The sequence below is a fragment of the Bos taurus genome, chromosome 13 (genome assembly GCF_002263795.3).
Source record: "Bos taurus isolate L1 Dominette 01449 registration number 42190680 breed Hereford chromosome 13, ARS-UCD2.0, whole genome shotgun sequence".
NCBI lineage: Eukaryota > Metazoa > Chordata > Mammalia > Artiodactyla > Bovidae > Bos > Bos taurus.
The window spans coordinates 30,308,276-30,452,454 of record NC_037340.1 but is presented as its reverse complement, the minus strand read 5'-3'; the positions used below and the strand labels follow the sequence as shown (position 1 = coordinate 30,452,454).

The 144,179-nt window shown below is 38.0% G+C and overlaps 1 protein-coding gene across 3 annotated transcripts; it reads left to right on the top strand.

Annotated features, from left to right (window-relative positions):
* Window positions 1-52,569: 52,569 nt before the first annotated feature.
* MINDY3 (MINDY lysine 48 deubiquitinase 3) lies at window positions 52,570-132,948 on the top strand. Of its 3 annotated transcripts, none has more exons than XM_015473997.3 (15): window positions 52,570-52,648; window positions 64,707-64,786; window positions 68,827-68,887; window positions 70,815-70,988; window positions 74,269-74,320; window positions 75,193-75,307; window positions 77,777-77,850; window positions 78,723-78,802; window positions 91,722-91,792; window positions 96,922-97,002; window positions 118,222-118,294; window positions 125,555-125,627; window positions 127,439-127,526; window positions 129,224-129,295; window positions 131,963-132,948. In XM_015473997.3, exons 6-15 carry the CDS (start codon window positions 75,251-75,253, stop codon window positions 132,110-132,112), a joined length of 819 nt encoding a protein of 272 aa, XP_015329483.1. In that variant the 5' UTR covers window positions 52,570-52,648; window positions 64,707-64,786; window positions 68,827-68,887; window positions 70,815-70,988; window positions 74,269-74,320; window positions 75,193-75,250; the 3' UTR covers window positions 132,113-132,948. The 3 variants fall into 3 exon arrangements, with proteins under 3 accessions (XP_015329483.1, NP_001069575.1, XP_059748701.1); NM_001076107.1 differs by lacking the exon at window positions 52,570-52,648 and adding an exon at window positions 52,686-52,891; XM_059892718.1 differs by lacking the exons at window positions 52,570-52,648; window positions 64,707-64,786; window positions 68,827-68,887; window positions 74,269-74,320 and having other exon boundaries at window positions 70,900-70,988.
* The last annotated feature ends 11,231 nt before the right edge of the window (window positions 132,949-144,179 follow it).

Below are 144,179 nucleotides of genomic sequence, written 5' to 3'. Positions count from 1 at the left end.
CACGACTGAGCGACTTCACTTTCACTTTCACTTTACAAGTGATATCATATGGTCTTTATCTTTCTCTTTCTGACTTACTTCGCTAAGTATGATAATCTCTAGGGCCATCCATGTTGCTGCAAATGTCATTATTTCATTTCTCTATGACTGAGTAATACATACACACACACGTATATAAATACACATAGCACATCCGCTTTATCCATTCATCTATCAGTGGACTTTTAGGTTGTTTCCATGTCTTATGTCTTAGCTGTTGTAAATAGTACTGCTATGAACACAGAGGTGCATGTGTCTTTTGAATTATAATTTTGTCTGTGTATATGCCCAGGAGTAGGGAGCAGGAGAGACATCATTTTCTTATATTCATGTTTGATGCCACTCTATTGAATGCTAAGAATTTTTTAGAGGAGATCTTCCTTAAGTAAGAACCCAGTATCTGTGACGACAGACTCAGAGGTCGTTCCCCCATGATCTTCGCCTCTTGGTGGTCAGTCCCACTTTTGCATAATCCCTTCTTGAGCGGCAGAACCTGTGACTCTCTTCTAAGCAACAGAATATGGCCAAGATGAGAGAATATCATTCTTATGATTATGTTACATTACATAAGGTCCTGTCTTTGTAGCAGTCTCATTCCAAAGACCCTCCCTTCCTAGTTGGATTTGAAGAATTTAAGGAGCTGTGTCTGAGATTCCACTTGGCAAAGAGTTGTGGGTGGCCTCTGGATGCTGAGGGCAGCTGACAGTCAGTAGAAGCAGGGATGTCAGTCCTACAATCAAAAGAAAATGAATTCTGCCGTTGACCTGAGTGACCTTGGGAAAGGATTTTTCCTTGGTCAAGTTTCTGGGTGAGGATGCATTTCCTCCAACATCTTAATTACAGCCATATGAGACCTTAGGCAATGGATCCAGCTGAGCCATGCCTAGACATCCATCCCATAGAAACTCTCAGATGACAAGTGTGTGTTGTTTTAAGCCACTGCATTTGCGTTAATATGCTATAAGCAATAAAAAGCTGATACAGTATTTCTCTTGAATGTGCTAATTAAAGCTCTTCTTATACTTTCTGTGTTCCCTGGACTTCCCAGTTTATTGCTGAAGCTTCAGCTCAGGTCACAGACCAGGGGCTCCAGAGTCAGTTCCTCGGCCAAGTTTGATGATGTTGGCACAGAAATCTGCTATAGCTCGAGCATCTAACAAGACCAGACACATTTCTTCAATTCCTCAGAAGAGATGAAGTTATGGCTCCATCTCAGGCCCAGAAAATAATTTCCCACCTGTACATAATAAAGGCTGTGCTCGTACATTCAGCTAAATGATGTTATGAAGTAAGCCCAGGCTAAATAAACTTAATAAAATAAATATGTAATATGGGAGAGAAATCAGGGTGTAATTTTGGCAGTTTAAAATTTTGAGTTGTACATATTTGCCTTCTTAGTTAAATGACTTTGAAAGCAACTTCTTAAAAAGATCTCACTGTCAAAAATATTGAAAGAATTCTTAGCATTATCACATGACTCACATTTCAGAGCTTCTCATTTTGTGAGGTCAAAGGAGAAAAGTTACAAAGGAATTTTTATTTTCAGTTTTATTTGTTTTACTTAATGTTTTAAAGTTCAGTACCATAAAAGAACTTTATTACCTGAATGACCTTTTCTTGTCTTTAATGCAAAATAATCTTATCTTAGTTTTACTGAAATGGTTCTAAATTCTTGTTAAAGTTCTTCAAATCCTGAATATCTTTGAGTTTATTTTTTAAAGCATTTTATTAAAGACATAACACTTTTTTCTACAGATGTTTAATTTGTTTCTCTATAACACTTGCAAAATCAACGTTGAGTCTAGATTTAATTAATATATACAATAAAACAATATATGTTCCAGTTTGTTTTACTCAGCTCCAGAGTAAAATTTGTTTTATATTCAGCTCTAGAGATCGTATTAAAATAACCAGAGCCAAACATTGAATTCTGTCATCTTTAGGTATTAGTATCATTAATCAATCAGTAGGTATCAAGTTCTTATAAGGTACAACACTATGCCACAAATGTATATGTGTGCTTCTAATTATATATAGCAAAGTTTTTAGTCTTAAACATTATTTAAGAGTTATAAAGCAAATACAGAAGACTACATGCGATTATGTAAGTGAATAAAAAAAATTCATTGAGCCCTTGCTTTGTTTATATATTACATGGAGACCTTGGAACTGAATCAAACTGTGTGATTGAACTGAACAATAATTTTTAAACGATGTAGTCAATAAGCTTAATATAAGGTCAAGAGCTAAATGTCTTTCTGCAGAAGTGCAGAAAATGATAACCAGGAAGGCTGAATAGATTAAGTGTGTCTAAGTGTCTTCCTTGTGACCAGAGAGTATTAAGGACTCTGGGACATTTAAATACAGAGTACATAGTGAGTGTACTCTTTCTTAAACAAGCGATCTGCGGAACACTGTGCAAGAATAATATTGCATAGATTCATGCTCAAACAAGTAAAGGGTGTGATGCTTGGTTATACCTCTTGGTGGCTCACAATGCGTATACACTGGCATTTTAAAGCTGTTGAAAAGTTCTATAGTAGATGAACCTCTATCATTTTAACACAGTATTTTCAAAACATATTCAGTGGGAGTCAGCATCATCAACCTTCTGGTTCCAACCAGTCTAGGGTCTACAAGCTTGTTAGCAACATTCCATTAACTTCTCCCACCGAGTGGGGGTTCCAGTCCCTGAAAAACAGCTCAAAGATGTTGTATGTGTCCCTTGAAGAGGGGACCAGGACCCTGCCCCCAAGGCTGTGCAATTGTTCCATTTGATTGCTCCTCCCTTGTCTCCACATGCCCCCCCTTCCCTAATTAACAATTATTTGAACCTGCCCCTTTGAGTTCAGGGAAGGTGATGGAGGCTGAATGAAGCCTAAGTGCCTGTAATCAAGAAGTGAGGGACATGGGCTTTTGTACCCCAGAGCCCCACTCCTTCTCAATTTCAAAAGGAAATGCCTTGGTAGTTAAATTCATGTTGATAATGTATAGCCAAAGCAATATTCTGAAGGCAGCTGGGGGGTGAATTCTAGTACAACTGAGTACAGTTAAAAAGTTTCATGTATCCTACCAGAGTCCCTAAGAACCAGGGAGCTGGACACTGGTGCTTCTATTGAACAGAATTACAACTGGGCTGGAAACTAGAGAACTGACCAAGACCTGTACATTTCAATCTGTTCTACAATCATAGATCTGAGGAGGAATTAAAGTGCCAGTCAGGCAAAGAACAAGATGAAATGCAATTTACCCGTAAGATTTTGTCTAAAAATAATGAGTCAGGAAAGATTTCTTCACTTGAGCATGAGTAGGAGCTGAAGCAGAAAGGGCTAAAGAGGAAACTGTGAATTAAATACTGCAGAAAAAGAGAAAGGAAGAATATCCATGTGGCTTTGACACTGATCCACTATGTGATACACAACAAAATTTTGTATTGAAGTGTGAAACTGTTTATGAACTCCAGAGAAAGTAGGAAGCTATAGCTATTAAGAAACAGGAATAGGGTGTCAGAATAGTCTGGAAATAGAACATACTGAGATGGGAAAAACAGGCTAAAATTAAAAAAAAAAAAAAAAGAAATGAATACAGGAATGCTCGAAATAACAGTAGAGGACAAAACTCAGGGTGCAGAAAATTAACAGTAGTGAAGAAAACAGTTACTCTAAGTACAGTGGGGAAAATACAGTAGATATGAAAGACAGACTCAAGCAAGCCAGTAAACATGGGCAGGAGCAGGTGAAAGAGAAGGAGCTGCTTCCCCTTCCTGTTCTTGTCCAATTCACAGCACATCCTGACCTTTTGTTCGTCAATTTTATCCCTTTTTTCCCAGATGGAAGGGACCCAGCTACTTGCAGGAGACCAGTGTTCTGCTGTCTCATCCAGACCATAAGATCTAGAGAATTAGGCTCTTCCCTTGATGGGGAGTTTGGGGAAGGAGAGAGTAAATTTATTCCACGGTGATATTATGATCCAGTACTTTGGGTAGGGGACCCTGACAAATACATAAAGATTTGAATCTAGAGATTGAAAGAACCATATGGAGAAGCCAAATTAGGCTAGAGAATGTAGCTTCATTTGGACTTTAGGACATGACCTTGAAAGTTTAGGAGACTTTTTTGGGGCCATGTGTCTTTTTTTTTTTTTTACAGTTGTGGTTCTTTATTTTTCATGTATTTAGTACAGTGTCCTGGTGCTTTTGCCCCTGGGGATCCCTGAGCCTTTTGTCGACAGACAGGGGCTGTTATATAGAGGCAGGGTTGCATTTGCCAGACTATAAATATACAACTCAAGAGTGTGACCTTCTTTAAGTGATATCAAAGGCCTTAGCAAGCATGCAAGCTCTAGAAGCAGCATGGGTCTCAGCAAGGGTGATGTGCACAGAGTTGCCTGGGCAGATGTTGGCCACTCAGGTACCAATAAGCAAACACGAGGTGCACAGGCTCAGCAGGTAAATGCCAGCCACGATGGCTTCAACCAAACTTCCAGCAGCCCTAGAATGGAGACTGTTGCCACCTGTACTTGGAATTCACAGATACCGCTTGACCTGGTATTCCAAGTTAGATGGAGGCAGGATTCAATATTTCTAGACGTGGTTGGGCAGAACTGTATTTACTGTAAGGCATTTGAGTTCTACATGTACTGTGAAACATTAGCAAAATTCTAGGTTTAAAAATGTTGGATTTGGAGGGAACAGGAATTCCTAAACAGATGAGTGAAGAGCTCTCAGTAACAAAGAAAAAAAACAAAGAATCACAACTTCTTTTATAAAACAAAAATTACCTCGTGCTCACTACTGAATATTTGTGACATTCCCCCCACCCTCAAAAAAAAATTCACAAGTTGGAATCTTATCCTCAATGTAATGGTATTTGGACTTGAGCCTTTGAAAGGTCCTTAGGTCCTGAGAGTGGAGTCCTCATGATAGAATTAGTGCCCTTGTAAAAAAAAAAAAAAAGACCCCAGAGAAGCCCCTCAACCCTCTTCTACCAAGTGAGGACACAAGAAATCTGTCTATGAATCAGGAAGCAGGCTCTCACCGGATACTGAATATGCTGGTGCCTTGATCTTAGACATCACAGCCTCAAAAACTGTACAAAATAAAATTCCACTGTTTTAAGCTACCCAATCTAGGGTATTCAGTTATAGCAGCTTGAATTGATTAAGGCATCTCACTATTAAAAAGAGAGAAAAAAACAATTAAAGGTAAAAAAGAGTAAATAAGCAAATATCAGCTGTGAATAATCATGAAAAATCTTAAGTAAAGTATTAGCAAATTAAATGAAGGCATAAATGTAGCAATTCCACTCCTGGGTGTATATCCAAAGAAAACAAAAACACTAATTCAAAAGGATGCATGCACTCACCATGTTCATACCAGTGTTATTTATAGTTCTCAAGATACAGAAACAACCTAAGTGTCCCTAAACAGATAAATGGATAAAGAAAATGTAATATTATATATATGTATATATTTGTGTATGTGCATGGTATTTATGTATATGTAAAGTCTATCATAATAGGGGCTCAAAAACATTGAATGAATAGATTGTAGAATGGGTAGGTGGATAGAAGAGTGAATGGATAGATGATAAGTAGATGGTTAATAGAAAGATGGTTGAGCGGATAGATGATGAGTAGGTGGAAGAATGAATGGATGAATAGACAGATAAATGGATGGATAAGCAAATGATTAAATGAACCAAACATGTTTTTTAAAAACCACTATGTGCATAAACGGTTTCAGAGTCACCATCTTCTAATCATGGCATTATAATCATTAAATCATAAATAATTGAAAAGTTCTTACCAAAAAAAAAGTTCCATTTTCAAAAACTAAACAGAAACTATGATATTCTTAAAAGAAAAAGTAATAATAGCTATGCTTTGAATTCAACACTAAAATTTCTTTTGTGATCAAAGTAGAACAAATATTTTTTAAACAGACAGACTTTAAAATTATTTAAGTAGGGCTCCAAATAAATTTAGATAAATCTTTAAATTGATTTACCTCTCACTTCATAATGTGTGTAAATGTAGTATGACAGGCTTCAAATATTTGGAGGAATGTTTCATATAACAAAGGCATGTAGAGTTTACTTTAGGAGAAATCTTCAATACTTTCTAAAATAGGCCGTAAAAATAACATAGGCATCACTTTGATCCTCATGAGTATACTTTATTTGTCCTTGAAAAAAAATATATCCAATGTACCTTTCAGAATGATTTATTAGGTGTTATTGTTATGGTGCTCAATATTGTTCAATACCGAACTACTATACTGATTACCACTCTCCATTCAGCTTTAGTTCTATCATGTGCTTTTATTTACCTCCTGAGGCAAAAACATTTTAATTGGTTTAGAGAAGCTTGAACTCTCTTTTATCAATGACAGATTTCATCAAAATGGAACTAACCCAAGAGCAACAGTCCAGGGCAAAAAAAAAAACTACACGAAAATAAAAGCATGATCCACTTTGGGTTTCTAAGTTTTAAGATGCACAAACCAACAGTTTGTTTTTTTTAAGTGTGAAAGCTAACACAGCATTGTAAAACAATTATACTCCAATAAAATTTAATTTAAAAAATTTTTAAAGAGAAATAAAGCCTCTTTGTAATCTAAGAACTTTTTTCATATGTATATAAAACACACATATGTGCATACACACTCATATATGTGTGTACAGATATACATATATGCACATATACATACATATGTGTATCTATAAACACATATGAAGAAGTGAAAGTGTTAGTCGCTCAATCATGTCCAACTCTTTGCAACACTATGGACTGTAGCCCACCAGGCTACTTATCCATGGATTCTTCAGGCAAGAATATTGGAATGGGTTGCCGTTCCTTTCTCCAGGGGATCTTCCTGACCCGTGTGTGTGTGTGTATATGTGTGTGTATATATATATATATGTGTGTGTGTGTGTGTACACACACACAGAAATGTATAGTGCTTAGATATAATTCTACAGAAAGTTTAAGAATTATCAAATACATTAGTCTGTCTACAGAAGTCTATAACATTACAAAAATGACAAAAATGGTTTATACTTCTACCTTAGGGAAAGTATTACTCGATGAAAACAAGTCAGTGCTTCTCCCGTTTTGTTTTGTTAATGGGCTGCTTGCCGAATTATCCACACATTAAATTTATGGAATACTGCAGTCAATTTTGAAATAATTTGCAGCTATAGTAAATCCTGCTAACTGCATAAACTTAGGCAAATGGTGCATTATTTTAATAGGTTTGTATTTCTTTATTCATTTCACAATGCTCCATTATTTATGAACAGTAGCATAAGAAATAATTTGCTTGCTGCATAGAAACTGTATTTGTTTAATAGATTTTAGTTCCATGCAGATTTTACTATTTCAAGAATGGAAGCTAAATTGCTATTTTCACAGAACCAAACATTAATTGTAATACACATGCAAAACAAATACTACAAATATTAACCACAGTGATAGCCAATATTGGTTACTTCTTTTAAGTTTATTTTATTGTGATAAGAGCACTTAAGATGGGATCTACACCTTTAACAAATTTAATTGTACAATACAGTACTATTCCCACAAATACTCAAAAGAATAAGTACTGGTAAAGATATAGAGAAATTGGGACTTAGTACACTGTTGGTGGAAACAGAAAATGACACAGCCGCTGTGGAAAACAGTATGGATATGCCTCAAAAAATAAAAAATAGAACTATGAGATAATCGAGCAATCCCACTTCTGGGTGTTTATCCAAAAGAACCAAAATCAGGATCTCAAAGCTACACCAGTAGTCCCATAGTCATATGGTCAGTGCAGCACTAATCATCTTTGCCAAGATTCGGGAAAAATCTGAATGTACATCAGTGAATGCTTGGCTGTCCTTTTTGCCAAACAAGATGACAAAAACCATAAGGCATTAGACACAAAAGGGCAAACAGAAATAAATTCAAGTTCTCCCAACATTCCCATGGCAAATAGGCACAGCCCATCCTTGCACTGAATTTTAGCAAAGGTATTCATGTATAAATCTGCAGGCACTCTGCACAAAGGAAAGATAAAGTGTGTGTACACTGTTTAAAGTCAATGATAGATTTCAGTGAATTCGAGTGAATTTCAGTGAATTCACCTATCAGCAAATTCTCTGTCTATGCCCAGTGAGTCTTCCATAGAGCTAAATTGTGCACTAATTTGTATTGCTCTTTCTAATATGAATTTGTTTCTTTTTAATTTCTTTCTATGTTAAGGTGAGCAAAATCCCCTGAGAGCCACAGACACTGACCTTAATGTTTCTCCCTGCAAAGTGAGAGGCTTTTCCAGCACAGGAAGTTCATTCTAAAGAGTAAAGTCATCTGATATTACCTAGTCGTGAAATAACAATGACTTCAGTGAGTTGGTGAAAAAAATTATTCTCTTCTAAAAAGCAAATGTGCAGAATAGGTAGAAATGTAGGGTCATCTCTGTAATGTAATATAAAGAGTATAGAACATTGATTTCTTTCACTCACAACAGTAATTCCAGTACATTCACATATTATTCCAATGCGATGAATAAACACGTGTATCTAGACACTTCATTACTTTGAATCAATAGATATTCTTTGTTGCAAGCAAACCAAAAAAATTCTGTGAAAGTACACTTTCAGCAGACAAAGCAATCAAGTATCTATGGAGTACCTGCTCTATGTTCAGCTATGTGCTGGGGATTATGAAAGATACAGACAAAACCTAAGTCATGGTTCCTACTTTTAAATAGCAGCTAAAGTTTTGGTTAGGAAAAAAACAAGACGAATGCCTGAAACAACATCAAACAAAAAATATCAGGTTGCTTGAACATTTCTTAGTCCCAGCCACAGCTCAGCAAACCTGCAAAAGCATAGGTAGCAAATATGTTAGTTTTAAGGAAACATAAGGTCTCCATCAAGATTACTTAACTCTGCTGCTATAGCAGAGATAATCCTAAATGATGAGTGTGTCTGTGTTTCAATAAAACTTTATTTATTAAAAGCAGGTTGTGGGCCAATTTCTGACTCTAGGTCCATTCAGTAAGGATGTTTACATTATGTTGATGTCTTAGAGAGAACAAGATTTTTCTCTTTTAAATTTGTATTTATTTTTTATTGAAATATTGATATAGAATATGGTATAGCTTTGAGGTATTTATGTTAATTTGACACATTAATACAATACAGTTACCATTGTAGCAATAATGGTGGGCTGTAGTCCATGGGGTCTCGAAGAGTCGGACACGACTGAGGGACTTCACTTTCATTTTTCACTTTCATGCATTGGAAAAGGAAATGGCAACCCACTCCAGTGTTCTTGCCTGGAGAATCTCATGGACCGGGGAGCCTGGTGGGCTGCCGTCTATGGAGTCGCACAGAGTTGGACACGACTGAAGCGACTTAGCAGCAGCAGCAGCAGCATATTACATAATTATCCTTTCTTTCAAGTGTTTGGAATCATTATGTTCTAGTCTCTTAAGTTTGATGACAATAATACTGTATTGTCTATGATCTAGTGCTTCTTTACTACTTGTTATAAGAGTGTACCCTTAAACTACATCTGTCCAATCCCCCTTTCCCTATTCCCTGGTAAGCACCATGTTACTTTCTGTTTTTATGAATTTGATTTTTTATATTAAAATGATACTAGACAGTATTTGTCTTTCTCCATCTGACCTTTCTCACTCAGCATAAAATGCTCAAGGTCCCTCCTTGTTGATGCAAATGGCAAGATGTCTTTCCTTCTCATAGCTAAATAATATTCCATTGTATATGTATTTTTTTATCCATTCATTCATTCAAGGGCACTTGTTACCATATCTTGACTCTTGTAAATAATAATGCACTAAACACGGGAGTGCATATATCTCTTCAATATCCTATTTTCATTTCCTTTGAATACACACACACACACACACACACACACACATACCCAGAAGAGGAACTGATACATCATATGGCAATTCTATTTTTAATTTTTTGAAAGACCTCTCCACTGTTGTCCATAATGGTTGGATCAATTTACATTCCTACCAACAGCATACAAGGGTTCCCTTTTCTCTACATCCTCACCAGCACCCGTTATAATCTGTCTTCTTGATGCTACCTCTTCTAACATGTGAGGTGATATATCATAGTGGTATTGATTTACACTCCCTAGTGATTAGTGCGGAGAAGGCAATGGCACCCTACTCCAGTACTTTTGCCTGGAAAATCCCATGGACGGAGGAGCCTGGTAGGCTGCAGTCCATGGGGTCGCTAGAGTCGGACACGACTGAGCGACTTCACTTTCACTTTTCACTTTCATGCACTGGAGAAAGAAATGGCCACCTACTCCAGTGTTCTTGCCTGGAGAATCCCAGGGACAGGGAAGCCTGGTGGGCTGCTGTCTATGGGGTCGCACAGAGTCGGACACGACTGAAGTGACTTAGCAGTAGCAGTGATTAGTGATGTTGAGTATCTCTTCATATACCTCTTGGTCATTGGATATCTCCTTTGGAAAGATGTCTGTTTAGTTCCTCAGCCCATTTTTAAAATAGATTGTTTTTGTGTTTTGTTGTTATTGAGTTACATGAGTTCTTTATATAATTTGGGTTATTAACCCTTTATCTGATACATGGCTCACAAAACTTTTCTCTCATTCTGTGGCTTCACTTTACATTTTGATTCTTTTGCTATGTCGAATATTTTAAGTTTTATGTAATCTCATTTGTTGACTTTTATTCTTCTTGTTTGTGCTTTTGGTGTCATATCCAGAAAATCATTGCCAAGACCAGTGTCAAGGAGCTTCTTCCCTATGTTTTGTTCTTGAAACTTTATGGTATTTCATCTTATGCTTAAATCCTGGATCTGCTTGGAGTTAATTTTTGTGAGTGCTATAAGATAGGGCTGCAGTATCATTGTTCTTCCTGTGTTTATCCTATTTTCCCAGAACCATTTGTTCCTCCTCACTGCGTTCTTGGCTTTCTTGTCAAACATTAGTTGACTGCATATGTGGAGGCTTAATTTTGGGCTCTCTATTCTGTTCTATTGGTCTTCGTGTCTATTCGTGCTAGTCCCATACTGTTTATAACTTTGTAGTCTAACTTGAAGTCAGAAAGTGTGACGCCTCTGGCTTTGTCCTTTTCCCTCAGGTCTGCTTTGGCTCTCTGGGCCTTTTGTGTTCCATAAAAACTTTAGAGTTTTTCTTCTACTTCTGTGAAGAATGTCATGGGTATTTTCATAGGGATTAGGTTGAATCTATAGGTGGCTTTAGGTAGTATAAACATTTTATCAACATTCTTCCAAGCCACGAACAGAACATCTTTCTGATCTTTTGTGTGATTAGTTTCTTTCATCAAAGTCTTGTAGTTTTATTCTGCAGATATTTCACTTCCTTGGTTAAATGTATTCAGAGGTATTTCATTGATTTTAATGCTGTTGTGAAAGAAAGAGTCTTAAATTATTTAGTCAGATGTTTCATTATTAGTGTATAGAAATGCAACTGATTTCTGTATGTTGATTTTGTATGCTGCAGCTTTACAGACATCATTGATTAGTTCTGAAACTTTTTTGGTTGATGCTTTGGGATTTTCTATATACAAATTATATCACCTGCAAATAGCAACAATTTTACTACTTCTTTACCAATATGTATGCTTTGTATTTCTTTGTGTGCATAGTTTCTCTTAGCAATGATTTCCCATACTATATAGAATAAGAGTGGTAAGAGTGACGTCTTTGTCTTTTTTTCTAATCTTAGAGGGAAAAGCTTGCAATTTCTCTCCATAGCATATATTGTTAGCTGGGCATCAGTCATATATGGCCTTTGTGATGTTGAGATTATGTTCCTTCCAATGTGTTCAAGGCTTTTATCATGAAAGGATGTTGTATTTTGTTGACTTTTTCTTCATAAGCAAAGGTTTGTTAGTTTTTTTAAAAAGATGTCCATCTTACCAATTTTTTTAGTTTTAAGGATGTGATTTCTTTCTCTTCTCTATGAAAATTTTTCCTAAGCAATCCCACGATGAAGCCATGGTGAAAGAACTCAAAAGCCAGTTTTAAGCCAAAACTGTTACAATTTTGAGCATTGAGAAGAATAAGATAACATGATTGTTGAATATTTGATAAAACATTAAATCAGTAAAAATCCATTACTCTGTAATGCTGCTGCTGCTGCTGCTAAGTCACTTCAGTCGTGTCCGACTCTGTGCGACCCCATAGAGGGCAGCCCACCAGGCTCCCCGGTCCATGGGATTCTCCAGGCAAGAACACTGGAGTGGGTTGCCACTTCCTTCTCCAATGGATGAAAGTGAAAAGTGAACGTGAAGTCACTCAGTCGTGTCTGACTCTTAGCGACCCCATGGACTTCAGCCCACCAGGCTACTCCATCCATGGGATTTTCCAGGCAAGAGTACTGGAGTGGGGTGCCATTGCCTTCTCTGTACTCTGTATTAATACCCCCAAAAAAGGAAAAAATGGGGGGAATAACTCATTGCTGCCTTCTACATTGACTATTAAGCCAGTTTTTTCTTTGAAAATTAGAAATCAAAGAGAAAACTTAAAATGCATGTACCTTTGCCTTTTCAATAGGATCTGTATTTTGAAGTTACCATATGACCCCAGTTCATGAGGAAAACCTTTACTTTACTTAAAATGACCAGCAAATAATCACAGAAGGAAGGATAAAATTAAAAAAGAATCACCATTTTTCAAAGTCCAATGAAATTATGTATTCAGACTAGGATTGCAAATTGATTTTAAAACCATTACACAAAACATTGATTAAGAAATGGATCTGTATACAGTGCCGAAGTATACCACACAGATTATTTCCTGATTGCAAAAGGAAAATTTAATGTGCAATAAAGGGACAAGGCTGTATTCTCCCTAATCTGATGGCCAACTCTTAGTTTAAAAAGCAGTAGGACAACCAGATATTATGTGTTTCTAGATATAATGCATTATGAAATAGACAGCATCACTTATGGTGCATTATACAAAAATGTTTAACGTGGTCTAATCAAAACTTTGAAACAAAATTCTAGGTTTTCAGAAATACAAGTTATTAAACTATAAAATTAAATGGCACCATGTGAGAGAAATGAGGCAATGTCCAAATGGTAGAATATTCGACTAGGTAAAGTTAGGTTCCTGTGTCAAGAAAAAATTTTTGATCAAAAGAGACTTATGAAATTCAGTTCATTTTGATATTTGGCAAAACTAATACAATTATGTAAAGTTTAAAAATAAAATAAAATTAAAAAAAAAAAAAAAAGAAATTCAATATGTAGCCCTGGATTCAATAATGTTCATACAAACCAACTGTGAAGGACATTCAGGAAATGATTGGGTAAATTTAAATGTGGATTGACTATTAGATAGCACTAGGGAATAATTATTAATTTTATTAAGTATGATAATGTTACATTGTTTTGCCTAATTGTATAGTGTCCTTACTTTTTAGAAATGCATATTCATTTTTATGTGTGGAATGTTATAATATCAGTAAATCTCTTTTAAATGCTTTTGAATAACAAGCGTTAAAAACAGAGTGTCATTCCACTAACTACCACACATTCTCTATGAACCCAGCCCTAGGGCATTCTCTATCTGGCACGTGTTATGTTGCTTCTCCGTGAAATTTGTCATTAGCAATAAAGACTTGTTGTTTGGTTGTTTCATTATTTGTTTGGTTGGTTACTTACTCATATCCTTCCTTCAAAATGCAAGTGTTATGAGTTGTGGGATCTTGTCTATAGTATTTACAATTGCACTCTTAGCCTATGAATAGTATGTAGCACTTAGTAGATGCTCAGTAAACGTTATTACAGAAGAGGGGGTAGGGACTTGCCTGGTGTCCAGTGGTTGAGACTCTGAGCTCCCAATGCCAGGGTGCAGAGTTCGATCCCTGGTCTGGGAACTGGGATCTCACACGCTGATTGGCCAATAAAAAAATAAATGGCATGTAAATTTTAAAATGGGTAGGGCACACTTTTATTATACTGAATCTCCATTACTGGTGAAAATTTTCCTTTGAAGATTTCCTTTGCTTAGTTTATGGCCTTCCCTGGTGGCTCAGATGGGAAAGAATCTGCCTGCAATGCAGGAGACCCAGGTTCAATCCCTGGGTCAGGAAGATATACTGGAGGAGGGCATGGCAACCCATTCTAGTGTTCTTGCTTGGAGAATTCCCATGGACAGAGGAACCTGGAGAGCTATAGTCCATGGGGTCACAAAGAGTCGGTCCCCAATGAGTGACCAACACTTTCAGTTTCCACTCTGCTTAGTTTGACATTTGGTTTCCTTTGGAAAATGTTGACAAAATTGGGAAGAGGCTGCTTTTTTGATTTAACATATGAATATAGTTTGTGTTGTATCCTGCCAGCTAACAAAGGGGGTAAAATGACAGAAAGATATGAGATTTAAGTGCAGAGTTATGTGAAATCACATGTGAACAGTCTGCTGTGCGCTGCTGGAAGACATCCCTGTGAAGTTCAAAAAGCTGAGTGCTCTAGCACCTGTTTCTGAGCTATAACCTGTTTACACTTTTCATAATAAGATGAAACTCAATGTTTTCGGAAAGCCAGTACATGAGCGTTCTAAACATATCCTGTTGGAATTAAATCTTTAGTCCTAAAAATAAAGCTTGCAGTGCTCCGATGAAAGAAAATTAAAACATTTTATTTAAAAAAATGTGACACTGAGACTCATAATCCAAAGAAACTGTACCAGTGTGAATAGGAACATCTTTTCTACCTACAGGAGGCATATATTACAGTCAAGATCCGATTTAAATTTATAGGTTACAGAGACTCTTTGGCTCGAGAAATACTAGTAACAGATTTTTGTCATATAGAAAGAGACTGAATTCCAGAGAGAACTAATAATAAGACCATATGCTTGTCATTTTATGACTTGACGTTGAATCTGCCTTAGATAATGAAGGCCACCCCAAAAGTCCACTAGGTCAGAGGTCCCCAACCTTTTTGGCACCCGGGACCAGTTTTGTGGAAGATAATTTTTCCATGGACCAGGGGGTGGCAGGGGGGATGGATTGGGCTTGATTCAAACACATTGCACTTTTTTAAACTTTTCCTTTTGTATTGGAGTATAGCCAATTAACAATGTTGTGATAGTTTCAGGTGGACAGCAAAGGGACTCAGCCATACATATACATGTATCCATTCTCCCCCAAAGTCCCCTCCCATCCAGGCTGCCCTGTAACATTGATCAAGCACATTGCATTTATCGTGCACTTTATTTCTGATCTAATGTAGCTGCTGCTGAGCTGACAGGAAGTGCTGATTCACGGCCCGGAGGTTGGTGACCCCTGCACTAGGTGACATGTCTAATGGCTTATTCTGTATCTCTTACTCTAATCAAAACATGGAGATAAGCGTTACAAATACTGTCATAGCAACAGAAAAGCACTGTTGCATGACCATGTTTTTACCAGGTTACAATTTCCTACAACCAGAATTCTGCTTAGTTGTCACTGAAAGGGAAGATCATAAGAAGAAGCATGGAAACACTTAGAATAGGATATAGTCAATAATGAGATGTGAAATCTGTCTTTCCCCCAGCTATAGTAACCTCATCTAGTCAACAAATATACATTGAGATTTAACTACTTGCCACACATTATACTAGAAGCTGAGACTACAAAGAATAAAAGGAACATAGGATTTATCCCCAAAGGCAAAATATGGTAGTGGAAATTAATCAGCAAAAGCTATGTAAATAGGGCAAAATACATCCCAAAGCTACACAGGGATAGATCACAAAGTCAAGGTTTTAATATTGATGCTTTTCTTAAGAGGTACAGGGTAATCTGTTAAATAATCTGTTAATTCTATGGCTTGAATGTTTATGTCTCCCCGCCCTGCAAAATTCATATGTTGAAATCCTAACCCCCAAAGGTGATGGTATTAGGTGAGATTTGGGGAGGTGATTAGATCCTCCACTGGATGATATAAATGACTTGATACCAACCTCTCACTGAAAGGACTAGCCTTCATTCTTTACTGAGCATCTATTGTATACCGGGCACTCTCCTAAGCTGTAGAGATGCAAAAATTGTTAAGAAACCAGTCCCTGCCTCTAAGGAGCTCAGATGTGTAAGCCATGTGGCAAATATGATGATGAGTAAGAAAGAGAATTACAAAAACTCAGCCTGGGTATACAAATGGAAGTTTCCTGCAAGAAAGGGGATCATTTTAAAAGATGAAAGAGATTGAACTTTTTATGGCTTGGAAGAAAGGAAAAACACTCCTGGAGGAGATGTCGAAGAACTGAGTTAAGAGTAAGAAAGAAATTAAGAGTAAGAATAAGAAAAAGTTAATATGTCATAAGCTAATTATATATCTTTTGGGGGGAAAAAAGAAGGACTTAGGCCAGAGATATATTTTATTTACTTGGATGATGCAGAGTAATTTGAATTATTAAAATCAGTTCGAGTGCTACAATCCAGAAGGACTGTGTCTCAACCTGAGGATTTATTATCACTCAGCCATCTGTGACCAATAGTCCCTACAGAATTGTTCCAAATTTATTCTCCAAAGTTAAATCTATGATTGCAAAAAAAAAAAAAAAAAATACTGGCTCCCTTTCAGTAGGTGAACATCTGGATTCATTTGAAACAGGTAAGAATCAGATACCTGATATCTTAAATTTTTAATGACAATAAGGAATAATGTGGAAATAAATTATTCTATTGTAATACAGTAGAAAAAATTAAGATGTTGATAGAATGCTAAAAGTGATTGGAACACTGAAAGGTCTACAAAATTGTCAGATACAATTGGGAAGATTTATTTGTAAAACAGTAGGCTGTAAGGGTGTGGAAATTGTTTAATTTAGGATTCCTAGGCCCAAATTTTGTTTAAATTGAAAGATTAGTCATTTAAAGATTTTCCTGAAAACGCATTTCAAATTTGAATGTCTACCTGTTAGATAGTTTGCATATGATATGGTGGGCAAAGGAGTGGAGTCGGCCTCATTCTCAGAGAACAATATAATCAAAGAAAACAATATAATTAAAGAAAAATCTTTAATTACAGTGTCTCTTAGATCAAGGACCTAGGAGTGTAAGAGTCTTCAGAAGCACCAGGTTGAATCGACTGCCATTTGTCTTGAACACTAAGAAAATCCACTTTGATGTCCACTTTTCCACAGGCCCTTTGTACTTCCTCCAGTCCACTGTAGGGGTCAGTAGAGATGGACATGTAGTTCCTAATCTTGAAACCTCCAATCTGCCAAACCTCCAATCTTCAAGCTGTCACACAGAAAAGGGTTGAAGGACAACATCCTTCTGCCCAGGCCACGAGAACAGAAGCCAAGCTGGTCTCAAGGCCACTTCTTGCCCAGGGCACTAGAGACTGAATATTGGTGTCAACACAAAAGTCACATGTTGAAACCTAACCCCCAATGTGATGGCATCTGGAGGAGGGGCGATTGGGAGATGATTAGGTCATGAAGGTGGAACCCACATGAATAGGATCAGTGCCCTTTTAAAAAGCGATTCCATAGGAACTTGCCTGAAGGTTCACTGGTTAAGACCCACTACAAGGGGCACAGGTTTGATCTCTGGTCAGAGAACTGAGATTGTGCATGCTGCACAGTCAAAAAATTGAAAAGGTTCCAGACTCCATGGAGCTCCCTCACACTTCCTACCACATGAGGATATAGTGAGAAGGTACCCTCTATGAAGGAGGGTCCTCACCAGATGTAGAATTTGCAGATTCTTACAGTCTCCAGAACTGTGAGAAATCAATGCATCTTGCTTATAAGCCAGCCAGGAGTGCTATGACCCATGAGGTCATCCACACAGGACAACTGGGGGTTAATATGCAATGGAGGGAGTGGATCTCAACAGGAGGCAATAGCATGGCTAGAAATGAAGGATCCCACATGAAAAGGCCAATCCTGGCCCATATTGCTTATTGATCAAGAGCCGAAGCAGACCAGTGGGGACTGAGGGTTGGGGGAGCTCTGAGAGTCACTTCTGGCACCCTCACCAATAACTGTGAATATCCCTTCCTTCCTCAAAGTGTGCGTCAGAGAAACAAATATTGTATATTAACACATACATATGGAATCTAGAAAAATGATACTGATGAACCTAGTCGCAGGGCAGGAATAGAGGCGCAGACATAGAGAACAGACTTGTAGACAAAGAGGGGAAGGAGAGCAGGGGACAAATTAAGATAATGGCCACTGACATATATACACTGCTATTTGTAAAATGGCCAGTGGGGAGCTCCTATATAGCACTGGGTGCTCAGCTCTGTGATGACCTAGAGGGATGGGATAGGGAGACAGTAGGAGGGAGGCTTAAGAGGGATGGGATATATGTATACCTATAGCTGATTCACTTCATTGTACAGCAGAAACTAACATAACATTGTAAAGCAATTATACTCCAATTTTTAAAACATAATGGGATTATCTGCACATGGACTTTCGTATGAGTTTTTGTATATTCTTTTGAAAGTGAAAGTTGCCCAATTCTGTCTGACTCTTTGTGACCCCATGGACTATTACAGTCCACGGAATTTTCCAGGCCAGAATACTGGAGTGGTAGCCATTCCCTTCTCCAGGGCATCTTCCCAACCCAGGGATCAAACCCAGGTCTCCTGTATTGCAGACAGATTCTTTACCAGCTGAGCCACCAGGGAAACCCAAGAATACTGGAGTGGGTAGCATATCCCTTCTCCAGCAGATCTTCCCAAGCCAGGAATTAAAGCAGGGTCTCCTGCATGGAAGGTGAATTCTTTACCAATTGAGCTACCAGGGAAGCCCATGAATTTCTGTATATTCTCTTAGCAAGAATTTATTAAAGGGCTCTTACTGGGTAAGTGTAGAACTTTTAAAGGTAATATACATACCCATAGCCAAGATCTCTTCTAGAGAGAGTCCATATCAGTTCTCACACTCACCAAGAGTCTATGACGTATAGCCAATAGTCAGCAGTATAATTTTTTTTAAATAGTAAGGGGTAACAAACAGATGAAGAGTTTTATCATATTATGATAAAGTGCTTTTATTTGTTACTAATGAAGAAGTGAGAAATAGATTTAAGGGACTAGATCTGACAGGCAGAGTGCCTGATGAACTATGGACAGAGGTTCGTGACATTGTACAGGAGACAGGGATCAAACCATCCCCAAGAAAAAGAAATGCAAAAAAGCAAAATGGCTGTCTGAGGAGATCTTACAAATAGCTGTGAAAATAAGGGAAGCGAAAAGCAAAGGAGAAAAAGAAAGATACACCCATTTGAATGCAGAGCTCCAAAGAATAGCAAGGAGAGATTAGAAAGCCTTCCTCAGCGATCAATGCAAAGAAATAGAGGAAAACAACAGAATGGGAAAGACTAGAGATCTCTTCAAGAAAATTAGAGATACCAAGGGAACATTTCAGGCGAAGATGGGCTCGATAAAGGACAGAAATGGTATGGACCTAACAGAAGCAGAAGATATTAAGAAGAGGTGGCAAGAATACACAGAAGAACTGTACAAAAAAGATCTTCACGACCCAGATAATCACGATGGTGTGATCACTGACCTAGAGCCAGACATCCTGGGATGTGAAGTCAAGTGGGCCTTAGGAAGCATCACTACGAACAAACCTAGTGGAGGTGATGGAATTGCAGTTGAGCTATTCCAAATCCTGAAAGATGATGCTGTGAAAGTGCTGCACTCAATATGCCAGCAAATTTGGAAAACTCAGCAGTGGCCACAGGACTGGAAAAGGTCAGTTTTCATTCCAATCCCAAAGAAAGGCAATGTCAAATGCACTCATCTCACATGCTAGTAAACTGATGCTTAAAATTCTCCAAGCCAGGCTTCAGCAATACATGAACCGTGAACTTCCAGATGTTCAAGCTGGTTTTAGAAAAGGCAGAGAAACTAGAGGTCAAATTGCCAACATCCACTGGATCATCGAAAAAGCAAGAGAGTTACAGAAAAACATATACTTCTGCTTTATCGACTATGCCAAAGCCTTTGACTGTGTGGATCACAATAAACTGTGGAAAATTCTGAAGGAGATGAGAATACCAGACCACCTGACCTGCCTCTTAAGAAACCTGTATGCAGGTCAGGAGACAACAGTTAGAACTGGACATGAAACAACAGACTGGTTCCAAATAGGAAAAGGAGTACGTCAAGGCTATATATTGTCACCCTGCTTGTTTAACTTATATGCAGAGCACATCATGAGAAATGCTGGACTGGATGAAGCACAAGCTGGAATCAAGATTGCCAGGAGAAATATCAATAACCTCAGATATGCAGATGACACCACCCTTATGGCAGAAAGCAAAGAAGAACTAAAGAGCCTCTTGAAAGTGAAAGAGGAGAGTGAAAAAGTTGGCTTAAAGCTCAACATTCAGAAAATGAAGATCATGGCATCGGGTCCCATCCCTTCATGACAAATAGATGGGGAAACAGTGGAAACAGTGGCTGACTTTATTTGGGGGGCCTCCAAAATCACTGCATATGGTGATTGTAGCCATGAAATTAAAAGATTCTCACTCCTTGGAAGGAAAGTTATGACCAAATTAGATAGCATATTAAAAAGCAGAGACCTTACTTTGCCAACAAAAGTCCGTCTAGTCAAGGCTATGGTTTTACCAGTGGTCATGTATGGATGTTAGAGTTGGACTATAAGGAAAGCTGAGCACTGAAGAATTGATGCTTTTGAACAGTGGTTTGGAGAAGACTCTTGAGAGTCCCTTGGACTGCAAGGAGATCCAACCAGTCCATCCTAAAGGAGATCAGTCCTGGGTGTTCATTGGAAGGATTGATGTTGAAGCTGAAACTCCAATACTTTGGCCACCTGATGTGAAGAGCTGACTTATTGGAAAAGACCCTGAAGCTGGGAAAGATTGAGGGTAGGAGGAGAAGGGGATGACAGAGGATGAGATGGTTGGATGGCATCACCGACACAATGGACATGGGTTTGGCTGGACTCCAGCAGTTGGTGATAGACAGGGAGGCCTGGCGTGCTGTGGTTCACGGGGTCACAAAGAGTCGGACACGACTGAGCAGCTGAACTGACCTGAATGAGATTTAAATTGTTTTCAACTTTCTGTCACTTGTGTGTGTATATGTGTGAATCAGTTATTTTAGACTAGTATGCTTTTAAAGGGACTGTAATCTCTACACATACTAATGTCATCTCACACTGAGTATAATATAACTTGGTCATAAGATTCTTCCAACATATGACTTTCAGCTGTTTGAAGGAGGCTTTAGAACTACACAGTATTCACATTTTGATAGAGAAAAAAATAAGAATGTTTGCTCTATCTTTTCTAAGATGGTAAGTCAAAGAGCTTAAATTTGTGGAGAAGTACCCTAGGTTTTGGTTTAAGGTAAAACAATCTTATAGCTATTTAAGTACAGGCAGCTCATTTCTTCAACAATGCAGTTCCCAACACTTTTTCTGTCTTTTTCAAAAGCAAAGTGTGGGGATTAAGCTCATTATTCTAAACAGTGAGTAATATAGGTGGAACTTATCTTTTGCTTCAATCGCAGTGCATCTTTTACGATAATACACTTATATTTCCTTGTAAGGGATCCATAATCATTCCACAAGAGAATTTTCTCAACCACATAATGTTTCTTAACCACTCGAAGAATTATTTTAAGACACTTAAATATCTTTCAAGTGTTCCCTCCAATTTTTATTTTTAAATCCTGAAGTATCTAGTGAGCATATAGTTCTTTCTTATAACTATTTTCTTTTTTAGAATGGGTAAAAACTCACTGTCAACACATTAGTGCAAGACTGATGTAGATAATTTCAAAGCCAGTAGTCATGGTGTTCAAAAGTAGTGATCCTTTGCATGTAACCACATATTACATTTTGACCATTTCATTGATTGAACAGCCACTATGAGCTGACACTATATTCTATGGTTATGAATATGAGCCAGACAGAAGCTCTGCAGTCAAGGTGCTTATGGTTGGGTTTACGAGATACCGTGTAATACAAGCTGAGAGGTGGGAGATCAGAGAAGGATTCATTAAAGAATTATTTCTTAATTAGGTTCCAAGCAAGGAAGTCATATTTAGACAAATGACAACCGTTTTTGTTCCACAAAGAAAGAGAAAGCCTGTGTAAAGGGGATGGAAAAGAAAGGGCCAAAAATATCTCTATAATGCAATCCATTTTGACTGCCAAAGGAGTTCGTGCTGGGAGATATGTAAAAAGGAGTGTCATAAACAAAGTATGTACAAATCCTGAGTTATAAATTATGAAGGAAATACCACATTTCATTTCTAGGATATTCATTATAAATTCTAGAATATAATAGTTCAGTAATATACTATAGGTTGGTGATGTTATGTCTGCCTGGGAAAAGAAGACTTATTTATAGCAAGAGTTACAGCTCCCTCTACAGGTCAAAACTAGAAAATCTTCGGGTGGTTTCAGAAATAAATGTAATGGTTAGAACAAAGACTGAACATTTCATTATAAACTGCCTTGTAAAACAGCAATGTCTTGGAATATATTCCTTTAATCTAAACACGCATTTTCTTTTGTTATATATATCACAATTTAGAAGCTTTGTTAGTAAGAGAAAAGACTCCAAAAGTCTGAGGAAACCGTTAAAGCCGTGAATTGGAAAGTATCACAATTCTTAAATGAAGCTCCCCAAAGCTTTTTCTTCCTCAGCATCCTTGTCTCTTCTGCCTAATTCCGCTAATCTGCGTGTGCTAAGTCACTTCAGCCTTGTCCACTCTTTGCGATCCCATGGACTGTATCCTGCCAGGCTCCTCAGATCATGGGATTCTCCAGGCAAGAATACTGGAGTGGGTTGCCATGCCCTTCTCCAGGGGATCTTCCTGACCCAGGGATTGAACCCACATCTCTTAGTCTCCTGCAGTGGCAGGCGGGTTCTTTACCGCTAGCGCCACCTGGGAAGTCCAATCCCACTGAAAGTCACAGCAAACACTAAATCTGTCATTACACACACTTTCTAACTACCTAGAAGAGAGTTATGCATAAATGACTCACTTTGCAAGCTTATAAAAGCACTGTTTTTATCCCCAGTCTGCTAAAACACCAGCATCAGAAGAAGGGTTTGCCAGTCTGCACTTTTAACAATTGCCCCTGAGGGATTCTTCTCAGACCAGTTTGGGAAACACTTTTCCAATGCAAATCTTCTTTAATAAACTAAAACTCTTCCACTACTAACTTGTTGCTGAACAGCTGACTCCTGATTATCCTCAATTAATTAGCACCACCTGTTTAACAAAAGTGAATGGTTCCCTATTGTCTATTAGATCAAGTCTAAAACCTCTCTCTGGCAGGAACTCAGGCTCTCCACCAGCTGGTCTCGTCTCATTTGCTCACACCCCCTTCCAAAGCCCCGATGCCAGCTGGGCTTCTCTTTCATTGGCCCCCACTCTGCCATGCATCTCCCCGCAGAACAATTACCCCTGCAGGAAAATGTTACTTCTCCACTGTTTCGATGTCTATCTCAAGTCTTAACATCTCCTGGACTGACTGTTGTGGCCTCTCATGGTCTTAACTCTCTGAATCCTATATGATCTTCATGTTTTAGACTCACTCCAAAATGCCATACAGCAGGAGTCCCCAGCCCCTGGGCTACAAACTAATATGGGTCTGAGTCCTGTTAACATCTGGGCCACACAGTAGGAGGTGAGCAGCAGGGGAGCAAGCAAAGCTTTATCTGTATTTACAACCGCTCCCCATCACTCACATTACCGCCGGGGCTCCGCCTCCTGTCAGATCAGCAGCCACGTAATAAATGCAATGCATTTGAATCATCCTGAAACCATCCCCTCCCCACCCTGGTCTGTGAGAAAATTGTCTCCCACAAAACCGGCCCCTGGTGCCAAAAAGGTTGGGGACTGTTGCTGTAGAGTATTTGTTTTCTTATCAACTTATGGGCCAATGTGCATGCCTACCCCCAACAGGCTAATAATTTGGCTGCCTTCTAATTCATTCTAGTTAAATATTAGTTTAACCATTTTGTAAAGGAGAGGCTAATGTGGTATGGGGGGAGAACATAGGAGGAGCACAAAGCCCAGCCACTGTTCTGCTGTTCCCAGAACCTTCCCATCCTGCTCCCCACAACACAAGCCCTGCAGAATGGCATGCCCTCTAGGGGACTCACTACTGCCCTCACCATCAAGCTACTTGAAAGTATTTATTCTGACAATACACAGTGCATATTCTCAGAAAATCTTTGTAATAAGATCTTCTCAGTTTTAATCATTTTCTTCTGATGCTCTGCACAACCTACAGATGTAAGAGTACAGATGTGGGGCCAACCTACTTCATGGCCAGTGCTATGCATATTAGAGATAGAGATCTTGAAATGTTCAGATATTTTAATTTTTTGTGTACATTATGGGACCTATCATAGTTGATCTACAGGTCTGTGATAGATACTGGGGGAGTTTACCACAGTCATGAGCCATCAACATCTGTCACCTACTAGCTCTAGTCCAAAGATATTAAAGGGACTATAAATTCAGCATTTTCATAATATTATATTGATGATTTTAGGATGCTAGGGTACAGTATGCATAGATGTACAAGATACTGTATATATAATATATAAGTGTATACACTATATATTGCATATAATTATATATATATAGTACAGTATATGTGTGTGTGTGTGTACATGCATGGTAAGTCACTTCATTTGTGTCTGACTCTTTGCAACCCCATGGACTCTAGCCCACCAGGCTCCTTTGTCCATGGGGATTCTCCAGGCGAGAACACTGGAGTGGGTTGCTATGCCCTCCTCCAAGGGATCTTACCGACCCAGGGATTGAACCCACGTCTCCTGCTTTGCAGATGGATTCTTTACTGTTGAGCCACTGGAGAAGTCCAGTATGTGTGTGTGTGTGTGTGTGTGTGTGTGTGTAATTTAGGTTTGGAATTGGTGAAGTGACTTTATGCTAAGTAAAGTATGCTTCTATTGAAGCCATATGTGTGTGGGGGGGGGGGTATGACTTCAATAGAAGTATACTTAACATAAAGTCACATCTTCACCAATTCCAAACCTAAAAAATTAATTAATACTTCCATTTCTAGCTATATAACTAACTAGTTAACCTGAAAATACCAACAGTTAAGCATTATAAATGATATGTAAAAATTAGCAAACATCCTTTTGAATACATCAAAGACAACATTTTTAAAAATAACCTCCCATGGACCCATCACCTACCCCAATAACCATCAACCCATAGCCAGTCCATGGCCTTATCTAAACTGCCATCCACTTCCCTCCCTCCAAGATTATTTGAAAGCAAATCCCTTACAACAACCATACATATTTCCATATGAATTTCTAAAGAGAATGACTTTCTTTTTTAACAAAATCGAATGTAATATTGCATCTAAAACATTCCTTGATATTATTAAATATCTAGTATTCAAATTTCCAATGGTCTTAAATTTACATAAATGAAGGTTGTTTTAAATTAGAAACATTCAGGGCTGGTTTCTTAAAAATAAGAGAAGATATTATCCAAATTTTTTTTAAAAATTTAAATGCCAGGCATATTTGACACAGAACCAAACAGAACTTCAGTAATTAGAAAACTAATATACTTGCTACAACAATAGCCCCTGAATATTCAAACTTTTAACGCTATTGTGTTGACTTCTTTGACATAAAGTGTTTGTCTGCAGTTGTGTCCCTGCTATTGTGAGCTAGAACATCAAGCTGTTCTGACTAAGTGTATTATATTCAGGACTGAATCCCAGCCAGAACCCCATCTAGTGCATGAAATGTGGAATGTATCCAATAACAGTTTGTTACTTTATTTGAAATGACCAAACTGCCTTGGCCTAAGTGTTCTTACATAGCTGCTGCTGCTGCTAAGTCGCTTCAGTCGTGTCCGACTCTGTGCAACCCCATAGACGGAAGCCCACCAGGCTCCGCCGTCCCTGGGATTCTCCAGGCAAGAACACTGGAGTGGGTTGCCATTTCCTTCTCCAATGCATGAAAGTGAAAAGTGAACGTGAAGTCGCTCAGTCGTGTCCTACCCTCAGCGAACCCATGGACTGCAGCCTACCAGGCTGCTCCGGCCATGGGATTTTCCAGGCAAGAGTACTGGAGTGGGGTGCCATTGCTAACAGGCATCTATTGGACATGGGTACACCTATTTTCCATTAATTTAATTAATAAACCAAGACAGAGGAGAACATATGTATCCATTTTGTCTGATGAGGTTGCAAACTAGCTATACTTGTTTTCTGTTGCAGCAGAGAAAATTGCTACAAACTTAACTGACTTTTGACAATACCCATTGGTTATCCCTTAACTGGGTAGGTCAGAAGTCTGGGATGATGAGATTCGGATCTCTACTTATATTCTTACAAGGCTGAAATCCAGGTGTCAGCAGGCTGATCTGTTATCTGAAAAATCTAGAATTCACTCAGGTTGTTGGCAGAATCTAGTTCCTTTGTGGGTGTAGGACTGAGATCCCCATTTCCTGGCTGCCTGCAAGCCACTATTAGTTCTCAAAGGTTACCAGCATTCCTTGGCATATGACCCCCTCCATCTTCAAAGCCAGTAATGATGCATCGAATGTCCCTCAAACGTGGAATGTTTGACTTCATTTTCTCCCATCAGTCAGTTGAAACTCTGCTTTTAAAGAGCTTGTTGGCTTAAATTACGCCCACCCAGATCACCTCCTTTTTCCTTGTAAGTTGATATAGTCACAATAATATAATCATGGGAATGATGTCTCATGATATGCAGAGATTTGACCTCATTCAAAAGACAGGGGGATTATTATCATTAGATGAGTGTCATAAGAGACATTCTTAGAATCTGCTTACTGCATGTCAAGTGAATGACAATAATTATTTTTTAAAAAGATTGAGCATAAATCCATCAATTCAACAAACAGTGATGATACTCCATCCATATACTAGATGCTGCTGATACAAAGATTAATAAACTGGGAGCTTCACTGGTGGTCTACTGTCAAGAATCTGCCCTTCAATGCAGGGGATAGAGGCTTGATCCCTGGTGCAGGAACTAAGACCCCACATGTCTTGGGACAATTAAGCCCATACAGCAGTGAAGAACCCACATGCCACAACTCAGACCCAAAAAAGACAAAACTAAAATAAATAATTTTTAAAAAAATTAATAAACCATAGTTCCTTCCTTCAAGGAGATAAACTTCTGAATAAGTATTTACTGTTATGAGGCTCTAAAATGTACAGTGATGGCATAAAGAAGGAAGTTCAGTTCAGTTCAGTCGCTCAGCCGTGTCCGACTCTTTGTGACCCCATGAATCGCAGCACGCCAGGCCTCCCTGTCCATCACCAACTCCCAGAGTTCACTCAAACTCATGTCCATCGAGTCAGTGATACCATCCAGCCATCTCATCCTCTGTCATCCCCTTCTCCTCCTGCCCCCAATCCCTCCCAGCATCAGAGTCTTTTCCAATGAGTCAACTCTTCGCATGAGGTGGCCAAAGTATTGGAGTTTCAGCTTTAGCATCAGTCCTTCCAAAGAAAGAAGGAAGAGATGGGTCTAAATCTTGACACAGAAACTAGGTGGATAGTAGAACCAGATGCTGAGATCTAAGCAACATACCAGATCCCAGAGAGCTTTGCATGCCACACTTCAGGATGTGTACTTTATTCTGCAGCAGAAACAGAGTCATTGGTAGCCATTAAGCAAGAGAATGACATGAGATTCCTCCAAACACTTGACACCCAGCTTATGAATTTGTCACTTGCAATAAATAGTACACCACTAGCTATACCATATGCAAACTGACTCTCATCATGGCTGTATCTGGAAGAAGAGAATTCAGACAAACTGATCTAGTGACCAGAAATGTTAGTGCAATTTTCAAGGGAGTCCAATTTATAACTAGATCCTTGCTTAAGCACTGGGAAAATCTGACTCAGCCTGGCATCTCCTCCATCAGTATTCTGTGACAAATTTCTAATTTCTATAATCTATTATGTCATACTTCCAAAATTCCATGACTTTCTCGCCCACCTTTGCCAGGCTTTCAACTACCCACCAAAAAAAGGTTTTCTTTTATAGATTGGAATTAAAGCTTTGCACACGCGCACACACACACACACATGCAAAGCTGCACATTTTATACCTGCTGTTGCTTCCTGAGAAAAGGTTACAGGAATCTCAAGTAAATTTTAATGAGGGAAACTCTTAGGTCTCAGAATTGATTTATGTGGGAAAGCATTTGAGAGTGTGTAGTAAGTGCATGGAGAAGGCGATGGCACCCCACTCCAGTACTCTTGCCTGGAAAATCCCATGGACAGAGGAGCCTAGTGGGCTGCAGTCCATGGGGTCGCTAGGAGTGGGACACGACTGAGCGATTTCACTTTATTTTTTCACTTTCATGCATTGGAGAAGGAAATGGCAACCCACTCCAGTGTTCTTGCCTGGAGAATCCCAGGGACGGGGAACCTGGTGGGCTGCCATCTATGGGGTCGCACAGAGTCGGACACGACTGAAGCGACTTAGCAGCAGCTGCAGCAGCAGTAAGTGCATGGTTGACATGAATTATCATGTAGGTGTACAGAATTCCACATACATCGTCCTTTTGTTTTAAAGACTAGCCAAGTTACAGAAACAGAATCATTTTTAAATGTCACTGTTGGATCTCTGCTTGCTCTAAAGAACTAAGGATTTAGAAAATAAAATTCCTGCTTCCTGAAATGGACTCATCATTAAGTTTCTTCTTGTTGGTGAAATGTATTGTTCAAAACAATAAAAGTGGGGAAGAAACGACTATTTCCTGATTAAGAGGAGAAGAAAAAATCAAGCAACTCCCTTCCCATTATCTTCTGTACTTGTACATCTTTGCCTGTCTCCTCCTGTTAGCAGACATGTGTATGACTCATGAGATTCTATTTGAAGTTTCAGCTCAACTATTCTTTCCCCGGTATGGAGTTTTCCATCAAAATCCATGAAGCAGAGAAACAGAGGAGCCTGAGCATTCACGCTTCCTGACATACAAAAAAAAAAAAAAAAAGTGAACGTTTTAAATGGGCTTTCCTGGTGGCTCAGCAGTAAAGAATCTGCCTGCAATGCAGGAGACCATGGTTCGATCCCTGGTTGGGGAAGATCCCCTTTAAATAGGAAAGATCAAAAATCAAAATATTAGAGACACAGATGTAGAGAGCAAATGTATAAAACACCAAGGAGGGTGAAGGGTAGGATCAACTGGGAAATTGGAATTGACATATATATATATATATATATATATATATATATATATATATACACATATATACACACACTGCTGCTGCTGCTGCTAAGTCCCTTCAGTCGTGTCCGACTCTGTGCAACCCCATAGACGGCAGCCCACCAGGCTCCCCCGTCCCTGGGATTCTCCAGGCAACACTGGAGTGGGTTGCCATTTCCTTCTCCAATGCATGAAAGTGAAAAGTGAAAGTGAAGTCGCTCAGTCGCGTCAGACTCTTAGCGACCCCATGGACTGCAGCCAACCAGGCCCTGCCTCCATGGGATTTTCCAGGCAAGAGTACTGGGGTGGGATGCCATTGCCTTCTCAGGGGAACTCTATTCAGTGTTCTGTGGTGATCTAAATGGGAAGGAAATCCAAAAAAGAGAGGATATATGTATACATATAACTGATTTGCTTTGCTGAACCCAGAAAATAATGCAACATTGTAAAGTAACTATACTCCAATAAAAATGTTTTAAATCAAAATATTACTAAAAGTTTAAAGAAGCATAGTATTACCTTCCCTGTAGATATAATTCCAGAAATTCTTATCACTAGAAGATGAAAAATTTCCAACTTCTAAAAATTAATTTCTGACACATCTAAATTTCTCAAAAAATGTTTTATTTTATTCAACAAAAAAATATTTTCTGAGAACCTGTTATGTACCAGTATTATACTAGGCATGGGAAATATTGGGTTAGCCAAAAAGCTCATTCAGGTTTTTTCCATAAAATCTTATGGAAAACCCAAAAGACTTTTCTGGCCAACCTAATACAATGGAGAACAAGCCACCTTGTCAGATTCTATTTTAGAGTAGAGTGTTAGGAATTCTATTCAACCTTGGAATACCAACACACCATGGGAAGCTTTTAAAAAAAATTTTTTTTTTCGCTTTTTGTTCATTTTGTTCAGTTTTATTGAGATATAGCTGACATATAGTATTGTGTAAATGCAAGATGTACAATGTGGTGATGTGGTACATATTAAAAATTATGACCACCATAATCACCACTTTCATCACATCACAAATTATATCTTTTTGTGGTGAGAGCATTTAAGATTTGCTCCTCTAACAACCTTCACATGTACAAAGAAGTATTATTAACTATGATCACCATGCTGTACTTTAGATCCCCAGAGCTTACTCATCGTATAGCTCTTTTATTGCAGCGCATGGCCTCTAGGGAGTGCAGGCTTCAGTAATTGTGGCACACAGGCTTAGTTGCCCTGCAGCATATGGGATCTTCCCAGGCCAGGGATTGAACCCATGTCCCCTACATTGGCAGGCAGATTCTTAACTACAGGGCCACCGGGGAAGCCCGAAATTCAACTTTTTAACAACATACAACAAAAAACTCCACAGTAAGGGGATAGCTTCTAACTTGATACATTATATAATTTCTAGTGATGGATTTTGTTAAACTCTTATCCAACTCCAGCTAAGTAAAGGATATTAATTTTTGACAACGTTTTGCAAAATGATGAAGTTGCTTCTTGGAAGAAATCAATTTTATATACTGATTACACTAGGTCTTTTTCTGACTTAAAGCAGTATTAGCCCTGGTTATGTGATCTTAATAGGTATTTCTCTTTTGGCTGCCACGTAAACTACAGGATTAAGTTTTATTTTATGCATTTGTGTATTTACTTGATCATTTTTAAAATAAATTATTTATTAAACCACTATTATAAGTAGTGTTTTGCTAGGTGTTTGATTTGAAGGCTTTGATCTGCTTGAGATAAAATAGAGATGAAATTAAAATATGTTAACAATATTAATTAGAATCATTGGCACATTTATTTTCCATATATGGATTTTTAAATTATTTTACAACTAATGCATATTTATCATTTTAAGAAAGTAGAAAAACAGATAAGAAAAATAAAATGCATGTTTTAATTATCGATAATTTCACCTTCTAGTGATAAACAGTATTAATACTTTATATCTTTCTATTTTCCCCCCATACATATTGGGCAGGGCAAAAATAAGATATCAGTAGTTCTGTCCTCACTCAAAATGAAACTGTGCCAGAGGAGTTCCTTGGTGCAGAGTGCGGTTGTAGGAGACAGGGAGACACAAAGAAAGCAAGATTGTCATGCTGCTGCTGCTAAGTTGCTTCAGTCACGTCCGACTCTGTGCGACCCCAGAGACGGCAGCCCACCAGGCTCCCCCGTCCCTGGGATTCTCCAGGCAAGAACACTAGAGTGGGTTGCCATTTCCTTCTCCAATGCATGAAAGTTAAAAGTGAAAGTGAAGTCGCTCAGTCGCGTCAGACTCTTCGAGACCCCATGGACCGCACCCTACCAGGCTCCTCCATCCATGGGATTTTCCAGGCAAGAGTACTGGAGTGGTGTGCCATTGCCTTCTCCGAAGATTGTCATATCACGTACCTATTTTTCCTTTTGTTGCTTGTGCTTTTATCATATTCAAAACTTCATTACCTTAGACCACTATCATGAAGCTTTTTTCCTAGGAGTTTTACAGATTCATATCTTAATTTCATCTTTAATCTATTTTGAGTTATTTTTGTAGAGAGTGTAAGGTAAGGGCCCGCCTTCATTCTTTTGCTTGTGGATATTCAGTTTCTCCAACATTATTTGTTTTGGAGACTATCCTTTTCCAATTGTATTTTTGGCACCCAGTAGAAAATCAGTTGACTGTATATGCATTCTCTGCTACTGGTTGATAAGTCTATTTTTACACTAGTATCGTACTGTTTTAATTACTATAGTTTTTAAGGTATTTTGAAATCAGGAAATGTGATCTGTCCAGCTTTGTTCTTCTTTTTCAAGATTGTTTTGGCTTTTCATTGTCTTTTGCAGTTCCATATAATTTTAGAGGTGTTTTTTTTTTTTTTTTCCCTGTAAAAAATGCCATTGAAATTTTGATAGTGATTCCATTGCATCTGTAGATCTCTCTGGGCTGCATGGATATTTTAACAACATTAAGTGTTTCAATCCACAACCGTAGATATCTCCATGTATTAGCCACTCACAGGAGGAGGAGAAATACTGCATGAGTCCACTTATATGAAGTATCTAAAACAGTCAAACTCAGTAACAGAGAGTAGAATGGTGGTTGCCAGGGTGTGCAGGGAACGAACAATAAAGGGTTTTGCTGTTTAATGAGTATAAAATTTCAGTTACACAAGATGAATAAGTTCTAGAGATCCTCTGTACAACACTGTGCCTGTAGTTAAAAATTATATATTGTACACCAAATGTTTGTTGAGAGTAGATCTTGTGTTGCGTTAACACAGTTGTTTGTTTTTTAAAAAAGGAAGCAAGATTGATTTGAATGATTTACATAGGAAAAAAACATTGGAAGAGAATTAAATAGATCTGGGATATGAAAAGAAGAGAGAAAAGATTATAATGAGAGAGTATTTATGTAATCAGGAAAGAGAAAGAATAAACTTTTTATTAATAGTATCAGATGTGGGCTGTAGGTATCAGAGGGAACTTTAAGTAATGTGTGCTGAGTATACCACTATAAACTTTAAAATGTATTCTCAAATTTTTGGAGAATTTTATACTGTCATTTATTTGAATGAAGACCAATAGGTGATTCAGCTTTATATGAATAATACATCTACATATTTTATGATAGCTGTGGGTTTTCTGCCCAGCCATAATCATTCCACTTTTTCAAATGATGACATCAACTTTCTAAACCTAGTGGGTTCCTGGCAGTCACATTTGTCTGACACAATTTTATTCCTCTGTCCACAGTTAATACACTAAGGATAGACATCATATATTCATGTATTCTTAGCCCAGAGTCTCTCCAGGAATTTGGAGCTCAGATTTGCAGAATGTCAGGCGGTTTCTAGGTATAGCTGGACTATAATATATGAAACTGAGTTTTAGGATAGACAAATTCATCACATGGATCATAGAATAAGCAAATACAAATAGCAAAACAGAGATGAAAGATGAAGAATGCTTGTAAGTTTTTAATATGTGGTTTAGTCTTTTCCTAAGAAGTTTCTCCTAAAAATGTAGCTTTGGAATCTTTGAGACATCTCTTTATTTTTTTAATAAATTCCCTTTCTTTTGCTTTGGCTGGCTATAGCTCAGATTGGTTTCTTTCCTTTGCAAACACATGCAGGCACTTGTACACACACATTTAATAACCTACTTGTTCTTTTTCAGTAATACCAAGAGTATATTTATATTAATAAATATGGTTTTACCTCATCAACATTCATTACTGCACAGTACTCTTGCCTGAAAATCCCATGGACGGAGGAGCCTGGTAGGCTGTAGTCCATGGGGTCGCTGAGGGTCAGACACGACTGAGCGACTTCACTTTCACTTTTCACTTTCATGCATTGGAGAAGGAAATGGCAACCCACTCCAGTGTTCTTGCCTGGAGAATCCCAGCAATGGGGGAGCCTGGTGGGCTGCTGTCTATGGGGTCACACAGAGTGGGACACGACTGAAGCGACTTAGCAGCAGCAGCAGCAGTTTTATGTTATAGTTCCATAATTTATTTAACCAATAACTATTTTTGTATAATTTTTACCCTCAAAAGAAAATCCTTAGACATATAGTTTTGCACATTTATTTGATAATTGCCTTAGGATGAATTTACAGAAACGCAGTAATGTACATGCTGGATCAAAGGGCAGGTACTTTTTGTGAGACTTTTGAGACATGTTGAAAAAATATCCAAAAATGTGTGTGATAATTTATCAAAATATCTATAAAGATTTTAAATTGTCAGTAGGAAAGGAGACAGTATCTTATTTCAAGATGTAGCCCTTTAATCTCTAGAGCAATATGGTATTTGTTCATGAGGGTCATTTTATTTTTTCCTTAGTTATTAAGTTTTTTGGTGCCTTCCCAAAATCTGCCTCATCTCCTCACCAGGTGACCAGGCCCATAATTAGGGAAAGTCACAATATAAGGCAATCAGGAAGAAAAGACCTATGCTTCAAATGAGCTGCAAGATACAGAAAGAACCAGGCAAATTTGCATAGGATTAGATTCTGAGATTTTGATGAAGGAGGCAAGTGTGTAAGGTTGAATTTGTTATTGTTGTTTAGTTGCTGAGTTGTCTCAGACTCTTTGCAACCCCATGGACTCTAGCCCACCAGGCTCCTCTATCCATGGGGTTTCCTAGTCAAGAATATTGGAGCAGGCTGCCATTTACTTCTCCAGAGGATCTTCCAGATTCAGAGACTGACCTGTTATCTCCTACATGACAGCAGGTTCTTTACCACTGAGCCACCTGGGAAGCCCCGTAAGGTTGAATACACAATCCAGAGATGCAAGATTTAATATCCTGGCAAAGACTCCAGGAGGGTGGTACAGTTTACTCCTAGAAGCATGGAAAAAGCAATGGGTCCACACAAAAGGAGTTTGAAATTCCAGAGTTGCCATGGATGATGGTAGCAAAAGGGATCCAAAGGCTAAGAGAGGTGTGCCTGCTAGACCAGAAAATCTGTCAAATGATTATGTTCCATGGGAAATCCTGTGGGAGATACCATTTCCAGGCCATAAGAAATGCACTGTTGAGAGATCACCAGCATCATTAAGAACTTCAGTGTTAGATCTCCCGTGTTTTAGGATGACAGCTGAAGTGTTCTTTAAAGACCAGGGCTCCTGATCACGGTGGGGATAACAGTTCCCTCTAGATTTTAGAATTGAGGTGAATGCGAATAATCATAGGAAGCTAAGTAGATGCAATTGTAGTGGATAGCAAGGTTGGAGATGGTTTAAAGAACACGGCATCCCCTAAGGGCAAAATGGATGGGCAGCCAACAAAGGTACCTCCCAATTTGCAAAAACAAAATAAAGGATGGTGAATGAAGACAGTTGCCCCAATTTAAATAAAAGATGATCCCTAGGCCAGCTTCCAGACCTAATCCAGGTTTTAGGCATGGAATTTATTGACCTGAGATAGGGTCCCCAGGAAAAAAAGACCTTGCAAGAATGTATCAGATGTACACACAGTCGTGATTCCCTTAGTGCATTCCCAATAGGACCTAAAGGTTTTTACTCAGGTAACTGTGCACTGAAGAAGGGAAGATTTCAGCATTTCTTGAATTCTGAACACAGTGTCCAAGTTGACACTGATGCCTAGGGACCTGAAATGTCACGGAGATGGGGCCTTGAGGCTTCCCTGGTAGCTCTGGTGGTAAAGAATCCACTTGCAATGCAAGAGACAAGGGTTCAATCCCTGGGTTGGGAAGATCTCCTGGAGAAGGAAATGGAAACCCACTCCAGTATTTTTGCCTGGAAAATCCCATGGACAGAGGAGCCTGGCAGGCTATAGCTCATGTGATCAAAAGACATGACCTAGGGACTAAACCACCACCACAGTGTTGCATGACATCATGAGGGTGGGACCCTGGTCTAGTAAGTCTGGTGTCCTTAAAAGAAGAGATCTCTCTATCTCTCCCTCCCTCTCTCCCTCTCTCTCTTTTGTCATGCCTGTGCACAGAGGAAAAGACAGAGGAACCAGAGATCAAATTGCCAACATCCGCTGGATCATCAAAAAAGCAAGAGAGTTCCAGAAAAACATCTATTTCTGCTTTATTGACTATGCCAAAGCCTTTGACTGTGTAGATCACGATCAACTGTGGAAAATTCTGAAAGAGATAGGAATACCAGACCACCTGATCTGCCTCTTGAGAAACCGGTATGCAGGTCAGGAAGCAACAGTTAGAACTGGACATGGAACAACAGACTGGTTCCAAATAGGAAAAGGAGTATGTCAAGGCTGTATATTGTCACCCTGCTTATTTAACTTATATGCAGAGTATATCATGAGAAACACTGGGCTGGATGAAGCACAAGCTGGAATCAAGATTGCTGGGAGAAATATCAATAACCTCAGATATGCAGATGACACCACCCTTATGGCAGAAAGTGAAGAAGAACAAAAGAGCCTCTTGATGAAAGTCAAAGAGGAGAGTGAAAAAGTTGGCTTAAAGCTCAACATCCAGAAAATGAAGATCATGGCATCCAGTCCCATCACTTCATGGCAAATAGATGGGGAAACAGTGGCTGACTCTATTTTGGGTGACTCCAAAATCACTGCAGATGGTGACTACAGCCATGAAATTAAAAGACGCTTACTCCTTGGAAGGAAAGTTATGACCAACTTAGACAGCATATTAAAAAGCAGAGACATTACTTTGTCAACAAAGGTCCATCTAGTTAAGGCTATGGTTTTACCAGTGGTCATGTATGGATGTTAGAGTTGGACTGTGAAGAAAGCTGAGCACAGAAGAACTGATGCATTTGAACTGTGGTGTTGGAGAAGACTCTTGAGAGTCCCTTGGACTGCAAGGAGATCCAACCAGTCCATCCTAAAGGCATCAGTCCTGGGTGTTCATTGGAAGGACTGATGTTGAAGCTGAAATTCCAATACTTTGGCCACCTGATGCAAAGAACTGACTCATGTGAAAAGACCCTGAAGCTGGGAATGATTGAGGACAGGAGGAGAAGGGGACGACAGAGGATGAGATGGTTGGATGGTATCACCGACTCGATGGACATGATTTGTATGAACTCCGGGAGTTGGTGATGGTCAGGGAGGCCTGGCGTGCTGCAGGTCATGGGGTCGCAAAGAATCGGACACGACTGAGCGACTGAACTGAACTGAACTGCACAGAGGAATGATCATATGAGAACAGAATGAGAAGGTGCTCGTGTACAAGCTGGGAAGACAGGTCTCACCAGAAACCAACTCTGCCGTCACTTTGGCCTTGGGCCTTTAGCTCCAGAACTGTATTAGAAAACACAATTTTTTTGTTTAAGCCACACAATCTGTGGTATTTTGCATGGCAGCCCCAGCACTGCCTTTCTAATATGTATACACGAAACTTTCTTCAACAAAAGACTTTTTAATATTGTATCTGCTGTATTATTTGCCTCAAATGTCTTCTTTATAAATTTTGTAAAGAATGTGTGGTGAAACCCTCACTGTCCGGTTTTATCCTTCTGTTACTATGTAGCAGCAATGCTGCTGCTGCTGCTAAGTGGCTTCAGTCGTGTCCGACGCTGTGCGACCCCATAGACGGCAGCCCACCAGGCTCCCCCGTTCCTGGGATTCTCCAGGCAAGAACACTGGAGTGGGTTGCCATTTCCTTCTCCAATGCGTGAAAGTGGAAAGTGAAAGTGAAGTCGCTCAGTCGTGTCTGACTCTTAGCGACCCCAGGGACTGCAGCCTACCAGGCTCCTCTGCCCATGGGATTTTCCAGGCAAGAGTACTGGAGTAGGTTGCCATTGCCTTCTCCGTGTAGCAGCAATAGGATGGAGAAAATTGGCCTAAATTCCAGGAATGGTCTCTGGTTGGTATTAACTAATCATTGCAATCACATCACTCTTCTTATGCACTGGTTTCTAACTTTAAGCTTAAGCCAATCAACAGCATAGCGATCCCCTGGCAACAGAGCTGGATTTATTAACTAAATTAGTGAAACTGAGGAAGAACACTTGAGCAAAAGCTGAAAAAATGTTCTCTTTATTCCGCTGAACATGAATGAGGAAGTAGCCATTATTCCAAAACTCCAAGTGGAACCTACAGTAAAGTGTATACTGAGGAATTGTGAGAATATTGGTCCTTGATGATATTGTTGAACCACTGATTAACCAATCTTAACCTTTATCCTACTTTTGGACTATTAATTATGTGGACCATTTTCATTAATATCTAAGTCCCTTTCAGTTGAGTTTCCTAAAACATAAACCTAAAAGCATCTTAACTGATGCAGTAACCAATTGATTATTTTTTCAGTAAATATATAATGAATGCCTTCTTTGACCCAGGCAGTCCCCCAGATTCGATGAACGAAGCAGAAACAATGCCCTTCCCCTCAGAGAGTTAATTCCATCCAACTCTCTTTATTTTGAGTCTCCATCCTCTGTGTAATTTATTCTATCATAACTTTATGCATGGCTTTAATCTTTCATATGCATTCTGGGAGAGTTATCCAAATTTGTGTATTTTAGTGCCAAACTGATTACTTACATCACTAATTATGCTCTTTATTGCCTCCATTTCAAATCTATCTTCTTCTGTGTTTTTGGTATTTTTCACACTCTTTCTTCCATGTATATTCACTCTGTTGTTGTCGTTTTTGGTAGCACCAGGCAGCATGCAGGATCTTAGTTCCCTGATCAGGAATTGAACTCCAGCCCCCCATATTGGGAGCAAGGAATCTTAATCACTGGACAGCCAAGGAAATCCCTATATATCCCTTTTGTAACAGTCATTTCTATTTTCTTCCTTACCTATTAACACTTTATTTCATATTTTCTATCCTTATAATCTTTTCTGGATCAAGGGAATTTTTTCTTTATACTATGAAGGATGCAAACAGTGTCTTGAAATTCACTTCCAAAAGTATGTTCCCCTAGAAGCATCTTGTCATCCTTGTAGCTTCAACTATTTTCTTCAACTTTTAACAACAAAATATTCTTGATTTTTCACAGTGTCTTAACTTATATAAACTTATTGTTATGTATAATACATGTTATATGCAATAGATAGTCACTTTGTATAAAATTTCTCTGTAAAAAATTGAGCAGAAAAATTTTCAATAAATATAAAGGATACTTTCTACTATCAAGGAAAACAAAATCTCAAAGAAGATAAAAAGTTCACCCTTGTTGAAAAATCATGAATTTACTTTCTGGACATAAAGGAAAAAATGCAAATGTAAAATCTTATGATTTTTCACAGAATGGATAAGGACCTACAACCAAACTTTGAAAAAGCATAATGGCAGAGAGGAATTGAATATTAACACAATATGTCTGGGATATGCCCTCACTCTATTTTTGAGCCAAGAAAAATATTCCCCACTTTTCACTTACCACTCCAACTGGAAAAAGCTTAGATCTGAAAATCAAAGAGATCCTCCCTGCCCATTTTAAGCCCTAGTAAAGACAGAATTGCAGTATGTTAGGATAATTCATGGAGAGGATGAGATGCATATCATTTATTATCACAATTTAATAAAAATAACATTTGGATTATTCTATATCTTTTTCCTCTAAACTTAATCACTTACTGTACTACAGAGCAACTTCAGTTGTTAAAATTTACTCTTTTCACTCCTCATTGTGTAATGAAAAGAACACATAACTTAAAAGGATGTGGCTTACTGTAGGCTCCAATACTTATTTCAGTGTAATTTTTGAAAACTAATCTTGATTATGAAATGACGATTGTTACAGAGTTGTATCATAAGAATCAATGAGAGTAAGTCTGATAATAAATTTGAAAATGTGCCTTTGAACCATAGAGGTGTGCTAATAAATGAGAATTATATATTACAACTTATACTGAAGGAGAATTATGTTAACATTTCTTAGTTTATAATAAAACAAAATGTATCCAGTATTTTGATAATTGTATCATTTAACATGTAGCCCCTAACTTGGATTTCAAATGCCAAATAAATTGTATTTTGTCTACCCTGAGCTGAGTTTTCCATCTGCTGATCTGCTCATCAAATTGATGCAAATGATTTTAAGTAGGTTTGTTTCATTTCTTGACATTTGTGTTGTGTACATTTTTAGATTTGTGTGTGAGTATACATTTTTAGTATTTCTAAAGAACTGTATTATTTTCTATTTCTTTTTCTCAGATCATCCACACCAACAATGCAGGACTAATTAGCTTAGACAAGCTATGGGTTCCTGAAATCACTGAGGAGAATTACAAGAAACCTCAAAGTAAGTTCTTTTGGTGAGTCACAACTTCTTCTTACCACCTTCTGGGATCATGCTGTGACTTTGACAAGCACTCTCGAGGGAAATAGCTTTGCCAGTTTACACAGTGAACCAAAGGCAGAACTCAGAAAGGGCAGAGCCAGTTATCCTCCACGCACTTTCTTAATGCCGGTGCGTATGGGGTTCGCCCATTCCATTCCAGGCTGACACCCACAACTGGCTGCAACGTGGAGAGATCGCCCAGCGGTGTTATTTCTGGGAATACTGAACTATAAAGAGATCTCTTGACAGAGGTGTGACCAGTGTAATATTTAATAGCATCTTTAAAAAAATAACCCTTACACAAATAGACATTGAGTGTTGTCTTGCTTTTCTCAGTACAAAAAAGAAAACATGCAGAGGTGTTCTGTTACAAATGCAAGAGTTGTTAGTTACTCAGTCCTGTCCTGCTCTTTGAGACCCCATGGACTGTAACCCACCAGGCTCTTCTGTCCATGGAATTCTCCAGATAAGAATACTGGAGTGGGTTGCAAAGGAGTATTTTAAAAATTATAAAATCTTCTGTTGCCTTGTCATATATGGCCTTTATTATGTTGAAATATGTTCCTTCTATACCTAATTTACAAACCCTTATCATGAATCAAAGTTTTTTGCCACATGCTTTTTTTGTGTTTATGAGAACATATAAATTTTTTATTCTAGTAATATGGTTGAGCACATTGATTTCTGTATGTTGAACCATCCTTGCATCCCAAGGATAAATCTCACTTTATCGTGGTGAATGATGCTTTTCATGTGCTTCTGAATTCTGTTTTAGAGTGTTTTTGCATCTATATTCATCGGGGATATTGGCCTGTAATTTTCTTTATGAAATGAGAACTTGTGATAATCTGAAATTATAAAGCATACATTGGTCCTGTAGATATCAGAATACATAGTTATTATTTTTGGTTACTCGTTGCTTTGTCAACAAAATGGCACACATTATATCCTGAAATTTCTAGAAGTATTATATAAAGTAGAAGAATCCAGCCAAGTTTATTCCAGGACATAAATTTCAACAATATACATGTTTTAAACAAAATCATAAAATCAAGGTTCCTAAGGTACAAAAGTAATGACCAAAGCCTTTGGAAAAAGGAAGATGTTTATGGGTGCAACTACTCCAAAAAGGTTTTTGGTTTACAAAATTCAAACTATAATACAATGGCACCACCTGTTGATGGAATTGTAGAATTGAAATCCTAAGATTACAGATACAATATCAAATATTTATTGGAATTACAAATCAAGGTATGGATATACACATCATTGACTACTGATTAGGTGAAATCTATCGGTGAGATGGTTAGGTGGTAATTGACTGGCTTACATCAATTGTTCTTTGACTTTCTGGCATTCTGTGGAATGGCACAGCATTTCTTTAAGGGCTAATCATTTCTTGAACATAGGAAAGTATATACTTACAATTAGTTTTCAATATTTTTAATTGAAGTATATAGTTGATTTACAATGGGTGTTAAGTTCTGTTTTGGGCTTCCCTGATGGTTCAGATGGTAAAGAATCTGACTGAAAACTGGTTTCAATCCCTGGGTTGAGAAGATCCCCTGGAGAAGGGAATGGCTACCCACTCCAGTATTCTTGCCTGGAGATTTCCATGGACAGAGGAGCCTAGCAGGCTACAGTCCATGGGGTTTCACAAAGGTGGACAAATTCAGTTTTATGTATATACACACATTCTTTTTTACGTATTCTTTTCCACTATGGTTTATCATAGGATATTGAATATAGTTCTTTATGCTATACAGTAGGACCTTGTTGTTTATCCATTCTATATTTAAAAAGCTTACATCTGCTAACCGTCATCTCCCATTCCATCCTTCCCCCAACCCCTTTCCTCTTGGCAGTCACCAGTCTGTTCTCTATGTCTGTAATTCTGTTTTTGTTTCATAGATAGGTTCACTTGTGTCATATTTTAGATTACAAGGGCTTCCCTGGTGGCTCAGAGGTTAAAGTGTCTGCCTGCAATGCAGGAGACCTGGGTTTGATCCCTGAGTCAGGAAGAGGCCCTGGAGAAGGAAATGGCAACCCATTCCAGTATTCTTGCCTGGAGAATCCCACGGACGGAGGAGCGTGGTGGGCTACAGTCCACGGGGTCGCAAAGAGTCAGACACGACTGAGTGACTTCACTTTAGATTACAAATATAAGTGACATCATATGGTATTTGTCTTTCTTTTTCTGACTTACTTAGTATGATAATCTCTAGCTGCATCCATGTTGCTGTAATGACAGTATTATATTCTTTTTTATGACTGAGTATAAATGTATATCAGTTCAGTTCAGTTGCTCAGTCGTGTCTGACTCTTTGTGACCCCATAAATCGCAGCACGCCAGGCCTCCCTGTCCATCACCGTCTCCTGGAGTTCACTCAAACTCATGCCCATAGAGTCGGTGATGCCATCCAGCTATCTCATCCTCTGTTGTCCCCTTCTCCTCCTGCCCCCAATCCCTCCCAGCATCAGAGTCTTTTCCAGTGAGTCAACTCTTTGCATGAGATGGCCAAAGTATTGGAGTTTCAGCTTCAGCATCATTCCTTCCAAAGAACACCCAGGGCTGATCTCCTCTAGAATGGACTGGTTATGTGTCTTGGCTAATGTGAATAGTGAAGCTATGAACATAATGGTACGTGTATCTTTTTGAATTATAATTTTGTCTGGATATATGTTCAGGAGTAAGGTTGGTAGATCATATGATAATTCTGCTTCAGTTTTCTGAGGAACCTTCATACTGTTTTTCAGAGTGGCTATAATGGCAACCCACTCCAGTGTTCTTGCCTGGAGAACCCCAGGGACAGCGGAGCCTGGTGGGCTGCCATCTATGGGATTGCGCAGAGTCGGACACGACTGAAGCGACTTAGCAGCAGCAGCACACCAACTTATATTCCCACCAACAGTGTAGGAGGGTTTGCTTTCACCACACCCCACTAGAGTTTGTTATTTGTAGACTTTTTAGTGATGGCCATTCTGACCAGTGTGAAGTGGGCCCACACTGCAGTTTTAATTTCTATTTCTATAAAGAAAGCTGAGCGCAGAAGAATTGATGCTTTTGAACTGTGGTGTTGGAGAAGATTCTTGAGAGTCCCTTGGACTGCAAGGAGATCCAACAGGTCCATCCTAAGGGAGATCAGTCCCGGGTGTTCATTGGAGGGACTGATGTTGAAGCTGAAACCCCAGTACTTTGGCCACCTGATGTGGAGAGCTGACTCATTTGAAAAGACCCTGATGCTGGGAAAGATTGAGGGTAGCAGGAGAAGGGGACGACAGAGGATGAGATGGTTGGATGGCATCACCGACTTGATTGACATGGGTTTGGGTGAACTCCGGGAGTTGATGATGGTCAGCGAGGCCTGGCGTGCTGCGGTTCATGGGGTTGCAAAGAGTCGGACACAACTGAGCGACTGAACTGAACTGAATAACTAGCAACGTTCATGTGTCTCTTGGCCATGTGTATTTCTTCTTTGGAGAAATTTCTATTTAGGTCTTCTGCCCATTTTTTGATTGGGTTATTTTTGGTTGTTGTTGAGTGGGATGAGCCATTTATGTATTTTGGAAATAAAGCCCTTGTCACTTGCATCATTTGCAAATATTTTCTCCCATTCTGTAGGTTTTCTTTTTATTTTGCTTATGGTTTCCTTTGCTATGCAAAAGTTTGTGGAAAATTTGTCCAAAAGATGACAAGTAAGGGTCTCTGTCTTGACATAGAATCTAGATGGATCAATAAAGAGCCACATTTGAGAATTTGTAATGATGTATCTTCCTCACATAGGCTGCAGTTATCATTTTCACTCTCTGTGTGGCCCAGGAAAATTTCATCTCAGAAAGCAACACAAAATTGATCTATGGCAGCACAATATGCAAATTCAAAATTTCTTTGAGGGACAAATACTCCATCTAGATAATACAGTCATACGAGATTCCCACAAACCAAGCTTAATTTAAAAACAAGTTTGGGAGTCCCCTGGTGGCCTAGTGGTTAGGATTCTGGGATTTCAGTGCAGTGACCTAGGGTCAGTGCTTGGTTGGGGAACTGAGATCCCACAAACTGTACAGTATGTCCAAAACAGGAAAAAAAGTTTATAATCCAAATCATAGAACTAACAAAACATTTCATAATAAATGAGTTAGAAAATACTATTATAAAACTTCTGGAAAATCTGGAAAACAATCAAAGATTTTGATTTGTATAAATAAAAATGAAACAATTGAGATTTAAATTTTCAATTAAATTTGCTAAAAGCAGTAAAGACAGAGGTGAGCAGAGATTAAAACATGAAGACTTTATTTTACATATATATTATGTAGAGAAAAATAAATGGCATATATGGAAGACAAGTTGAGCATGGGAGACTGAGTGACTAAACCCAATGTATGTGTTAGGATTTCCAGAGATGGATAATAATGGCTGAGAAAAAAATATTAAAAATTAAATGGCTGAAATATTTTCCAAGTTGATAAAAGACATAAATTTACAACTTGAAAAAGTACAACAAATAGCAAGCAGGATAAATAGAAATGACCCACACCATATAACACAGTAGAACAGTAGAAAACCAAAGTAAAGATAGGGGAGAGTGAGAAGAGAGAGGGAAGAGAGAGAAAGAGGGAGCTATCTAGTGTCTCTTCCTTTTCTAATTAGCACACCAGTTCTATTGGATTAGAATACCATGTTTATGATGTCATTTAAGCTTAATTACTCCTTTAAAGGCATTGTTTGCAAGTCACATTGAGGCTAAGGCTTCAGCATATGAATTTGGAAGAGGCACAATTCAGTCTATGGCACCTCCTTAATCTGGCATTCTTCACTCATCTCTCCAGTGACACTAATGCCAGGCTCCTGCTGCAATATTTCATGCCTAAACGTACATCCTTCCTGTCTTTGCTAGTCAAAATTCTATCCAGTTCAGGGGACTTCCCTGGTGGTCCAGTGTTTAAGACGATTGCTTCTAATGCAGAGGATGCAGGTTTGATCCCTGGTCAGAGAATTAAGACCCCATATGCCACACAGTGTGGCCAAAAAACTAAATTCTGTCCAGCTTAAACTTCTCTGATGTTTTCTCCAGCTCAAATGCAGCAAGAACTCATCTTCCACCTTTCTCCCCAAGGTTCCTGGTTCAAACCATCAATATAGCTAACATAAGAATAGCATTTTTCATTATGCATTTTTTTTCTGTGAACTCTGTTAAATCCCATAATCCCTGTATGATGTAATTATTAATAAGTTTATTTTCTGTGTGTGGCATCTGAGTCTCAAAGTGCTTACTTATTATATCAAAATAGAGAATATTTAAATATGTGCATGTTTATACAGAATGGCACCATTCACTGATAATGAAACATGAAAGGGGAGGTTTTCTGGGGCAAGATATTTGATTTGGCACATACTAAGTTGGAAGTACTTGTGATACATCCAAGTGTGTATCTTATATACTCAGTTAATATAGTTAGTTCTGGATTAATATGCAAGTTTGAAGTTGATCTTAGTTAAAATGTTAGCACAACTAAATGACAAGTGGCAAATCACCAACCTCTTTAATTCTATGTGTTAGTGAAAAATAGTGCTAAACTGTTTACTCTTTATACTTGCTCAACATTCTTTTTCTTCTCACTCCTTCTACACATCTTAACTTCTAATCAGCCAGTTTTTAAAATCAGAACTGGGCATGATCTAAAGTAAATGGGATATTAAGAGATGATTTAAATTTAGTCCTTACTATAAACAGAGAAAGCACAGTTAAGTGATTCATCCAAGGTCACGGTACCCAAATAAAAACTAACATCCAGCTTTTCTAATTCCTATAAAAAATCTATTTCGTTAGGGACGTCCCTAGTGGTCCAGTGGTTAAGACCTCCCCTTTCAATGCATGGGGTATGTATTCAATCCCTAGTTAGAAAGCTAAGATCTCACATGCCTTGTGGCCAAAAACCAAAAAACAGAAGCAATACTGTAACAAATTCAGTAAAGACTTTAAAGATGGTCTACATCCAAATAACCTAAGAAAAAAAGTTTAAAAAAATCTATTCCATTATACTGTGGCCAATGATTTCCAAACAGTTTTCTGTAGAAATAAACTGTGAGAAACTCAGTGAAAAAATGATTCAAATATAATTCCATCTCTTGCTCAGTTCGGTTCAGTTCAGTCATTCAGTTGTGTCTGACTCTTTGCGACCCCATGGGCTGTACCACGCCAGGTTTCCCTATCACCAATTCCCGAGCTTACTCAACCTCATGTCCATCAAGTGGGTGATGCCATCCAATCATCTCATCCTCTGTCATCCCCTTCTTCTCCCTCCTTCAATCTTTCCCAGCATCAGGGTCTTTTCAAGTGAGTCAGTTTTTTGCATGAGGTGGCCAAAGTATTGAAGCATCAGCTTCAGCATCAGTCCATTCAATGAATATTCAGAACTGATTTCCTTTAGGATGGACTGGTTTGATCTCCTTGCAGTCCAAGGGACTCTCAAGAATCTTCTCCAACACCACAGTTTAAAAGCATCAGTTCTTCAGTGCTCAGCTTTCTTTGTAGTCCAACTCTCACATCCATACATGACTACTGGAAAAACCATCGCTTTGACTAGATGGACCTTTGTTGGCAAAGTAATGTCTCTCCTTTTTAATATACTGTCTAGTTTGGTCATAACTTTACTTCCAAGGAGCAAGTGTCTTTTAATTTCATGGATTCAGTCACCATCTGCAGTGATTTTGGAGCCCAAGAAAATACCGTCTGTCACTGTTTCCTTTGTTACCCCATCTATTTGCCATGAAGTGATGGAACCAGATGCCATGATCTTCATTTTTTGAATGTTGAGTTTTAAGGCAGCTTTTTCACTCTCCTCTTTCACTTTCATCAAGAGGCTCCTCAGCTCCATTTCGCCTTCTGCCATAAGTGTGGTGTCATCTGCATATTTGAGGTTATTGATATTTCTCCCAGCAATCTTGATTTCAACTTGTGCTTCATCCAGCCTGGCATTTTTCATGATGTACTCTGCATATAATTTAAATAAGCAGGGTGACAATATACAGCTTTGATGCACTCCTTTCCCAATTTGGAACCAGCCCATTGTTCCCTGTCCAGTTCTTTAAAACTGTTGCTTCTTGACCTGCATACAGATTTCTCAGGAGGCAGGTAAAGTGGTCTGGTATTCCCATCCCTTGAAGAATTTTCCAGTTTTTTTTTGTGATCCACACAGTTAAAGGTTTTGGCATAGTCAATAAAGCAGAAGTAGATGTTTTTCTGGAACTCTCTTGCTTTTTCAATGATTCAATGGATGTTGGCAATTTGACCTCTGGTTCCTCTACCTTTTCTAAATCTAGCTTGAACATCTGGAAGTTCTTGGTCACGTACTGTTGAAGCCTCACTTGGAGAATTTTGAGCATCTCTTGCTTGACTTTATTTAACTCAGCATTTAATGACAGAACCCCTTTTCCACCACGTATTAGTAGGAAATGACATTTTATGTCATACCTGAGCATGACAGTGGTGGATTTATAAGGAACTGAGATGTGTTTAGTTTGATGCAAAGAAAAGAATTTCATGTGCTTGACAGATTTACACTGTTATTGGAAGCCAAGGGGCATATACATGAAATAGTTTTTATTAATAAATACAGAGAGGATTGTTTTAGTAACCTGCTTAGAACTTACCTTATTGTAGAGTGGATTTCTGAAAGATTGATTTCTCTTAAACAAGTGGTGCAAATATACTAAATTCGAATCTGAGGGCTTCTAGTTGGAGAAGAGCCCTTTCATGGTAGTTGCTGGTAACATGGTCATGAAGCTGTTTTGCCCTTTTTTGACAGGGAAATTTGGGAAAAGACAACAGAATAATTCAGCATGGAGTTAGTATTTAATAATGAGTAATTCTGTTTCTTTGAAATAGTGAATTTGGCTAAAGAGAATTGACGATTCTGGTAATCTAAGCCCAGTTTTATAGAGGTGCCCTGACTTGAATTTGAAAGAGGAATACTACAAATAAAATTTAATATGTTAACAGGAAGTTTCTGATATTTTTAGACTCTCTTTTAGGATTAAAAATCATTTATGCAACCTATATGTCAACCTGCTCCACTGTTCTTGCCTGGCAAATTCCATGGACAGAGGAGCCTAGTGGACTACTGTCCATGGGGTCGCAAAGAGTCTGACATGACTGAGCCACTGGGCATTCATGAATATGTGCATCTTAATGACACACATCAATTTAATAAAAACTATAGATGGTCCTGGGCTTTCCTTGTAGCTCAGTGGTAAAGAATCGGTCTCCAATGCAGGAGACCTGGGTTTGATTCCCCGGGTTGGGAAATGGCAATCTGGAGAAGGAAATGGCAACCCACTCCAATATTTTTGCCTGGAGAACCCAATGAACAGAGAAGCCTGGAGGGCTACAGTCAATGGGATCACAAGAGTCGGACATAAGTTAGCTACTTAGACTAAGACACATAGATGTTCCTAAGGAAAAAAATATTGTAAATATGGAGCAAGATAAATATGCCAAAGAAAAATTACATAATTTTCAAGTCATTATAAAAACGAAAAAGGCATTATCCTCCTGTACCAGAAATATATGCAACAAACTTGACTGTTACAATTATTATTTTTCTAAATAATTACTAACTAAAAAAATGTTAAATGAACATTAATTTGCATTTCTAATGTAGTGTAAGTAACTTCACAATTCAAATGTAGCAAGTAATGAATAATTAAGCAACATAAATAATTTAACAATCAAATATTCCTTGTTAAAAATATGTCCAGCTAATTTAAAAATTTAAAGTATGTTGCAAATAGAGAATATAACCTAAAGGTAGAAAGATCATGCATATTAACATCTACCCAAGATTTTGCCAGTTTCATCACAGCTGAAAACTAAGAAAAATCATGGATCAAGAAATATTTCATTAAATTTTTTTTTGAAAGTATTTCTTTCTATTCATGGACAATTATATCTATAACTATGTCTCTATAATAATGAAAAGAGAAAAACGTGGCAAACACCTCTGAACTTATTACTGATTTTAAAAAAATGCAGTGTGAGAGTTGTGAGTTAAGTTTTATTTGGGGCAAAATGAGGACTATAGCCTGAGACAGCATTTCAGATAGCTCTGAGAAACTGCTCTAAAGAGGTAATGGTGAAGGTCAGTATATATGTGATTTTGGTGAAGGGGGTGTACATGCAATCAAGCACATATTTTTGGAAGGTTTTTGCTAGTCACAACAAGCAGTTGTCACCATGAAGGATTTTAGTGCTTTTCTAGATATGACAAGATACTAGAATTGGGCTCATAAAATCAGCTCCTCAAAATATCTAACTATCTGAAGACCTGTTCTGCCCTTTTTTCCCAGAGCACAGAATGCTACATTTCTGTTCTTCACCCTGAAGACCTTTCAGGGGTGTTAAAAATCAGCAGCTGCCACAGCACATGATTTAATCCTTGTAGATTAAAGGTAGATGCAAGCTCCCATGGCAAATGCCAATTTGTAGTTGACATTACAGTTCTGCCACTTACAGGATCTATGAACATTGGCCCTTCTATGTCGTTTAGGAAGTGAAATAATTGTGCAAATTATAAATCACCTGTGCAAATAATAGACATTTACTTGGACCAGTCACTGGTACTTCCCCTCATTTCCTTACTTCTTGAATTCTTAAGTTCCATAAGTGAATTCTCAAGCTCCATTAAGGCAAGTTTCATTCTAATACTGAGATCCAGCTATATTCAAGGCTCTCTATTAGTTACTACGAATAAGACAGGTCCTCCTCTTCCTTAAACATCTTCCACAGGAGAAAAGTAAATAATTATTTGCAAATTACAAATGACAGTAATTGTCATAAGCAAGTTACAAAATGACAACCCACACCAATATTCTTGCCTGGAAAATCCCATGGATGGAGGAGGCTGGTAAGCTATAGTCCATAGGGTCACAAAGAGTCAGACAAGACTGAGCAACTTCACTTTCACGAAATTTCAGAAGCTAAAAATTTTCTTTTATATTGTAACAACTGGAGAAGGCTTTACTACAAAGTACCATTTCTACTATGTGAGAAGTAGAGTGAAAAGTGGAAGTGTTAGTTGTTCAATTGTGTCCAACTCTTTGTGACCCCATGGACTGTAACCCACCAGGCTCCTGTGTCCATGGAATTCTCCAGGCAAGAATACTGGAGTGGGTAGCCATTCCCTTCACCAAGGGATCAGCCCAAACCTGGATCCTGCATTGCAGGCAGATTTTTTACCACCTGAGCCACCAGGGAAGCACCAAGAAATGGAGTATTTCTTGCCATATCAGTAACCAGGGATATCACAGTAATCAGTGATTACAGCACTCCAATGTGAATTCCTGAGCCCTAAGGGCATTCAGGAAGAAGGGTACCTGTGGACTAGCAGCCACCAAGACTGTAGCTACTCCCTAAGGTGAGCCCCAGTGGAGCTCAGGATGTGAAAAAACACAGGCTACTGGCCCAGGATAGCTGAGATACATGGAAAGAAATGATTTCAGTGATCCCAGACTCTTGCATCTTCCCACACCTAGAAAAGCACTAAATTCTTTAACTTGGGGTATCTGTGCTGTGCTTAGTCGCTCAGTTGTGTCCAGCTCTTTAGCCTGCCAGGCTCCTCTGTCCAGGGGAATTCTCCAGGCAAGAATACTGAAGTGGGTTGAGATGCCCTCCTCCAGGGGAATCTTCCCCACCCAGGGATCGAACCCAAGTCTCCTGCATTGCACGTGTATCCTTTACCATCTGAGCCACCAGTGAAGCCCAAGAATATTGGATTGTGGAATATCTGGCTTCCTTTAATTAACAATAATCTTTTGATGTTCAGACTACCTGCCCTTTGTTGCAAAACTTCTATCAACCTGTCTCCTCCCCTCGCCTCCTCAGAGCAGTTGTCTCAGGGTTACTAGAGATGCTGTCTCCTGGCCTTAAAGTCCTAAAAATACTCACTGAATTAAAAAAAAAAAAAAAACTTTGAATTTTTAGGCTGTATTTTTTAAGTCAACATACATCTTGAAGAATGAATAAGATTTGGTTTGAAAAACAGGATAAAGGATACTTCACAAGGAATAAAGATTGGGAAGAAGGCTATGGATAGGGTTCAGGTACTTTGAGCAATTCCTTTTAACAACAACAAAGGTTGCTTAAGTCAAAAATAGAGTATAAATTAGCAAACTCTGTTATTTGCTGCCTGGAAGGAGCCCATCAGATTTTTGCCTTTCTGTTTGAAATTCCAAATTCAGCCAGAATAAGTTTTCTTCTTTGTAAGTGTCACAAATAGAAAATTTTCAGTTCAGTTCAGTCGCGTCCAACTCTTTGTGATCCCCATGGACTGCAGCAAGATTCCCTATCCATCACCAACTCAGGGAAACCACTAAATTTAACTGAATGCTTGTCAATGATTGAAACCTGGTCTTTAAGCTCACGTGTTGCCCATATACCCTACAGTCTTCAAAATTGTAGGTAAAATTGCTCTACCATTTACAAACGGGCAGCTTTGAATCTGTTTTCCTGTAAAGAGCTTTGTAATTCTGAGTTATGCTTGGGTCAGGCATTTCTAGGCACCCCACTCCAGTGCTCTTGCCTGGAAAATCCCATGGGCGGAGGGGCCTGGTAGGCTGCAGTCCATGGGGTCGCTAGGAGTCGGACACGACTGAGCGACTTCCCTTTCACTTTTCACTTTCATGCATTGGAGAACGAAATGGCAACCCACTCCAGTGTTGTTGCCTGGAGAATCCCAGGGACTGGGGAGCCTGGTGGGCTGCCGTCTATGGGGTCGCAAAGAGTCAGACACGACTGAAGAGACTTCTACTTCTACTTCTTCTAAGTCGCTTCAGTCGTGTCCGACTCTGTGCGACCCCATAGACGGCAGCCCACCAGGTTCCCCCGTCCCTGGAGTGGGTTGCCATTTCCTTCTCCAATGCATGAAAGTGAAAAGTGAAAGGGAAGTCGCTCAGATCGCGAAGTCGCTTCGCGATCCCATGGACTGCAGCCTACCAGGCTCTTCCATCCATGGGATTTTCCAGGCAAGAGTACTGGAGTGGGGTGCCATTGCCTGCTCCGAAGCGACTTAGCAGCAGGCATTTCTAACATTCATTCGGCCACATTCTTCAGTTATGTTGATAGCTGGTTTAACTTGATGTGACTTAGCAAGAGATTGAGAACCTTCAATTTATGGGCAGCTCTCCACACAGACATGAATGTTTCCTCAAGGAGACTCAACCATACTCTTAAAGCTGTAGTTTGGCATAATTAATATTACAAATTTTAAGGTATAGGTTATGTTCTGAGTCCCAGGGCTTGGGCCTGGGGTCCTAGGGCTAATCCCAAAGCAGTGCGGAGAAGGAGGTATTCTACAATGGTAGAAATATGCCAACGCCCACGGGACGCGATGCTCCTGCCAACACAAAAGCAGCCACCGCACGACAGCCCCCTTGCACTGAGTTCAGAAAGGCCAGTAGCCCGAAGAGTCCCCAGCAGCTCTTCTCGCCCCACCCCCACTTCCGCTTCCGGGGAGGCGCCGCCTGCCCCTCCGGCCGTGGGGGCCGCAGTGAAAGAGAAGCCGGAAGTGGCTCCGGTACTTCCGGTACGGGAAACTCCTTGCTGCCGCTCCGACCGGGCTTGACAGGCGGGGTCTCTGCAAGTAGGTCTCTCTCCTTTTGCCTCCCTCCAGTCTGACCTTCAAGCTCGTTTACCGCCGCCGTCCCGCCACTCTGGTCTCGGAAGCCGCCCCTTCCCCATGTGCCGGGGCAGGAGTCCTGAAAGCCAAGACCAGCTCGCCGGCATCCCATCATGTCCGAACTGACTAAAGAGCTGATGGAGCTGGTGTGGGGCACCAACAGCAGCCCTGGTCTCTCTGACACCATCTTCTGCCGCTGGACGCAAGGTACCCCGGCTGGACTCAGGCTTCCAGCCCCCGCTTCCTTTTGCCCCGAGAGAGTCGAGCCCTGACGTCTCTCGCGCCAGTCCCCTCCCGTGCCCTGCACTCTGTCCCAATTCCCCTGCTCTGCACTGACACTGGACTTTCTAGAAACGCCCTACCCTTCCAGGGGGTAGAGGTTGAGTAGGAGAATGGTTCCAGCTGGCAGCTAAAGACCCGAAGTGCCCCTGCCGCTCCCTGGGCTGCCTCTTGGGCTGGAAAGGAGAAGGGGGCGGCAGTCGGGCTGCAGGGTGTGACACTGAAGGTGTGCCCTGTGCCTTGGTATCCATTTCTCAAGACTTGCTCTGGCCTCCTGGGTCTTCACCCCCGAACGAGGCTTCATCTTGGTGTTTGGTCTAATTTTGGAGAGAAGGGAAGTCCACGTGAAACTCACTGTGGCTAATTCCACGAAACGATTGTGCAGTTTGTATTTTAATTAGGCGATTAGGCGTGGTACTCGGTGAAAAATAAAACGCTGCTGCAAAGTGTTTTCTACACCCCAATATGCCTGATTTTGAGGTGATTTAGTATCTGTTCCGTGACTCATAGAACTTGCTGCGCCGATCTGATTATTCAGACAGGATTTTGAATTATATAAGAAGTTTTGTTAATACGAATAATTGTGAAATAGAAGACACACACACACACACACACAGATTTAATTCCAGAGCTGTCCCAGGCTCTGCGTTGGGCAGTTCATGCTAGTAATCATCCCTATCTCGTGCCTTTTAATATTAAAACGAAACGGACACATTGGTTAAGGTGATAAAGACTGGTGAGGTTAAGTGAAGTTAACAGCATAGTCTTTGAAGTCAGAAGGGTAGGTAATGTATTTATGTAAAACATCACAAGCCAATGGAATAGTAGCTATTTAGTACTCTTATTAAAATATTTTGTTATGAAAACATTTATTTAGAAAATACTGATTCTCAAAGGATTTGGGGTAAATTTAGCATAGTAGATCTATGTCTTTACTTCATAATGTTTACTTAGAAACAAACATTTAGGGTTTAAATAATCTCTTCTTCCCTCAGATACTTCTAAGGCCTGGTAAAAACAGAATCATAATGTGTAACAGCTAGTTAGGTTATTTAGTTCATTACTCTTTGTTTGAAAATGAGAAAACGGAGTCCTGAAGGCTAAATGACCAGGCCAAAGTTGCATGAATTGGTAAGAACTGGGAGTGAATTACAAGTCACAGCTCTGTCTTGTTTTCCTTCCTATTTTTAACCAGACATGTAATTAGTTTTGCTCTTTCTACACACCTAATTTTGTCACTTAGCTAATTTTTTTCAGAAATCATGGGCATTTACATTTGCAAGTTCTGTTTTAAAACTTATTTTCCTATTTGTTTTATTTATTCTAGTAACGAATAGCCCTAAAGTACACAAGATTGTAAGATTGGGAAAGGTTTTACTTTTTGTTAATTAAGCAGTAATATAGCACAGAATAGGGTGATATTTGGCCTCATTTATTTTAGTACTGTGTTGCAGATACAAGGAGAATTCAGAGAGGCAGTTCTAATAATGGTTAGGAGCAGGAGCAGTCTTTGGAATAGAAATTCTTTGGTTCTAGGTTCAAGTTTTTTAACTTAAGCCTCGGTTTCCTTCTCTGTGGAGAACAGATAATACTAGGGCCGATCTTACAGGTTTGTTGTGAGGATTAAAGGCAAGTGTTTAACACAATATCTGATATAAACACTCAGAAAATGATAGCTTAATTTAGAAAGTGCTTAATTGTAGAATAGATCAAGCCAAAGATCACTCTCTAGCCATGCCCTGACAGTTGCAAGAAATTATTAATTAGATCACGTTGTAATGACACATTAGAATGCTCTACCATCTTGTAGTCAGAGGGAAGTTCCTTAACAAGATGTGTTCAATCAATATCATTTGAAAATAAAAGGTTATTTACTTTTTGTTCTTTACAGAGGGCAGCTATATTGTGGCTGATTCTTCAAGGTCTTAAATTGATCATGGTTTTAAGGCAACCGAATATGTATTTTTAAGTTATCACTTCTGAATCAGAGAGATGTTGTTAGTGGTTTTGCTCTGTTGACTTTGTATTCATTTATTCTTTCTCAGAGGAGACAGAAATTGCTGAAGGTTGCTGTGGCAATGATTTGGGAATGACACAAGACACTGCTTTGCTGTACTTGACTTACTGCATTCGTAATGTGACATCAGCTTTGGCTTTATTTCATCATCTGTAGCTGTGCTTTGAATTGACAACTGTTACCTCATTATCTTTTGGAAGCAAGTTATAGATGTAAGGTCTTTGGTGTAAATATTTATAGAACTATGTCCAGGAATATTCCATTTATGAAACTATACTGATTGGTCCTGTTAAATTCCTTTGATATGTTAAACAGCTTTAGGAGTTTCCCCCTCCCCTCTTTAATTGATTTGGCAGCTTTAGATAATATGTTAAAGCATGTAAGTGCAGGAGTAGCACATAGGTGTGTGTGTGTGTGTGTGTGTGTTCTTTTAAAATTCATTTGGCAGTTTAAGATAATTCTCTTTTGCAAATACTTTTTTTTTAAAGAGAGAAAAGTAGGGTTTTGGTGTGAGTTTTTTTGGGTTTTTTTGCAGTTTTTATTTTAAAGCCAATAAGTCATATAATTTAAAGATTTGAAGTTGTTTTGTTGTTTAACTTGGACATTTACTCCCTACTCCTGCTTGCTTCCCTCCTGCTCAATTGTTGCTAATGCTTTTTAAAGGAAAAAAAAATTTTTTCTACTTCATTATTTGTAAATATCATTTATTCTTCCTTCCTTTCTCACAAACTGAAGTGTTCCAGGCTTACTTGATAGGGCACAAGGGAAGACAAATAACAAATATGGCATAGTATATATACTAGAGGGTAAAGAAATAGGAATTATAGGGTGAAGTTGCCTGGAAAGGCCTCATTTTAAGATGAGATTTGAACAGACTCTTGAAGTAACTGCATTAGTCACGCAGGTATCTGAGGAGTATTCCAGGCAGCAAGGATAGCCATCATAAAAGACTTAATGCAGAATACATCTGGTTAAGGAACAGGAAGGAGGTGAGTTTGGCTGGAGACAGAATGAGGGAAGAGGGGACCAATAAAGATGATATTAGAAACAGTATGGCCCAGATCACTAAGATTTTATAGGCCATTGTAAGGACTTTGGTTTTTATTCTAAATGAGATGACGGGTCATTGGGAGGTTTGGAACAAAGGAGAGACACGACATGACAATTTTTAAAGGACTGACCTGACTACTAAATTGAGGACGGACTGTAGTCCTAGAGTGAGACAAGACCAAATGAGAGAGAATTGCAGTAATCCAGGGGGTAAAAGACGGTGACTTAGCCCGGGAGAGTGGTAGTGGAGGTGGTTGGAAGTGGTCAGGTTGACCTCAACCCAGCAGAACCAGAATAAGAGTCCTCATGATCTGACAAAAGTAAATATTAATCTTATTACAAAGGAAAACATTTTGGCTGGTTGAGACTTTGTTTTCTTTTCAGTATTGATTGTCTAGCCAGTGTTTGGCAAATATTTTCTTTAAAGGGCCAGTGACTTTATTGTCTGGCATTGCAGCAGAAGCAGCCCTTGATAAGATGGGTGTGGCTGTGTTCCAAATCTGCATTTGAAAAACAAGCCAACCCTGTTGTACATTATAAACTCTAAGAACCCATCTTTTCCTTTTTTCTACCCAGTTCCTTCGAGCTTTAAATTACTTCATTGTTTCACCTAAAGATTAGCCAGAAGAGAAACCCAGTTTTGCTGTTTATTGCAGTTTAGTGTGTTTTAGGGTAGAGGTGGAGTGTTTGGAGCTGCGGTTGTTTGAAATTAGTTTTGCACTTTCTGTGTAGGACAGTGTTTACTATATGATTAAAAAAAATGATTCTAAACAACTTTTGAAAAATTGAGGGGTCAGTAAAAATGTAAGTTTAAAAATGTAATCAGGAGTTAAAACCATTTGGGTTAAAATCCAAAAGTGTGATGTGAAGGTAAGTCAGTACTATGGATCATATAATTTCAAAGATCTTTGTTGTTGTTGGAAACCTTTTATTTCCAACATAGATTTTACTTTCTCAAACCTACCTACATCGCATTTGACCTAAAAAAATCAATTTTTAAAATCTCCAATTTGTAACCTTATGTGATAAAGTCAATTTCTTGGTACTTTGAGTACATAATGTATTTTTAAGTTCAAAATATTTATGATAATACTTACATTTGTATTATGCTTCACAGTTTTTGAAAATCTTGCTTAATCTTTGCAACAACCCCAAGAGACGGCAAGAGATAAATGTAGTTATCCTCCTGTTTATAGATGAGGAGACTAAGGCTCAGTTCAGATTCCACTTAATATTATCTAACTTATAATGACAAATGAAGTCTTTCTGTGTAGTCTTTTGTTTACATGGAAGACTAGAAGAACTACATAGGCAATAGTTGTCAAACTGGTTTGAATAAGTAAGTCATATGAAAATAAAAGACTAGGAAATTGCAAAGAGGTTGATGGCTTGGGTTTAAATTAGTTATGAGCCGTAAAATTGAGAAAGACGTCTGTGTCTGTAGTGCTGTCCGGTGTGATACAAAATCATATGCTTAGGATCAGACGCTAAGGTAGACGGCTAATTTCAGATCTAATTAGTAAAACAGTCATTTTGTGATAAGTTAATTCCTCTTAAAACTAGGAAATAATACAAATATGAGAACACTTGACAAGAAAAATAACGATATCCTAAAAAATTCCAACTCAAGTGAAACATTATAAAAGGAGATGCCTACATAGCATAGTCCTGTTTTAGGACAGAAAAGTTCATTTCCATTTGTTTGACTTTATTACATTTTAAGCTGTAAGAGCCCTTGTTCATTATCAAATTAACACCCTCAAGCATATATGCTGCAATTAAACAGAATTTGGTATAAAGCAGATCTGCCTAGAATTCTCTCCCTGGGGTTTTATCTCTAAAGTACAAAAGCAACTCATCATAATGTACTTCAGTCTAAAAGCCCCACCCATGGACCTTGAAAACTGAAATACATTATTAGTGATTTTAAGAAAGGCAAGAATCCATTGCTGCTGCTGCTAAGTTGCTTCAGTTGTGTCCGACTCTGCGACCCCAGAGACAGCAGCCCACCAGGCTCCCCCGTCCTTGGGATTCTCCAGGCAAGAACACTGGAGTGGGTTGCCATTTCCTTCTCCAATGCATGAAAGTGAAAAGTGAAGTTGCTCAGTCGTGTCCTACTCCTAGGGACCCCATGGACTGCAGCCCACCAGGCTCTGTCCATGGGATTTTCCAGGCAAGAGTACTGGAGTGGGGTGCCATTGCCTTCTCCGAAGAATCCATTACTGATTCTTATTTATGACATACCCTGAAAGTTTGGAAGAGCTTAGTTGCGCCTCTGCACTTAGGCCCAAGACCAGTGACCCTTTTTTTCTTGCCATTAGGAAAAGAGGTGGATGAAGAGTAGAGGTCCCTTGGCTTCCCCTCTTGTTTCCAGGTTGGATCTCAGTTTCGCTTGTCTTGATGAGATCACCAGCACCCTTAGTTCTCACTTACTAAACTTGCCTTATTAAATTTGCCCCATCCATCATGCCTGTTTTTTAGCCTATGTTTAGCGTGTCCTCTATTCTGTTTCTCCCAACGTGTTGTGTGTTCCTGGAGCAAATTGTGGTCAGCATCAGTACAGGTGTACTAATTAAACCTTAGCTGAGCCCTCAGTATTTCTCTTAGTTCTTTATCCTGTTGACTCTTATGTGTTTTTTGGAATTAATATTCTCAGTTTTCTATGCCCCTCATTCTGTTGCTCTCAGTCAGTAACATCTCTTCACTTTCTCTTTGCCCATATTTCTAAGTTGAAAACTGGCTAAAGTTGTCTTTTTCTCAAGTTTATTTAAATTCAGGGCCCCATTACACTCTTAAAAATTATTGAAGACTTCACTATGAAAAAAAATTGAGACCTATGGCATTATTTTACATTAAAAAAATCTCTTCAGTGTCTAGCTCATTAGAAGATAGCTGGATTCTCTCACTTGCTTCTCCATTCAGTCTGTTACATTCAGTCTGTTGTTTTGGTTGAAGTGTATGCAGAAAATCCGTCTTCATACATATAAGCAATTGGTAATATGGGAGTATCATAATAGCATTTTCAAATAATTGTGGATATTCTTCTTTGATACTACACTGAAACTCAGCAAATGGTAGTTTCTTAGAGGTTAGTTGAAATATGAAATCCGAAGCCACATTAATGAACAGTTGTACTGTATTAAAATGCAATCCATTGGTTTGTCTTGTACTTTGAGTGGATCTTCTACCCGTGAATTAATTTGTAACCATTTGCATCGGTTGTTTGGAAATTATTGGTCTGCTGGTTTACGCAAATCTTCCAAATGTTAACACATATTATTAAACAATATCTAAAGTCATATTTATTATTATCTCACTGATCCTGTCAGAAAAATCTCTTTTGAGTATTGGGAAGTTTCAAGCTCACAGTGCTGGCCCTGAGTTTTCCAGAATTTTAGTTAATCACTTGAAAGCTTGAAATTTTATTGCTGGCAAAAGTGCTGTCAGTTTATTTTTTCCTTGAAGTATCAGGCTCACTTCATTTACTTCTGAGAAAAAGTCTAAATAATCATAGTTTGTTAGTAGCTCTTCAGAGTAAAAATAACATTCACAGACAAGCTGTTAGTTCAGCTCACAGTTCAAAAAATTATACATCTGCTTTTCTTTGAGACACCTGTACAGGGTACGTAGCAGAGGTGCTTCGTGGGTAGTTTCCGTTATGTCATACAGACTATTTTTTTTTAAGTACTTTGTATTCAAAGTCAAGATTTAATAAGATGAGCATTAGCAAGAGCTTTTTCTGTGTGTTGGAGAGCATATCAGGGTGTCTCGGTATAGCTTACCGGCATTGCCTTGATGTGTGCTGAGGCGCCAGTAACATAACCCGCTCTTTGTTTTGTACCATCACCGTGAATATCAAACCGAGAATCTGTATTATAGTAAAACTGATTTTCACCTCTAGCAGGTTCCCTAAAAGGTCACTAAAATTTCCAGGGCTCTGTAGACCATACTTTGAGAACCTCTTTATCCAGTCCAGCACTACTGTGTACCATCTCAGCTTTCTCAGAACTCAGCGTCCTTATCTCTTTTTCCATTTGGTCACTCTTTTCCTTCTCTTAAACTCATGCCCTTTGGTCTATAAAATAATAATTCTTTATCCAGCTACCCTTCAAGCTATCATCCTTTTCACCTTCACTTGTTTAACACAGTTTGCAGCTTCTCCTTCTGCTTGTGTTCTGAATCACACCTCAACTCTTTAAAATTTGACTGCTCTTCCTAACATTCTAAGTTTCCTTTTTTTATATTCCCCGTGGTGACATGCTTAATCCAGGGTTTTCATTTATGTTTTTATTCCACTCAGCATTTGAAACAGGTGACTGCCTGCTTTTCCTTTCTGGGGCCTCACTGTGTTTTTTCTCTTACCTTTCAAGTCTTTGTCAGTCTTCTTTGCTGACTCAGCATCTGCTTATTTCTTTTTCTTTTTTTTTTTAATGTTAACCGCCTTCATTATCTTTGTTCTGTGTTGTCATTCACTTTAACTGCCATGTTTAGGGTGATTCAAGTTGCTATCTTTAATCTTCACCCCTGCCCTGAGCTCCAGACCCATATCCCTCCCCCCGCCACCCCGCCACATTTTAGAGACTGAATTTAGAAACAAACATTTCCATTATCAGGCTTCTCAGATGGCTCAGTGGAAAAGAATCCAGCTGCCAGTGCAAGAGACACAGGAGACATGGGTTTGATCCCTGAGTCGGGAAGATCCCCTGGAGAAGGAAATGGCAACCCACTCCAGTATTCTTGCCTGAAGAACCCCTTGGACAGAGGAGCCTGGCAAACTACAGTCCATGGGCTCACAAAGAGTTGGATGTGAATGAACTCACCCCCTTTATCTTTCCTCCCAAAACTTCAGCAAGTATTCGTTGAGTATTAACTGTATTAATAATAACACACTAGGAAAACAGTGGTCAGTAAGAGAGGCAAGATACTTGCAAGGCAAGACATAATAAACAAATGAACAATAACGTAATTACAGATGATGATAAGTCCTGGTTGGTCTGGGGAATGGTAGGAAGGATTTACTTAGCTAGACTTGTCAGGGAACATCTCTCCGAGGAGTTAATACCTCAGCTGAGTCTTTTAGGATGAGAAGGATTCAGCTATGAGAAGGGTAAAGACCATTTCATGCAGAGAGAACAGCCGACACCAGGGCCCCAGGTAAAGACCTTGAGATGTTCTGAGGACTAAGACCACTGTGTATGATGAAGGTAAGAGTGAACTGAGGGAAGGTGGGATTGAGAGATCATATAGGGTCTTTTTTAGGCAATGAAAAAGGAGTTTGAATTTTGTTTTAATTTCAGTAAGAAACCATTTGAGTGTTTTAAGCAGTCTGTAAGAAAAATTGATTTCCATTTCTAGACTATTTCTCTGGTAAATTTATGGTGAGTAGTTAAGGGGTGGGTTGGGAGTTGGGATGTGGGTGAAATGGGGTAGGGGGATCCTGACTGGAAATTCCTAACGGTGTTCTAGATGAAAGATGATGGTGGTTAGAACCTGAAGGTGAACCAGAAGCGGAGTGGAGATGGACAGATACAGATGTGTTTTGGGCCCTTGAACCAAGAGGATCTTATAAGGTGAAGCCTTAAAGATAAGTGGGAGTTTTTTGGAGAAAGTGTTTCAAGTGGAGGGAACATGTTCAAAGCATGAGAAACCAGAGAGAGAATGGATATTTGAGGGTCTGAAAGAAAGTCTGCACACCTGGAGGCTAAAGAAGAAAGTATCAAAGGATAAGATAGGAGATATAGGCAGAAGCCAGACCATACAAGACCATGTTAAAGAATTTAGATTTTGTCAGTGACTGGAGTTCCAGTCAGGGCTCTATTTGGAGATTACCTGATTATAACCCATAGTGGAAACCTTGGGAGTAGATGAGTTACACAGGGAGAACATGTAGAATGAAGAGAACAAAGACTCTAAAGACAAGACCTGAAGAACTTCAGCATTTAGTTGCTGATCGACATTGATACAGAGTAGAAACAAAAAAGGAAAATTTGGAACAAGAGGGACCACTAAAGCCAAGGGCCAGAAGGTTTCACAAGTCAATGGTGAGCATTTCAGATGATTCTCTTGAGAGGTCATTGGTGAATTTGGTGACAGTGAGTTTGATGCAATCACAGGTTGAAAACCAAATTATTGTGGGTTGAGTTAATTGGGAGATAAGGAAATTAAGACAGTGCATACAGACAATTAGGTATGCTTTGAGCGAGTGGTGTTTGGAATCTTGGATGGAAATTTTTTTTTTAATGGTCAAATGATTTTTTAAATTAAGACTTTTCCTTTTAGAACAGTGTTATTTAGGTTCACAGCAAAATTGCGGGCAAGATACAGAGATTTTCCCACATACCTCGTGCTCCCATGACGTGCACAGCCTCCTCCAATGTCAATATCTCCCACCAGAGTGTTTGTTACAATTTTGAACCTACATTGACTCATCATTATCACCCAAGGTCCACAGTTTTTATTTGTGGTTCTATACATCCTATAGGTGGTGACAAAAATATAATGGAATGTATCCATCATTATAATATCACAGAGTATTTTCACTGCCGTAAAAATCCTCTGTGCTCTATCTGTTCACCCCATCCCCCACTCCCCTCCCCTTGGCAGCCTCTGATCTTTTTACTGTCTGCATAGTTTTGCCTTTTCCAGAATGTCATATAGTTGGAATCATATGGTATATAACTGTTTCCTCCTTGTTTTTTCACAGCTTGCAAGCCATTATTTTTTATAAACACCGAATAATATTTCATTTTCTGTATGTACTATTTATCCATTCCCCCACTGAAGGATATCTTGGCTGCTTCCAAGTTGTGGCAATTAGGAAAGGTGCAGTAAACAGTGTGTGTAGGTTTTTTTTGCGGGGGGTGGGGGTGCTAAATTTTCAACTCCTTTGGGTAAACAAGGACCTTCTGGTAGAATCTTAAGGAGAATTTTCATTTTTAAATAGGAGGTACATGTTTAAATCCTATTTGAAAGGGATTGAAAGGTAAAGAGAGAGGAGGTGGACTGGATTGGTGTCCTCCATACTATTTGTTAACTCACTTGCTACCTAGTGTCTCAAAGTAGAAACAGAGTTAGGTCTAATTTCTTACGTACCCAGCCTTTGCTGCACTTGCATATGTTCATCAAATCTTAATTTTTACCTTAGAAATACTGTTTGTATATAGTGTTTTCTCTCAACATTAGTGTTGTTTTTATTAGTCTGGCACTGTCTCCATAGGTCTGTTGAAATGGTCTCCTCCCCATTCTGGTCCTTTAAAGAAAGAAGCAAAATACCAGTATGGTTGTGTTACTGCTTTAATTAGTACGTGTCATGATGTGGCCCTTCCCAGTATGAATGTCCTGTCATCTCTGCTTTCTCACCATCCTGCCCCATACAGCCCTTCAGCTGCATGACATTTCCCTCTGATCCATGAACTTGTCCTGTTCTTACCACACCTTTTTCCTTTACTAAAGATGTTTTCTTTACCTGAAAGTCATTCTCCCACCCTTGCCTTTCTGGTAAAGTTCCATTCAAGGTCAGCCTTCAAGTCACCTGTTATGACTTGATTTAGGCAAAGTCATTCCTTTCAGTTTCCTCAACACTGTCTTCATACTTCTGTTGAAACATTCATTTATTCATTTATTTCAGTGATTTGTTTGTATGTCTGTCTTCATCTGGACTGTTGGTTTCTCCAGATGAGGGACTTTGTCATGCATGTCATTTATACCCTGGATGTTTGGTGTCGTGTCTGAGGGTCATGAAATATTTATTGGATAAATGACTGAATTATAACCATTAGGTATGTTGAAATTGGAAATGTTTGTTCTAAAGCTAAGTACCCGGAGGCCTAGGGAGGTGAAATGATTTCCTGAAGGTTGTACAGATAGTAACTCACCTCTCCTGACTTTGGCCGCAATATCTCCACAGTGTGCCGTGTTCTCTGTGGGAGCTTGTCCTGGCTGCTCTCAATCAGTGCGACTTGGTAATACTTGAATTAAGATGGAGCCAGTATGAGCACGTTTGGTGTGTATGTGCTGGGCTTAGCTGCTCAGTCATGTCCAACTCTTTGCAACCCCTTGGACTGTAGCCTGCCAGGCTCCTCTGTCCATGGGATTCTCCAGGCAAGAATACTGGAGTGGGTTGCCATGCCCTCCTCCAGGGGATCTTCCCAACCCAGAGATCAAACCAGGGTCTCCCACTTTGCGGGCAGATTCTGTACCATCTGAGCCATCAGGGAAGCCAGTGTGTATAATGCTCTTTAATTTTTAGCTTATAGAATGTGACTCAAAGATGAAACTAAAAAAGATAACTCTGTAGAGGGTCCTAAAATTTCTGTTTAAATTCAGTAAACTGTCTAGTCTTTCTTCCAGTATATTAAATTACTTTTAAAAAATCAGATTGTGTCCTTTTACTGATGTCTACACTGTATCTCTTTAGTCCACTTAATAGGGGGCCCTGAGTGCAAAATTGTGTGTATGTGTGCGTGCACGTGCACTTGACAGGGAGCCTAGGTTCCATATCTTTTTTCAAAGTGTTCTTTTATCCTCCAGAAAGCTGAAAACTATAGCAATGGACTGACTTAAAGATAATTTGCTGTTGTGATAAGTGATTCTCTATCAAAGCAAAGTACATTAAAAATTCTTTCAGCTACTACTTGAATGACATGTTTAATCTTTGCTGCTTGCTTTCATTTTTAGGGTTTGTGTTTAGTGAATCAGAGGGATCTGCATTAGAACAGTTTGAAGGTGGCCCCTGTGCTGTTATTGCACCTGTTCAGGTAACATAGACTACTTTACCAACTCCTTAGAGGGACGTGTTCAAACGTTCCCTCCTTGACTTTGTGTTTTCTAATACCTGTTCTCCGTGTAATCATGAAGCATGATCAGTTACCTCTTAATTTGTGTTCATGTAAATTGCTTTAAATGTCTGAAATAAAAATGAATTCAGAATGTGAGTAGCTTATACAGCAGTAGCCATTTGGCTGACTTTAACTCCAAATTTTCTATTATGTTTTCTTGAAAATAATGAGCATGACATCTTACACAGTGATCCTATTGAGTAATAATAATTTATGCCAAAGGTAGTTATACCGTAATCATGGTACCATTTGTATTTGTTCTGTCTCTTAAAATGACTCTTCAAAAAAGTTGAAGATGAGTTAATATTTTCATGGCCTAAAACTTAATCAGATTTTAAAGTAAGTTGACAATATATACTGTTTTAGGCTGTAGCTTTTTGGTCTTTAAAATAAAATCAGTAACAGCAGATTTCAAACAATTCCCAAAATTTAAAAAAAAAAAAGATTTTTTTTCTTTGCACACGAGAAAGGGTGAATTTCAGTGTGTGTATTTGATTTTGAATTTTTATGTGTTGTATTGTTTGAAATTCAAAGGCTGATTTGCCATGAACTATTAAATTATTAAAACGGAGAATTGAATTTTCAGTTTGCTGTGATATTTACGATATCTAGACAGCAGTATAACTTCAGAACTGTTAAAAAGAAACTTGAATTTATTGCTTGTTTTAATCAGCACATTTTGAAAATACATTTTTAATGTGGTATTTATTATTCATTGGGCATAAAAAATGCTTTCCTGACTGTTAGTTGCAAAATAAACTTGTCTCTCAAACTCCATGCACTTACATTGTTAAATTTAAAGTGCATTTTCTGAAGAAGAAATGTTTTCCTTTATGGTTGATTCTAAAATATATTCTTTGTAGGTCATTGTTTCCTCTTTAAAAAGTAAATTTGATACATTTTTTTCATTAGTAGATTTTTTTTTAATTAAGAAAAATTTGAATGAGCTTTGCCTAGGGATTTTGGAGTATAAATAAATTTAACTATAAATTAGTTATTAGGGCTGTTGAACAACTGAGGTAGGTTTTGGTTTGCTAGTAGGAATCTTCTCTGAATCTGAGGATTCTGTGTCTTGTTCGTATACAAGATAGATTTTATTGCCACTGACCCTCTTGGGCCGTGATAGTACCTCAGTGAAGTGAAAGTGAAGTCGCTGAGTCGTGTCCGACTCTGCCGCCTGTGGACTGTAGCCCACCAGGCTCCTCCGTCCATGGGATTCTCCAGGCAAGAATACTGGAGTGGGCTGCCATTTCCTTCTCCAGATAGTACCTTAGAGTCTTTATTACCAGTCTATGAATATACTTAAATGCAAGATAAACAGCAGGAATTTCATGTTTTATAAAATTCAGTATATTTCCAAAACGGTAATTATTTTTGCAAGTGGAGTTGTTATGTAACAGGAAATAATTGTAATATTCAAAATTAAGATATATCTTTGAGGTAGTAACTTAGCTTCAAAGTCACATAAATGTTTTTGGTTATAGAATTTTGTTTGTATTAATATTTCAATGTAAAAATGAAAACTAAATTACTGAGAGTAATGAAGGGAAGTGTGCGAGTTGGATGTTGAACTTTTTAAAACTGAACTCTAGAACATGGCACTTTTGCTAGAAGAATAGACATTATGGAACCAAGTAGAAAATACAGTAGTAGACCATGTTACATACAATACAAGTTTACCTGGAATTAATCGCATATCATAATAAGAAGGAATGCAAATCAATGATGAAATACAATGTAGTTTAGTAAATGCTACTGATATGACAGGTTGATAATTTGAGGGGGAAAACTGAATCTGGGTTGTCTCGTACCATGTACCAAGTTTATTCTTGATATAACACTTAACCATGGTAAGTTGAAAATAATGGGTTATCAACCCTCTAAGAGAATAAATGAGTTCCAGGCTCAGAAAAGTATCTGCAGGTAATGTTAGCAATAAATGTATATCTTTCTTAGACAAAGAACTCGTACACATTGGTTAGAAAGACCCTTAAACCTCAGGGGTGAGATGGGCAAGTATATGCAGTCATGGCAATCATGTGATGCTGCACAACCAAAAAATCCAGATGCCCAAGCTCACTAGGAATCCACCAAAGTACAAATAAAACTTTTAAATAGGTTCTTTTGCTTACTCTTCCTTATCTTTAGATATAAAATAATGGCCCAAAGGCTTACTCTTCCTAATCTTTATATATAAAATAATTGCCAGTGCATATAAGGGTCGGGTGATGCTGGCACACTCTGTAGCTACAGATAACTCTATGTAGTATAAATTTGTAGTATGACTGAGGGAAGGAATTTTACATTATAATTGAAACCATAATAAAATAATGCAGATTCTTTGATGAGAATAATTTTACTTCTGTGACTCTTTGCTGAAGAAATAATCCTTAAGATCGAAAGGTTGTATGCAAGAATTAGCTTTTTTAGAGCAAGTCCAAATATGTTTTTTATTTATAGTAGTTTTAAAAAATTGCAAATAACCTAATGCACAGTAACGTCATGTAAACATGGAATGATGTTGAAGTAAATTTTAATAGCTTGGTAGACAGAGATTGACTTATAAATTATGTGGAAAAACAGAAAAATGGAAAACAATCACATACCCATTAGGCTTCTCACTTAAAATTTCAAACAGGTATGAAAGAAAGACTGGAAGGAAGTATATCAAAATGTGAATGGTGGTTCTATTAGTGGTGAAATAAGGTTGTCCCACCTCACTTTTCCAGTTTTACAATATAGTTATGTTACTCAATTTTATGGTCTTTGTTATTTGGGGAAAAGTCAGAAGCACTTGGTTGTAGTATTTGTAGATTTTATTTCTGTGAGAATATCATAGAATGTTACTTATTTTTTTGTTAAAATGTTTAGAATTGATAGCTTATTTGGTGCCAGGTATTGTGCTAAGTGTATTACTGGATCATCTCATGTAATCCTCATTACAACCTTTTAAAGTTTGTGCTGTTATTTTTAATTAGTAAAATAATGGAACCAGAATTCAACTTTAGGTCTATCTAACTAAAAGTAGTTCTCTTATCTGTATACTACTGTTTTCAGACGTTGATGAGTAAGAATGAAATGGCAACCCACTCCAGTGTTCTTGCCTAGAGAATCCCAGGAATAGGGGAGCCTGGTGGGCTGCCGTCTATGGGGTCGCACAGAGTCAGACAGGACTGAAGTGACTTAGCAGCAGTAGCAACTAAAAGTAGTTTTCTTATCTGTATACTACTGTTTTCAGACACTTATGAGTAAGAATCACCATAGTAACTACTTTTTCTTGAATCTGCCTGCTGGAGATAAAGTAGGTAGAGCATCAGGATCTGCCTCTTAAATAAACAAGTCAGGTTAACTACACTTTGAGAAGGAAACAGTATTATACTCAGAACTGCTGTCTATCAAAACACCAATGTAACCTAGTTGGCACACTTAAGAAAAGGTTAAAAATGGGTTTGTTTTTTCTTTGGGATCTTAAAGCTTTTTGAGTTAAATCAGAAAGTTAGGAACTCCTTATCAGTGACCCACACAGTGGTATTCCTGTGTCACAAATGAGAACTAGTACAGAACCACTTTTGTATTTAGCTTTCTTTGCTCAAAGGAATCAAAGAGAAACGTGGGTTTTTTTTCCTGGTCCATAGGGCCTTCACTCTGTGAATGAAGCAGTAAATTTCTTTTTCAGTTATGTGGTTATTATTTGAGTCCGTTCTATTTGCCAAAAAATATGTACTACAAAAGAAGAATTGTATCGATCTAGAATCAAGTTTATAGTAGTATATTCTAAGTAAGTAATTATGTTCAGTTACTGGTGAATGTGAAGGGAAATTATTTGAAATTCTATAGCACTATTCAAAAGATCAGAAAGGAGGTAAATTAAGTGGGTTTTTTTCCCACTATAGAATAAAAGAATGATATAAGGTATGTTTATAATAAATTCTAATAATTATTGCTTTAATTGTATAAAGGCATTTCTTTTGAAGAAGCTCCTGTTTTCTTCTGAGAAGTCTTCTTGGAGGGATTGCCCAGGTATGATAGCTGTCTTTTATCAACTTTTACTCCATCTTTTATTTTATAAGTGATTGATGCAGCATTCATTGCCAGTAATTCAGTTGAAATTATCTGTTTTTAAAAAGTAAACTATCAGTTACTTTTTCGTGAGGTTGACTTTTTAAATATTCCCGAAAGTTTCATGAACAGTGACTCTAGATCTTAAAAATGTGTATTTTGTAATGTGGTTTTCCTAACTGAGGGGGTAAGACAGGTTTTTACAACTAAGGGAAAAATCTTTTGGTGCACTGTTAAATGGTAGCATACCATAAGGGAGGATCATTTATGTTTGTATTGTCTTATTTAGCTTTGAGCAAAAACTCAAGATTATCTTTGTATTGCTGAACCTTTTAGTATAACACTTTACACAATGCGAATACTACTGCAGGTAATTCTGAGTTAAATCGCAAATGAAGCTTTCATGGCTTCTGCAATATGATTAAATCAGAGAACTGTATGTGCTACCTGATAATAACAAACATTTGCATCCTTGACAGTTTACAAAGGTATTTTCTTTACTTAGACTGTCTTATGTGAACTCACAATGACTACTGAAAGAAGGTAGAATATATTATAATCGCAGTTTTGTGTATAAGGGCAGAACAGCTTTCATTCCAAACCATGCAGGTACCTTCTATTAGTGGTTTTAAATTTAAGAGATAAAGTGTCACTGTCATGTATTTTTAATTAATAACTGAAATGCAAAATAAATTTCAGTAGAGAAGAAAGAAACTATTCAAAAGAGACTGTTACTAGCATGAACATTTTATTAAATTTCTAAAATTTCTTGCATAGAAACATTCATATTGATAAGAAATTTTTGTAGCATTGTCATGTTGTAAATGCTGTGGTGGCTGCTGCTGCTGCTAAGTCGCTTCAGTCGTGTCTAACTCTGTGCAACCCCATAGACAGCAGCCCACCAGGCTCCCCCGTCCCTGGGATTCTCCAGGCAAGAACACTGGAGTGGGTTGCCATTTCCTTCTCCAATGCATGAAAGTGAAAAGTGAAAGTGAAGTCCCTCAGTCATGCCCGACTCTTAGCGACCCCATGGACTGCAGCCTACCAGGCTCCTCCGTCCATGGGATTTTCCAGGCAGGAGTACTGGAGTGGGGTGCCAAAGTGAATAGGACAGTTCCAGTCTTTAAAGAACTCTTAGTCTGTCTAGGGAGAGAGAAACCTCCCTCTAGCATAAAATTTTACATGGGGTATATAGCTATCTTATCCCCTTTGTTTGAAAGCTTCAGAAAGTGGTACTGCTTCTGGAGACGAACACTACTCGAAAAGGGGAGGGTGGCTAAGGTTCAGGACAAAGTTGAGCATTGTGCTATTTTTAATAAATGTCTGATGCTCACATCACCACAGTACAGTATCAGTGGTTTGTATACTATGCAGCATAACCGCAACGGGCCTCTGCTAGTGTAATGGATTGTGTCCTTATATGTGCTGATGGTATCTCATTATCCTTCCCCCTGTGGGACTGGGAGATCAAAGACATGAGACTAATTCAGAAATGGGGAGAAACAGAGGTCCCCACAGGCCCTTAGAAGACCTGGTTCTACAAGAAGGGAATCCTCATGCCTGAAAGGCTCTGTTTGCAGCCTAAGAAAGGGATAATCAGTATCAGCTTACTCCACATAGCATATTCTTTCCTCTGATGTTTAATTCTGCATTTTCCAGGATTCTTTTTCTCCTGAATGGAAATACTCAATAGCAGTGACATTTTAACCCTCAAGCACATTGTTTTTCTAAACTGTAATTGAAGATCAGTGGTTTATGGATTTCTGCCCCACTAAAAAATGCTCGATTTTCGTCACTAAATTAACACATTCTTAACATTGTTATTTGACAGGGTTTTTTTGTCCCCCACAGAGAAAACCATTGTAACTTATGCTTCGGTTATTTTTAGAGGAAGAGCGGAAGGAACTCCTTTGTCATACCTTGTGTGATATTTTAGAAAGTGCTGGTTGTGACAACTCAGGATCCTACTGCTTGGTTTCTTGGTTAAGAGGAAAGACAACTGAGGAAACCGCTAGCCTTTCTGGGAGCCCTGCACAGTCTAGTTGCCAAGTGGAACATTCTTGTAAGACACACTTTTATTTCCTGAAGTAATTTCTTGTCTGTGTGTTTGAATAGAACTATTGGAAATTTTAAAGAGAGAACAAGATTTAAACGTTGTATAAGATCTGTTTTTTAGCCTAAGCTTACTTAATCCTTGAGCTTTGTTAGTTTTCATTTCTCTTGATAATTTTAATTGCTGGAGGATATTACATTTGTTTATTTTTTCTTTGATTTTTGGGGAAAAACCATAGGAACTGCATCTCTTAAAGTAAACTTAGTAAAAGTTCTAGTTAACTTCTACTTGATGACAGTCTCTTTTCAGCTTCGGAACTCTCATTTAGAAAGCTGAAAGAACATATTTCTGTTTTCTTTGCTTCAAATACTTCAGTGCTTCAAATACTTCAGTGTTTTCCATGGTATTGGGAAAAACAGGGAAATTATTATGACTGTTTTTTACATTAGGAAATGTCTTAATTATCTTCAGCTGTTTCCTAAAGCAAAAATGGGGACACTTTTCTTCCCTGTGTTGTTTCTTTTCCTCCTGAACGTTTTGGACAAGGTTACTATAGATGAATTATTTTGAGATAGTTTTTTTATTATGAGTTTTAATTTTGCATTCATTTAAGTTTTTCATACCTTGAAGATTTCTCTTAAAGAAAAATAACAGCTCTTCTCACTCACAAGAATTATATATTCTATATATTATATATTCTATATATTATATATTCTATAGAATTATATATTCTATGGTTTTTAAAAATTCTTACATAGTTGACCTACAAACTGCCAGAATGAACTAGTAAGATTGTACTACAGATAAAGAGTTGCTTTTCTGGTTTTCTTTTAGAAATTAACTTGCTTGTAGGTTGCTTTTGGTAATTGATAGTTGTAAGTGCCTTTACTAAATAAGTGACTTGTTCGACTTACAGTGCAATCCATTAACTTTCGTCTCTGTGGAAACTGTAGACACCCAATTTCTAAAAAGTAAATTTCAGTTGCTATGGTATATATCTTGCTCTCCCTATAGAATTGTCTATGAGGCAAGTTGTATCCTTGAGCCAACATGTCTCTATGATGTCAGCATCTTCTCTCTCTCACCTTTGCAGTTACAATGGCAAATTCTACTAATAGTACATTTGCAAGAAATAATTTTTCAAATTTAAACAGTTGAATGGCATTTCCTTTTAGGCCTTTCAAACATAGCATTTCAAAAAGAATTTAATATATTTTTAGAGTTAAAGAAAACAAGTGGAAAATACTCACAAGGTTGATAATCTAAAAATGTCATTAAGGCTGGTTTTAAAATATTTTCCAGATTTTACTGGATTGCGTAAAAGCATGTTTAATAGTTTAGGATATTAAAATCTTAATAGGAATAGATGAAGAGGTTAGAAGTTGTTTTAAAGAACACGTGGCTAAACGTACTCCATGTATTAATATTATAAGAAAATAGCTTTTTGCTAACATTTTTCATGAGTATCCTAGTAAACTATGTGCTCACTGGATGTGCTGTGCATTTCTGTGTGGATGGGTTAAATTGTTCTAGGTTAAATGGCCTTCTGATGTTAACTTTGGCACTTCAGTAACCTATGTGGGCATATTATATTGACTCTGCCTCCGAAAAACATTTTTTAGTAATTTTCCAATTTACTTTGTCTCATTTTTAAAATAGACATGAAATGAAACTATTATAAATTGATTTTTAATGTTATATAAATTTGAGAAGTTTTAGTAATTGAAAATTCACATTAGATGTTGACAATGAAATGAACTTATATTAAAATTTATTCCATATAACAATCTGTTTTACCTGTTTTTTCCTTTATTCCCAGCTATGTTCTTTTTCTTGTGTTTTATATTTTTCTACCATCCTGCCTGCTAAGCTTTTTATTTTGCTTGCCTCTTTACTCTAAATTACTATCTCTATGTCAACTTTCATATTGTACACTTAGTAAAATTATTTAGATAATCAGGTACCACAGAGAAATTAGTACAGTTTGGAAAAGATTAGGCAGAAGGTTTATTTTATCTTGAAAATTTACATGTGAAGTGTTTTTCCCCTTGTCAGTATTACGTTGTGTACAAACATTAATTTCATTGGCTTTTGTGGTGTGTAGTTTGGCTTTTGGTAATGCACACTTATTTGCAGTAGTGAATACTCAGGTTCAATTTCAGTTTGTTTCCCACACACAAATCAAAAGATTATTTAAATGAATCCATTTGGACTTTACAGATGTTAAGTAATTCAAAACATTTGAAAATTAAGTCTGGACTTTGAAAGGCTAAAATAATGTGACATTTTTTATTGTAAATCAAAATTTCAGTTTTGAATACATAGTGAAACAGTTTCTTCAGTTCTCTAGTGAGGATTAGTATTTGAAAGTACTAACGTTTATTTAATAAGGTATATATGAAATTGTTCCTTGTGATTAGAGTGAGCATTTTGATCTGTGTAGGATTTCTTGAAAGATTTCATCTTTGTGGAGCTGAGACTATCTGGGTTCAGATCTCAGTTCTGCTGTTTATAGCTTTTTGCTCTTGGGAGGATTCTTCTTTGGGCCTCAGGTTCCTCTACTGTAAAATGGGATAGTAGGGTTGTTTGTGGATTAAATGAGATTAAGGCCCATAGAGCATTTAAAAAGGGGCCTGGAACTTAGAACTGTGCTAAGTAAGCATTACTTTTCATTTAAATGCTTTCTTTGATTTCCTTTGATTTCTTAAAATTTTATAATTTTATTAGTCAATATAATCTAAATAAGATGCTGAAAACTTGTCAACAGTTAGTTATACAAGTAGATGAGGAAACAAACTTAAAGCTGTCGTTGAACCTGTGTACTTTCAAAGTTCTCTGCCTTTTTATACACATTTGTTTAATAATGAAACATCAAGTCTAAAGATTTTATATTAGAGGAAGATTAGCTGTGAAGATTTGACTTGGCTCTAAGAAACAAAAGATGATTTAGAAGTGCAGGACACATTGCAATTATGTGTGAAGCACTATGATTGTCAATGCTTTCTCACATGTTATTAACTATTCTAGCACAACTGAATTCAAAGAAAATGTTTATTATTTAATCACCTTTCTACATTCTCAGTATTAAAATCCATTTTAGTTCTATTCATGATACCTAAGATGTTGAAATATAAATTTATGTTCAGTAAAGTGGAAAATAAACTGAGAATTCTAAGGAGTAAGGAAAGAGGGAAACTTTTGATTGCTTAAAAGTATTTACAGCCTGCTGTGTGTATCTTGTGTCATTTATTTGCCATGTGTAGTGCTGAAAAGTGTCTTTTATGTATAGCTGCCTTGGCTGTCGAAGAGCTTGGCTTTGAGCGATTTCATGCATTAATTCAGTAAGTAACATTGGAACATTTAAAATACTTAACCTTGTGGACACATTTGCCATTTTAAGTCTGTTCATACTGTGGAAAGGTACTTAGATTTGTATGCTTGAGGATTAATTTGTTTTCAGATTTTTTAAAAAAAGAATAATTTGTCAATATGTTCTTAAAATATTCTGATTCCCAAATTAACTTTGGAAATACACTTTTTATAACATTAAAGGCTTTTTCATCATTATAATGAAAAAACATTTTAGCTTAATGTTTCTCCAAGTGAAAATAAAGATTTCTAGTATGATAAGTATTTGTGTTATTGCTTATTGTCAAAATATGCTTTCTATAATTTTCATTAACAGTGCCATATTTTCATTAGAGTATTTAAATTTTTTGTTGTGAAATAAAAGGTAAGGATAGCTATGTTGGTAGAATTGTGAGTGGCATTTGATTTGAAATACAACGTTATTTTAAAAGAAGCCACAAATGTACACCTTATCCTTGGTGTTCACATATTTGTTAAATAATTCTCAAGCTTTAAAAAGTCAAGTTTCTTTGTTCTTAAACAATCCTAGAAGAGGACCACCTAATTCCTTAAATAACTGTATGATCATTAAAGAAGTCATTGATGTCAGACAGTTCACCTAAGAGATGAAGAGGTTCGCTACCAAGTAGGCTTTCTATTTTAATGGTACCTATTACGTATAATGACAGTTGTCAGCAATAGTTTTGGCTTTTAATGGCTAAATTTATATTTGAAAATTTGAGACACAAAAATCTCCTGTTTGTATGTATGCATTTTAATGTAGAAGACAATTTTAAAATGTTCCCATTTATGAATGTAGTCAATCTCATCATCATGTTAATACTTAATTCTTTTTTCCCCCCAGAAAAAGATCATTCAGAAGTTTAGCAGAATTAAGAGATGCTGTCTTGGACCAGTATTCAATGTGGGGAAACAAATTTGGAGTATTGCTTTTTCTGTATTCTGTGTTACTGACAAAGGTTGGTTAAAGAAGATGTTTTTCTGATTTTTTTTCATTTTGAGTTTAGTATTTTTCCTGCTGCAGAAAGAAATTTTACTCCTGATGTTGTTTCTAAATCTCAGAATTGAATGTCTTGTGCCAGTAATGAAGAATAAGTCTCTCTCTCTCTTCATTCACCTGTTACCTAACCACTTTTCAAGCTTCACCCATGATCTTCTAGACTGCAGAGATTCATCAGTAATGTTCTAATTATGAAGTGCAGTGAGGTCTTGGGTATTTTATTTTCTTTGATCATAGTGGAAGCACTTGACCCCTAAACCCCTTCTGGAACAGCTGTATCTGACACCAGTCCCTTCTTAGCTTACCTGATAAATCACTGTACTGGTTCTCTTTCTGTAATGCCTCATAATTACTTTTCTGCTTATAGCTTCATTTCCATCTTTTCCTGTTAGTTACCTTTGTATCCTCTCAGCTTACCTTTATATGGTTCATTCTGACCTGTACATTTCTGGTCCTGCCCTTTTCTGCAAGTGCCAGCCTCACATCTCCAGTGACCTGTTTGGTTTGAGTTATCCTGCTGGATTTGCCATATCTGGAGTCAGACTTCATTCACTTGATAAATGTTTATTGAGCATTGACTGTTTATTAGGGACTAAACTTACAATGTGGGGTACAATTTTTGTTTAATCATTCCTCTTCGATGTTGTAAACAAAAAAGTAGACCCCTTAATAGTTACTTCCATTTGGCAGTGTTTTTGGTGTGTGTTTGTTTCATGCACAAAGCGTAGTGGGACAATAGAAGGCGTGCCTCAGTTCATATGGTTGAATCAAGAGCAGACCTTGTAGGCATCACTAGATGGATGGGGAGAAGTTTTCTGGACAGAATAACTATGGGAAGAAATTCCAAGCTGTGGGAACAACAGGTATAAAGACATTATCTTAGCGTAGCATAATATACCAGAAAGGCAACCATGGAAAATGAGAATGGCATATATGTAAGAATTCTTGTGCAAAAATACTTAAAATCTCATTTCATGTGGCCAGAATTGGAACAAATCAAAAATTGTGAGCAGTGGAGTAACAAGATCTTTCTGTTGCTAAAAGGTTCATTAAATTGGTATCAGAGTTGTGCTGGAGGGAGTTGGTATGTGGATAAGAAGACTAGAGTCAGGGAAACTGAAAGAGTAGTTCCTGAAATAGGTGACCCTAAGCCGGAGCAGTGATCATGGAAATGGAAAGAAAAGGAGCATATTTTTTAGAAGCATGTTTTAAACTTAGAAATTTTAAATCATTTAGGAGCATATTTAAGAGAAAGAATGAAAAGTAGTTAGTAGTCAATTAGCAATGGGGACTGGCAGTGATGGAGGTCCCGAGGATGCCTGGTTTCTTAATGAGTTCATCATGACTGTTCAGTACTCTCCCAGTTCTTACACTCAAAACTTTTGATACCTCCTCTCTGTCTTGTCATTCACAGCCAAGAAAACTATCATGTCTAGTTCTTCCTTGACCTGGTCTTTGAAATAAGGTCCACTCTCTCCCTAGTGATTTTTGGCACTTGATTATGTTATTCATTGTGACTTTGTGATGGTCCATTTTGTATAGTTGTCTACAAGGAAGGCCAGTGTGAGATCTTAAACTTGTTTGTATCCTTCTACAGTATTTCCACAATCATTACTATTTTGATTGTTGATTATCATCTCTTTAATTTTTAGAAATGGCCTGTAATCAAATGGAATCAATGGTGAATAGCACAGTGAATGGCTGTTTATCTTTGTCATTTTGAAATTGATGGAGATAAAATGCCGAGGCCTTCTTGTACTTATCCAGTAGCTAGACCTTTAGGGATTTGGGTGATCTTTGGGGCGATAAAAAATACCAGAAAATTGGCTTTCAGGAAATAAGAAACTCCTGCCCTCCTAGTTTACATTTTGTCAGTGCACATTTGAATGACCAATATATAAGAACACACAATCACAAGAGAATCTTCCATTTTCTTATGTATGAGAAATACCTGTTGTGTATTTAAATGTACATCTTTATCATGTGTGTATATATTTAGTGTTTTAATGATCTAAGAAAATACATCAGGTACCTCAGTAAGTATATTGGGATCAAATTTAATTTCACCTGAAGTTAAATGAGTATTAACTTTCAGATAAAATAATTTTCTCCTCACTTCTCTTGAAACTTAAACACTCTCTCTGTCTTCCCTCTCTGGCCCTCCCCCCCACCCCTTTAACTCACGCATTGAATCTGTTACCTGTTCTGATGTAGAATACACAGAAGAAAAGATTCTAAGAATTAACTGCTTCTCACCATTTTCATTTCAAACGCACCCCCCATTTCAAATCTGGATAATTCTTTGGGAGAAAAGTTACTTATATAATTGTGTTTTATTAATTCATAGGATAAACTGGTTAGTTTTTAAACTACCATAATTTTCATTTTTAGTTTTAAAAATAAGCCAATGAATTCTTGGTTTCTTTAGGGCATTGAAAACATAAAAAATGAAATTGAAGATTCGAGTGAGCCTTTGATAGATCCTGTGTATGGACATGGCAGGTAATTAACTAAAATCTATTATTTCCTTATACGGACTTCAGGTTTTAGGACTGATAATATGCACATAAGATAACACACTGAGTCAGATAATTTTGTTTGTCGGTACGGACAGCTTAAAGTCTCTGAGTATGAGCAGTCTTACGCTTTATACATTGCTTTTAGGTATGAAGTATTAACTTACACTTTAGGTCTATGTATGCACTGGGTTTATTGTAGCAAATAGTTTCTTTTAGGATGACAATGGGAATATTTTAACAAATTTTACTTGATAGTGCATTCATGAAATTTTCTAATAGATGAAATTTGCTCACGTTAACTTAGAAATAAGTACACCCATGTGTATTTGTGAATGCTTTCCCTGTTTGCGGGAAAAAAATTTTTTTTTTTTCTTTTTCTCTGAGAAAACCCTACCTCTCAAGCTTTTTATAGCTATTTATGCTAAAAATTGATGACACAATGACTGATTGTTAACTCACTCCAAAACATATTTCCTTTAGATCTTTCTGCCCCAGAGGTTAAATTCACATGTCTTGTATCAAACACAAAATAATAAAAAGTATATATGTGTTTTTAAGGTGATTATAAATAAATTAGCAGTCTAAGTATCATTTTGTTAATCTATTTTAATATGATGTCTTGAATAAAGTTGTTAAATTTATGTGATTATATAGAACAACAAATGCCACTGTGGTGACACAGGAAGTGATACATTTAGCAAGGTTGTGTATAAAATGAGAACTGTAAGGTTTTTCTGTTTTTTAAACAACATAATTTAATGTAAAAAGTCATGATTTTATGCTTTATCATAAGAGTAATTTGTTTTAAAAATTAGTATATTCATACTTTAATTACTTTTTAATCTTTATTAATAGCCAAAGTTTAATTAACCTCCTGCTGACAGGACACGCTGTTTCTAATGTATGGGATGGTGATAGAGAATGCTCAGGAATGAGTAAGTATATTTATTCTTTGTTGTGTTTATTTTGTTTATGATGAGTACTCCACTAACATACAGTTGATTGTTGATTCATCTGTTTAATGGTTCTGTGTTACTTAGAGGTTAAGATAAATGCTTTAGTATAGAGGAATCGCTTACAGTTTTCACAGCACTATAACATGAAGAGCATAGACTCTGGAGGCTGACAAACTTGGGTTCAAATCACAAGTATATGACTTGAGTCAAGTTACTTAAGCCTTTAGCTCTCTCTAATATAAAATTAAGATTATAGGACTAACTTGTTTAGAAAAAGTCATAGGTCTTTGGATATATGTAAAATTAAAATGTATATATATGTAAAGTTTGTACTTATCTAGTGATATCTGTCTGTAAGTCGAGAGCACTATTGAATTTTGCTTAAAATTGAAAAATTATGAGTATCGTGATTTGAAGTATTTAAGAGTCTAGTGGTTTTTTTCCTGTATTACTTTTAAGGTTTGTAATTTCCTTTAAAATGCTGGGTAAATTTAAGGTTGTCTGAGAATTTTAAACCACCATCACCTCCATCTCTGGTCTCAATTATTTCTTTCGTATACCTTCATATGTTGCCAGGAACGTTGAAGTCAAGCACCTTTGGCCGATCCATCTAGTTAAGGAGAGCTGATATACAGCTCTGCAAAAGATTCCCTGTAGCTTATTGTTACTTGGTCAGTCTGAATTCATTTATTTGTTCTTTCAGCATACGTTGAATAAGTTAAAGGCATGTTAAAGGCATGTCAGACTCTTAAGTATGTAATACTTGAAGTGTGTGATATAGAACAGAAATCATGACTCCTGTAGTTCACAGGGAAGTTTAATTTTTCTCCTAAAATTGGATAAAACTGTCAACAAATTACAGAAGCAAATATTATGACTGAGAAAATAATAGTTACTGCTTTCTGCTCCTATTTAAATGAATGAATCTTGATCTTAAATTTAAATTTTCTCAAATTTTAGAAATACATGGAGTTAATAGAAACATGAAAGAAGACAATATTAGGGGGAAAAATCAGTAAAAATGACTGAATTTCAAAATTGAAGAGCACCTTAACACCATCCAACCTTTCACTTAACTATTTAAGAAATCTAAGAGGTACCCTTCCATCCTACATTAGCTAATGTATACAAAATTATCTCAGTGATGAGGTGAAAATGAGAACCTAGTTTAGGTGATTTCTGGTAAAGGTCAAAGTTCAAACAGTAAAATTCACTGACAAAAAAAGTAGTGAGCTGAACTTGCTCTATATTTTTGTAATTGAACCCATCCTGTTCTTGAGCCCTCATTCTGATTGATAGCTGAAAGTATTCAACCCTGCTAGTCAAAGACATGTCAGATTCTCAAGTCTTCCATAGGCTTTTCTTCATGCTATATATGGGTTGGCCAAAAAGTTCATTTGGGTTTTTCCATTACATCTGAAAAACTTTTTGGCCAACCCAATACTTACAGGATATTGGTCAGCTATCCAGTTTAGATTGTTGACATGTACTAATTTATCCTTTTCTGTTTCTTGAAATACTAGCTTTCAAAGCTATTGTCTGGCAGTGTTTTTTTTTAAAGTATAGTTTAAATATCAAAACTAAGTAAAGACTTTAAAATATTATCTTGGAAAAGAAAATAGACATGGTATATTTCTTGCATTCTCCCTTAATTGTTATGAATGTTGGCTTAAGGTTGAATCTGTTTTCATTCACCAAAATTAAAATGAAAATCCATACATGCATCCAGCATCTATTGGATATTTTTCTGTCTGACAACATGGGGGAGATTGTGATATATGTATTATACAAAGGAAAAATTATAATTAAAGAATTACTAGTTTTGCAAATCTTTAGGCAAGCTGCTTTACTTCTCTTGTCTGCAGTTTCCTAATTTATAACTCAGGGAGGTAATACCTTCCTTAAAGAAATGTTAGATTATGAAGATTAAGATAAAATTTCTAAAATGCCTCAACCAGCTCGTGGGAATACTTGGCCTTTCCTCAAAAGAGGAAAACAAGAGCATGCACACAGGTAATTATAATGCAAGGTGAAATGAACACAAATTGAAGTAAAGTATGATAGAAGTTCAAGGAAAGGAGGAAACCTTTCCTACTGTGTTTGCCTTGGGATGAGTGGGGAGCCATTAAGTAGGAGTGGCCATTTTAATGAGGCCACATGGAATGAGAGAGAGGGAAAAATAACAGGTTTGTGTCTAGAGACAGGGAGACAGACCAGTCTGATTAGAGCAGTGTATCTTAATCCCGACTATGTGTTCCTCACTTAGGAAGCTTAAGAGTAAGTCAGTACTCAGGCCCCAGCTGAGAACAAATAAACAAATTAGAATTTCTGGGTAGTGGGGTCTGGACATGATAATTTAAAAATTACCTGTACATAATTAGAATGTACAGCCAGATTTGAGGAGATAAAAGCATTGACTGTGAAGAACACAGAAAAGATCATAAATAAAGGTTGGGTAAGAAACCAGAGGATCTTGATACTGAGAAGTTTAAACCTTAGTTGTCAAGTGTTAGGAAGAGAGTCATTGAAGGCATTTAAGCAGAACAGTAACATAAGACAAAATAAGAACTTGAACCTGTCAGCTTGTATGCATAGGAATGGGATGGGATGACAGGTCACAAACTAGAACAGGTAGTCAGTGGGTGGGAAGTAACAGGATGAAATAGGTGTGGCAAAGGAAGAGAAAGAGAGCCACTAGGATTGTGTACTTCATGCCAAGCAATATGTTTGGGTGTGTATCTTCTCAACCTCAGTTGATAGTTAAGAAAACGGAGGCTTAGGTCATTTGTAATTCACCCCATGTCCAACAGCAGGCGTCCACGGCTTCTGACCACAGCCCAGGCCTGTGCTCAGTCCACCATAGCATGTTCTTCTGCTCGACCCCTGCCTCTGGGAAAGAGCCTCTGGGAAAGTAGAATCTGTAGAATTCCGCTGTGAATTAGATAGATGAGAGTAAGGTACAAATAACCAATAGGTTTTCAAATGAACTTTATTGAGTGAATGAATAAGTGCAAGAAACATTACATAGGAAGTCAGCTTTAAGTCACTGTTTTGGTAGCAGAGAACAATTCTTGTCCTCAGGTATTTCATTTTCTTTAAACAACTGTTGACAGTTATTAAGAATGCTGATCCTGTGTGCCACAGCTAAGACCTGGCACAGCCAAGTAAATAAATAAATAAAAATAAATAAATAATAATAACAACAGAAAGCCCATTATCCAGCAGTGACAAGCATCATCTTAGCAGTGCCAACCTCTGTTCTTAATATTTAGTGACTGTCTTCTTTTCTCCTATTTTATTCACTTCTTTTCTTAAAACTACTCTATGAAGGTCTTAGAATAAAGGAAACTAAGGCACCAAATTATCTTATTTCATGCAAACAAGCTGGAGTTTAAACCACAGTTGTCTGGTTCCCTTACAACCAGCATAGTTAATCATCATGATAGACAGCCTATTACTTTGCCAACAAAGGTCCGTCTAGTCAAGGCTATGGTTTTTCCTGTGGTCATGTATGGATGTGAGAGTTGGACTGTGAAGAAGGCTGAGCGCCAAAGAATTGATGCTTTTGAACTGTGGTGTTGGAGAAGACTCTTGCAAGTCCCTTGGACTGCAAGGAGGTCCAATCAGTCCATTCTGAAGGAGATCAGCCCTGGGATTTCTTTGGAAGGAATGATGCTGAAGCTGAAACTCCAGTACTTTGGCCACCTCATGTGAAGTGTTGACTCATTGGAAAAGACTCTGATGCTGGGAGGGATTGGGGGCAGGAGGAGAAGGGGACGACAGAGGATGAGATGGCTGGATGGCATCACTGACTCGATGGACGTGAGTCTCGGTGAACTCCAGGAGTTGGTGATGGACAGGGAGGCCTGGCGTGATGCGATTCATGGGGTCGCAAAGAGTCAGACACGACTGAGCGACTGATCTGATCTGATCTGAACAGAGTTTTCAGTGTGAAAATAAATATATAAGATGATATAGAAGAATTTCATTTTATTTAATTTCACAATAGCCCTAAGAGGTAATTTTTTGCCTCATTTATAGAGAGAAGCAGAGATTGAAAATTTTATCCAAAGATTTTTTTTTTTTTTTTTTGTGATAGAGTTAAGTGAATGAGCCATGCTGAATTTCTCAGTCAAGGAGAATGAGGACTAAGAATAGGCTATGAATTTAGCAGTTAATGAGGGCTTTCCCTTAAAAGAGCAATTGAAATAGAATCCATAGCATAAGGAATAAATATTTTAGGAATGCAGGCAAGGACATTTTGCTGGTGAAAGGATGGAAAGAGAGGAGTTCATTGCCTGGTCATAAGACCAAGAGATGGTATACACCAGTTTTGTTTTAAGGCATAGAAGTCTCCTAAATTGTCTGTTAGGAGGAAAACTGCTTTTAATAGAAGAGATAGTAAATGGAGTTGATGGTAACAGTGACGTTGGAAAGATACACAGTTCTTCTAAAACAAGAAGAAAGAATGTATTGAGAAAAGAAAAAGGCATTTTGAGGTATCAAATATTTAAATTGGGAGAACTTTGGAGAGTTTGAATTTGTCCACTGACAATGAATGGACAAAGTTAGAGGCATGTAAAGGAGAAAGAGTTTACATCCACTGCTTTAAGAAGGAGTATAAAGATGAATTATGAAAGGAATGTGTAAATGTGCAATCAGAGTTAAGAGCTCAGATGAGGTTACATAGAATTATTTAGAGTGGATCCAACCAATAAAGGTTACAGTTAGGCTTCTGTTCTTTTTCTTTTTTTTAACTAATAGATTTATTGAGATAAAATTCACATAATTTACACATCTGCCATTTAAAATGTATAAGTCACTGGTTTTTAATATGTTCTTGAGTTGTGCAGTCATCACCATATCAGTTTCAAAACATATGTATCATAAAAGAACCCTTAAACCCATAAGTAGTCACTTCCCCTCAGCCACCATTAATCTGCTTTCTATTTCTGTTGATTTGCCTATTCTGGACATTTAATAGAATCATGTAATATCTAAACTTCTGCACCAGGTTATTTCACTTAGTGTAGTATTTTCAAGGTTCATCCATATTTTGGCATGAACCAGCACTTCACTCCATTTTACTGAAAAATATTTCATTGTATAGCTTATACCACATTTTCTCATTTTCTTTTTTCATTCATCAGTTGATGGACATTTGGTTTGTTTCCACTTGGCCATGATAAGTGATGTGGTTAGTAACATTTATGTACAAATGTTAGTGAGAAGATGTTTTTATTTTTCTTTAGCATCTACCCAGGAGTGAAAATCCTGGGTCATATGATAACTGTGTGTTTATTTAACCTTTTGAGGAATACCTGTTAAACGTTCATATGCCAAATTACCTTTGGAAATTTGCTTTACCGACTAGAAGAGTATAAACTTATGCTTGCAGTGTGTAGTTCCTGTTTCTCTACGTCCTAACCAGCACTCAGAACTTTGACTCTTTAATATTTTTGTCAGTCAGTTTACTGACACTTGGTAGCCTATTTTGATTCACATTTCTCTGATTCCTAGTGAACCTGCACCTAATCATCTTTTCATATGTTTGTCAACTTTCAGTGTTTTCTTTTTCTGGGAATTGTCTGTCTTTTGGCGTTTTAGAAGGAGAGGTTATTTTACTTATAATTTCTAGGGGTACTTTACAAATTCTTAGTTCTTTATGTATTAAATCTGTTGTAGATACTTTCTCTCAACCATTTCTGTTTTCTTTAACTTTGCCACTGCTACCTTTTATATACCAAAGCTTTCATTTTTGATGAAATTAAATCATTTGATCTCTTTGAGGGCTTCTGGGTTTGTTTGTTTGTTTTTACATTTTTTTCTGTGTATCTATTCTGTGTTTCTCCCACCCCAAAGTTAAAGCTAGCACTGCCTAGTATTTTCTTCAAATGCTTTGGTGGGCTTTATTTCTTTTTAATGTTTATCCTGTTAATCCATCTGGATTTTATTTATTTATGAGTGGTATGAGATAGAGATCTACCTTTTTATTTTTTTCCCAAAGGATTACCAAATATCCCAATTCTAACTTCCCTAGTGGCTCAGATGGTAAAGAATCTGCTTGCAATGCAGAAGACCTAGATTCGATCCCTGGGTCAGTAAGATCCCCTGGAGAAGGGGCAAGCGACTGCAGTATTCTTGCCTGGAGAAATTTCCAGAGATGTCTGGCAGGCTACAGTCCATGGGGTCACAAAGAGTTGGACACTGCTGAGGGGGACACACACACACACACACACACACACCCCCCCTAGATACTGGGGACACACACACACACACACACACACCCTAGATACTGGGGACACACACACACACACACACACACACACACACACACACCCCTAGATACTGGGGACACACACACACACACACACACACACACACCCCCTAGATACTGGGGACACACACACACACACACACACACACCCCTAGATACTGGGGACACACACACACACACACACACACACACACACCCCCTAGATACTGGGGACACACACACACACACACACACCCCTAGATACTGGGGACACACACACACACACACACACCCCTAGATACTGGACACACACACACACACACACACACACACACACACACACACACCCTAGATACTGGGGACACACACACACACACACCCCCCTAGATACTGGGGACACACACACACACACACACACACACACACACCCTAGATACTGGGGACACACACACACACACACACACACACACACACCCCCCTAGATACTGGGGACACACACACACACACACACACACACACACACACACCCCTAGATGCTGGGGACACACACACACACACACACCCCCCCTAGATACTGGGGACACACACACACACACACACACACACACACACACACACACACCCCCCCTAGATACTGGGGACACACACACACACACACACACACACACCCCCTAGATACTGGGGACACACACACACACACACACACACACACACACACACACCCCCCCTAGATACTGGGGACACACACACACACACACACACACACACACACACACACACCCCTAGATACTGGGGACACACACACACACACACACCCCCCCCCTAGATACTGGGGACACACACACACACACACCCCAGATAAAATGCAGAGCTCCCAGTTAAATCTGAATTTCAAATAAGCAATCCTTTTTAGTGGGAGTATGTCTTGTTTAGTATTTGGAGTATACTTATACTGAAAATTTTAATTTTGTATCTGAAATTTAAATACAACTGGGCATATTGTATTCTTATTGGCTGAAATTGGCAACCCTGGCTAGATGCCAACTCTGTAGCAACCTGACTTCTCAGGAATATAACAACCAGTTAGTGGGTTTTTAAAAAGCTCTTCACTTCAAAAGTAGATTTCACAAAGTTCATGGCTCAAAGTGCATGTACCCTTACCTGTAAGTGAGATGAACCAAGCCTTTTTTGGTATTTTTAAAAATTTTAGGTATTCCAGCATTATTAAAAAAGCCTCCCCCCTCCATTTTTAAACTATAGATTCTTTTTTAAATTTTTATTGGAGTATAGTTGCTTTACAGTGATGTTAGTTTCTGCTATATCATAATCAGCTGTACATATACATGTATCCCCTGTTTTTTAGATTTCCTTCTCATTTAGATCACCACAGAGCATCAAGCAGAGTTCCCTTTGCTATACAGTAGGTTCTCATTAAATTAGTTATCTATTTTACGCATAGTAGTGTATATATGTCTATCCCAGTCTCTCAATTCATCCCACCCTCCTTCCCCCCGTGGTAACCATAAGTTTGTTCTCTACTTCTGTGTCTCGAGTTCTGCTTTTAGATAAGACACAGGTGTACCATTTTTCTGGGTTCCACATATATGCATTACTATTTGATGTTTTTCTTCTTCTGACTGACTTCACTCTGTATGACAGTCTTTGGTTCCATCCACGTCTCTGCAAATGGTACAGTTTCATTCATTTCTATGGCTGAGTAATACTCCATTGTGTGTAGATTGTTTACTTACTCAGTGACCTTACATAGTTTCACCCCAGCTTATATTTTCAGCCCTCACGAACTTATCGATGCTTGCACAGAATCATGCTACTTACTTTCATTTCTTTGTGCATGCTGCTCCTTGTGCCTGAAGACTTCTATCCCTCCCATCTCTGCTCGGCCAATCCTTCAGCTGCCACTGCTTGTGCTGTCCCCAGGAGTCCCCTGAGACCCACAGCTGCTGGTCATCTGTCTGGTCTCTGAGCATTTTGCCTTCATCATACTTATCACATTCTACATTGTCACCTACTGTTGAGTTTTTTTTTTTTTGGCGGAGGTGGGGAATTTGACTTTTTTTAAATTGTAGTAAGAACATTTAACATGAGATCTACCCTTGCAACGAATTTTTAGAGTATGGTATTATTTATAGGTATGAGATTGTACAGCAAATCTTATTTGTCTTATGTAACTGAAACTCTTCTCTCTGTAGAATAGCCTCTCCCCATTTCCTCCTCCTCTACCCCCTATCAGCACCATTCTACTTTCCGCTTCTGAGTTTGTTTTAGATACCTCATCTCAGTAGAATCATGCGATGTTTCTCCTTCTGTGACTGGCGAACGTCAGTTAGCCTAAGGTCCTCAAGGTTCATGTATGTGCACATACGATAAGATTTCCTTCTTTTGTAAGTCTGAATGGTAATCCTTTGTATGGATGTTGCACGCTTTCTTCATTCATTCGTTGCTAGACATTTAGGTTGTCTGTTTCTCAGCTGTTGTGAACAGTGCGGCAATGAACATGGGAATGTGGTATCTCTTTGAGATCCTCATTTCACTCTTTTCAATTAAATACACAGAGGTGGAACTGATGGATCATGCTCTGCTCAGTCGCTTCAGTCGTGTCCAACTCTGTGTGACCCCATAGACGGCAGCCCACCAGGCTCCCCCATTCCTGGGATTCTCCAGGCAAGAACACTGGAGTGGGTTGCCATTTCCTTCTCCAGTGCATGAAAGTGAAAAGTCAAAGTGAAGTCGCTCAGTCGTGTCCAACTCTTAGCGACCCCATGGGCTGCAGCCCACCAGACTCCTCCATCCATGGGATTTTCCAGGCAAGAGTACTGGAGTGGGGTGCCATTGCCGATCATACAGTGGTTCTATTTTTAATTTTGGGGGGGAACCTGCATCCTGTTTTTCATGTTAGATTCCCACCAACAGTGAACAAGGATTCTACACATCCTCCCCAGCACTTACTACTTATCTTTTCTGATTTTGAGAATGGTTATCCTAACATTGTGGTTTTGATTTCCTCCTCTCTGATGATTGGGGGTATTGATATTCAGCATCTTTTCATATACTGTTGGCCATTTGTATGTTTTCTTTAGAGAAATGTCTAAGTCTTTAGCCCAGATTTTTTTGTTTAGCAATTTGTTTGGTTTGGGGAGTTACTTTTTTTGTTTTTTTTAACGGTGAGTTTTAGGAATTCCTTGTATGTTTTAGGTGTTAACCCCTCATTAGATACATAGTTTGCAGAGAGTTTCTTCTTTGTCTTCGTAGTCCTGGTGATGCCTTTGTATTCCCACACTGTGCTTAACATTGTTCTTTTCAATACTGGCCCTCAGGGTGTTTGTTAAATAAATATAGTGCAAGTATGTGCTTTCCAAGTCAGTATCAAGTTTGAAAGGCCTAAGAAGGACTTCTTTAGACACCCTGACAGTAGTGCGAAGTGATAGCAGGGAGCAGAGAAGGGTATGGAGAAGCAAACTCGTGAATATATGAAACTACAATTTGATACAGTCTGACTGACTGAACACAAAGGTGGATAGACACTTAATCATGGTTAGTTTTAATTGCTAGGCTAAAAACAAGAGAAAGTTCTGAAATATAATGACAGAATTATTAGAATTTTCTGCAAACTTAAACAGATTTCTTGGAGACTTAGTGAGAAAAGTATAGTTAGTGTAACTAAATTCTGTAAATTTTAATATGTGAGAATAGTATGTCTTCACTGTAATTATAACTTTGTACAATAATATTATTAATGATGCACTTTAGCTATCAAAATAAGATAAAAATTTTAAGTACATAGGAATGATACATTTTACCATTTACAATATTACCATTCAAACAACATGGCTAAACATGTGATTACTGACTGCATCTGAATAATTCATTATTCAAGAGTTTTGAAAGCTGATTTGGTGTATTTAGTAGCATGATATTATAAATATAGTATTCCAGACATCTGTAAGGAAATAGATGATGTAGTAATCAAGTCATAACACTAGGTGGTGGTAACTGATTTTAGAAATTAAAACGTGAAATAGTTTCTTAACATGTATTATTTGAACTTGAGAATATTTAGTGCTCCTTAATTTTCAGAATGAAGAGGAAGAAAAAATTTGAAAGGCTATGGGGTACCATCTCTTCCTATCTGGGTTGCTAACCCTCACTTTCTCTTTTTGGTCTGAATGCTATGCCAACGATTTTCAGATTTCTTGGTCTCATGACCTTTACGTTATTAAACATTATTGAGAATCCAAAAAAGCTTTTGCATATTTGGTTTATAAGAAAATAATAATCACTGTTTTTGGGGTTGTTAAAAATTAAGACAGAGAAATAAGTCTAAAAGCAACTTAGACATCCCTGAGAATTCTAAGCAAAACTTGGAAACTGTAGCTGTGTCTCCTCTGAGCCTGTAAGAAGCTAGTGAAAAATACAAACTGTGTGTATACATGCCTTCTATTAATTTTGAATTTACAAAAATTAAAGCTTAAACAACCGATTCTTGGTATACACATTTAGATGTTGTGCTTAAGGATACATAGTCAAATATTTACAACAAAGCAAATAAGTTGATATTATTACATTAATTGATAAAAACATGATATCCTACAGGAAAATGGACGATACATAACCAAATAGTAAAAAGGGTGTAGAGTTAAATATATGTTGTGTTTATAGTGGACATAATTTTTTACTAGAAAAAATATTCTTTTTAGAAATATGTATGGTCCCAAATTACTGTTACCCAAGTTACTATTATCCTGATACTTAATGTACTTTAGCTGAAAGCTGTAGTGTATGAAAAGAATTTATTACCATTATAGTTACATTTCTGATGTGGAATAGTCTGTCTTTTCATTTTCTGTGCTTTTTCTGCTCTTATCCATTTCCATGATCATGCTGATGATTCCCTAAAGCTTTGTATCCAGTTCTGACCTCTTTTTCCATGTTCCTGAACCTTACTTCTAGTAATGTACCCATCTCTCTCTAGAAGTCCTCAAGGTCACTGAATTCTAGTCTAAAACCAAACTCACGCTCTCTCTTCATACCACTTTAGAACCTAATTCTTTATTCTCTCTCTCAGTCAGTCACCATTTATCAGGTTCCCCAGGCTAGAAACCTTTAAGGAAGCTTTGACAAATTTTTTACCCCTTGAATACATTGATTTTTCATACTTCTTTGCCATTTCTTCTCTTTAAATTATCTTCTTATCCTCTTCTTGGCCTGGAAAATTCCTACATATGCTTCAGGATTCAACTCAGATGTTAACACTTGCATGCACCTGCATCTGGTCCCATCACTTCATGGCAAATAGATGGGGAAACAGTGGAAACAGTGTCAGACTTTATTTTGGGGGGCTCCAAAATCACTGCAGATGGTGATTGCAGCCATGAAATTAAAAGACGCTTACTCCTTGAAAGAAAAGTTATGAGCACCCTAGATAGCATATTGAAAAGCAGAGACATTACTTTGCCAGCAAAGGTCCGTCTAGTAAAGGCTATGGCTTTTCCAGTGGTTATGTACGGATGTGAGAGTTGGACTGTGAAGAAAGCTGAGTGCCGAAGAATTGATGCTTTTGAACTGTGGTCTTGGAGAAGACCCTTGAGAGTCCCTTGGACTGCAAGGAGATCCAACCAGTCCATTCTGAAGGAGATCAGCCCTGGGATTTCTTTGGAGGGAACAATGCTAAAGCTGAAACTCCAGTATTTTGGCCACCTCATGCGAAGAGTTGACTCATTGGAAAACTCTCTGATGCTGGGAGGGATTGGGGGCAGGAGGAGAAGGGGACGACAGAGGATGAGATGGCTGGATGGCATCACTGACTCTATGGACGTGAGTCTGAGTGAACTCCGGGAGTTGGTGATGGACAGGGAGGCCTGGTGTGCTGCGATTCATGGGGTCGCAAAGAGTCGGACACGACTGAGCGACTGAACTGACTCACTGACACTAACACAGTGAACAGATGCTCTTAACACCACTGTAAGATGTGTGTGTTCATCTAAACAAAGAGCACAAGTTTTCTCATCTGTCTCCTTTGATAAGCTCTTAGCCTTTGTAAGGGTTTCCCTCGTAGCTCAGTGGGTAAAGAGTCTGCCTGCAATGTAGGAGACCTGGGTTCAATCCCTGGGTTGGAAGATTCCCTGGAGAAGGGAATGGCTACCCACTCCAGTATTCTTGCCTGGAGAATCCCATGGACAGAGGAGCCTAGTGGACTACATACAGCCCATGGGGTCGCAAAGAGTCAGACACAACTGAGCGACTAACACTAGCCTTTGTAAAGCAGGTACTGTGTTCTGTTCTTCATTATTTCCACAGTCTTAAGCTGCTGCTTGTGTTTATTTAGAGGAGAAAGGGAAGGTATCAAATGTCTATCAAAAGTTAACATTGAATATAAAGTTTTATAAATGCATTTAATGTACATACAAAGGCTCTATTACCTAATCTATTGGTATTTTATAATGAATAGGACTATCACGGTGACTTGATGTGAACTCTTAACAGTAAATATATGCTAGACTTTTAAGGTACAATTTTGGGTAAAAGTTTTGGTGTAGAACATATATATGTATGTGTACATATGTATTTATATTGAAGTACTTTTCAGATCTGTATGCTAATGCATTGCTGACTTTTTTGTTGCAGAACTTCTTGGTATACATGAACAAGCTGCTGTAGGATTCTTAACACTCATGGAAGCTTTAAGATACTGTAAAGTAAGTTGATTTTTAAGGTCCTTTGAATGGTTTTTATTCACTTGTCCACTGTTACAGAGAGCATTTTTCTCCTATGACAGCATATTTTAGTTTACTGCTGATAGTGTATACTCTCAATTCCTTTTTCATCACCCTTTCTGAACTGACAGGCTTATCAAGGATAGAGTTAAGCTGGCCGATCATGCTGAGTTTCCTATTTTTTTAGGCTCATTCCTTTTGAGGGTCAGAGGCAGAACCCACTTTGAAATAATTTATGAAAACAGATATCCATTATTGAATATAAATAAAGCTTTTGATAAACTGAGGGGAGAGAATGTCCTATTTGATCTTCCATACTAACAATATGTTTCACTGAAACAACTGGTAATATTTTGTCAGGCATAGTAAAACAATTAGCTAAATGCCTGAAATTCTAACTTTTGTCTATTTCATCTGAAAAATGATTTCACACTAAAAGTAGAAAGACCCAAGCATTTCACAGCATTAAACTCTTAACACATGTGCTAGGATTAGAAGCTACCATGAAGTTCTCACTTTTTGATACATATCTCACTACTTTTCCTGCATAATCTGAAATTACTATGGATATTCCAAATAGTTTTAAATGGAGTTTAAATCATTAATGATTTGCATTTAATAAGATGTTCTGATTTTGCAAAAAGAAGTAGATCTCCTATTCTTTTCCAGTTTAGAATGGTGGTTCCATAGCAGTGGTTCTAGTGGTGGTGATTATTTTTAGTAACAGTAACAGTCCTTTCCTGCCTGCCTGCCTGCCTTCCTCATCTTCCTCATCCTCCATCCCCTCCCTTCCTCTCCTTCCTCTATTTCCTTTCTTTTTTACTAGACAACATTCGCCTTTCATGACAACACTTGCACAGGGATGATATGGACATGATGATCAAATGACTTCATCCTGCCTTTATTCATTAATAGTAATTGTCCTGTCAAACAGTAGTAACTCTTACATTTTTAGTGACTTCAGTTACACAAGCTAAAGCTATCCTGAGGCAGTCTAGCAACCAGGGAATAAAGCTGTGTCTCCTCCCCAACACATCCACAAACAACCATTCATATTCCCAAAAGTGTGACTGTGTATGCACATAAAAAAATGACGACTAGATAGAGATAATGGGTGTTAATTAGCTTGATTGTGGTGATCTTTTTACAGTATATACATGTATTAAAACATCAAGTTGTCCACCTTAAATATGTTGTTTTTGTATGTCAAAGATACTTCAATGAAGCTGTTTTCTAAAAAGTGCACGGTGTGTGTTTTGCAGGAGGATAGAGAGTGAAGGTGATATGTTCTGAAATCTTCACCCTGTGGCCTTAAGGCCCTGATGGTCTGGATTCTCTGTCCTCCAGCCACACTGTCTCTTGTCAGTTCTTCATACGTGCCAAGCCCTTACCTTCCCTGGGTTGGAAAGATCCCCTGGAGAAGGAAATGGCAACCCATTCCGGTTTTCTTGCCGGGAAATCCCATGGACAGAGGGACCTAGGTGGGCTGCAGTCCACGGGATTGCAGAGAGTCAGTCATGACTTAGCGACTAAACAACAAGCCCTTACCTGATGAATCTTTATACTTCTTTCATTTCTGCCTGGAATACTCCAGCTGAATGGATCACTCCTCTCTCCTTCAAGCCCTAACTCAGATGGTACCTTAAGGGCCTTTTCCTGGACCATTTCCCACTGACTCTTTTCACATTTTTTTGTAGGAATAATCACTTTGTAATGACCTTTTTTGTTGGCTTAGTTATCTTTTTTTTTTTTTTTTAATCTTGAATTTTTCTATTGCCCTTAATGGAATATTAACTCTATGAAAGCAGTCACATTGTCTTTCTGGGTACATATTAGATGCTCAGTAAACATTTGTTGAATGAATGAGCAGACAGTTTCACCACAATGGTGAGCTCTTCTAAATATGCACATTTGATTTTCTTTAACAGTTAGGTAGAACAGAGGAATGTTTGTTTTCTGCCTAAGATCATAGTGGGAAGTCATTAGCTGCTGTATAGTCTCCTGTTACCCCAGTATTACTGCCTTAGTACTGCCCTAGTATTACCGGTCTAGTGTTCTAGCAGTATTGGTGGTGTTTTCTAGGGTTTAAAGATATTTCTTATGGTAGGATACAGCACACAGATGCTCAGATAGATGAAAGGCAGAACACTTCTGTTACTTACAGCTGTAAACAAGAGAAAGCTCCAAGACAGGGCCAGGGAGAGAAGGAGACCTGTAGACAAGGCACTAGTAGACTGCAGGCCTGAGAGCAGCTTCCTTATGGGAACTGGTGTGGAGTTGGCTGGGGGGCCGTGCAAGCCATGCCTGGCCCCACTGTGGGCTGGCTGGTTTGAATAGATTCAGTGGGCTCTGGGGCTTGGGAGTCATCCCTTGTCTGGTACCGGGCTCCAAGGCGATTAGGGCCATGCATGGTGGCCTGGAGTGTGGGAGACATATCAGGGAGGTTTGGACTTCATCAGCTGCCTTTTTTAAAGGAAGCTGACGAGCCCCTAGTGAGGACCTCGAAACTAAGTGAAGATAAGCATTTACAAAAGAAGAAAAATAAAACTCTTACACTGTGGTGCTCATCTGTATATAATTATAGCTGTCCTTCTGAAAAAATATGTATACTTGGAATTATATACTTTTTATCAAACATTTAGAGAAACAGCAGTAAGGAAATAATTGTGTTGTTAATGGATTTTGTGTCTGAATGTTTTCCTTTTCTTTGATAGTGTAGCAAATTGCCCTTTAGAGTTAAAATGATCAATTTCATATTACTTTTATCATATGCATTCATTAAGACAAAGGAAACAGTCTCTCTCTGGCTCTCTGGCTCTCTTTCTCTCTCCCTGTCTCCAGCTCCTGTGTGCATGTGTCTATGAGAGTGTACTGAGATGAAAGGTTGACTCTGAGTGCTTTGGGGTGTGCACTTTAAAAAAAAAAGTAGATATAGAACTCCGATGCCATAAAATTCACCATTTTAAAGTATATAATTCAGTGGGTTTTTTTGTGTATTCACAAGCCTCTGCCATCATGACCACTATCTAATTTCAGTACATTTCCTCACTCCAAGATCCTCTACACGCTTTAGCTGTCATTTCCTCATTCCTTGCCAGCCACTGGCGCCTTTTTGACGCTGAAGCTTTGCCTCTTCTGGATAGTTCATCTAAATGGAATCGAACAGTATGTGGCCTTTCATGTCTGGCGGCTTCTTTCACTTAGCATAATGTTTCCATTGTTCATTCCTGTGTATTAGTACTTAATTTCTTTTTTATGACCAAATAATATTCTTTTGTATGATTTATCAATTTATATCAATTTTGTTTTTCTCTTTAGTAGTTGATGGACATTTAGATTGTTTCTGATTTTTGACTCTTATGAATAATACTGCTATGAACATTAATATATAATACTAACATAATAATGTATAATACTACTGTGAACATGAGTGTTTTGTGGACATGGTGCTGTTTCTCTTGGGTGTGTACCCAGGAATGAAATTACTTGATCACATGGTATCTGCATAATTTTTGGAGGAACTGGCGAACTGTTTTCCAAAGGGGGGGTGCACTATTTATGCCCTTTCAATTTATTTATTTTTATTATTACAAAACACTGCATGAGTTCAGCATTCATTTACCCTTTGATGCCACTGTATATAATTTTATCCTCATTTTTTTTTACTTCTACCTTAACACACACACACGCTTACACACTGATACATGCCCACTTTTTCTAGAAGAGGAATTAAACAATGTCTAAACTTTGCATCACAAGAGGTAGCATGATGTAATGGAGAGCTGCCACATTATGTGTCAGAAAACATGAGTTTTAATTCCGACTCTCTGCTAGTTAGCTGTTTGAATTCAGACCAGGCACTGATCCTGTGTATCTTCTGGTTTCCTTATGTAGAATGGACGGACTTGGCCGAAAACCTCTGAAATCCCTCAATTCTGAATCTCTGATAAGCTTTGTCTTCTCCTTTTCCTTTTACTGTTATCTTCTGTATTGTCCTCAGATCACCCTTCCTCCTCTACTGGTTGTTCATTGTGATTAGCACATCCAGCTCATGTCTCCCATCACAGATCAAAAAATAGTTTTACTCTCCCACTGCCCTCCTAATGGTCACAATAAGGTGGTTGAAAACAGGACACCATGGCGAGGCTTTTGGCCGCTCAGTGATGAATAGTTGACCCTGACTGACCGCTGCAAGTAGCCACTTGGGATTTCCCAGCTCCAGTGGGGGTTGGGGGGCGGGTGAAGGCCTGTGTGAGAAAAGAAAACTCAGCAAATGTAATTGGTAAGGTTACTTGTTTTTCAGAGTCCTTGTCCATCTAACAGTGTGAGTGACTGATGTGAACATGGTCAGATTTCACAAGTCAGTTTTTCACCTGTTGAATTTTAAGCTTGCTTTTTCTCTGTCACACAAAAATGATACCCTTAAATTTTCGGTGCTATTGTTTTTATAGGTTAAGTGTGTAACCTTGGAGGCAGGCTATAACATATAACTTTTTAATGTATTTTAGAGAGAATTAATATTGTGTAACTTTGAACTTACTTCCTGCCATAAAGAATCAAGTGAAGGATTCTTTACTATTCCTAGATGGAAGTATGTATTTTGCTTTAGAGAGTCTATTTATTATATTGCTCTAAGTTCTTTGAAGACAGGATGTTCTTAAGGCTTTTTCTCTTATTTATTCATGTATCTACTCACTTGTTAATTTATGATTATTTTCCTGATAAAGTAATTATCATCAGATTTATAGTTTTAGAGTTTGAAGTACCAAGCTGAAATTCCTAGAAGTGGCCTAAATTTTATCTAAGATTTTCAGTGAGACATGAGAATGATTCTTAGGGTTACACTAATTTCTTTTTTGCTGTGTTAAATCTGTATTATTATTATTATTATTCTAGTGGAATGATGCAGTATAAGCTTTGCCCTGACAGTCTTTATAACACTCATTTTTACATTTAACGTTTGACCTTTATGGGTAAGGCATTCTGGCACAATCCCATTATTCCATTTAAATATGAATTAGGCACTTTAGTGATGCTTCAAGCATTTGTTGGTAAATATTTAACAGGCAATATAAAATTTTCTTTTACTTATTTTACTACCTTTGTTCTAGGTTGGCTCTTACTTGAAATCTCCAAAATTCCCTATTTGGATTGTTGGCAGTGAAACTCACCTGACCGTGTTTTTTGCCAAGGTATGCTTTGCAGGATCTCTTTGTTGTTGTTTTTAAGTTTGACATCAGGCAAACAGGTAATATTACATCCATATTTAGTTTGAATCTTTATACAGAGTTCAGTGGATTGTTTCAAAATCTAAAAAAGCAATACTAAAGGATCATACTGCTTATACGATTGTCCTGCTCTAGTTTTGGGATCATTTCAGTCAAGTCTGTCATGATTTAGTTATAATTTCTTTATCGTTACCAACTTTACAAGTTTGACTTCTGATTTTTTTCAGAAATCACTGTGTTATGGTGAAAATAATTGAAATTAAATGTTTTGAGTTACTATTTTCTAGAGGATAAAAATCTAATTTATGTGATATAAAATAGTTTTAGTTACAACATCTAGGAAAATATTTTGAAATTTATTAATAGTTCAATGATTTAGAATTCAGTTGCTCTTTTAGGATGGAATATTTCCACCGTTTTAGTATATATAGTATAACAATATCGAACTAGGTTAAATCCATTTGAATGTGTTTAAAATTTTTGCCCCCAGAAAAGTGTTGCTAAATCCAAGGCTTTATAATCTTTCTCTTCCCACAATTGACTGGTTTAGAGCTTTGAATTCAGAAGCCTTTGTTACCATCCCAGCCTTGCCACTTCCAACATGGCTCAGCCTCTTCGCCCATGTCTTTAAAATAGGATTTAGAAATAGGATCTTGTTCTTAGGATTGTTGTCAGGCTTAAATATAAAACATTTAGCAGAACCTAGTACATGTTAAATGCCCAGTAAATCTTAGCTGTCATCATCGTCATCATCATTGCCTTTTTCATTATTCTGGTATGCCTGCATAGACGTGCTAGATGTTGGACTAAAGGGAGAAAATAAAGAATTCTATTTTTGATGTTTCTTAATCCTGTTGCACTTTGCTGATCACTCTGCGTGCTCTTTCAGCTTGTACTTGTTAGTGTTCTTTATTTGTGTCTGTTGTAAGAAGTATGAATTATATAAATTGTACTAAAGACTAAACTGACAGTGCTAGGTTTAGTGGATCTGTTTCATTATTTATTACTGTATTTTTATTGTGCTGGCAAACATCCAGCAAGTGGTTTTAGTGGCAGATACAGGCTTAACCTTTCCTTACAGGGAAAGCTATAAATACAATTGAAAAGTACAGATCTTACTGATTTGTTGTATTTCATCTGACAGCTTTTGCTGTTCATTTCCCTCCTGAAGTAGAGAGGAAGACGTTAAAAGCAAGTGTAACCTGCAGAAACTAAACACCTAATTCCCTGACTGAAGATTTCATCATTTGACTAATTTTAGTGTCAAGTGTTATAAATTTCCAGAAAAGGAAAACAGTTCCAGTTCACATACAGAAATGTGTTTTCAAGTCAGTTATTATTTTTATCACAGCCCTATTCTTTAGCGTTAGGAAAACTATTAAATTCTATGAAATATAAAAGACAGATAAAATGTGGTTTTTAATTTTAACTTTTTATTTTGTATTGGAGTATATAGTTGATTAACAATGTTGTGATAGTTTCAGGGGCACAGCAAAGGGACTCAGCCATACATATACATGTATCCACTCTCCCCAAAACTCCCCTCCCATCCAGGCTGCCGCATAGCATTGAGTAGAGTTTCCTATGGACCTACAGAGTTTCCTGTAGGACCAAGGTCCTACAGTAGAACCTTGAAGATAAAACTATTTTAAATCTTAAATTTTATGAGTGATATTTAAGAAATGATTTTGTTGTCAAAATAGCAGAAAAGATTTCATGGGAGATTAATACAAGCAACAGTGTCGGTTGAGCTATGTAACAGTGCAGACATTCTGTTTTCAAGCATTGATATCAGGTATGTCGAGAGTGTCGTGGGAGTACGCACCATTCTGTGAAATACACACTGCCCCCTACCTGTCCTGGTTTGCTTTGTTGTTGCCAATGAAGTTCCCTTTGTCATTCCCAAGATGCACAGTTGTTCCCCTCAAGCCTTTTGTCTCATGGCTCCTGGTCAGTAGTGAGCCTTGTGTGGGGCAGGGACTCTCATTGATTTTCTTATCCACAGACCTCAGCCACATGCAGTGAAGAGTTGAATTGGACTCATGAGGTACATATATAGAGAAAAAACAAAGACCCCTGCAACACCCGTTGTATGTAGGCCTCAAAACACACTCAGTGTACACTGTGGAAATCAGTCAAGATTTTTCAACCTTTGTTTGTTTTTGGCTGCGTTGGGTCTTCGTTTCTACATGTTGCTTTTTCTGGTTGGGATGAGTTGGGGTCACCCTTCGTTGGGGTACGCCGGCTTTGATTGCAGTGGCTTCTCTCGTTGTGGAGCCCAGGCTCTAGAGCACAGGCTGAGTTGCCCCACAGCATGTGGGGTCTTCCTGGATCAGGGATTCAACCCATGTCCCCTGCGTTGGCAGGTGGATTCTTAACCACTGCACCACCAGGGAAGTCCAGTCAAGGTTTTGAATCTGTCTTCATTTATATACATCCTCAAAGCTACTAATAATCCTAATAGGAAAGTGCATGTAAATTTAAAGTGATTATAGAAGTTTATGTTAAGATTTTAGGTTCTTCTGCTGTTAGAAATCATTCAATTTGTATATTTCAAATACCTTATCTCTCTTTTAGAACTCTTAATTAAATTTTGTGCTAATTGTTTTTACACTTACCTTTGTGTAGTTTAGTTGCTCAGTCGTGTCCGACTCTCTGCGACCTCATGGACTGCAGCACTCCAGGCTTCCCTGTCCATCAAAGTATAGGGAATTCATTAGTTTCATGAATAAAGCCTTTGCACAAATTTCCCACATTTAGGTTCCAGTGACATTTATATCTTGTAAAAATGTTTTTTCATGACTCACTCTGAAGCCTCTTAAAAGCATGGTACTTCTTTTTCAGTGAATTTTAGAGCAATTGAATTTGGATTGCTTGCACATGGTATCTTTAAAAAGTTACATGTAAAGAATTTTTCCCTTTGAAATAAACTGTTACAAAGCTGGAAGAACATGTAAATGGTAAATGATATTAATAATGTGCTCAGTCTCTGTTGTGTCCGACTCCTTGCAACCCCATGGACTGCAGCCCGCCAGCTCCTCTGTCCATGGGGATTCTCCAGGCAAGAATACTGGAGTGGGTTACCATGCCCTCTTCCAGGGAATCTTCCCAACCCAGGGATGGAACAAACCTAGGTCTCCTGTATTATAGGTAGATTCTTTACCATCTGAGCCACCAGGGAAGCCCAGTATTAATAACACTTGATAATATTTACTGGGTCCAAATTTAAATTTTTCAAAATTTTATTCATGTAGTGTTTGCCATTTAGGTAATATTGTAAACTTTGTTGGTTTTTACATTACAATAAGATCTGTTATTTGATCATACTTTCTTGGATATTTATATATTTGAGTAAGTGATTTTGGCAGTGAATTTATTTTTGTTATTGTTTTTGATTTGTTTTTGGTAGGTTTATTCACTCGTATGTTCCTAACCTGAAATAACACAATTTCCCCTCTGTCTCCCTCCCCCAAAACTTAAAGAGAATATTGATACCTTTTTCTACAAAACCTGTTTGTCAGGAAAAGTATTTTGTGTACGCTGACTTCTTTGTACTGATTATGATGAAATACTATTTAAAAAGCATGTTTTAAGGTCATGATTTTAAAGGCAGTCTGTAATTTGGCATTGTGTTGGGTTGGCCAGAAAGTTTGTTAGGCTTTTCCATAAGCTGTTACAGGAAACCCAAATGAATTTTTTGGCCAACCCAATAAAATGCCTTTGAAAAGCAATAGACTTTCTCATGTGACTTATACACTGGGAGTGATTATAGTCGCAGTTCTCTTCATTTACGTATGTACCCATTTCTTACATATTTACAGGGTTTATTTACTATGTGCCTGGCATTATGCCAGGTGCTGTGAATACAGTGGTGAGGAAAAAATAGATTAGGCGCCTGTTATGGATGTGTGCATTCTCATGGAGGAGGCATTAATCAAAGAGTCACACTTAAAAAATTAAAGCTGTGATGGGTGCTGACAAAGCACAGGTCTCTAAAGGTAGATTAGAGGAAGATTAGGGATGTCTCCTTGAGGAATTGATGTTGAAAATGAGCCCTGAGGCATCAGTAAAATTAAGCTACAGGGAAAGGGAAAAAAGCAGTTCCCACAGGGAAAATAGTTGGAGCAAGCAAATCACTGCAGAAGAAAGGACTGTGGTGCGAACAGCTGAAAGAGAAGGGGAGCCCTGAGGCTTGGAGGTGGGGGCAGGAGGAAGCTGCAAAGGTAGACAGCCTGTGCACGCTCTTCTAAGAGTAAGGGCAGCCACTGGAGTTTAAAAATCGGTGCTGGGAGTAGTTTGAGGGAGAGATAGGAAGGAAGGGAACAGGACTAAAAGTACATTTTGAAAAAACTCACTCTGGCTAACTGTAGAAAGCAGACACTGAAGGGTATCCTAGGGACTAGATAAACAAGACTCCTGTAGACTTCCTGATGAGCAAAAGGTAGTTTGATCCAAGGTATCAACGGTAGACATGGATAGACGTACAGCTGATCTTTGAACAATGTGGATTTGAACTGATTTTACATAGATTTTTTTTTCATTAGTAAATACTACACAATTTCTGGTTGGGTGGATCTCCAGTTGGTTGAATCTGTGGATACAGAACCACAGATACGGAGGAACTGTGAATACACAGGGCCAATTTTAAGTTTCCTGTGAGTTTTTGACTGTGCTGAGGGTCCGTGTCCCCAACCCCTGCATTGTTCAAGGATCAACTGTATACAAATTTGAGAGATTTATTCCTGAGTTGACAGAACTTGGTGATAGATTGAGATAGGTGAGGAGTGAGAAGTCTAATGAGATGTGTGTTTTTAATAGACCGTAGACCCTCAGAAAACTCCACAGCTTTGCGCTTGTCAAATGCAGCTACTCATGGTTAAGGCCATTTATTTTTCTTTGGCTACATTGACAAGGTCAAGATATTGCAGTGAAACGGCCCAGCCAAAATAACCCCACAGTGAGGTTTACAAGGCCTGCCCACACAGACAGTGCTTTTTAGTCTCTCACATATTAAAAGACCACCAAGGATCATGAGACATTTGAGAAATGTTAATGTGAAAAACAGAAATCAGAACAAATAGGGAAAAGGAGCTCAAAAGATTAGAGATAATGTAGGACAATGAAGGCATCAAAAGAAAATTGCAAAAAACCAAGAACCATAAGAGAATTTACGATGAACTCCATGAAACTATTGAAGCCGTGAGGAAAGGACATTTGAAGGACAGAAGAGAAACCGAAAACTTCCTGAAAGAACTGAAAGACAGATTGGAGAATGCTCTGCCCTAGGTCGTGGCAGTAGTTTCCTAACTGACGAGCATGCTGTTGCCCTTCATGGAGCTTAATAGCTTCTCAATTCAGCAATAGAATGAGCCTATTAAATGGAGTCACTTCATGTCATTGGCTCCCTTTTCACTAAGAGTAAAAGCCAGTGTCCTTAGAGTGACCCCCTCAGCCCTCCCTCGGCTCATCAGACTCCCCAGCGCCCTATAAGCGTGTTTCTTGCTCCTCTCCCCTCCTGTCTTGCTTGGCCACAGTGGCTTTTCCTGTACCTCCAACGGGAAACAAGCCCTCCACCCCTGCTCTTGCCTTTAGGATCTTGGAGTGGACGTCTGTATCAAGGATTCCTCCCTACCTTCATGTCGTGCATGGCAATCCGAGCGCAGGTTGGAAAACAATCTCCAGACATGGAGCATTTCAGAAGGGAGTGACTTTATTATTAAGAACAAAGAGCTGAGATAATGAGGGCACTGTGAGCACAGTGGGCTGACCACCTGGCAGACCAGGGAGAGCTGACTTAGAATCGTGGGCCTGTCAAGAGAGAGCCGACCCCTTTCGTGGGTTAGTAGTCAGTTTCTGTAGCCTCAAGACAAAATTCTTGCTGAAAGGGTGGCATTAGGTGATTGGTTAGGGTGCTATAGGGTGAGTACTTGAGTGGGCATTTTTACCAGGGAACTGGCTGGTAAGGATGTGAGGACTCATGGCAATGGTTGCTATGGGGCTCAGTCAGTTCTGGGAGATGACCTTGGTGGGGGACTCTATGGCCTTAGTACAAGGCCTCACACCTGTGACCTTGGTATGGAACTCTATACTTCAGATCAGAATTCAAGTGTCAGTTTCTTAGTGAGGCCTTCCCTAGGACCCTTTATAAAAATCTCAGTCCTCCTCCCTTTTCATTAACAGTCTCTCTCCCACTTATTTTCAAAATAGATATTTTTTAACTGAGGTAAAATTCATGTAACAAAATTAACCATATTTGGCACATTTCACAATATTGTGTAGCCATCACCTGTTATCTAGTACTAAAACATATTCATCACCCTGAAGTAAAACCCCAGATCTATTTAGCAGTTACTCCCTATTCTTCCTGCCTGGAATCCTGGCAGCCACCAGTTTGATTTCGGTCTCGATGAATTTCCCTGTACTGGATATTTCATATAAATGAATCATACAGCATATCACCTTTTGTGTCTTGAGGCTTATCCTTATGTTAGCCTGTCTCAGCGCTTCAGCCCTCTTCTGAAAGAATGATCCTCCACTGTGTGCATGTCACACAGTGTGTCCACTCATCAGTGGATGTGTGGTTTGTTTCTGCCTGGGGTTACGGTGAATAGTACTGTAGTGAACATTGCTACACAAGGACCTGTTTGAGTCCCTGTTCTCAATTCTTTTGGGAGTTTGGTATCAATCTAGAACTGGAATTGCTGGGTTATATGGCAGTTTTATGTTTTAATTTTTGGGGAAATGCCAAGCTGCTTCCCAGTGACTATACCATTTTACATTCCTACCAGCAGTAAACAAGGGTTCCCAGTTCTCCACATCTTTGCCAACACTTGTTCAGTTCAGTCACTCAGTCGTGTCCGACTCTTTGCGACCCCATGAACTGCAGCACGCCAGGCCTCCCTATCCATCACCAACTCCCGGAGTTCACCCAGACTCAGGTCCATAGAATCAGTGATGCCATCCAGCCATCTCATCCTCTGTTGTCCTCTTCTCCTCCTGCCCCCAATCCCTCCCAGCATCCGAGTCTTTTCCAACGAGTCAACTCTTCGCATGAGGTGGCCAAAGTACTGGAGTTTCAGCTTTAGCATCATTCCTTCCAAAGAAATCCCAGGGCTGATCTCCTTCAGAATGGACTGGTTGGATCTCCTTGCAGTCCAAGGGACTCTCAAGGATCTTCTCCGACACCACAGTTCAAAAGCATCAATTCTTCAGCGCTCAGTCTTCTTCACAGTCCAACTCTGACATCCATACATGACCACTGGAAAAACCATAGCCTTGACTAGACGGACCGTTGTTGGTAAAGTAATGTCTCTGCTTTTGAATATGCTATCTAGGTTGGTCATAACTTTCCTTCCAAGGAGTAAGCGTCTTTTAATTTCATGGCTGCAGTCACCATCTGCAGTATTTTGGAGCCCCCAAAAATAAAGTCTGACACTGTTTCCACTGTTTCCCCATCTATTTGCCATGAAGTGATGGGACTAGATGCCATAATCTTTGTTTTCTGAATGTTGAGCTTTAAGCCAAGTTTTTCACTCTCCTCTTTCACTTTCATCAAGAGGCTTTTTAGTTCCTCTTCACTTTCTGCCATAAGGGTGGTGTCATCTGCATATCTGAGGTTATTGATATTTCTCCTGGCAATCTTGATTCCAGCTTGTGCTTCTTCCAGTCCAGTGTTTCTCATGATGTACTCTGCATATAAGTTAAATAAGCAGGGTGACAATATACAGCCTTGACGAACTCCTTTTCCTATTTGGAACCAGTCTGTTGTTCCATGTCCAGTTCTAACTGTTGCTTCCTGACCTGCATACAAATTTCTCAAGAGGCAGGTCAGGTGGTCTGGTATTCCCATCTCTTTCCAAATTTTCCACAGTTTATTGTGATCCACACAGTCAAAGGCTTTGGCATAGTCAATAAAGCAGAAATAGATGCTTTTCTGGAACTCTCTTGCTTTTTCCGTGATCCAGCGGATGTTGGCAATTTGATCTCTGGTTCCTCTGCCTTTTCTAAAACCAGCTTGAACATCAGGAAGTTCACGGTTCACATATTGCTGAAGCCTGGCTTGGAGCCAACACTTGTTACTGTCCCATTATTAGTATTGCCATCCTAGTGGGCATTAAGTAGTTGTTGTGGCTTGATTTACATTTTCCTAATGACTGATGATGTTGATCATCTTTTTATATGCTCTTTGGCCATTTGTATATCTTCTTTGAGGAACTGTCTGTTCATGTCCCTTGCCTGATTTTGAATTCGGCTGTTTGTCTTTTTATTAAACTGTAAGATTTTTAATATTTTCTGGTCACTAGGCATATAACATATATTTTACTTACTTGTTTTAGGTATTATCTCACTAGTAAGCTCAATGATGGCAGAATTCGTGTCCACTTTGTCTCTTCCTGTTTCTAGCACCTAGAACAATGCTCTATAGATTTTTGTTAAACAGATGAAGATATAAATTAGCAGAATACACTGAAGATTTATTTCACATTGTGATATAACCATGTTGGTACTTGATAAAGGGGGAAAATGGAGCTGCATATGCTAAGTTGTCTTTTATCATAAGAATTCAATAGATCCCTAAGCTTGAAATCAAGAAATAACTGTTAATGCTTGCAGTATCCTATATGGAGACAAAAATAGAAGAACTTACTTTTTTCTTTGGCCTGATCAACTTAAATACACACACATACATACACAGATTCTTTCTCCAGATGAGTGAATAAAGAAACTTCTTTGAGTATTCATAAATAATCATTTAAAAATCTGTCTTCATGGTTTGAGGATGGATGAGAAAATTGTTTCTATTCAGTGAAATAACTTTCTTTTTGAGATGAACAGTATATTTTTAGGACTCACATCCATACATTACTGCTGGAAAAACCATAGCCTTGACTAGACAGACCTTTGTTGGCAAAGTAATGTCTCTGCTTTTTAATATGCTGTCTAGGTTGGTCATAACTTTCCTTCCAAGGAGTAAGCATCTTTTAATTTCATGGTTGCAGTCACCATCTGCAGTGATTTTGGAGCCCCCCAAAATAAAGTCAACCACTGTTTCCACTGTTTCCCCATCTATTTGCCATGAAGTAATGGGACCAGATTCCATGATTTTAGTTTTCTGAATGTTGAGCTTTAAGCCAAGTTTTTCACTCTCCTCTTTCACTTTCATCAAGAGGCTCTTTAGTTCTTCTTTGCTTTCTGCCATAAGGGTGGTATCATCTGCATATCTGAGGTTATTGATATTTCTCCCGGCAATCTTGATTCCAGCTTGTGCTTCTTCCAGTCCAACGTTTCTCATGATGTACTCTGCATATAAGTTAAATAAGCAGGGTGACAATATACAGCCTTGACGAACTCCTTTTCCTATTTGGAACCAGTCTGTTGTTCCATGTCCAGTTCTAACTGTTGCTTCCTGACCTGCATACGGGTTTCTGAAGAGGCAGGTCAGGTGGTCTGGTATTCCCATCTCTTTCAGAATTTTCCACAGTTTATTGTGATCCACACAGTCAAAGCCTTTGGCAGAGTCAGTACAGCAGAAATAGATGTTTTTCTGGAATTTTCTTGTTTTTTCTTCTCTTTAATTATCAGTTTTCCCTTTGACTCATTAACTTCCTTTTTTACATTTGGTGGTCTCAGATTAAAATTATTTGGCTCACTTTCATATTTTCTTCTTGAATTGGAACTAATTATGGAGCTAATTTTCAATGCGGATTCAAGATGGTGCTCTAAATTTGACAATATGATACTTTAATAGTATTAGAATTATATCTATAAAAGGATAGACAAATAAATTTAGTGGTTTTGTTTTCATTGTGCATTTAAATCTCTGGGATGGAAGCTGCTGATTCAACATAAAAATAGTTGGAACCTACCTGTGACATCTAGCTTCATCTTCAGAAGATCAGTGACTAATTTCCTTGATAATCCATTTCCAACTTTCTTTTGAAGCCAGGAAGATGAGTTTTACATTCCTTTTTGCTCTCTTTTATGGTTTTAAAAGGACTCCTTGTATACTGTGTAGAGTGTTGCCTTTGACCTTTCCTATGATAAAACAGGTTTCCTTTTAGATAAGTACACATGAAAACACATCTCTGTTTAAATGCAAAGTATATGGAGAAACTGAATTTAATGCAAAAGAGAAACAAAACATTGAATTGTTCCTGCATGAGCTGACTCTTTTTACAGAGGTATCTGTTACTGGGAATCAAGATAGAATTCTTTATACAGAGCATGCTCTTTTTGTGTTCTTACTCTTTGGTGTAACATTAGCAGGACTACTGCAGTTACATGTTAGAACTTTTTTTAGGGCGTTCAAAAGTTGAACCATTCTACTTTATCATGAATATATTCCTGTACGTGTATTAACACAGTTTTAAGGAAAAGAAGCAAAATGAAGCTTTATAGATTTTATCATAAAGAAAATTAACTTCTATGTATCTTTCATTACTGATAAAAGTCTTAGAACTTGGAATATAATTAGATTCACAGTTGGGCATTTTGTAATACGGTTTTCCTATGTATTAATACGGTTTAGTCATCCCATCCATTTATCCTAAGTAAATTTTAGAGTTTTGTGCATTTGTTTAAATTTCATGCCTTATTTGCCTCAGAAAGGAAAATGGATTTAAGAGCTAAAATATTACTGTTTGTAGTTTAAATCATAATTGTCATATTTTTGTATTTTTTATGAATTTTTTTCTATTGTCTCAGTCATGTCCATGATATCATGCAGTGTACTGAAACTAGTAAACTCTTTCCATTTGAATTTGTGTCTTGTAGCTTTTTGTTACATTAGAACCCAGATCATTGTCCATACAAGATATGGTATTGCTGATATATGCCTACAGGCATTCTGTTATGAGTAAAGTCTATGAGTTTTTGTTTAGAATCAGCATTGATAAGTCCATACCTCTACCTGTCCGTCTAGAATTGATGAAAATAATTGTGGCAAATAGAGTGGGTTGCAGAAAAGGCCTTATAGCATATATTTAATGTATGATGAAAGTGAAATTGAAGGTGGCTCAGTCATGTTGCCTCTTTGCGACCCCAGGGAACTATATGGTCAGCATCTTGTGTGCACTCCTCATTCAGGCCTCGGTGCAACCCTGTGAAATAAGTACTGGTTTCATCTACATTTTAGAGTCTGGGACCAGTGAGAAATAACACCTCCTGGCTAAAGCCTGAATTCTGTTCACTGAGCTTTTAAATACTTCTGTCCCTTAGGAAAGCAAATTATGATACTAGGGTGAACTAGAGACTGAAAGAGGGGAGAGGTGTGTGCAGAGGAGATGGCACTAGAATTAAAGGATGTAATGGAAACGGCAACCCCCTCCAGTGTTCTTGCCTGGAGAATCCCAGGGACAGGGGAGCCTGGTGGGCTGTTGTCTCTGGGCTCGCACAGAGTCGGACATGACTGAAGCGACTTGGCAGCAGCAATGTATATTAGACTGAGACGAAATGAGGAATGCACTCTAGGCTTGGGAAAAGAGGAAGCAGAAAGAGATGTGGGATGTGAAGCTCTGTGCTGTATTTGGAGAATAATAGTCGGTTCATGATGGCTGAACTATATTCATTGTGCTAAGAGATAAGATGGAAGCAAAAATTGGGATTAGATACAGCACCAACTGGTATAATCATTTCTCCTCTGACATCTCACTGTACTCTGCTTATCTTGATAAGCTATGCATGCTTATCTTGATATGAAAGGCTAACCATGCCTGTTCATGGAAGTGGAACAACCTTCGTAAGAACTTTCTCTCTGAAGCTGTGATGAAACTTACAGAGTATTAGAAGTTGAGTACTGTCAGTATTTTTCACAGTTAAACCTTGTTTAAAATAGTAGAAAAGGAAGGAGGCTGTGGGAGGATCTAGGGTCAGGGATGTCCCTTACTTTGCACTTATACTAATCCAGGACTACGAAGTTTAAATGACCAGTGTAGTGTTGTGTGGACTATAGTTTCAGTCATCTTTCTAGGCTTCTGTTTTCACAGGAAACATAGGAAGTGTATATATGTGTATGGAGATTCCTTCTGTGCAGCTTATGTGGCTAAAATTCACGTCCATGGGTAGCACGGAGGAATAGAAGAGGAAGAAGCAGGTCAAGGATGAACAGGACGAGCAGATATTATACATGTGACATAAACTAAAACCTCAGCTAGAATGTTAGGGTTTAATTCCTTTTGCCAGCTTCCTGAAGTCACAACCAATCCTAAAGTTTGAGCAGTTCACACAGCAGTATTCAAGACGGGTGGGGTGGGGCAGTGAGAACAGTCACCCCAGGCCAGAGCAGGCATTTGGCCACTGAAATCGTCTAGAACTGCCTGCATATGACAAGGATAAAGAGCAATTTGACCAAGTCCATTTTATTATGTTTAAACTCTGCGGCCAGTGTCCCCTCTTTTTGCTGTGCTGAGGCACACTCTAACCTTCTCCCCGGACACACGCCCCGAAGCTTCTCTTAATTTGCAGGGTGGCCACACGTGTCCCGCAGGTGCCTGCCTCCTGCTGTGAGGACTTCGCACGGCCACAGGTGGCCCTCACAGCTTCTTCCAGGAGCTGGCAGGATGTCACTTATGCTTCTGTTTCTTTGGCCAGCAATGGCACCTAACCAAACCGTGATGGCAGTGGGGCTCAGGAGTAGACCCCTGCCACAGAGAGGTACTACAGAGCCCATGACAACAAGCAGTGATTATACTCACAGGAAAGTGCAAGGAATTGACATCAACTGCACTGTCTTATCACCCTGGGCTACTGTGGGGCCAGGTAATGTCACAGAGTTTCAGTTTGTTTAAAGGATATAAAGAGTCTTAGCCTAGAAATGAGGAATTTTTGACCATCAGATTGATTTTTGTTATAATATGAACATCTACCATTTTAAAAAAAGCCAGATAATCATTTTTCTTGAATTTTGTAGGTATCCATGTGCCTAGAGAGTAACAGCTCGTGTTCGCGGTTTTCTTCATGACATACAGTGGTTAAAGGGGCAAAGAGCTTTTCTTGGCCCAGTTCTTCAGAGTAAACAAGAGAGAAGGTTATTCTAGATGTCCAGAAGAGCAGGACACCTTAGGCCTGAGGGATGAATTCTTTGGCATAAAGCAGTGGAGAAGGCTAGAGGGATCCCTGCAGTGAGTGGTCCAGTCATAGCGATAGGGAGGAAAAGAATCCAACCGGTGTTAATATGAATCATCATAAGGATTTCAGCGCATCATATTGAAGACTTTCCTTCCATTGCCTGGTCTTGTTTACACATTTAGAGTTTTATGTTTCTGTGCAGAAAGAATCTTGAAAGGCTTTGCTTGTGTTATTTTCTACTCTGACTTCGCTGACACAGCACAGGTCAGCACACAGCAGTGAGCTGTTGTGGGGTAACTGGGACTGCTGCATATTCGAGCAATCATGGAAGAGTAAGAAAAAAGGCCACTGTCCTACCTACTTTAAAGAGCATTAAAAAATATATATTTATTTATTTACTGGGCTGCCTTGGGTCTTGGTTGTGGCAGGCAGGATCTTTTGTTGTCATTGTGCAGTGTATGGGCTCAGTAGTTGCTCTGCCGCATATGGGATCTTAGTTCCCTGACCAGGGATTGAATCTGAGTCCTCTTCATTGGAATGCGGTTTCTTAAACACTGGAGCACCAGGGAATTCCCTACTTGAGAGCATTTGATAACTGATTTAAAATCTTATTTCTTAGTGGTTCCCAAAGTATTTTCCTTAAGTAGTTAATGAGCAAAGTCAATATGGAACATATAATAAAGTGATTTTTAAAGCAAAATTTTACTTAAAGTCTAAAGAGTAATTATATCCCAGTTAGCTTTGTGTGTGTGTGTGTGTGTGTGTGTGTGTGTGTGTGTGGAAAGACTCCTCATAGCACTATAAAATGTTGTCTGCAAGCTAGAATGTAATTTATATGTGCATGATCATTCCTGAAAATAGATAAGGTTCTCAGGGGTTCTTTGATTACTCATGACAACAGATTGCTCTTGATAATGATGAAAGGTATAATAAATAAGCTTTAAAGACCTTTCTGGTAATGAGCTACATATTAACATCTAGCTAACACACTGAACACGGGCCTTCCTTATATTTCCGTAGGTATTTTAGAAGCATAGCTAATGTTACAACATTTTAAAAGGTTTATGGTGGATAGACAGAGCTACACGAAAAAGAGATATTCATTTCATGACTCTAGGATATTGGATAGTCCCATTACACCTCAGGGTTTTGTTTTGTTTTTTTTTTTTTTTCCATCTTCTCTTATAGTACTTTGCCAGTTAAGGAAAGGTGGATGAAGCCAGATAACTTTAAAAGCTATATTGTTTAGCAGTCTCTGTTGACCAGTAAATTGGCTGAGAAGGAGGTGTTTGCTATAACATTCCTGTGATTAAAGCATCCGATTATATTTAACTAGTGTAGAATACTACTTTTAAAATAAAATTAATGTTGATGATAAATCAGAATTTAGAAGTATTGCTAATTAAAATATTTGACTCCCAGGTTTAGATTCTTTTGTGGGAGTACCTTAAAGAGTTTTGGATGCAGTATATACTGAAATTTTCTCCTAAGTACTGCAACTGGGGAAGAAAAAAAAATGCTTACAGTTGTCCTTGCTGCCTTAGATAATTTGGAATTACATCGTTGGAATCTATTTATTTGCAACTCGGTAGTTTCTTGAGGATGGGGGATATGTGAGTTTGAATTTTATTTTAGAAAGTAATTTTAAGAGGATTTTAATAAAATTCACGGAACATATTTTTCTTTCTTCCATTAGATTGTGATGTCTTTATCTCATCTAATAGGCTTGACAGGTATTCAAAACATTATGGGTATGTAGGTAGTTATATGGGGAAAATATGTTAAATATGTAGTCTAAAAACTATTGCCACATTTAAGTCTTAGATATAGAAAATCTAAGGGTAGGATTCTCTTCATATTGTTCTTCACATTTATACAGTTTTTACATGAGTTCTATTTTATATTATCCTTTCTAATTAAATCATTTCCTTTATGTGCAATGAAAAAAATTTGGCAGTTATATCTCACTAAAATATCTTGTCTTAAGGTTGAAAAGGACCCTTTCTCAATTAATGAAATTCTACACTTGCTGTTCAAACTTGCTGTGCAGATATGAAATAGATGTAATATTACGATATCGCCAAAATTACTACATGGGCCATCCTACTCCAGGTCTTACACAGGGAACCTTGTTTAGAAGTGTTGAAGTTAAATAAATTGGTAAAAATGAGTGTTGGAATTTGTAATTTTAAACCAAATTAGAAAGTTACAAGTTTGGAGTTCAGCATGAAGCACTTTAATGGGAATAGAAGGTGGTTTTGTAACTTGTCCTGATTTCATATATAAACATTTAAACATAAATTTAAACAAGCTTTAACTAAGAGATCTTTTTCTACAGTAATCTAAAAAGCATTGTAAACACTCAAAATAAGCAAGCCAACAATCAATTTAGAAGACTGTTTTTAATTTATGGATGAAAACTTTTGGAATGTTTGCCTTAGAATTTATTGTAATCTTTTGTGGTTTTGGTAGGGGGACTTCGTGTTTTTCTTTTCCCCTCTGTGATACAAACACATCTTAAAATCAGTGATATGAGTTAAGAACAATTAATTCCTAAGGAGTATGGCAGATTAGCTATTAGTATATTACTGAAACCAAAGGAGCAAAACAAGATTTTTTTTCTCTTAATTATTCAAGACACAGTTTGCTTCACTAGTAATGACAGTTATAGTTGATGGTTTTATTATATGGAACCCGACCACAACCACTGGGTTGTATTTTAAGAGGAAAAAGGAATTTCTGTTTTGGTAGTTTACTTCTGAGGGTTTTTCGTTGTCTCCTCATAGTGTTTTGAGATACTTGTTTTAACTTTTAAACGTCAAACAAGAAGTTCTCTAAATTCCTTTTTGGAAATACTCCATCCTGACATCTTTGCTATAATCTCCTTTCACCTGTTACCATATTTTGCCTGGCAGACTCTCCAGCTTTGGTCTCCTTTAGTCCTCATCGCCTTCTTCTGCTGGCCTGTGAGAGGCCTACGACTGGCACCCACTGGGTGGCATAGTGTTAAGACAGCCAGTGCTCCACTTGGGTTTTTAACCATCTCCTCCAAACTGCATGTGTATTCTTCCATCAGAGCGGATTCCCCTGCCTAACCACTCCCTGTCTCTCACAGTTCTCCATCCTGTTCAGCTCTTTCAGCAGTTTCCCTGGGCTGTGCTCATTCACATGGTTTCTGCCTTTGATGATTCCATTCCGGCTAGTGAGAATTTCCTACCCTCTTTTCTGTTTCACATGAGAGCCAAAGTACCTTCTTTGTAAAATTTATTAAGGTGATTAAGACATCATTATATCCCCAGATATGTCAAAAGAAGGCATGTTTACTACATCTTAGAGCATTGAGGGGGAAAAATATAATATATTCTCTAAATCATGGGTTGGTAAACTATGGCTCACAGGCTAAGTCAAGCCCTACACCTATTTTGTGAAATATTTATTGGAACACAACCAGGTGCTCTTGTTTATGTATTATATTATCTTGCTGTTATGCATTATTTTGCTACCTTATGGCCTGTGAAGCCTAAAATATTTACGGTCTGGCCCATCACAGAAAAAAATTGCCAACCCTCACTCCAAATGAACACTTGTTAAACCAGAGTACACCAGAACTTTGCCCAGGCTTCATCTGATATTTCTATATTAGGCCATCACTGTTCAAACAAGAATTAAGTACACGTTTTCTGAAGCCTAAATTGTTTATATGTTTATAACCGGAGGCAAGAGATCAGCAGTGAATGTTTTTGTTAGTCTATTTTAATTTTCTTTTTTTTTACATAAGCATAGTATTTATTTATTTGTAGCACTTGAAACTTAAAGATGAGACATCAAGTAGTTAATAAATTCTTTTCATACTCCCTTATTTTCTGAAATCTTTAATGTCAGAGAATTTGATGCCAACCTTTTCCTCAGGCTAGAACTGGAATCTTCCTTGTTCCCCAAACTTTATAAACGGTGGCAATTTCCCAAAACTTCACTTTGTAGGAAGATTTAAAAGATGCTTCATTTATATTCTCTGCCACCTCTTCCCCGCAAAAGATTCTTTTTGTTTGTTTTTTACCAAGAAAAACATTATGCCCGTTCCTTCTACTTAGATCACAGTTTTAATTAATATTTAGAAATTTTGAAGTAATGTGTTAAAACTCATTTCGAGCTCTGCCTCATCACTTACTAGAAACAAAGGTTGAAATGCAACAGGTGGTGAGTAGGAAGAATGACTTTATCTTCATCTTGTGCTTCCAAACCCTCCCCTTTGCATAAGAGCTCATCTACAGCTGTATACCTTTTCCTTCACCAGCGTTTCAGTGACTTTGCTCCTCCACAGATTCCAACATGTGTTCTCAAGGGGACAATTGAAAAAGAAAGGAGAGTTGGAAACAGTTTCTACATGTAGAAACGTTTGCAATTAAGGTTTGGGAGTGGTAAAGGAAGCTAAGTAATAATAATAACAATAGTCTCAATGCTATTAAACGCTCCCTAAATCTGAGAACCCACACTACAATCCTGGCCTTGATACAAAGGTGATTGTAGAGCTAAGGCTGTACTGGTGATGTATTAGAGAAAGGAAAGCATTTTAAGAAATACTGTTCAGACTAGGTTAAATGAACAAATTTAACCCAAGAATCGGGTAGTATCTGTAGTACCAAACTACAGTGCCTTTTTCCTTTGGCTCAATGATCCTGCTCTGGAACTCTGTCCTACAGATACAACTGTTCATGTCCTATAGATATGACTGTTCACGTATGAAATCACATGTTCCAGTGTATTTGGTACAGCAGTGGTTATGGTAAAATGTTACACACAATCCAAGTATCCAGCAGTAAAGGACTGGATCATAAAATCAGAAAGGCGTTGAAAGTTCAGCCAGATGAAAGCATGGCCCTTGACATGTGTATTAATGATACTGAAAATGCAGGAAAAGGAGACCCTAAAAGTTGGTATCAAGGGATGGTAAAAGGGAAATAATTGTACATTACCAGATCTACATTATAAAGTAACAGATTTTTTAAAATTATTTTATCATTTAATACATTAAAACTGTGTAGGGGCTTGTATATATTGCCTTGTTTTGACTCCCATACCCATTTGATACCTACTCCCCATTGAATGGAACATACTATTAAGGTGCTCAAACATGGTCAGGTGAGAACTACTCTAACTGACCCTGAAGAGTTTATTCCTTCATCTTTGAGATAAGGGCAAGATGATTAGGACAAAAGTTATTTAGTGCATTTCTTTAAAATTTGTTTCCATGGAGAAATAGCAATTTAAATTCTATTTAACATTTATATCCCACTTTTTTTAAAAATTGAAGAATAGTTGATTTACAGTGTTGTATTTCTGCTGTACAGCAAAGTGATTCAGTTATACAAATATATATACTCTTTTTCATATTCTCTTCCATTGTGGTTTGTTACAGGATACTGTATATAGTTCCCTGTGCTGTACAGTAGACCATGTTGATTAGCTATTTTATATATAGTTATTTGTATGTACTAATCCCAGGCTCCTAATTTATCCCTCCCCCATCCCCTCCCTGCTTTGGTAATCATAGGTTTGTTTTCTGTGTGAGTCTGTTTCCATTTTATAAATAAGTTCATTTTTTTATATTTTAGATTGCACATGTAATTGATATCATACAGTATTTGACTTTCTGGTGTATTTCACTTAGTATGATACTCTCTAGGTCAGTCTGTGTTGCTGCACATGGCTTGATTTTATTCTTTTTTGTGGCTGAGTAATATCCGTGTATGTGTATACCACATCTTTATTTCTTTCATGTCTTAGCTATTCAGATAGTGCTGCTGTGAACACAGGGGTGCATTTATCCTTTTGAACCATGGTTTTCTCCAGATATCTGCCCAGGAGTGGGATTGCTAAATCATATGGTAGTTCTATGTTTAGCTTTTAAAAGAATCTCCATACTGTTCTCCATAGTGGCTGTACCAATGTACATTCCCACCAACAGTGTACAACCGTTCCCTTTTCTGTGCACCCTCTCTAGCATTTGTTATTTGTAGACTTTTTAATGATGTGGCCATTCTGACCTTTGTGAGGTGATACCTCATTGTAGTTTTGATTTATTTATTTTTTGAATTGTATGAGGTATTTGGATATTTTGGAAATTAAGCCCTTGTCAATTGCATCATTTGCAAATATTTTCTCCCATTCTTCAGGATGTCTTTTTACTTTGTTTATGGTTTCCTTTGCTGTGCAAAAACTTAAGAGTTTGATTAGGTCCCATTTGTTTATTTTTACTTTTATTTCTATTGCCTTGGGAGACTGACCGAAGAAAACATTGCTACAATTTATGTCAGAGTGTTTTGCCTATGATCTCTTCTAGGAGTTTTATGGTGTCATGTTTTATATTTAAGTCATTAAGCCATTTTGAGTTTGTGTGTGGTATTGAGGTGAGTATTCTAAGTTCACTGATTTATATGTGGCTGTAAATCAAGTGTGTGGGTTTATTTCTGGACTCTGTTCCATTGATCCATATGTCTGTTTTTGTACCAGTACCATGCTATTTTGATTACTGTAGCTGTGTAGTATTGTCTGAAGTCTGGCAGGGTTATGTCTCCAGCTTTGTTCTTTTTTCTCAGGATTGCTTTGGCAGTTCTGGTCTTTAATGGTTCCGTATACATTTTAGGATTCTTTGTTCTAGTTCTGTAAAAAAATGTCATAAGTAATTTGATAGGGATTGCTTTAAATCTGTAGATTGCTTTGGGTAATATAGAGATTTTAATAATAATTCTTTCAACCCAGGAGCATGGGATGTCTTTCTGTCTCATTAAGTCATTTCCAAATTCCTTCATCAGTGTTTTATAGTTCTCACCATATGAGTCTTTCACTTCTTTGGCCAGGTTCATTCCTAAGTATTTTATTACTTTTGATGCGATTTTAAAAGGGATTTTTTTTGTACTTTTTGATATTTCATTGTTAGTGTAAAGAACTGTAACAGATTTCTGTATATTAATTTTGTATCCTGCTATATTATTGGTTATTTATCAGTTCTAGAAGTTTTTATATGAAATCTTTAGGATTTTCTACATATATGTCATCTGCATATAATGAAAATTTTACTTCCCTTTTATTTTGAATCCCTTTATTTTTCTTGTTCAATTGCTGTGGCTAGGACTTTCAATACTATGTTGATTAGAAGAGCTGAGAGTGGACATCCTGGTCTTGTTTCAGATTTTAGTGGGAAAGCTTTCAGCTTTTCACCATTGAGTTTTATGTTGGCTGAGGATTTGTCATAAATAGCATTTGTCATGTTGAGATATGTTCCCTTTATACCTACTCCTCAAAAAGGAATCAAGATGGTAAAAAGAGAAGCTTGGGAAACTTGCTCTCTGATAAGGTTTGTCTGAATGAACATAATTATAGGCAGATGCTTGGACCAGATATATGAATAGGGGAAAACAACTAGAGCCTATATTCTAGTTTCATGTTGGTTAAGTGTAGAATTTCATAATGGTTAAAATATGTGGAGTAAAGCTTTGTGAAGAGTCCAGGATAACATTGAATTTTATGCTTATTTTTGGTAAGTTGTGGCTTACTTTTAAAGAAATTCATCATGATAGAGAATAAGTTTTATAGGGGGAAAAAACCTGCCTTTTGGATATTTCCTTTAATAAAAGTTAAAATTCTGAACATGCTGAAGTTGTTATTGATCTGTCCCTAGGTCGTTGATATAACATGCTTTCTAAAGTAAAAAATTTCAAATGAATTCTTATGTAATTGTTGTCATATCTCTGGATTTAATTTTTAGATATTTGAAAACTAGAGTATATTTTGTTATTTTTCATTGGCTATTACTATACAACAAAAAATGTCATTAATTTTTAGAGATTCAGTTTTATAGTAATTACTTATGCAATATTAGACTTTTTCAAGAGTTATATAAAACTTTATATGTCATTCTTACAGCAGTTCTCTGTGAAGTATTGCCATTTTTCAGAGGTAAAGTTAAGGCCCAGAGAGTCATACAGCTATGATACAAATATTAACATAACTCACAGTATTTTGATTCCAAATGTCTTCATTTCTCTAGCCTTGTATTTATTTTGTTTTTAGTGTCATGATATTGCAGCTTGTTGATAGCATGTTTTTTTATGTTTTCAGGATATGGCTTTAGTTGCCCCTGAGGCTCCTTCAGAACAAGCCAGAAGAGTTTTTCAAACTTATGATCCAGAAGGTAAAAGATTTTATTTTTTACTAACATTGTTTTATATCTTTATATATTTGAAATACATTGATCCTTTCCTGAGTTTTATTTTTAAAGAGTTGTTGGATTACTGAATGAAATCTATCTTGGACTAGTTGAAAGTTTTAAATAAGAAACAGTGGAAATGAGAACCAAAAAAAGTGATCATCATATTCTCACAAGGAAGGGTTTTGTTTCACATGGTACTTAAGTATGGTTACTTGAATCTTGACTTCTGATGGTGTTAAACAGGGAAAAATACTACTTTTGAATTAAACTTTCTTAGCAGTTTTCAAATAAGCAGTACAGTATGATTAATTCTAGTCACCATGCTGTATATCACATCCCATGACTCATATTATAACTGAAGGTTGTACCTCTGACATCTTTTACTCCTTTCACCTACTCCCCCACCCCTTGCCTCTAGCAACCACCAATTTGTTCCTGTATCTGTGAGCTCAGTCTTGTTTAGATTCCACATATAATTGGGATAATATGGTATTTGTCTTTGTCTGATTTACTTCACTTTAGCATAATGCCCTCAAGTTCCAACCATGTTGAGGCAAATAGAAAGAGTTCCTTCCTTTTTTATTGGCTGAATAATACTCCATTTAGTGTATAGACCACATTTTCTTCATCCATTCATCCACTGATGGACATTTGGAGTGTTTCAGTATCTTGGGTTGTAAACAGTGCAGCATTGAACGTGAAGATGCATCTCAAGTAGTGTTTTCTCTTCCTTCAAATAAATACCCAGAAGTGGAATTGCTGGATGATGTGGTAGTTCTTTCTCTTTTTAACTTTCTGAGAAACCTCCATACTGTACTCCATAGTGGCTGTACATCCCCACTAACAGTGCACAGGGGTTCCCTTTTCTCCACGTCCTCTCGAACACCTGCTGTTTCTTATTGTGACTTTGATTTGCATTTCCCTGACAACTAGTGGGTGTTGAGTACGGTTTCATGTACCTGTTGTATATAATCAGTATATCTTCATAGGAAAATGTGCATTCAGAGCCTCTGCCTCTATTTTAATCATAGTGTTTGGGGTTTCTGTATTGAGTTCTGTGAGTTCTTCACATATTTTGTATAGTAACCCTTTATCAGATGTGAGATTTGCAAATATATTCTCCCATTCAGTAGGTTGCCTTTTCATTTTCCTTTGTTACACAGAAGCTTTTTAGTTTGATACAGTCCACTTGTTTATTTTTGCTTTTGTTGTCACATCCAAAAAAATCAATGCCAAGAGTGTCGTGGAGCTTACCACCTGTGTTTTCTAACAAGTTTTAAGGTTTCTGGTCTTACAGTCAAGTCTTAACTCAAAGTGGATCAAATTATGTGTGTGGTGTAAGACAAGTGGTCCAGTTTTCACAGTACCACTTGTTGAAGAGACTGGTCTTTATTCATTGTATATCATAACTCCTGTGCTGTAAGTTAATTGTCTATTTATGTGTAGGTTTATGTCTGGACTCTGTTTGTTCCATTGATCTGTGTGGCTGTTTTAGGTGAGCACCTAAAAACAGGGCAGGGCACCCAGGGGTAGACCTTCTGGGAGGAGATACCGGAGCAGCACTGATGAAGACGGTAGGAGACCATTGCAGCAGGGGCTGCATGTGCCCCGCCCCAACTGCTGGGGAGGCCTGCATGGGTTTTCCTTTTCCCCCAGGTGGTGAACTTCCTCCCAGGGCAGCCCTCCTGGTGTCAGGCTGCTCTTGGCTGGGGGATACTTCTTAAAAGTGGTGTACTTTTCTACACCACTATCCTCAATGTATCTTGGAACACCATGGGGTTTTTCCTTCTGCTTCATAGCCCAGTGCTATCCTCGGACTGTTTTGTTCAGTTTGTAGTTGTTTGTTGTTTTGTTGGGTTTTTGTGTGGGAGACATGAGTTGGGGTCTCCAAGCCTCCATCTTGCTGATATCACTCCCCAGAATATTTCTGTGTAATACTGTGGAAGAAAATACAGAAGAAGAAAAACAAACTTTATGATTTGTTTTTGAGCCAGATCTTAGCTTCTCTACCACACTAACAAAGGTTGTTTTGAAAAGTTCATAGATAGATAGATATCACTCTGTTGTCCACTGTATCATTGTTAACTAGGTGGTTTTGATCACCTTTGGTTAGGTGATGGTCACAACTAACTGAGTTTTCCAGGATAACCTTAAAACTGAGTTGTGCCTTCTATTCCCTTGTAAATTACCATGTAGGAACCTACGTTGTTGGATTAGTCCTTATCAACTGATGAATGCAGTTATTTTTATAAATTCATTTTCTTCTGTCTTGAGATTTTTTGTTCTTGGAGATGTACTCTTTCAGTCACACAAATTCTAGGAATCTTGGTAACCCATATAACTTTAGTTACCTTTCAGTCTATAAGTCTGCTTTCTTATGTATCATCAGATCAGATCAGTCGCTCAGTCATGTCCGACTTTTTGCGACCCCATGAATCGCAGCATGCCAGGCCTCCCTGTCCATCACCAACTCCTGGAGTTTACTCAGACTCACCTTCCAAAGAAATCCCAGGGCTGATCTCCTTCAGAATGGACTGGTTGGATCTCCTTGCAGTCCAAGGGACTCTCAAGGATCTTCTCCAACACCACAGTTCAAAAGCATCAATTCTTTGGCACTCAGCCTTCTTCACGGTCCAACTCTCACATCCATACATGACCACAGGAAAAACCATAGCCTTGACTAGACGAACCTTTGTTGGCAAAGTAATGTCTCTGCTTTTTAATATGCCATCTAGGTTGGTCATAACTTTCCTTCCAAGGAGTAAGCGTCTTTTAATTTCATGGCTGCAGTCACCATCTGCAGTATTTTGGAGCCCCCCAAAATAAAGTCTGACACTGTTTCCACTGTTTCCCCATCTATTTCCCATGAGATGATGGGACCATATACCATAATCTTCGTTTTCTGAATGTTGAGCTTTAAGCCAGCTTTTTCACTCTCCACTTTCACTTTGAGGCTTTTTAGTTCCTCTTCACTTTCTGCCATAAGGGTGGTGTCATCTGCATATCTGAGGTTATTGATATATCTCACGGCAATCTCGATTCCAGCTTGTGCTTCTTCCAGTCCAGCATTTCTCATGATGTACTCTGCATATAAGTTAAATAAACAGGGTGACAATATACAGCCTTGACGTACTCCTTTTCCTATTTGGAACCAGTCTGTTGTTCCATGTCTGGTTCTAACTGTTGCTTCCTGACATGCATATAGGTTTCTCAAGAGGCAGATCAGGTGGCCTGGTATTCCCATCTCTTTCAGAATTTTCCACAGTTTATTGTGATCCACACAAAGGCTTTGGCATAGTCAATAAAGCAGAAATAGATGTTTTTCTGGAACACTCTTTCTATGATCCAGCGGATGTTGGCAATTTGATCTCTGGTTCCTCTGCCTTTTCTAAAACTAGATTGAATATCTGGAAGTTCATGGTTCATGTATTGTTGAAGCCTGGCTTGGAGAATTTTAAGCATCACTTTACTAGCGTATGAGATGAGTGCAGTTGTGCGGTAGTTTGAGCATTCTTTGGCATTGCCTTTCTTTGGGATTGGAATGAAAACTGACCTTTTCCAGTCCTGTGGCCACTGCTGAGTTTTCCAAAAAGAAAATTCTTCATTTTTAGTCACAAACTAATCAGCTACCTTACTAATTTGCTCCCCACCCCCACCATAGTACTCTTGTCTGTGTTCTGCACCACGTTTGGTTTGTAACTTTCCCATCACATATAAAGTAAAGTGGTTTTGCAAGATAGGCCAGAAATCAACTACTCATTTCTTTCCAAACTTCATAGGTACAGTTCACAAAGCTGTTTTTGGTTGAACCATGGTGCCTGAACAGAACAGTTTATGTAAGTGTAAAGTTAGGTTAGCTTGAATAATTGTCAGAACTGTGATTGAGCAGCTTCTTATATCAAGCCCTGTGCTGGTCCTGGGGCTATGTCTTCCCTGCTGTCCAGGGGCCAGAGAAGCAAAGCAGCAGGGAGACATGGGACAGGAGACCAGGGCAAAAGCAACCACAAAAACACCCGACCTTGCCTCAGGGCCAGAGTCACATATTTTCTCCACTAAGAGTTCTACTAAATTGTTTGTTAGTAAAGGATTGATAATAATAATAGGTAAAGTATGATACAACCTTTAATAAAAATAATTTATTATTTTCTTGACTAAGACCAACAGCGTTTACAGTCTCCTCAGTTAGATCTCTTCTAGGAAATGGCAACCCACTCCAGTATTTTTGCGTTGTCCATGGGATTTCCAAGCTTGGCGGGCTACAGTCCTTGGGGTCACAAAGAGTCAGACACAACTTGGCGACTAAACAGTAAACAATAACTAGCTCTCGATTTTCTCCTCTGTTCCTAAGAAACTTTACTCTTAGCATCTACAGAGGTTTGAATATGTTACAGTCCCAGTGCTGGGTCCTGCCTCCTCTCAAGCTCTCCCTCACCTGCTTGAACTCCTGACACAGCTGTTCTCCTGCAGCTCTCTGTCAGCTGCGGCCTCTGCTAAGAGAGACCTGCCAGGTTCCCCTTGTCTTCCCCAGGTTTTCCCAGTGGGAATCACAGTGGGTGCTTCCTTTTCCTTCACGTCCAGCTCTGACTTCTTCTCCCTCATGAACTCTCATCATACCAAGCAGGTTGTTAACTCACTCCACTGTCACGCTCCTTCCCAGCACTGCTCTGCGCTATGTCCCTCCTCTCATGCTCTAGGAGCTGGGCACTTCTTACCATCTGTTTACCTGTTTTTAAAAAGCAAAACTCTTTCACATTTGTAAACAAATAGCTTTTCCCCTCCTTTTCAAATGTCTTAAAACACAGCCTAACTGTATGTGAATATTGGCTCTGTAGCTGCTCACGAGCTCACTGTCACACACACAGTGCCCCCTCTCATCCTCCCCATTCTTCTGAGGTGGAGCGCCTGCACAGGTCTGTTTTATATTCATGTGGTTAAATTACTGATGCAAAAAAAAAAAAAATATTACTGATGCATTCACATTCTCCTTTTTTCTTGTGTGCTTCTTAGCCCTGCTTGGTGTGTGTGTGTGTGTGTGTGTGTGTGTGTGTGTGTGTGTGTGTGTGTGTGCGCGCGCGCGTGCGTGCGTGCTCACTCTGTGTGTGTGTGTGTGTGTGTGTGTGTGTACGCGCGCGCGCGTGTGTGTGCTCACTCAGTCGTGTCCGGTTCTTTGCAACCCACCAGCATGGTAGCCCATGGACTATAGCCCACTGGGCTCCTTTGTACATGGAATTTTCCAGGCAAGAATAGCTTGAGAAGTCAACAAATTGACTCTCAGGTTTGCTCTGCTGTTGGTATTGAGGTTATCTTACCATTGTGTCTCCATTTCCATATTCTTTGTGGAACCAACCAACTAAATCCTAGATGGCATGAGTTTCATCTGCTTAGACTTAAGGCTTCTTTTTCTAAAGACCTTGTCTTGATATGAATGACTGCTAAAGAATAAAGTAACTTCAAAATCAGTGTTTTAAAAAGGTAATTCCGAATCTCCTCTTCTGATCTTGGGTATATTAAAAGTCTGTGAGGTATTGAAAAAATGCTCTCCAGTCTCTAGTTATACTGTATGTATAAAAAAATAGTCACTGGCTTATAGTCACTGCTGTGCTCCGTGTTTACAAGCTGTAAATCTCATAGGCTGCTTAAAAAGTATTGGAGTGGTTATGTTTTGAGGTAAATCATGTTTGAGTTAACGAGGTCATTGTGTTGTTTTCCTGCTTGTTGTTTGTATCTTATACAGCCAATTAGCTTTTTTGAGGATGGGAGCAGAGTCTCAGTTACAGTAAGAAGAGATTAGGCTGCCTGCCATTCAGTGCTCCTGAAGAATATTGTAATACACACTGCCTGTGTCGAGTGATACATGTGATAACCCATAAACACAGAACTGTTTCTGTCTGCCAGTGACCTGATAAAGCCTGTTTTACATTTGGAGATGCTAAGCTTTCAGCTGTAACCTAACTAAGCAAAATGAATAATTTTTTTCTACCTTTCAAACTCAAGTTAGGCTTACAAAGCTGGAATATTTTCACAGGTGCCTTCAAACAAGTTCTTTATTCTCTATATTGTAAATTATTGGTAGCTTGACAAACTGGAATTATTCTAAACCCCCACTTTATAAAACTATGTTTAGGAAAATTTTTAATTATCCTAAATGATTCTCAGCCTTTTAGTCAAGGCCAGTCTTCATATGAATAAGCATGTGCTTAAGGAGGTTTAAGAAAATACTTTAAAAAATCATAACTTCTTTATTTCCTTTCTGGTAGAGACAGAGTACATGCTACATCCAGAAAGAGCAGCTATGCTTTATATTGTGGTTTGATGACAGAAGCAGGGCTTGTGGACACCTCATTTTCCAAGACAAGATTTTTATTTTTATTATTCTAATCCCTGAAAAGGGGTATCATTTTGGAAGCTGATCAGAAGCCAAGACAGTGTTCAGAAATGAGTAAATGGGTAGAGGAATTCGAGTGTTGTACATTTAAGGGAATCAACAACTTGCTTGTTTAAAAGCACTGTGATTTCAGACAGCCCTACAAGCTTTTTTTGTGTGTCATGCTCTATTGCGTCATCTGAGTTTGGGCCATTTTCCCATCCTCATTGAGCCCCAGAAAAGGAGTATTTTCTATTGACTAGTCTTCATCTACATTTGAGTCTACTCTGCGTCCCAACTTTTTTTTTTCTTTGGCTTTTATTTAAGTCAGGTCTGTTGATTTAAGTCAAGAGATATCTTTTCTTGATCTTATATTATTAGAGATCTAAATAGCAATCGATCATGAAAATCCTTTCAAAAAGTTAAAAAAACATTGTAACAAGAGGAATTTATTGGTAAAGGATTATTTAAGTTGGATTTGTTAAAGGGAATTTAAAGGTTTACATTTCAATAAATATTGAAAAATATACCTAATTAATAGTTGTTATAAACTTAAGTAGAAAAAACTTACATCATTTAAATTTGTAAGCCTGTTTAAGAAGTAATTTGGCTTTAAGGTTTCCTTGGTGTTCTCAGGTAGAAGTCATGTGGTTATTTTTGTATTAAAAACTAACCTTGAAAATAAATCTTTGCCTATGTGCTCAAGAACACTAACAGAAAAAAAGAACCTGATAGACACTGTGCCCAAAATAAACTGAATATGCTATTCCTTAACTCTTTGTATCCCTCTTACTGACTTTTCATGGTGTCTGTGATCAGCAATAATAGCGTTTCTTGAAGTAAACTATCTAAATTGTGTCTGTAATATTTTTTCTCAGATAATGGATTCATACCTGACTCACTTCTAGAAGATGTGATGAAAGCATTGGACCTTGTTTCCGATCCTGAATAGTAAGATACATACAAAGTGTTATTTATTTAGTGAGGGGGGAGGGTGGGAGGACTCTTAACTGCCCCACGTGGCCATTGTCTTCATTAAAAATGTACACCATTCCATCTATAACTTCTATAAATTTGGGATCTTTATTATCCATGGGAAGATCTCTGTCTAGTTAGGTGGACACATCTTTTAATCAAATACATAATATATTGATCAAATATAGGTTATTAAAAGTCACCTTTGATCTACATTTCTTTTTTTCCCTTTTTCTGAAAGTGTATCTGACAGTGAACAAGCTTTAGCTAACAAACATTTAAGGAAAGGATTCAGCAAAAGCAGCCCAAAACAAATTGGTATACACAGTTTTTAGAACTTGATACTATTCTGTTTTCAGTTAGTTTGGCTTATTTTCTTTGAAAGTATGAAATATGTATAAACATTTGCAAATTAATCACATGTGAAATAATGTCTTAATCTCACCACCTAGAGCTGGGATGTTACCCTGTCTTAGTAGACATAATTGGTGATTCCAACTTAAAGAGGAGAAATTCAGAGACAGTTGAACCAGTCCAATAAATGGTATAATAGTAACTACCGTATTTATTCTCAACTGATTACCAAGTGGAGATCTTTTTGTTTACATTGCTCTAATACTCAAGAGAGACTTGAACTCGGATAATTTTGGTTACTAAGAAGTCTTAAGATGGGAAGGAAGAAAAAGGTCGTTATTAAAGTTAGCACAGCTGAGTCAAATTGTTTTTTCTAGAAATAGCTGTAAGATTGGACAGTTACTCACTTGGTCTTTTGGTCCAGTCACATTTATAATGTTTGATGGCCATAAGCTAACTGGACTGTATCAAGGATTAATAAATATAGTAAATATATGTATTACTGTATTCTTAAAGTAAGCTAAAGGAAAGGTTATTAGGAAAATCATCAGAGAAATATATTTATGATATATGTATATATTGATTGAAAAATACGTGTGTGTGTGTGTGTAAGTGGACCCTGGCAATTCAAAGCCATGTTATGCAAGGCTCAACTGTATAAAAGTTACCTTTATAACCTGAGAGGTAATATGGAGAATAAAAATGTTCTGAAAAGACCCTTTTCATTTTTAAAATTCTTTAAACTGCAATCCATCTTCTCTGCCTTCTTTCTATACATAGTACCTTTCAGCAACCTCAGTGACACCAAATGCTAAGGGCTCTGCCAAGCGCTACTCCAGTCATGCCACTTCTTGAAATTCAGTGTACTTTATTAGCTCTTTGAGAATTGTCTTACCTTTTTTAACCTTCAGTTTACACTGTCTAAGAATTTTAAACCTCCACCTTATTTGGTTCTTGAAAGTAAGCTTTTCAGGAGATGTTTTTGATTATCCCCCCGTACCGCTGCCTTTGACACTGTTCCTTTTTCTCTTTAACGTAAAAGAAAAAAATGTTTATTTTTAAGCCTAAATGCCTCATTTGGTAGCTAAATTCAGGGATACCTATGAAGCAAAGGGAATGTGCTTTTGGGAGGCTATAGGCCTGCTTTTACAAGCCTGGGTTTTTTATACATTACCTAATAAGGAACAATATTCCAAAGTCATCATCATAATTTAAATTCTAAATAGTAACAGATTACTCTGGTTTAAAAATAACCAAGTTTTGGCAAATTAGATGTCATTCCTGTGTATTTGTCATTAAGGGTCTAAAAAAGAACAGCTCTCGGGATTTTTGGCAGTCAAATGTGTTGCAGTACCATTTAATCATGAAAGAAGAAAAATAAGCTTTTTTTTTTCCTGTGGTATCCACTGTTTTTCTTTTCTCTCTCTCCATAGTATAAATCTTATGAAGAATAAATTAGATCCAGAAGGATTAGGAATCATATTATTGGGTCCATTTCTTCAAGAATTTTTTCCTGATCAGGTAACATTGTTTCATTCTATTGGGATGATCATATTATGATTATTTCAGCATTTTTCCCTACTAAACATGTTCTAACATGCAGATATTAGACTAAGCACTATTATTATGTAAATACTTGCCCAGACCAAGAGGATAGAAGGGCATGTGTGTTCCAATACAGTAATATAAAATTTTGATTAAAGGACAGAGGTGGTGAAAGAGTATATACACCAATATAGATACTTTGATACTGTTTTCTAAAGAAAGATTCTCTTAATTCCCTCCTGCCCCTGGGAAACTTCTCTCAGGTCCCTATTGTCAACAATTTGGTATGTATCTTTAGAATTTTCTCAACGCTAACAAAGAAGGTTAAGGAGCCTGTGTGTAGTGCGAACTCCTACCAGTGCTCCTGTATCCCAGGAGAATTTTAGTTGCATTAAAGAAGACCCTTTGAGTGCAACTGTACTGTTTCATGTTGGGTCATGTCTGTGTCACTGGCTAATTCTACAGCCTACACTTACTTTTCCTCCTGTAGGAGTGCAGGGTTTTACCACTCCCTCAAATTATTTAGCAGGTGTGTTGTGATTTCATCAGATACCAGCATGGTTTACAGTAAGAATAGCAGAAGCAGCTACCATTTAATAAGCATGTACTATGCATGAGATACTGTGTACCTTCTAAATTGTGTATTATTTTTCCCCGTGAGGAAATTGAAGATTAGAGAACTTAAAAAAATGGCTTAAGGTTACACTGCTAGCATGAGGCCGATACAGGCTCCAGTGTAGGTTGTCTAAGCCCAGAGACAAAGCATTTTAGCACCGTTACATTACCTTTTGTTGCTATTTTATGCCACTTGTTACTAGAACTGCAGTAAAATATTTATTTTGTAAGTTAACTCTGAAAATCATCAAATCATTTATCTAAGTAATTGCACTGACTCATGTATAAATTAAGATGGTTGATATGTCTTATAAAACTTTCGAGTGGGATACAAAAAAGAGCTTGGATTCTAGACATGAAAAGTTAAAAACAGTTAAAAATACGAACTTTTAAAATATGATGCACAAATTATTGAGACAACTGGAAGTCCAATTAGTATATTTAAGGAAAACTTAAAGTATGATTTGAACTAGATTTTGTAAAACAAGAGAAGTTGAAAAAAAAATCACAAATGTGCACAGAGCTGACAACAAAAGGTCTTTTCATGGGAAGATGAGGAATATGCTTGTCTCAGAGAACTGAGAAAGGTGAGTGGCTGGGGACAAGACTGGAAAAGCAGCTTAGGTCCTACGTTTTTAGGATTCTTGGTTACAAATCCCAGCATGAACTAAACATGAGCAGGAAGGAGTAGCTCAGAATACCTGAAGGATGGAAGAGGTAGGTAGTGCCTGGAAGGTGGGTTCCAGGAGCTTCTGGGACTGGGCCAAGTCTCATCTCCACCCCCATACATGCACATATTCAAAACCATAAACTACTGTAGAAGACCTTATCATAAAAATCACCGCTCCACCAATTTCCAGTCTCTTCCCCAGATGCGACTATTTCGGCTTTTAGATTTTATAGTACTTAAGTACATAAATCTAAGTTTCTTGCTTTGTCAACTGATTCCTTAATCAAGGCTGTAGAATTAAGAAGCTTCCATTTTACTTTGAATTGCTAGTTAGAAATGGCCTGATATAAAGATTTACAGTTTTAATTGTTGGTTATTTATAATATAGGGTTCCAGTGGTCCAGAGTCTTTTACTGTCTATCACTACAATGGATTGAAACAGTCAAATTACAATGAAAAGGTATGATAACTCAGTATAATTTGTCTTCACCTGAGTTGATAAAATACAGGAGTATGTATTACAATGTCTGAGTCCCATAAAACTGATGCCTAAGCAAGGAGGTTATTCTAGGAGTCTCTTACTGTCACAGCTTATCTTAGACCTGGACTCGTGAGATCATCATTGGAATTTTGGAGTAGTGGTTTCACTGTAACAAGGTAACTCATCTACATACATGTTGTTACCCTTGGTGTGCAAATATTACAAAATCAAGTTTAGTCCACTGAAGTTACTGATCCACTTAAATGAAAGAAGGGGCAAGAGGCAGACTTTATTTTAAAAAAAAAGAAATCTATTTTAAAGGATTTAAATTAATAACCATAACAGCGAGCATTTATTGAGGATGTACCTAGAATTGTCATCAACACTTTGTTTTCTCCAAAGTTTCACCCCACCCCGTGAACTAAGTATTCTTGCATATTCTCCGTTTCCAGTAGAGAAAACTGAGGCACAAAGAAGGAAGCAGCTCACCAAGGTCAGGCAGCCAGGAGACAGCAGAGCTGGAGCAAAGGCCTGGTGTCTCCCTCCAAGCCTGCGGTTCACCCGCTGTGCTCCGATTTTGCCTCCTTGAATCTCGGACAAGGGCCCACGGGTGCTTCACTTGCAGATGTACTCACCCACTCCACAGCAGAAGCTTGGTCTTGCCAATTCACCCTCTTTGATTAATGAGCTTGGCAACACATGAGATATATCTACTCTGTTTGCATTTATTCCAGTTAAGAGTCACAGTAGATACAGCTCATATTAGGACTAAGGCCTAACATGCCTTTTTAATTTGAAGTACCCATGCTGACTTCATGTGTATTTGATATACTGAGGATGGCTACAGAAAACAGATCATCATGTGCATTAGGGCAAATCTAAACCTGCCCCTAAAATTTACTTTTGTTTTCATAACAAAATATAAATTAGAACTTTTACTAAATTAGGGCCAAAGATCTTTTCATAGGAGGGTAATTGATTGATACCTATTTTGAAAAATAGAAATTGTCAGTAAGAAAACTTGTATGTTTGGTCCTAATGTGTAAATGAGCGCTTCATCTAGTTGTAAGTTCTGTGTAGCCTTGTACTAGAAGGTAGTTTGTAGTCACAAAGTAGTTACTTGCCTACACAATCCCTGCAAGGTAGATCAGTCAAATATTATCTGTATTTTACAGATGAAGCCTCTGGGACGGAGATTAAGCGACTCACCCAGGGTCACACAGCCAGTCACTGTCAGAGCAGGGACTGGAACTGAGTTCCTGAAACCCAGTCTTGTCCTTGGTCTGCTTGCCCATGCTGTATGTGTATAGTGTATAATAAGTTTTTAAGTCATGCTCATGACAAGTGTCTGACATGACTAACAAAAAGATCAGAAATCAAAGATGAACTATTAACCTGACAACAGTACATAAGAATTAGAATGCAAAGCATGTATTATACTATTAAGCTGCAAAGGTATAACATAAAGTTACTTACAAGCTAGAAATGTGGTAGACCGCTTAGAAGATACTATTAAAAATACCTGAGGAAACAGGTAGCAGGAGAAGGCTGGCCAAGTGGAAGGGAGCCTGGCCCACCAGGGCAGCCCAGGCTGGTGAGGCCACAGAGGAGATCATGGTACTCAGCCCTGAGCACTTCTGCTCTAATGCTGTGAGCAAGGAAGGTTTCTCATGGAAGGGAGGTCTTGTCTTTCTTGTTCATTATGATAACCTGCTATATGCTTGGTGGACAATTTTTCAGAAAAAGAAGTTTTGCTTTAGAGAGCTAAAAAGCATGATTACTTAGGGTTTTAATAGTAAACTTACTCCATCAAACCTAGAACCTAATTAAGAAACCAAAGTACCTGACCTAGTAATAGAAAATACTCCACTCCTGTAGTTAATGTTTTTTAAGGAGACTCCAACTTAAGGCTTAAGTTTATGTTCTTCCAAGATAAAAGCTATAATTACAATCATATGTATCAGCCACGGAATGTGAAAATCATTATACATACTTTTTCAACACAGCAGGCTTATTCTCTTGTCTTTCAAATTATGCAATTAGAATATCCTGATAGAGAAATTAATGACAGTGTTTTCATATATACAGTGAGTGCTTATAAATGCTAACTCATTGTCAGTATGTTACTTCATAGATAATGTCTAAAAGTTTTTTAAATTAGAATGAAACCTTTTTTGACGTCCACCTGCCACTGCATATCAATTACCTAGTTTTTTATCCATCAACCTTTTCCTGCTATTTCTGTTTCTGACTGACGTCTTTTTTTCTCCATGATTTTTGGTGCCAAACCAAAATGAAGAGCACTTCAGAAGTATTTAATACAATAACAGAAAATTTCATTGACAAATATCCAATTTGCTTCCAGCTCTGGAAATTCAGCACTTTATTTTCTGCTTTCATTATAAGTCCTTCTCAGAATATATAGCTGTATTTTTATTACAACTTTTTATCTGAAATAAGGCAGCATTTGAATGATGAGGCAACATTTGAAGAATGAATTTTCTTTTATCAGAAGCAGTACGTTCTTTGTGATTTTTTAAAATCCCGAATCATAAACACAGTACCCTGTTTGCTGGTCTATGAAAAAGTCCCTCATAAGACTTTGCTAAGATTGATTGACCTCAGTGGCTTGCTTCTGTTCAATAGGTAATGTATGTGGAAGGAACCGCAGTTGTTATGGGGTTTGAAGACCCCCTGCTACAGACAGATGACACGCCCATTAAACGCTGTCTCCAAACCAAATGGCCATACATTGAATTACTCTGGACCACAGATCGCTCTCCTTCACTAAACTGATTTGCCTAAGTATTTATAAAGAAGATTGTAATAGCAGATGTTGAAAAAAGGACGCAAGACTGGCAAGTGGCCCAATGAAGCTATACACTGGTATCACTGATAAACTGTAAATAACAATTAAAGACACATTTTCAGTGTTTAAGATATGTTTAAATTATTTGTTTTAAGGCTTTATGTTAAAGGTTACCCTATTTAAATTCTTTATGTGAAATTTACTAGCAAAACTAAGCTTTAATCAAAGTTCATCACTGTTGCAGTCAGATAATTTGGTCATTTGCCAAATTACAGACATCATATTACAATAGCATTTTTATATTAAGTATCAAGGTTACTATTTATAGACTTCTACTTTGGGATTTTATTTCATTCAGGCACCGTTTATTGTTTAAGTGATTCTGGCATGCAATACATCAGCCTCCACATTGACATGCAGAAGAATTTTTACCTTTATTATTTCTAAAATCTGGTTTCCATTAGAAATATTGATAAATAACAAATTATCAACCTCAATCTTTGACAATTGGCTTAGCTCTGGCATGTGTATAAAAAGTAGAAACTATAAGGGAACATTACCATTTATTCACAGATATATAGAGGATGTATTTTAAAAAATGATAGGAAAGAGAATCTGTTTGATAGTCTTAACACTGTTAACTTTCACTGTATTGCCAACTACACATTTCCAAATTTGTCCCAACAGCCCTGTAAGCCAGCTTTCTTGTATATTTATAAATGTGATAAATGCATGAGAACATCTGTTATTACGTTAGTATATTGCATTATTTATTATGATCCTAGTCGATGGCCTAAATAAACACTTTTTTTCTTTAACTTTACCCTTGATTTGTTTACATTCATAGCTCAAAATAACATACTCTTAAATGAGTCTGCCCAGTAGCCCTACCAGCACAGAACAAATGCCTTTTGGACTCACACAGCACCTCAACAGGTCCTTGCACTTAGCAACTCAAATGGTCAGAAGCACCAAAACCTGGGGGACAGCTGTCTTCGTAAGTGGACCAAGCCCCTTCCTGTGTACTTTCGAAAGCAATTACTGTATTTCAGTAGTTTTGTTGCCCAATAATTTGAAATGTGAATACCCAGAAAATACTTCACTTAAGGCAGACAAGATAGCCTCATAATGAATTTCAGAACTGAACTTTTACTTCAATAATATGTATTTCCTCTATAAATCTCTTGGGGGTTGTATTTATATTTTTGTACACATTGACAATGATAAGTAGATTTTAGCATAGGAAAGCCCCCAATTTTATATATAACAACTCCACTGTATTAGGAGTGTGTTACGAGCTACTACAATTACAGCTGTAAAATGTCAGTATTTGGGGTTAATCTTGCTTATTTCCAAATGGATATAAAATATTATGCTAGAATTAGTTCTCTAACTCTGCTCCTAAATTCCATAAGGATTATGAAAAACCGTAGATTCTATTCATAAACACTGAGTCTACATCATAATCTGTTATTCTTAACAATTGTTTCATAACAAACCATTCTAAAACTTCATGACATAATCATTTTATAAAGCCTATGGCTCAGGGGTTTGAACAAAATACAACGGGAATGGCTTGTCTGCCTCTTAGCCTGGAGGCCCAGCTAGGAGAGTGTAGGTGCCTTAACTCCCATGACTGGGACCTTAGCTTGATCTGACAACTATCTAACATGACATTAGACAACTGCAGATAACATTTTCTTTTCACGTCCATGTGGGATACTTAACCCTAGACCATAGGCTGCACCATAAAACAAACCTAGAAAAATCCCCAAAAGTCTGGAGATTAAGCAGCACATTTCTGAATAACCCAAGGGTCAAAGTGGAATTGCAGTGGGAATTAGAACATATTTTTTGCTGAATGATAATGAAAATAGCAGACAGCAAAATTGTGGGATAGAAATAAAGCAGTGCTTAAATGCAAATATGTAACTTTATAGAAAGTTGGGAAAATAAAAAGGTAAGCTTTCATCTCAAACTGAAAGTAAATAACAATGCAAAAACAATCGTTCACGTGCAAAGGAATGAATTCAGACTTCTACTTCATGTTCTATGTAAAAATTTAAAAGATCAGAGATCTACTTGTAAGCTAAAACTATAAAAGAAGAAATTTTCCTCGTCACAATAGGTTAGGCAGTGTTTCTTAGAATACCAAAAACAACAGTAGCAGCAAAGATAAATTGAACTTCATCAAAATTAAAAGCATTGTGTTTCAAAGGACACCATCAAAGAGATGAGATGACAACCCACAGAATGAGAGAAAATATTGGAGACTCATTACCTCATAAGGAATTTGTATCCAGAATATATAAAGAAATCTTAACAACAAAATTTTAATGGCCATATGATTGGAAGAGATACTACCAAAGATGATAAAAAAAAAATGTCTAGTAAACACATGAAAACATGCTTAACAAAATCAGTCATAGGGGAAATTCAAATAAAAGTCATGAGATACCATCTTACCTACCCAAGGATGTTTAAATTAGAAAGCTAGACAATAACAGCTGTTGGCCAAGATGTGAGGAAAATGGAATTCTGCAGTAGTTGTTGGGGATATAAAATGGTGAAATCACTTTAGAAGAACAGTAGTGCAGTTCTTCAGAAAGTTAAATCAAGGGCTAGTGTATGACCCAGTGTTTCCACTCCTAGGTATACACCCAAGAGAAACAACATATATACCACAGAAACTTTTCTTTCCATGTTTATAGTGGTGGTATTCATACTAGCCATAAGTGGAAACAGCCTAAATGTTTACTGATGGGTGGATAAATAAGTGTATATACATATAATGAAAAATCACTTGAAAATTAAGAATAATGAAACGTGCTACAACATGGATGAACTTTGAACACCTGCTAAGAGAAAGAAGCCTGTTGTAAAAGGCCACATATTATGATTTCATTTATGTGAAATGGCCACAGTAGGCAAACCATAGAGGTAGAAAAGGGGTTAGCAATTGCCCGTGCCTAGGATGGGGATTGAGTGGGGCAACAGAACTGGGAAATAACTGCTAATGTATAGGGGTTTCTTTGGGGGTAATAAAAATGTTTTATCAAGTTGTGATGGTTGCATAACTGAATATACTAAAAGCCACAAAATTGTAAGAAAAAAGATAAAAGGAGAAATCCATGAAACAACAGTTCTATACTATGAAAAAAGCAACACCAAAAGACCTCTGGGTGGGGGGCAGGGTGGGGGAGCAGGGAAGGAACTAATAAAAAGGATAAAAGTAAAACAAATGATTAACACCAAAAAAGGAAAGGGGAACATTGCTTAAAATTTTCTAGATATTAAAAAGACAGGAGTTAAGAGTACATTCAAACTTGTTATTTTATCTTAAAAAGAGACATAAATTTAAACCTCATGGAAACAAGCAAAAACCTATAATAAAAACAAAACATAATAATAAACAAAAGATGAATCTAGACATACTACTACAGAAGATCATTAAACCACAGATGAAGAGATCAAGAGAATGAGGAATTACAAAACAGCCAGGGAACAATCAACAAAATGGCAGTAAGTACATACCTATCAATAATCACCTAAAGTGTATATGGACTAAATTCTCCAAAATACACAGCATGACTGGATAGATTTAAAAACAAGACCCATCTATATGCTGTCTGCAACAGACTCACAGATCGTAAGGACACACACTGAAAATGAAGGGATGGAAAATGATACTCTGCACAAATGGAAGACAAAAACCTGAGGTAACTGAACTTTTATCAAGCAAAACTGACTTAGACAAAGACTAATAAGAGACAAAAGATAATTATAAAATGATAAGTCAATCCAATGAGAGGATATAACATTTGTGAATTATACTCAACATCCTGCTGCTGCTGCTAAGTCGCTTCAGTCATGTCCAACTCTGTGCGACCCTATAGACGGCAGCCCACCAGGCTCCCCCGTCCCTGGGATTCTCCAGGCAAGAACACTGGAGTGGGTTGCCATTTCCTTCTCCAATGCATGAAAGTGAAAAGTGAATATGAAGTCACTCAGTCGCGTCCAACTCTTTGCAACCCCATGGACTGCAGCCCACCAGGCTCCTCCATCCATGGGAATTTCTAGGCAAGAGTACTGGAATGGGGTGCCATCGCCTTCTCCGATACTCAACATAGGAGCACCTAAACATAAAGCAGATATTAACAGCCCTAAAAGGAGAAGTAGACATCATAATAATATTAGGGGACTTTAATAATCTACTTTCATAAACAGAACATCCAGACAAAACCAGAAAGGAAACATTGGACTGAAACTACATGTCAGACCAGATGGACTTAACATATACAGAACGTTCCATCCAAAAGCAACAGGATACACATTATTCTCAAGCTAATATGAAACATTTTCTAGGATATATGATGTTAGGGCACAAAACAAATCAACAAAGACGACTGAAATCATATCAAGCATTTTTTTCTTCTGACTACATTGGTATGGAAAACAAAAGAGCAATCAAAAACTAAGACAAGTGAAAATGGAAATAAAACATACAAAAACTTACGGGACACCAGAAGCAGTTCTAAGAGGGAAGCTCATAATGATAAGTGCCTATGTAAAGAAACAGGATCTCAAATGACCTAACTTTATTCCTTAAAGATACAAAACAGAAATGAATCTCAAGTTCATATAAGGAAGGAAATAAAGATTAGAGTAGAAATGAAATAAGAGTAAGCTGGGGTAGGGAGCGAGAGGGAGGGGATATATGCATACTTATGGCTGATTCATGTTGTATGCCAGAAACTAACACAGCATTGTAAAGCAATTATTCTCCAATTAAAATTTTTTTAAAAAGAAACAGCCTTAAAAGACAAAAGGTCATTGAAATGTAAGAGCTAGTTTTTTGAAAAAATACACAAAATTGGCAACATTTGACTAAGAAAAAGAAGAATACTCAATATCAGAAATGAAGGAGGAAACACAACTGCACTTAGAAATACAAAGACTCATAAGAGGCTATTATGAACTATCTTAGGTCAACAAATTGTACAACTTTGAAGACATGGAAATTTCTAGAAATATACTACCTATCAAGACTGAATCATGAAGAAAGAGAAAATCTGAATAAATTCATTACTACCAGGGAGATTGAATCAGTATACCTAAAGTTAATTCAATGCTATGTGCCACTTATATCTCAGAATTTTAAGGATAGGAAGGTATGAATTATAGGCTAAGCAAAAGGTAGACATGTCCTTTGAAAAGTAAAAATGGTAGCACTCAATCGTGTCCAGCTCTATGCAACCTCATGGACTGTAGCCCTCCAGGCTCCTCTTTGCCTGGAATTCTGCAGGCAAGAATACTGAAGTGGTTTGCCATTCCCTTCTCGATGGGATCTTTCCGACCCAGGGATCAAACCCAGATCTTCTGCATTGCAGGCAGATTTTTACTGTCTGAGCCATCAGGGAAGACCACACACTTCCTTTATTAAATAAAGGCTGGTAAAAGCACCATAATTCTCTTCTTTCAAAAGCAAACATTAATTGTTGAATAAATAGCACAATATACCATTGTTCTAGGTTTGCTCAAGCCCCTTCCAGGAAGATAAACGATAAAGCAAGAAGAAAACTGAACTTAAGCTTATAAAATCTAGTTTTAAACCTGGCTCTATCAATTTATTAATTGAGCAAGCATTTATCAGCTCTCTCCTAGACATAAGTCCACTTAATATTTTGAATCTTAATTCCTCTGCTATGAAGTGAAGTGAAGTGAAAGTTGCTCAGTCATGTCCAACTCTTTGCAACCCCATGGACTGTATGGTCCGTGGAATTCTTCGGGCGAGAATACTGGCATGGGTAGCCGTTCTCTTCTCCAGGGGATCGTCCAAACCCAGGATCAAACCCAGGTGTCCCACATTGCAGGCGGATTCTTTACCTCCAATGCAGGAGACACCAATTCAATCCTGGGTCGGGAAGATCCACTGAAGAAGAGATAGGCTACCCACTCCAGTATTCTTGGGTTTCCCTGGTGGCTCAGCTGGCAGAGAATCCTCCAGATTTTACAGAATATGTAAAAATAACTATTAATTTAATTGAAGAAAATACATGACTCAATATAACATGGTATTTGGTTCAAAAGTGAGAAAGGAGTACGTCAAGGCTGTACATTGCACCCTACTTATTTAACTTATAAATGAGTAGAGTACATCATGTGAAATGCTTGGCTGGATGAAGCACAAGCTGGAATCAAGACTGCTGGAAGAAGTACCAACATCCTCAGATATGCAGATGACACCACCCTAATGGCAGAAAGTGAAGAGGAACGAAAGAGCCTCTAGAGGGTGAAAGAAGAGAGTGAAAAATCTGGCTTGAAACTCAACATTCAAAAAACAAAGGTCATGGCATCCAGTCCCATCACTTCATGGCAAATGGGTGGGGAAAAAGTGGAAACAGTTACAGATTTTATTTCCTTGGGTCCAAAATCACTGCAGAGAGTGAGTGCAGCCACAAAATTAAAAGATGCTTGCTCCTTAGAAGGAAAGCTTTGACAAAACCAGTTCAGTTAGTTCAGTCACTCAGTTGTGTCTGACTCTTTGCAACCCCATGGACTGCCACACGCCAGGACTCCCTGTCCATCACCAACTCCCGGAGTTGACTCAAACTCATGTCCATTGAGTCGGTGATGCCATCTGACCATCCCATCCTCTGATGTCCCCTTCTCCTGTCATCAGTCTTTCCCAGCATCAGGGTCTTTTCCAATGAGTCAGCTCTTCACATCAGGTGGCCAAAGTATTGGAGCTTCAACATCAGTCCTTCCAATGAATATTCAGGACTGATCTCCTTTAGGATGGACTGGTTGGAGCTCCTTGCAGTCCAAGGGACTCTCAAGAGTCTTCTCCAACACCACAGTTCAAAAGCATCAATTCTTTGGTGCTCAGCTTTCTTTATAGTCCAACTCTCATATCCATACATGACTACTGGAAAATCCATAGCTTTGACTAGACGGAACTTTGTTGGCAAAGTAATGTTTCTGCTTTTTAATATGCTGTCTAGGTTGGTCATAACTTTTCTTCCAAGGAGCAAGCATCTTTTAATTTCATGGGTGCAGTCACCATCTGCAATGATTTTGGAGGCCCCCAAAACAAAGTCTCTCACTGTTTCCACTGTTTCTCCATCTATTTCCCATGAAGTGATGGGACCAGATGGCATGATATTACTTTTCCGAAAGCTAAGCTTTAAGCCAACTTTTTCACTCTCCTCTTTCACTTTCATCAAGAGGCTCTTTAGTTCTTTGCTTTCTGACATAAGGGTGGTGTCATCTGCATATCTGAGGTTATTGATATTTCTCCCGGCAATCTTGATTCCAGCATGTGCTTCATCCAGCCCAGCATTTCTCATGATGTACTTTGCATATAAGTTAAATAAGCAGGGTGACAATATACAGCCTTGATGTACTCCTTTCCCTATTTGGAACCACTCTGTTGTTCCATGTCCAGTTCTAACTGTTGCTTCTTGACCTGCATAGAGATTTCTCAAGAGGCAGGTCAGGTGGTCTGGTATTCCCATCTCTTTCAGAATTTTCCATAGTTTGTAGTGATCCACACAGTCAAAGGCTTTGGCATAGTCAATAAAGGAGAAAGAGATGTTTTTATGGAACTCTCTTGCTTTTTTGATGTTCCAGCAGATGTTGGCAATTTGATCTCTGGTTCCTCTGCCTTTTGTAAAACCAGCTCAGATATCTGGAAGTTCATGGTTCACGTACTGCTGAAGCCTGGCTTGGAGAATTTTAAGCATTACTTTACTAGCATGTGAGATGAGTGCAATTGTGCAGTAGTTTGAGCATTTTTTGGCATTGCCTTTCTTTGGGATTGGAATGAAAACTGACCTTTTCCAGTCCTGTGGCCACTGCTGAGTTTTCCAAATGTGCTGGCATATTGAGTGCAGCACTTTCACAGCATCATCTTTACGGATTTGAAATAGCTCAACTGGAATTCCATCACCACAGTGATGTTTCCTAAGGCCCACTTGACTTCACATTCCAGGATGTCCGGCCCTAGGTGAGTGATCGTACGATCGTGATTATCTGGGTTGTGAAGATCTTTTTTGTACAGTTCTGTGTATTCTTGCCACCTCTTCTTCTTAATATCTTCTGCTTCTGTTGGGTCCATACTATTTCTGTCCTTTATTAAGCCCATCTTTGCATGAAATGTTTCCTTGGTATCTCTAATTTTCTAGAAATCTAGTCTTTCCCATTCTGTTGTTTTCCTCTATTTCTTTGCATTGATCACTGAGGAAGGCTTTCTTATCTCTCCTTGCTATTCTTTGGAACTCTGCATTCAAATGGGTATATCTTTCCTTCTCTTCTTTGCTTTTGGCTTCTCTTCTTTTCACAGCTATTTGTAAGGCCTCCTCAGACAGCCATTTTGCTTTTGTGCATTTCTTTTTCTTGGGGATGTTCTTGATCCCTGTCTCCTGTACAATGTCATGAACCTCCATCCATAGTTCATCAGGCACTCTATCAGACCTAATCCCATGAATCTATTTCTCACTTCCACTGTATAATCAATAAGGATTTGATTTAGGTCATATCCGAATGGTCTAATGGTTTTCCCTACTTACTGCAATTTTAGTCTGAATTTGGCAATAAGGAGTTCATGATCTGACTGGGAGTCAGATCCCAGTCTTGTTTTTGCTGTATAGATCTTCTCCATCTTTGGCTGCAAAGAATATAATCAATCTGATTTGGGTATTGACCATCTGGTGATGTCCATGTGTAGATTCTTCTCTTGTGTTGTTAGAAGTGGGTACTTGCTATGACCAGTGCGTTCCCTTGGTAAAACTCTATTAGCCTTTGCCCTGCTTCATTCTGTACTCCAAGGCCAAATTTCCCTGTTACTCCAGGTGTTTCTTCACTTCCTACTTTTACATTCCAGTCCCCTATAATGAAGAGGACATCTTTTGGGGGTATTAGTTCTAGAAGGTCTTGTAGGTCTTCATAGAACCATTCAACTTCAGCTTCTTCAGCATTACTGGTCAGGGCATAGACTTGGATTACTGTGATATTGAATGGTTTGCCTTGGAAATGAACAGAGATCATTCTGATGTTTTTTATATTGTAGCATATTAAAAGAGCTGAGACATCACTTTGGCAACAAAGGTCAGTATAGTCAAAGTTACAGCTTCTCCAGCAGTCATGTACAGATGTGAGAGTTGAACCTTAAGGAAGGCTGAGCACCAAAGAACTGACGCTTTCAAATTGTGGTGCTGGAGAAGACTCTTGAGAATCCCCTGGACTGCAAGGAGATCAAACCAGTCAATCCTAAAGGAAATCAGCCCTGATTTTTTTTTCCAAATATTCATTGGAAGGCCTGATTCTGAGGCTCCAATACTTTGGCCACCTGATGTGACGAGCCAAGTCATAGGAAAAGACTCTGATGATGGGAAAGATTGAAGGCAAAAGGAGAAAGGGGCAAATGATGAGATACTGAAATAACATCAGCAACTCAATCAACATCAATCTGAGCAAACCCCAGGAGACAGTAGAGGACAGAGGAGCTGAATGTACTACAGTCCATGGGGTCATAAAGAGTTGGACTGACTTAGGGATTGAACACACTTATATCAGGGTACTTGACTTAACAATTTTCTAAGCATGAGCAAAAAAACCTGTTATCCTCTGCAGGTTTTTTATCTGAGTGTAAGATTGACAGTACAGGTTTTTTTTCCACTATATTCCAAATCAGAGTTAACACTAAACATCTCTACTGAAGAACACTAACTCATTCTATCAACACAATGGTCACATTATACAACAATATTTTCTTCCCTGTCAACTGCACTTTTTTCCTTATTCACACTAACTGATGTTACATATTAAATCAATTGACTAATTCCAAACAAATATTTTGAGCAAAAAAGCAAATGTGAGCAATTTCCAGCTGTCTCATAGAATTAAGTTAAAACATTTTGTCTATAAACACACATAGAATCTTGTTAAAGTTTAACAGCGAAATATGCCATGTCAAAATCACACTGCTCTGGAAGAAAATGTTTCTTTTCACTTAATACTCATATACCTGTATTTGTTTTCTGTTACACTTCTTATTTACTTGCTTTTACAAATCCTAGAAAGTGAATGGTTAGATAGCATTACCAACTCAATTGACATGAATTTGAGCAAACTCTGGGAGATACTGGAGGAGAGAGGAACCTGGCGTGCTGCAGTCCATTGGGTCGCTAAGAGTTGGCTGTGACTCAGCAACTGAACAACAACAAAAGAAATTCAGTACCATGTTTTTCCCATGTGGCAAAATTCCAAAAGAAAGCAGAGACATTACTTTGCCGATAAAGGTCCGGCTAGTCAAAGCTCTGTTATTTTTTTCCAGTAGTCATGTATGGATGTGAGAGTTGGACCATAAAGAAGGCTGAGCACCAAAGAATTGATGCTTTTGAACTGTGGTGTTGGAGAAGACTCTTGAGAGTCCCTTGGACTGCAAGGAGATCCAACCAGTCCATCCTAAAGGAAATCAGTCCTGAATATTCATTGGAAGGACTGATGCTGAAGCTCCAATACTTTGGCCACCTGATGTGAAGAGCTGACTCATTGAAAAGGACCCTGATGCTGGGAAAGATTAAAGGCAGGAGGTGAAGGGGATGACAGAGGATGAGATGGCTGGATGGATCACCGACTTGATGAACATGAGTTTGAGCAATTTCCAGGAGCTGGTGATGGACACGGAAGCCTGGCATGTTGCAATCCATGGAGTTGCAAAGAGTTGGACATGACTTAGAGACTGAACAACAACAAGTAAAATACAGATTATTTCCTTGCAAGAGGCTGGAGCCAGAAGTTGACATAATGGATGCTTCTCAAGGCAGTGTAGATCCTTGACCAATGTCCTACCATCCACTAGCTACAAATCATTGAATTAGTTCCTTGGTTTCCATACTGGTTTCTTCATCCAAGAAATGGGTTGTAAGAGTACTAAACATAATGAATAAATCTTATGGCTTAAATAAGTAATGTGTATTCTTTTTTTTATCCTCCATATCCCATGGCTTCTAGGATCTTAGTTACCCCACGGGGGGTTCAACTTGGGTCCCAGCAGTGAAATCGTCAAGTCCTAATCACTGAACCACCAGGAATTCCCAATGATGGGTATTCTAATTGTTCTTAATTGATGATCAGCTACCTCACTTGCCAACCAACAATTCAGGATCCTGATCAACTGAAAATACTAACTTTCTAATGGAGACAGTGCACAAATCTGTTGGGAGTAGACAGAAAGCTATAACTACACTTAAATATTCCAGCTCCAAACCAACTTTTTATGGTTTCCAATAGAAATGGGCTTGTGACCCACCTACTTTGTTAATCAGTTCAGTTCAGTCTCTCAGTCACATCCGACGCTTTGTGACCCCATGGACTGCAGCACGCCAGGCCTCCCTGTCCATCACCAACTCCCGGAGTTAACTCAAACTTATGTCCATTGAGTCAGTGATGCCATCCAGCCATCTCATCCTCTGTCATTCCCTTCTCCTCCCGCCTTCAATCTTTCCCAGCATTAGGGTCTTTTCAAATGAGTCACCTCTTAGCATCAGTGGCCAAAGTTCCTGAACACAGGAACAAATATTAAACTGATTCTCGACACTATCCTGAGCTTAAAAATGACCATCTTGCACAGCCATGGTGAGCAAACAGGGCTTGATGTATGAGTGGAAATTCTTTCGCCATATTGAAGAGAAAGGCCAAGACCATATTCTGCTGACATCAAGATTACAGAACATTTTCAGTGAATGATAATAAATAATGATGAACACTATGCTAGCAAAATATAACATTAACATCTTCATGTGTGAGATTATTATTTTTTAAAAAAGAATAAAGATATTTATTTATTTAGCTGTGCCATGCAGCTTGCAGGATCTTAGTTCCATGAAGAGGGATTGAACCTGGGACCATGGCAGTGAAAGCCCAGAATCCTAACCACTAGGCCACTAGGGAACGCCCATTGTGTAAAATTAAAGGGAATCATGTGTAAACAAAATGAACATGGGATCCATCCCTCATGAAAAAAGGATACCAAACCAAGAAAACCTATCC

Bases quoted from the DNA above. Each gene is read 5' to 3' on its own strand.
- MINDY3 (NM_001076107.1), top strand. From the start codon at position 52,798: ATGTCCGAACTGACTAAAGAGCTGATGGAGCTGGTGTGGGGCACCAAC. The intron at 74,321-75,192 runs GTAAGTAACATT...TTTTCCCCCCAG, and splicing joins CGATTTCATGCATTAATTCA to AAAAAGATCATTCAGAAGTT. The intron at 75,308-77,776 runs GTTGGTTAAAGA...TGGTTTCTTTAG, and splicing joins ATTCTGTGTTACTGACAAAG to GGCATTGAAAACATAAAAAA.